Here is a 122,500-nt window from a genome sequence, read left to right as displayed (position 1 = left end):
TCTGCACATGATCAGGGGAGCAATGTTATCCAGTGTGCTGGTGGTATCTCCACAGAGCCGGCAGAGGAGAGGAGAGGAGAGGAGGAGAGGAGATGTTGCCAGCTGTGGTTGTGCTGGAGCTCTGCTTGCTGGGTGTGATGAACAGCCTTTTATAAGGCCGTCTCCTCCGTGACATCACGCATCTCGGCCAATGGGGCGAGGGAATGCGTTAGGATAAGAACACTGAGAGCTCTTTAACCCTAGGCTGCCTCCTTTGGATGTAGCGTGTGTGTGTGTGTGTGTGAGACACCGAGTGAATGTGTTCAACAAGGTGTTCTTCTGTGCGTGGGAATATATAATATGAATAGTTATAAATCGAGATATAGTTGAATATTATTTGCATCAAATTTTGTGTGTGTATGTATGTGAGTGTGGTCGTTTGTGTGTGTGATATTGTATGTAAGCCTGTATGTGTGTGTGTTTGTGTTTTTTTGCTTGCGCAATATGGGTTTGTCGGTAATTGGGTATATGTGTTTGTGTGTGTGGGAGTGAGTGAGTGTGTGTGTATTTAAGGTTTTGTGTGAGTGTGTGCGTGTTTCACTGTCATATTATTAAATGTTATGGTTGCATTAAACCCCTAAGTCGCCCAGACAATCAGTCACACTTCCAGTAAGCAGTCGCCAACCAATAAGCTGATGGTGTGTTTGTGCGCTGGCGTGTGCGTATGTGTGTCTCTGTGCGTGTGCGTACAGTGCGTGCATGAGCCTGAGTGTGTGTGCATGTGTGGGTGTGGGTGTGTGTGGGTGTGGGTGTGTGTGCGCATGCGTGTGTGTCCGCTGTGTGATGTGTGATTTTTCCCGTTAGACAGAGACACTCCTTGGCCCGGGTTACCACACCGCGTGTGTGTGTGTTTGTGTGTGTTCGGGAAGAGGTCCTACTGGGAATGATGGGAGACTGCCGCTTCCAGAGAAAGTCTCGACAATAGTGGGGGGATCAGGGAGGGGCGGTCACTTCCAAGTGAAATAGCAGTTAGAAAGTAGTTCCACTTCCTATTGTCTGTGTTGGTCCCTGAGGGGGCCCAGCGACAGACCCCCGGACAGGGGGGTCGTCAGCGGGACTACGCTTCCCCAGACAGGAAGACCACGTGACTTTCTGTCTGGAGGGTTGGACAATGGGGTTTCCAACTGGTGGGTGTTGGAGAGGTTTCTGAGTGAAACCAGTTGCTTCGTATTGGTGAAGAACAGGCAAGCCTACTTATAAGCCAACAGATATGTTTCGGATCTGTGCTAATTGCCTTTTACTTCTGTGGTAGCATTGCTCTCTATAAACTTCGGACCTTTAACATACACTTGACCTTTTGAAATATCACAATTTCTTTATTTAAATTTGAATATCTATTATTATTTAAAATTAAAACAGAATTATTTCCCTGTTTTATAAGGTAAAGATGTCAAGCAGCCTAACAGCTGGAAGGGTTGTCACCACAATTCATCCAATATTCACGAATCTTTTTAATACCCATCAAGCTTCTGGGTACATTACTATGGATGTATAGATAGTGACTGGGTACATCTACTATCTACTATCTGTTATCTATATTGTTTTTTCGAACCAATGCTAACCGCTTGAGTCTCATTCAAATTAAGTTTACCTCGCCAAATAAACCCTACCATAATCATTACCATAATCATTACCATAATCATTACCATAATCACCGTGGCCTTTGGGTAGCCTCCAGCTTGTTCACATTAATACTGATAAGCTAAGAAGACCAAATTGTTGTCCATGTTACACAACCTTCTCTTTCAAGGTAATGGTCCATATTTAACAGCCTTATCAGCTGAATGGGAACGCATTACCAATTGTGATGTGTGTTGTGTGTTGTACCTGCTAAACATTGCTGTTGTAATCATCATCATTTAGCCATCATGCTTATGGTCTTTACAAAAGGCTTGGGTGTGTGGATGCCAGTTTGCAACATAGGCAAACTAGGTCAGTTATACAAGAAATGGTCATTCAGTGGTCAAATTTAATCAATAGATAGTTATATACCCTTCCTCATTGCTTATAAAACACGCCTGGACACTGATATTTGTCTCTTGTGTAATTTTGGGATGAGATTGAAGCACTGCTTTTTACTCTAAATGACCGCTGTTTGGCATCGGGCCAATGCTAGGTCAATGTAGCACAACTGCTGAATGCTAAGATCCAATAATGTCTTAAGTTCAGTCTAAACCAGGCAGAGCAAAAGTGTTTTCATTGGCTTATCTTAGCTTTTTTGACATTACATATATATATATATATTGTTTAATTATTGTGATTTTAATTTAATATTTATTTATTTGTATTTATTTGATTGTTTATTTATAAATTAGCATAGACAGCATTCTATTCTCTTTCATTTTTTAAAACTCAAATTCAATTCTATTAAATATCGCTGCTAATAATAGAAATCATTCATCTGAACAATGACAGATATTAGCTCAACCAACAGTTACAGAGAAGTCCCTGAGTCCCATGCTCAGCGATGATAAAAAGATGAGGGGCCTCACTTCAGAGCACTTCACTTGCCGGAAAGCCGTCCAGTCTCCTGGGAACAGCAGAGACCTCCGACAGATTCCCAAAGCCCTTGACTCATACATGGCAGGCCTCCAGGAAAGACTTCCTCCCTCTCCCCTCCTATCGCTGCATCCCATCTACCCCTAGCTCCTCGCTTTAAATGGAGTCCCATAATCCCACTGAAAGCATCCAGTCCATCATAGCCATGATCCATGGCTTTTCTGATCACCTTCTGTGCATTGTTAGGACGAGGAACAATAATTCTTCTACAGATAAAGAGGAAACACGAAGAAGAAGATGTCTTTATGAATCCCCATGGAAAACTCCGGTCTGCATTTGACCCTTCCTACACCAGGAGCAGGGGGCGGCCGCACAGTAGGACCGGAAATCCCGCTCCAGATGTCAGCGCCCTAGTGCCCGGCGCTCCCTGAATCCGCCCTTCTTTTGCATGTTCTTTGGGGTTGGAGAGTTTGCAAGTCTAAGAAGACCAGGTACCTGTTGTCCTGCATATTGGACCGGCTATGTACCATTCTGGCAGAGCAAAGGGGGAACGCGCGGTACAAGCTTTAACGACAACGGCCTGCAGACGTCCGTCCCTCCACCAGCGAAACACATGCCTGGTACGCACTCTCAGGTTCCCAGCATGCCCCTGGGAACCATTCACAGCCCCCCAAGGAGCCCTAACGACCCTATCAATGTTAACCACGTCTGGTAAATCCAATCCTGTTTCTGATCCGGGCAGGTGCTCACGGTGATATCCACAAAGTCAGGTGTCAGGAGATAAGATACCTCAAGGGAATGAACCTGAAGCCATCTCATTTCTTCATAATGTTCCGGTGCTCCTACAGATGCATAGGCAGTACAACAGCTGCTGGTTTTTAATGTAGTCAGACCATCTTTAAATTCATGGTTTGTGTTTCAGTGGCCGTAGATTCTCTATATTTTCATATATATACTTTAATCATAATTAAAGTAGAAAAGCAAAAGAAAATGATGACATATTTGATGATTTAATGTATCCATAAACCCATTCACCTCTCGAGTCTGGCCCCTGATGGGAACACAGGAGGCTAATTTACATGGTTGGAGACCCTAGGTGTCTTCCTAGAATAATATTATGCAGTATTAATTAGGGACAGCCAACGAATAACAATTTGAGCTTCTCTTTTTCAGAGAAGACTCAGTGGGAGGGTTAATGAGAATGCCCTCGCTAACATTCCCAACAGATAGTGCTGCGGATGGGCTAGCACTGAGCTGCTGATTGGGTACATTGTCTGTGACCTATCCTGACTAAAGAACATTTAAAGGAATTGATTAGAGAGCCCAGTTGCTGGAGTTGCTGGCGTTGGCGGTGGTGGTGGCGAAAGTATACACATTCTTTACTCAAGTAGAAGTAGAGATACTTATGTAAAAACACTTTATTTAAGTGAAAGTGGAAAGAATAGCAGGCTTTGAAATTAAAAAGTATCCCTCTGACATTTCTACGGGCAGTTTCTGTGGAAAGCTAAATCTAAAAAGACAAACTCTCAGGTCATATTAATATTATAGTCTCCATCTCGGCTCCATCTGATTTGTTGATTTTAGGTCTTTCGTGCCTGATATGCACTGATGCACTCAATAGGGGATTGTCCTTTCTAAATGTGTAACGTGAGCGTTTGGCTGAACCCAAGTGCACAGACTGGCGATGAGCGTGGAACAGTGTCAATCGTTTATTCGGATTCAGGATCGGCAGGCAGAATAGTCAGACAGGCGGGGATCAGGAGCAGGCAGGATAGTCAGACAGGCGGGGATCAGAGAGCAGGCAGGATCGGTGGTAGGTCAGGATTTGAATTGCAGGAAAGCACTGTGAAACACAAGAGACAATCTGGCAGGGAATGTTTGGGAGGAAAGGACTGATATAGGGGAAGCACAGGTGAAGGTGGTTGGGTTAATTGGGAGTGATCAGGGTGGCAGGCAGGTGAATGAGAAATCAGGGGCGGATCATGACAGTACCCCCCCCCGGCAAGGGACGGCTCCAGACGTCCTAAATCAAACAGGGAGGGTGGAGGGGGCCCGGAGGAGGGTTAGAATTCCTCCGAGGCCTCAGAGATTGCGTCCTCCGACGAGGAGGAGGACGCGACATCGGAGTCCCTTCTCCCTGGCAGGTCAGAGGAACCACTCGCCGGTGGAACTGTAGCGGGCGGGCGGGAGGGCGGGGCAGGTTGGTCAGGCCGGGATCGGTGGAAGAGATAAGGCGGGGATCCATGATGAAGCGAGCTGGGATCCAGGAGCGCTCCTCCGGACCGTACCCCTCCCAGTCCACCAGATACTGGACCCCATGTCCACGACGGCGGGAGCAGAGGAGACGCCGGACGGTGAACACCGGACCCCCGTCGACGAGCTGAGGGGGAGGAGGGGGCGGAACGGGGGGAGCCAGAGGGCTCTCCTGGACAGGTTTGACCTTGGAGACATGGAAGGTGGGATGGATCCTCATGGAACGAGGGAGCTGAAGGCGTACCGCCACAGGGTTTATGACGCGGATTATGGGGAATGGTCCAATGAACTTGGGAGCCAGCTTGCGATTCTCCACCTTGAGAGGTAGGTCACGGGTGGAGAGCCAGACCTTCTGGCCAAGTCGGTAGGCAGGAGCCGGCGTGCGGTTCTTGTTGGCAGCAGAAGCGTGGCAATCTGCAGCCTTGGAGAGAGCAGTGCGCGCCCGGGTCCAGGTGCGTCGACAACGACGGATCAGGGCTTGGGCCGAGGGGCAGGAAGACTCCTTCTCCAGGTCGGGGAATAGGGGTGGAAGGTACCCGTAGGCACACTGCAAAGGAGAGAGACCGGTGGATGAACAGGTGAGGGTGTTATGCGCGTATTCTACCCATACCAGTTGGTCAGACCAGGAGGGCGGGTTGCGGTTCACCAGGCATCGAAGGGTGGTCTCCAGATCCTGATTAACCCTCTCGGCCTGTCCATTTGACTGGGGATGGAAGCCAGAAGATAGACTGACGGTAGCCCCGACTAGGCTGCAGAACTCCCTCCAGAAGGCAGAGGTGAACTGGGGCCCCCGGTCAGAGACGACATCGGTGGGTAACCCATGGAGGCGGAGGACGTGGTGGAGGAGCAGGTCCGCAGTCTCTCTGGCAGAGGGGAGTTTAGTAAGGGGGATGAAATGGGCCAGCTTACTAAACCGATCCACAAGGGTGAGGACGACAGTGTGGCCCTTGGACGCGGGAAGACCGGTCACGAAGTCCAGAGAGATGTGCGACCAGGGACGATGGGGAATGGGCAGGAGATGCAGGAAGCCGGCAGGGGGGCGGTGAGAGGTCTTACTCTGGTTACACACGGGGCATGCGTTGATGAAGCCCCGGACATCCTCCTCCAGTGACGACCACCAGAAGCGCCGTCGCAGGAAGTCCTGGGTCCGCTGGATGCCGGGATGGCAAGTGAGTCGGGAAGCGGGACCCCACTGGAGCACGTCGGAGCGGAGGGAGGCTGAAACAAACAGGCGGTCAGGGGGACAGGAACTGGGGGCTGGCAGATTAAGGGAGGCGGCCCTTACCTTCTCCTCAATCTCCCAGGTGACAACAGCGACAAGGCAGGAGGCTGGGACAATGGTGGAGGATTCAGCCGTCTCATCAGGGAACTCGGGGAACTGTCGAGAAAGGGCATCTGGTTTAGTGTTCCGAGAGCCAGGGCGATAGGACAGGGTGAAGTTAAACCGGTCGAAAAACAATGACCAGCGGGCCTGTCTGGAGTTTAGTCTCTTGGCGGTTCGGATATACTCCAGCGGCCGTATTCACAAAGGATCTTAGGGCTAAAAGTAGGTCCTAACTGGCGAATTTAGGAGTAACTCCTAAAAATAATGGGCGGGTCACTCTTAAATTTAGGACTCCTAACTTTTTTCACTAAGAGCAATTCACAAAGTATTTTAGGCCTAAAAGTAGCACCTAAGTCTAGGAGAGCTTAAAAGTCCTCAAGAGGACTCCTAACTCACTAAGACCTATTCACAAAGAATCGTAAAATGGCTGCGAGACGAAATGTTTTGGAGACAATGGAAGACTGTGAGTTAATGAAGAGATATATGCTAAATCGTGAGAGTATTAAACTTGTTGTGGAGTTAGTGCGGGATGCAATAACATCCCCGACTAACAGGAATAATCCGATTAGTTCCGAAATAAAATGTTTGGCAACACTACGTTATTTAGCAACAGGGAAAATGCAACTTTGCAATGCAGACGACTTCGGAATATCGCAACCATCAGTCAGCCGTGCCATAAACCAAACTATCAATGCGCTCTCTAGACCACATATCATCCAACAGTTTATCCGGTTACCTTTGGACAGTCAACAATTACACAGGATCAAAGCCAACTTCATGGCAATTGCAGGTATGCCCGGTGTGGTCGGTGCTATTGACGGGACGCATATAAAAATAATTGCGCCATCAAAAGATGAGGACGTGTTTGTCAATAGGAAGAAAGTGCATTCCATCAACACACAGGTTGTTTTTGATGCAAATTTTAACATACTGGATGTTGTTGCAAAGTGGCCTGGAGTTACCCATGATTCGCGCATTTTAATGGAGAGCGGTCTGAGGCAGCTTTTTGAGAGGCACCATGTACCAGTTGGGTGTCACTTGCTGGGTGACAGTGGCTATCCCTGCAAGACGTGGCTCTTGACACCCTACCTCAATCCACAACTGGGAGCACAGTTAAAGTATAACATGTAAGTGATTACGCAGATTACGCTTAGTCCTATGTGTAAAACACATCGTATTGGCTCTTTGACGCCTTTTATTTGTTGAATCCATATTTATTATTGTTAACTGTTTTCCTCCATGTATGTTAGAGCACACAAACATACACGAAATGTTGTGGAGAGAGGAATTGGGCCGATGAAACGTCGGTTTCATGTCCTCCACGGCGAAATACGCCTCACCCCAGAGAGGGCAAGCACATTCATCACTGTATGTGCCATTCTACACAACCTCTGCAAGCGGAGGAACATTCCACAGCCAGATGATGATGATGATGACGATGAAGAGGACGATGACCACGATGATGATGATGATGGCGATCAACATGACAATGAATTTGGCCGTGTGGAACTGAGTGGACTGGCATTTAGGGATCACTTTGTGAATACACATTTTAGGTAAACACCTTGGCACAAATCAGTCAACACACATTTGTGTAGTTCATAACATTTATTTTCTTTCAATTTTTCTATCTTAAGACTGTAATATTCTGTCTTCATTTTTATTAGCCACTCTTTCGCTTTGAGGACCTTTCTTTGCCTTTTAAAACCCTCATTTCCATCCCCAATTTCTTCTCCAAAAGTGAACTGGCACCAGCAGCAGGAGGGAGAGGAGAGGCAGTGGGTGCACCAAGAGGGAGAGTTGGAAGAGGAAGAGCAGGGAGAGGAAGAGCTGTGAGAGGAGGTGCAGCTGGAAGAGGAAGAGCTGGCAGAGGAGGTGCAGCTGGAAGAGGAAGAGCTGTGTGATGTGATGCTGCAGCTGCAGCTGGACTTTGATCTTCATTTCTCCTGTGGGGAATATATATATATATATAATTTGTAACACAATTTTGGGAAGTGGGTTGACCAGTTGCACATTGTAATTCTTCTGTAAATATTAAACAGAAAGGTTTTTCATGTAGCCTATTGCAATCATTGCATGCATACCCCTCAATCTCCTTTAGCAACTCGACTGCAGGATCAGCTGCACCCTCAAGGCCAGTTATGCTTGTGTCCGAGCCTAGGACGCCGTACACCACCGATGCGGCCGGGGACAACGGCTTTGGTGCAGATCCTCCTCCAACAAATTAAATTTCAGTTTCATTCATGTTTCATATCACTGTAGCCTTTGTTAATTGTAAATTTAAGACATGCAAATGCATTTCCCAAATGAATGCAAGCAATGTTAATAATGGACTTACCTGTAGCTGCGACAGCTCTTTTATAGTCGGCAATCTCCAACCTACACTGTGACTGCAGGGCATACCAACGTTTTTCGCAATCGTCGGTAGAGCGACACACAGCAGGGAAGGAAGCATTTAGGTTCACGCATATTTCTAAGTAGTAACAATTGGTCCTGGGACCAATTGGCCTTTCGCTTGCGTTTCACGTTTTCATCATCCATCATGATAAGGGGACTTGAACAGCGGTATGGGCTGTTATCTAAAGTGTTTAAGTGCTGAAATATGCTCATTGGATAATAGTTTGCAGGGTGTTTTTTTTTTTTTATTGCCTCCTTGATTTAATGCAATTTACGTATTTTTATTGTTTGCTCTCTCTCTCTCTCGAACGTGCAGGCTACAACGTCATTATCGTGGTCTGCACAAACTTGTCAACATGCGTGTATTCTGCTAACTGCACTGTCCATAACTACTTAATAGGAATTCATTTCTAGCCTAGGCTATTTCCTTGTTTTTCGGTGATTTAGTGGGCTCGTCTGAACAACCAATCACCGCACTGACCCCTTCTAAACTCGTGCACGAGAATCGACGTAATCCATAGCAACGGCGCGTCACTCTTAGTTCCCTCTTAGTGTATCATCCTTAGTAAGAGTAGGTCTCAGCGGCTTTGTGAATAACTTTTAAGAAAAAACTCCTGCGTAAAATATTTTAGCGCGAGTTAGGAGCACTCCTAGCGGCAAGATAAAATGCTTTGTGAATACGGCCCCAGGTTTCGGTGATCAGTCCAAACCAGGAACGGAACCCTGGTTCCCTCTAGCCAGTGCCGCCACTCCTCCAGGGCCCGCTTCACCGCCAGAAGCTCCCTGTTTCCAATATCATAATTTCTCTCCGGGGGGGTTAGGCGACGACAGAAAAAAGCACACGGGTGGACCTTCTGGTCGGAGGATGAACGCTGGGAGAGGATCCCCCCTACTCCCACACCAGATGCGTCCACCTCCACAATGAACTGGCGTTCGGGTTCGGGGATCTGGAGGATGGCGGAGGTGGTGAAGCGGGTCTTGAGGGCTTCGAAGGACTCTTGAGCAGCGTCAAACCAACGGAAAGGAACCTTGGGTGAGGTGAGGGCCGAGAGGGGGGAGGCGATGGAGCTGAACCCTCGGATGAAACGCCGATAAAAGTTGGCGAACCCCAGGAAACGCTTCAGCTGCTTGCGTGTCTCCGGGGTAGCCCAGGATGTCACAGCAGAGACCTTGGCTGGATCCATCTGAAGGCTGTCCTTAGCAATAATATATCCTAGGAAGGTGACAGAGGGAGCATGGAACTCGCACTTCTCCGCTTTGACGAACAAGGAGTTGTCCAGGAGGCGACGGAGAACTGAGCGGACTTGGGTGACGTGTTCCACGAGATTGCGGGAGAAAATCAGGATATCATCCAGATAAACAAAGACAAACTTGTCAATCATGTCCCGCAGCAGGTCGTTGACTAGCGCTTGAAAGACTGCTGGGGCATTGGTCAAGCCGAAGGGCATGACGAGGTACTCGTAATGCTCCGTTGGGGTGTTGAAGGCCGTCTTCCACTCGTCTCCCTCTGATACGGACCAGGTGGTAGGCGTTCCTCAGGTCGAGTTTGGTGAAGACCGTTGCCCCCTGGAGCAGCTCGAAGGCGGAGGAGAGTAGTGGAAGGGGGTAGCGGTTCTTCACTGTGATGTTGTTCAGACCTCGATAATCGATACAGGGTCTCAGGGACTTGTCCTTCTTGCCCACGAAGAAGAACCCGGCCCCAAAGTGACGAGGAGGGTAGGATGATCCAAGCGGCTAGGGAACTCTGGATATAGTCCACCATGGCCCCCCGCTCAGGGATAGAGAGGGAGTACAAGCGTCCCTTGGGGGGTGAAGTGCCCGGAAGTAGGTCGATGGCACAGTCATAGGGACGGTGAGGGGCAAGGAGTTTGCCCTGGCCTTATTGAAGACCTCTCTGAGGTCATGGTGAATGGCAGGGACCCCGGAGACGTCCGAGGCTGGAGCACGAGCGAGAGCAACAGGGTACGGTGAAGAGATCCTGAGACAGGATTGCTGACAGGTGACTCCCCATTCTCGGATGGAGCAGGTGGACCAGTCGATGTTGGGGTTGTGTGAGTGACCCAAGATGACCGGCTGGTTGGGTGTGGGCAGGAGCATGAACTGAATGGTCTCCCTGTGGCCTCCAGGCAGGAGCATGTACACAGGCTTTGTCCGGGAAGTTACCCTCCCCAGCACGTGTCCATCCAGGGCTCTGGCGGAGATCGGCACTGGCAGTCTCTCTGGATGGAGTCCCAGCCGAAGAGCGAGGGACTGATCCATGATGCTCTCGTCTGGCCCTGAGTCGACAAGTGCGGTTATGGGGTGGGAACCGGAGGGCAACAGGAGCTCACTGGAGAGAGTGGGTCTTGTGGAAGAGGCAGAGTCTGAGATGGAGCTCACCAGTATCCCTCTGGTTACTGGTGAGCTCTGGCTTTTACCGGGCAATGATCGGCGATGTGTCCAGGCTGACCACAGTACAGGCAGCGGTTCAGCCTCCGTCTTCTCTCTTTCTCCTCCGGGGAAAGATGGGTGCGACCCAGCTGCATTGGCTCCGGATTCCCCATTCTCAGGGAAGCGGTTGGGGTCTGCGGCAGGAAGGCGGGGGTTGCCGGGAACCATGGACAAACAGGGCTGCGTGGCGGAACCTCAGAACACCTCTCCCTCCTGCGAGCCTGGATTCGGAGGTCGAGGCGGGTAGCAAGCTCGATCAGAGCTTCCAGTGATGATGGCGGGTCGTAGGCAACCAGCTCATCCTTGATGTACCCAGCCAGCCCTTGTAGGAAGACATCGCGGAGAGTGACCGGGTTCCAATCACACCTGGGGGCCCTGGTGCGGAAGTCGATGGCGTAGTCCAAAACTGAACGACGTCCCTGGGACAGGGCTAACAACTCCCGCCCGGCTTCGGCTCCCAGAGAACCGGTTCCGAAGACTCTCCTGAGCTCTTCGGCAAAGGAGTGGAAGGAGCGGCAGGCGGAGGTGCCTCTCTGCCATTCAGCGGTGCCCCAAAGACGCGCCCGTCCGGAGAGATGATTTACGGCGTAAGCCACCCGGGCTTCTTCGGAGGCGAAAGTGAGTGGCTGAAGAGAGAAGAGAATTGTGCAATTGCACAGGAAGGCGTTGCAGGTGGTAGGATCACCATCGTAGCATTCGGGAACTCCTACACTAGGCTCACGGAGTAGAGGAGCCGGAGTCTCGGTCGCAACTGGAGCAGGAGGTGAAGCTGTGGCGCCGGTCTGGACGTTCGCCAATTCCTGGCGGATTCGCATCAGGTCTTGCTGTCCCTGAGTCGTGACGTCCATCGCCTGCTGTAGCGCGCTCTCCATCCGGGAGATGCGGTCGTCCATCTGGACTGGGTCCATTGTTGGCCAGATTGTTCTGTAACGTGAGCGTTTGGCTGAACCCAAGTGCACAGACTGGCGATGAGCGTGGAACAGTGTCAATCGTTTATTCGGATTCAGGATCGGCAGGAAGAATAGTCAGACAGGCGGGGATCAGGAGCAGGCAGGATAGTCAGACAGGCGGGGATCAGGAACCGGCAGAAGAGTCAGACAGGCAGGGCTCAGAGAGCAGGCAGGATAGTCAAACAGGCGAGGATCAGGAACCGGCAGAAGAGTCAGGCAGGCAGGGATCAGAGAGCAGGCAGGATCGGTGGTAGGTCAGGATTTGAATCGCGGGAAAGCACTGTGAAACACAAGAGACAATCTGGCAGAGAATGTTTGGGAGGAAAGGACTGATATAGGGGAAGCACAGGTGAAGGTGGTTGGATTAATTGGGAGTGATCAGGGTGGCAGGCAGGTGAATGAGAAAACCAGGGGCGGATCATGACAAAATGTTATTGACCTAATCAGTTAGGTTGAAATTGGTCTTGATGTTGGGAAAGCGCGTAATGATAATTCCCCTCAAAGGCATTTGCCTGTACTTTTGTTTCCATGTAGAAAGTATTTGTACTTCATTACTTCCCACCCCTACTGCTAATATATCGGCTGATATTCGGTCACGTGGTCACCTAGGAAAAAGACTCACAGGGCGAGCAGGAACAAAGACTTAGTTTCGGTAAACGAGTCCAGAGTGATTAATAAGGAAGGTAAAGGTGATTTGTAGCTGGATTGATGTCACTACCAGTATGATATTGATGATCAGCAGAAATACATACATAACATACATAACAGTGCTTTGCTTGTAATAATAACGTGAAACCTGTCTTATAAAGTAAGGGGTAAGGGAAGCATAGTTGCAAGGGTGTTGTACTCCAACCAAAATTGTTGCTGCGTTTGATTCCCATGTCCATGGCCTAGCTGTGAACATCATTGACCCAAATGCCCCTCTCCTCAATAACCTACATTAATTTGTATACGTTTTAGCAAAGTATATATTTTTTTATAAAAGGTCTCAGAGACATCCTGTATCTAAAAACTGACAACTGACTGCCTAAACGAGCGAATCACAATTATTGAGTCGTGGAGTAATTGGATTAAGTTCATCGGTACATTGATATTACCGGCAGATAATGATTGGGTAAAAACAATCTATGTGGAAACGGATGCAGAAATGTCAAAGTTGTGGTCGTAAACATATTCAGAGCTAGAAATGGGGTCAGGGGCCAAATCTGGTTGGGAACCAATGCATTACAATAATAATATTATTACGGCTGTGTGAACCACAGGGAAAATAGGACTCAATAGCACAACTCAGAGGCAAATGTCTCGATAGCAAGAATAGTCTTTGCTAGAAGATATAAGGCTAAGTACACGGTTCACATTTAAAAAACAAAATTTCCCATTTAAAATAAAATACAAGACACAAAACACGTGGAAGGTGGGATGAGCCCTCGTGGAACTGGGGGGCCTGAGATGCACAGCGGCTGGACCGAGGACCTTAGAGATAAGGAAGGGCCCAACACACCGGGGAGCCGGCCTGCTGCACCCCCCTGGGGGGGTCCCAGGGGGGGGCAGCCCCTCTGGGGGGGGCTGGGGGGTCCCAGTGGACCCCAGACCCTCTGGGGGGGGGCCGGTTGGGGGGTCCCAGTGGACCCCAGACCCTCTGGGGGGGGCTGGTTGGGGGGTCCCAGTGGACCCCAGACCCTCTGGGGGGGGGCTGGGGGGTCCCAGTGGACCCCAGACCCTCTGGGGGGGGGGCTGGGGGGTCCCAGTGGACCCCAGACCCTCTGGGGGGGGGCTGGTTGGGGGGTCCCAGTGGACCCCAGACCCTGCAGCGGGGCCGCTAGTTGGGAGCTGTGGTTCGCTGGCGGTCAGCGATCTTGTTTTTTCCGGACCGAGCTCCAGGTGCGGCAACAACGACGAATGAATGCCTGGGCAGAGGGGACGCTGACCTCCAGATCAGCCAATAGCAGGGGCTGGTAACGGTCAACACACTGAAAGGGGGAGGGACCAGAAGCAGAGCAAGGCGAGGGGTACGTATTTTTCGTATTCTACCCAAATGAGCTGTTTGCTCCAGGTGGCCGGGTTCTGGGATCAAGACAGCGCAGACCGGTCTCCAGCTTCTGGTTAGGCCGCTCTGACCGGCCGTTGAACTGGGGGTGATGCCAGAGGAGAGACTGGCCGTTGGACTGTGAATGATGCCAGAGGAGAGACTGGCCGTTGAACTGGGGGTGATGCCAGAGGAGAGACTGGCCGTTGAACTGGGGGTGATGCCAGAGGAGAGACTGGCAGTTGGACTGGGGGTGATGCCAGAGGAGAGACTGGCAGTTGGACTGGGGGTGATGCCAGAGGAGAGACTGGCCGTTGAACTGGGGGTGATGCCAGAGGAGAGACTGGCAGTTGGACTGGGGGTGATGCCAGAGGAGAGACTGGCCGTTGAAGTGGAGGTGATGCCAGAGGAGAGACTGGCCGTTGAAGTGGAGGTGATGCCAGAGGAGAGATTGGCCGTTGAAGTGGAGGTGATGCCAGAGGAGAGACTGGCAGTTGGACTGGGGGTGATGCCAGAGGAGAGACTGGCCGTTGAACTGGGGGTGATGCCAGAGGAGAGACTGGCAGTTGGACTGGGGGTGATGCCAGAGGAGAGACTGGCCGTTGAAGTGGAGGTGATGCCAGAGGAGAGACTGGCCGTTGGACTGGGGGTGATGCCAGAGGAGAGACCGGCCATGGCGCAGAGAAGCAAACGAAAGCCCCAATGGATAACCTGTGCAGATGAGAAGCAGGAACCAACAACCGGTTTGGGGCAAAGCCCTCCGGTACTAAAACATTAACAGCTGCCTGTCCGACCCCTTCCTCAATGCCCTAAGGGACAGCCCCCACCATGCAGGAAGGGGCCTGGATGTTGTTGTGAGGCCTTGGAGCTTGGTTCAAAACTCTCTGAGTATGTCATTCCCCGGACCCTGAAACATAGCTGGAGAATGGGAGTGAGGTCGGGGTGATTGGATGGAACCCCGGAGAGGACCAGGAGAGGGTTAGGGTTAGGGTTAGAACCAGCAGAGCACCAGGAAAGGGGTTAGGGTTAGGGTTAGAACCAGCAGAGCACCAGGAGAGGGTTAGGGTTAGTACCAGCAGAAGAACAGGAGAGAGTTAGGGTTAGGGTTAGTACCAACAGAAGACCAGGAGAGGGTTAGGGTTAGGGTTAGGGTTAGTACCAGCAGAAGACCAGGAGAGGGTTAGGGTTGGGTTAGGGTTAGAACCAGCAGAGGACCAGGAGAGGGTTAGGGTTAGGGTTAGGACCAGCAGAGGACCAGGAGAGGGTTAGGGTTAGGACCAGCAGAGGACCAGGAGAGGGTAAGGGTTAGGGTTAGAACCAGCACAGGACCAGGAGAGGGTTAGGGTTGGGGTTAAGGTTAGAACCAGCAGAGGAGCAGGAGAGGGCGAGATGGGAAGAGGGCAAGGTGTGACCATTATGGGGTGGTTATTGGGGACAGCCAGGGAGTAGCAATATGAGCTTCTTCTTTTCAAAGAACACATTGGGGGGGTTAAGGAGAATGCCCTCGCTGGCCTCTCCACAAATATGGCTGCGGCATGGCTGGCAACGTAGCCGCACGGCGCTGCTAATTGGGAACATTGTCAGAAACCTATCCGTAGACGCTGACTAAAGGGTTTAAAGGAATTGATTATAAATTATAAATTAGTTGCTGCTAATATATCGGCTGATATTCTGTCATGTGGGGATAATCCCCAAGGTGAGCAGAAAGAAGACTAAGCAAAGTGTTGGTTTACGGCATCCATGGATTTTACTGGAGGAGTCCAGAGTGATTTATTAGGAACGCAAACTGTAACTGCTGCTGAAGAGATGTCCCTACCAGTGTCATATCGATGAAAAAGCTCCAGGCTTGACACACATCAACTGAAATACATACATAACATTGCTTGTAATAATAACGTTCAGCTTGTACTTTATTACGTAAGGGATAGGTATAGAGGCACGGGCGTCGTACCCCCACACTAATGAGCAAAATGCAGCCATCTACGCTCTTCGTAATGAGCTGTAATTTAACTCACTGGAGGTCCCTGTGGATAAAAGTGATATGAGCAAGACACTTAACCCTAACTGCTCCTGACGAGCTGGCTGTCGCCTTGCATGGTCAACTCTGCCGTCGGTGTGTCAATGTGTTTATTAACCCATGGATAAAAGCATCTGCTAAATGCCCTAATTGTAATTGTAATAATAAATAAATAATAAGACAGATGATTGAATTAAAATGACCAAACTATACAAAATATACACAACTATTTAATCAATTATAACACATAATATTATAACGAATCACAACTACATCCTCGAAGGCCTCATAGCGGGAAAAAACACATACATAGTCAGAAGGCAATGCCAACAGATCACAACCAGCTGGATCCGATATAAAGACATGTCAGAAGAATACTTTGGTAAAAGAGTGAGCATACAGATATTTGGTGGTTTTATGCAAAACTTCTTAAAGTCTTACATTCTTGCTCGTAGCAGCAGAGCCAGAGAGGAACGCCTGCGGAAAACATCAATCCAGCTTGAGCAACATATACAGGCATTGTTGAACCGTCATTTAAACATTTGTTCTGGACCACAAAAAAAGATCCCCCTCGCCAGCCCTGGAATTACTCAGAGGCAGGTTGTGAGGTTCTGAATCAAAACTGCTCAGATGTGTTCGTCATTGGTTGGGAAACACCTTCCACGGGGAGCATAGGCGGCCATGCCGAACAGAAAGGGAGAAACTCTCTCTCGCTGCAAACCATGGATGTATAGCAGGTAGGGCTGGCCATGGGAGTGACTAACCGCCACAGGTTCATCTCTGTACGCTGGGTGTTTTTCTGGCCACGTAACCATGGCACCGTGAAACGTCCGTCAAACGAAATGATGGTAAACCACGACTCTCAGTTTCATTCAAGTCTGAATGCTTTTCATTTTGAACCGTGTCCTCATGTTGCTGAACAGGTGCTCACGTGTTAAGTCGGCTCAGGTCCATTCGGTTTGTCTCACCCTGAATCACAGTTAAAGTCTCAAATGGCTTCACAGGTCTACATTACATGTTAACCACCTAACTCTAAGCCCTCTAAAGGGCCCTACCCTACCCTACATCCAAGGGAGGAATCATGATAACATATACAATAGAGGGATCCTCCCTCTTTTCAGTGCAGTAGGTGTTGAATGAAGTGGTATGGGTTACATCAATCAGAGCAGAAACGAAGGTCATAGGCCCAAAGGTTAGAATATCATTACCATCACTGTACGATAAAGTGTAGCAGAATCATCCTCTCAATCGGGTTTGAAGCACACTTGTGTTGACAGCCTTAAATCTGGCGTGCAAACACACACACATACACACACGCGCGCACAAACATATCGGACTCGCACACGAGTGCACACACACACCACTGCAGACGTGCGCGCAGACACATATCCACTTGCCTGCCAGGAAGGGCAGCTGGTCGTATTCTACTTTACAGTAAACGATGAGTCTTTGTCATCTTTCTGACACCCGTTATGTTTAAAAAATGTATAAATCTTTCCACTGTACATCGATAAAGACTTTTTGAAAAAGACTTTGGTTGGAAACCCCCGCCCTCTCCCTCCCACTACCCACTACCCCCCAGGGACTGGAACCACAAGCCACAGCGATGTCCGGGAATGTGCTGTCGTCCTCCCGCTGGAATTTAAAGACCAGTACTTTGGAACCGATATCCTTTACTATATGATGTGATGCATACATGATACCGGCCAGTTGGAAGATAGGGGTTAGAATACATCCGGTTGGCAACAAAATATCAACGATGGATATTGGTGATCTGGAGCTTCTAGAGCTTCATTCATTGTGAAAAGGCCCAGACAGCATCAGTAGTCCCTTGATATAGTATTTCTATGGTTGAACAATCTAATTGATGAATCAGTTCCTTCTGGCTTGGTGAATACGTGCTGAGGAGAACACAGGGATTCTAACACTAAGAAGAAGAAGACATACTAAGACAGAAGCCTCGCCCCCTCTTCTTTTCCTCTCTCTTTCTCTTCCTCTCTTCCACTTGTCTCTCTCCCTCTCCTCAGAAGCTCTGCTTGTCTCTTCCACTGTGTGTGTCTCAATTCCTTGCTCCCGAGTTTTCTCTCCACATTCACCCTCCCTCTCTTTCTCTCTCCCCACTCTGATTAACCCTGTCTCTCTCTCTGTCTAGATCGATAGATATAAAAAATGTAATTGCCGGTGCTGGAGGGAAGCCCAGGGGCGTAGCCACATGAGGTCCAGGGGGTGCCACAACCCCCCCTGGTCAGAGGTTGGCCCCCCCGCTGGCCCCCCGAGTATGAAAAAAATATATATATCCTGAACGGAAACGGTCTAAAATGAAATATATGGACTATTAGTTTGATCTAACTTTGACCTATTGTTCTTATTAAAAGTGTCATATTTTGACGTTATGAATAAATATTGCACTTAAAATACCCCCCGTCGACAATCAAGCGCACCCCAAATATAAGACTGGCCCGAGCTGTCCTCCACAGTAATATATCCTGGCTACGACCCATTATGTGGTAAAACTGATCATCGAATCGATACAGCGGTGTGATGGGTTCATAATCTTGTGACGTCAGCGCCATAATGAAAATACTCTGTACACACTATTCAGTGGTCTGCCATTCTAAAGGACAATGAACAGCATACGTTAAGGCTGCGGAGAGGAAGCTGTGCGTGGGCCGGAACAGACTCGCGCACATGCCAATCAGTGCTTCAAGGTCCATAGGGTGCAGAAGCTGCACGGTAAAGCCGACCGGAACCTGCACAAAGGTTCCTGCCGCTCAGATTTTTGTCCTCATTTGGTCTATTTTTGACGTTTCCGCTTGTGTTGAAATGTATCGAAATAAAGCAACACAGAAAGGAAAATATCGCTGATATAATAATAAAGAAACATTTAAATAAATCAACTGAGAGATTTTTTTCGTCGTTTAAAAAAATCACTCATAGAGTGGGAGTTACATATCGTATTAAAAACGTCACATTAGTAAAAACATACACGCATGTGTTTATTTTATCATGTAAATCCAAACGGTTCCACTCTCTGCCAGCAGATGGCAGTAATGCAACACTGTCGTTGTTGTTCGACGCTTCAAAGCAAGCAAGAAGAACATTTTCGCCAGCAGTTACCAGTGCACATTTGACCATTTAAATCTGCATCCAGTTCTTCCCAGTGAAAGGTAATAAACAAATCACGTGTATGAACAATATCTCACCTTGAGCCAGATTCGTCTATATTTCTATACTTTTAAAATGAAAAAGATGTTGTGTTTTCGTCCCGCAGCATCTTGTGTCTAATTTTAACCCGTCACCGAACTGGTGGTTCTAAATAACCAGTGCATTTAGTAAAACCACCATAAGTACTGACAGATTTGGACCTTTTGTTTACAATGCGGGATGTGTGACAATGTTTACGAAGCTACTAAAACCATGACACGGAGACTAGGTCATCTACCGCCAGGGTTTATTTCATGGCCTAGCACTTTGAAGCCGCAGTTTGTTTTTAACAAGTGCGCAGCCAACCTTTTGTGTAGCTTATTTGAAATATTGAGATGAATCATTGGGTTCATTATATTTTCACCTTGTTATAACTAGGATGGAACTCTGTTTAATTGTGTATGTGTCTTATGTCATTCGTCTTATTGTTATCCTGTTATGTGACTTGGTTACAATGGTATTTTTTCAGATATAATCCAAGGACTGCCCCATGGATTCTCCCCTCCAATCCAAGAGGGTTGACCGGCGACGCAAGCCCTCGAAGCGCAGCCCTAATCAGTCGAGCACCCCCCCTCAGAAAGACGCCTACGCGCGCCTCCTGGGTCAACACCAGAGCAGCAAGTTCAGGACCTATCTGGAGCAGTACGTTCAGGAGTCCCCCACGCAGGCGGACGACAACGGCCCCGCCCCGCCCTTCACGCAGACCCACAGCGAGCGCGTGGACATTCCACACGCACCCAAAGGCCGCACCCAGGCCGCCGCCGTCGACTTCTCGGACTCCAGCGACTTCTCCCCCTGCTCCGCTAAGGGCAGGTGTGAGGACAGCGCGCTGTCTCTGTACATGGAGAAGCTGAACGGGCGAGGCGTTGGCGGCGGGGCACTGCCGCCGCAGGACGTGGACAGGAAGCAGGGGGTGGGCGAGCGGCGCGGGCGGCGGCGGGACACGGCCACCAGCCACGACGGGGACGTGGACTCAGCTGAGGAGTCCTCCCACAAACCCTCGGACGCCAAGCCGCAGCAGCAGCAGAGGCAGCCAAAGAGAAACAAAGGCCCCCACAGAGACTCTCCCCACCAGCTGGACGCCCACTCCCCCCTCCTCCAGCCCAACGCGGTCGCTCAGGATCAGGAGAAGAGGAAGAGGCAGCAGCAGAAGAATTTGGTGGAGGACAACCGGGGCGCTGCGGTCTCGAGCCCCAAGACCCCTCTGGGTAAAGCCAAACACGTGCAGAAACCTCAAGGTAAACTCAAGGCTAGATATCCACCTGATTCTGGATCCAGTCAGCCCATAAACACAACTCATCATGCGTTTAGGGTTACATTTGAGTTGTTTTATCGAAGGCGACGCACAGTGAGATGTTTTTTTATTAGGGGTTACATGAATGATGCTGGCAGGTTCACAGCAGAAATGGCGAATACAACCCAGTATTTATTAATTAAATTATTTAGGATGGTAATTAAATCCCCTTAGCCGCTAGACTAACCTGAATTATGTCTTGTTTGTCTTCTGTCTGGACAGCAATGGTAGTTTTTGTTTTACTCTTCCTCCACTCCAGGGAACTCCCCCAGCGATAAGAACATGAAGAACCGAGGAGGCAGGGGCTTCAAGAAGCAGGTGTTTGAGGCCTACATGAGCCACGAGGTCGTCTCCCAAGGGCTGAAGAGAGGAGAGCTGCTCCAGGTAAGGTTGGAAGAACACCGTCCTGGCTGTGGCTTTGTTGGAAAACCAGCATCCGTCCAGCATGGGTTGAGTAAACTAAACGTGTGTGGTAGGTTTTGCTGTAATCTGTACATTCCAGTTAAACTTTGAGACTACACAGCTGTTGCATGGGTTTGTCATGTATTGGTCTAAAAAGATGTACTAAGTGTACAAAGGTAATATTTTATATTCTTTGCCCCCCAGGGCCCACTGAGAATCAACCCGAAGAATTACAATGATGCCTTCATCCCCTCTCCCGTGAGTTCCTGCCTTCTAATTACCTTCTCATTTACTAATGAGTAAATTACTATTAGATTGTTCATTTCTTACACCTAGAGATATTGATAACTATTATAAATGTCTCACATTACACAACAAAACGTTTTGTTTCATGTCAAAAACGACCTAAGCTGAAAATAATAACTTGCGTTCTACAGGACGGATTGAGAGACATATTCCTGGACGGCATCGTGTCCCGGAACCGGGCCCTGAACGGAGACGTGGTGGTGGTGCAGCTCCTCCCCCGAGAGCAGTGGAAGGTACGGCCCTGGGGGCCCCAGCAGAGAACAGGCCCTGGGGGGCCACAAAGTACAGGCCCTGGGGGGCCACAGAATACAGACCCTGGGGGGCCACAGAATACAGACCCTGGGGGCCCCAGCAGAGAACAGGGCCTGGGGGGCCACAGAGAACAGGCCCTGGGGCCCCAGCAGAGAACAGGCCCTGGGGGGCCCCAGCTGTGGGGTTACGGGGTCCCAGCAGACATGTTTATGGTATAGTTACGTATAGTAGGTATTAATCTGTCGTTGAAGCGTCAGTTCATGGCATGACTTGGTTTCATATGCTTTGGATGTGGTGTTAATTGCAACACATTTTTTTAATAGTTCATAGTTTTGTACCTTGAGCAGAAGTGAAGTAATCTCAAACGTTGATGTGATTTCCGTGCTGCGCTACAAAGAGGGACGGGGAACAATGTTGAGCAGATTCTGTGAACTCAGACACACATCCTTCAGCAGCGGGGGGGGGGGGGGGGGGATCTCGTAGGTAGACTGTGGACATTGGGCATCAAACCCCGACCCTTTTGGGCTGGAACACCCTAACTCCTACACTACCCCCCTCACCCCACGCCCCGTTCCGGTCCGCCTGCAGGTGGTGAAGTCGGACACGGACTGTGAGGTGAGCAGTGAGTCAGAGCCCCAGGCGGGAAAGGCCCTGCAGCGCAGGAAGTCACCACAGCAGAAGAGGGTCGCTCCCCCCCCCGGGTCCGACGTGGTCGTGGAGGACCAGTACAGCGACGGGGACGACCTGCCCGCCAGGGTGGAGGCGCTCGGCCTCGGGGCCACAGGTACAGGCGGGGGGGCAGCTTCAGGTACCGGTTGAATCCTCCGCCATTTTGGATCTATGACACAAAAGGAGGCAGCCCATTGGTAAATGTATTGGTTGTTGTTGTTCAGTATGGGGTCAGAACAGTCTCATTAATAATGAATGCACAGAAGGATTCACAAATGCATTTTGTGATTTATATATAAATGACTCTTCTCACAAATACATTTCAATGCACACACAAATGGATATTGGTATGTATAAATGTAAAATAAACCCATAATCAAAAATAAGTTTCACAAACACATTTCTGATCCACACACAAATGTGTCTTATTTTAAATAAATGTAATATTAATCCATAAATATATTAATTACATTTTTTTTTTTGCAATTTTCATAAAAAATGTATTTTGATGTTACATTTATATACAAACTGTTAAACTTGAATTAACAAGACGCTTTTCAATTGTAAACTTGTTTGCATTTGTGTGTGAACTGGTCTGTATTTATATGTGGATTTTTGAGACTCTCCTGACGTGGCTGGATTCACAAATGCATTTTTTCAACAAGGAACTCTCTGTAGCCAATCAGATGCCTCCCTTGTTTTCAGCCAATCACATGACTGCAGTCCCGACCTCTGAAGAATAAGTCCAGCCTCCGAGCCTCCCGGTTCCCTCGGTCAAATGTCTATGGGAAATAACGAGGCTTTTGAATGATCGTACATAATAATCTCTATGTGGCGAAGAAGTCAAAGCTGCGTCACGTTTTGAACTTCACACTTTTTCCATCTAGTTCCGACTGGGTTTGGGATTGTCGGTGCCGTTAAAGTAGTAAACGGCACCGACAATCTAAAGACCCAGTCACTGTAGTCATGTGATTGGCTACAGAGAGTTCCTTGTTGAAAAAAATGCATTTGTGAATCCAGCCACGTCAGGAGAGTCTCAAAAATCCACATATAAATACAGATCAGTTCACACACAAATGCAAACAAGTTTACAAATGAAAAGCGTCTTGTTAATTCAAGTTTAACAGTTTGTATATAAATGTAACAACATCCAAACACATTTTGAGAAAATTGCAAATATCTTTTAAATTAATATATTTATGGATTTATATTACATTTATTTAAAACAAGACACATTTGTGTGTGGATCAGAAATGTGTTTGTGAAACTTATTTTTGTTTATGGATTTATTTTACATTTATACATACCGATATCCATTTGTGTGCGCATTGAAATGTATTTGTGAGAAGAGTCATTTATATATAAATCACAAAATGCACTTGTGAATCCTTCTCTGTGCAATCATTATTAATGAGACTGTTCTGACCACATATTCAGTGCCCACTCAGTCTGGGTTGCAATTGGCTGACATTGTTCTTTCTTTTTGTCCGCTTTTCTGTTCTTTGGTTCCCGTTCGCTATCGATGGGTTCCCGTTCCCTATCGTGTTATTTAGTTTGATCCCCTCGTTCTGGTTTGTGTTCTTCTTCTCCTCCCAGAGAATGGCAAGCGGGCCAGAGCACTGGAGGACCTGAGCTCTGACGGGGAAGTCCTCCAACGGACGGCCAAAGTAGGCATAACTATAGATGGATCTTTCTGTTGGTAATTCCCATGATGCATTGGGAGCCATAAAGTTGTTATGTTCTAGATCCAGGATGGTCAAGCGCGGCTATATAGTAACATAGGTTCCAGGTTGGAGATGTTATTGGGTTTGAAATAGTTGACGTTGAGGCAAAGTGTTTGAAGTTTAGGGAATCATAGGGATCTTTAAAAAACAATTGGTGGAACCGCCACCACCAGATCCCTCTTGCTGTATGCACTTTCCTTCGCCTTCGGTTGGCTTTCCTCTCCATCCAAATAGACAACCCCATTAGTGTTCATTAGCCTAACTAATACCCTAATTACTAACCCTAACCCTAACCCCATTACTGTTGATTAGCCTAACTAAAACCCTAATTACCTAACCCTAACCCCATTAGTGTTCATTAGCCTAACTAATGCCCTAATTACCTAACCCTAACCCCATTAGTGTTCATTAGCCTAACTAATGCCCTAATTACCTAACCCTAACCCCATTAGTGTTCATTAGTCTAACTAATACCCTAATTACCTAACCCTAACCCCATTAGTGTTCATTAGCCTAACTAATACCCTAACCCTAACCCCATTAGTGTTCATTAGCCTAACTAATACCCTAACCCTAACCCCATTAGTGTTCATTAGCCTAACTAATACCCTAACCCTAACCCCATTAGTGTTCATTAGCCTAACTAATACCCTAACCCTAACTGTGCGTTCTCACCAAAAGCGAATTGAGCTGCCAAATCACCGGAAGTCATTCACTTTCTATGTGCAAGAGCAACCAAAGTAACACAAGCGTCTAACGCTACCAGCGGCAAAGGGTGAGCGAGCGAAAAAAGTTGAAGACGGCTGAACTTTATGCAAATTACTATGACGCGTTTCAGCGGCAAAACACTGACAGCCAATCGGGATGTAGACGCTCTTTGCTTGCGTGGATCCCAGGGAACACCGAACACCGGCACTTTGGTTCCTAACTACTTTTTTGGTTCCTACTGACTGTACAAAATGCCGACTGAACAAAATTATCGCGGCTGTAACTGGGCAGCCGGTGTTGTGCGATCCGAGCCTTTTTCATTTCAGAGATCGCAACAAAAAGGCTCTGGCCTGGGCGGAGGTGTCGCGTGGTTGGTTGGTTGGTCTGGTGTGTGAGTTAATGAAACGTTTGAGATTATTGTAAAATATGCGCGATTTACCGAGATCCTAGCATACTAATCTTCCTTGCTCTGAATGGGACGATATCGTTTTCAAATATCGAAAATACATACGTTGTGCAAAGGAATAATAGGATAGAGAGAGGATAGACAGCTGACAAATGACCATTTAGCAGACGCTTTTATCCAAAGCGACTTACAATAAGTACATTTGTCATAAGAAGTGAAACACTATATCAGTGACAGCTGTGTTTTCTGTTTTGTGTTCAATAGTTAATGAGTGCAACATCCATAGTGATTTTGATACAAAGTGATGATAAGCGGGAGTATTTATAGAAAATAATTGCGATCTAGAACGTTCGTATTTAAGCGGGAATCATTTTCATTTGCTCTCCATACCACCAATCTAACCAACCAATCGCGTGTAGTCATGCTTTAAACAAAACACGTTTTCGAAATCGTCACATACACAAACTAATCGACAAGACGAGGGATGAGTGACAAGGGATATATCTCTTGTCTTTTATCCCTCTATTCCCGCTATACCCCACTATTCACGGAGCCTGAGGTGAATCATTTTTAATTAAATAGTCTAGATAGATAGATAGCCTAGTCAAGTCTTTATTAATACCAAACAACACAAATCGTCAGTAATTCATTTAGGTGATTCGGCTCACACTGGACAGTAGCCTACAAGACCACACAGAACAAGGGAGACAGGTCTGACTGGACATACACAAAATACATCACATTAAAACTAGACACGTATTGATAGATAGATAGATAGATAGATAGATAGATAGATAGATAGATAGATAGATAGATATGTTCCATTATTTGCCTTGCGGAGCCAGCCAGTCCTGTGCACGTATGCAAATTAGCCTTGTGCGCCAATGTCAATTTGTTTGACGAATGAGTGCAGATCATGATTTGCACATGCAGATCAGTGAAACATTTTAACTAGCCTACTACAGCACGCAATGTTTTTTTGTTCTCGGTTGTAATTACATTTTAGGAGTTTTTTTATATATATATATATATATATATTGGAGGGGAATCACTGTCCTTTAACTAATACCCTAACCCTAACCCCATTAGTGTTCATTAGCCTAGCTAATACCCTAACCCTAACCCCATTAGTGTTCATTAGCCTAACTAATACCCTAACCCCATTAGTGTTTATTAGCCTAACTAATACCCTAACCATAACCCCATTAGTGTTCATTAGCCTAGCTAATACCCTAACCCTAACCCCATTAGTGTTCATTAGCCTAACTAATGCCCTAACCCCATTAGTGTTTATTAGCCTAACTAATACCCTAACCCCATTAGTGTTCATTAGCCTAACTAATTCCCTAACCCTAACCCCATTAGTGTTCATTAGCCTAACTAATGCCCTAACCCCATTAGTGTTTATTAGCCTAACTAATACCCTAACCCCATTAGTGTTCATTAGCCTAACTAATTCCCTAACCCTAATCCCATTAGTGTTCATTAGCCTAACTAATACCCTAACCCTAACCCCATTAGTGTTCATTAGCCTAACTAATACCCTAACCCCATTAGTGTTTATTAGCCTAACTAATACCCTAACCCTAACCCCATTAGTGTTTAATAGCCTAACTAATACCCTAACCCTAACCTTATTAGTGTTCGTTAGCCTAACTAATACCCTAACCCCATTAGTGTTTATTAGCCTAACTAATACCCTAACCATAACCCCATTAGTGTTCATTAGCCTAGCTAATACCCTAACCCTAACCCCATTAGTGTTCATTAGCCTAACTAATGCCCTAACCCCATTAGTGTTTATTAGCCTAACTAATACCCTAACCCCATTAGTGTTCATTAGCCTAACTAATTCCCTAACCCTAATCCCATTAGTGTTCATTAGCCTAACTAATACCCTAACCCTAACCCCATTAGTGTTCATTAGCCTAACTAATACCCTAACCCCATTAGTGTTTATTAGCCTAACTAATACCCTAACCCTAACCCCATTAGTGTTTAATAGCCTAACTAATACCCTAACCCTAACCTTATTAGTGTTCGTTAGCCTAACTAATACCCTAACCCCATTAGTGTTCATTAGCCTAACTAATACCCTAACCCTAACCCCATTAGTGTTCGTTAGCCTAACTTATACCCTAACCCTAACCCCATTAGTGTTCGTTAGCCTAACTAATACCCTAACCCTAACCCCATTAGTGTTCGTTAGCCTAACTAATACCCTAACCCTAACCCCATTAGTGTTCGTTAGCCTAACTAATACCCTAACCCTAACCCCATTAGTGTTCGTTAGCCTAACTAATACCCTAACCCTAACCCCATTAGTGTTTAATAGCCTAACTAATACCCTAACCCTAACCTTATTAGTGTTCGTTAGCCTAACTAATACCCTAACCCCATTAGTGTTCATTAGCCTAACTAATACCCTAACCCTAACCCCATTAGTGTTCGTTAGCCTAACTAATACCCTAACCCTAACCCCATTAGTGTTCGTTAGCCTAACTAATACCCTAACCCTAACCCCATTAGTGTTCGTTAGCCTAACTAATACCCTAACCCTAACCCCATTAGTGTTCGTTAGCCTAACTAATACCCTAACCCCATTAGTGTTCATTCCAATACACTGGGCCTTGTTCCCTTAGCGGCCAAGATGGAACCCCGATGGCCGCCCTGTGCTGGCCCAGAGGAGGTCCGCCCTCAGGGCGGTGCTCTGACCTCTGACCTCTGTCCTCCCGCGGCGGCAGGTGGTGTACATCGTGGAGCGGAAGCACTCCCGGGCCGTCACCGGGTTCCTCAAGTTCCTGCCAGACCTGCCCTTCGCCAAGTTCTCCCCGGTGGACCACCGCGTGCCGCGCATCAACGTCCCGCTGGCCGACTGCCCCCCTGACTTCAGCTCGCGGCCCGCTGACTACGACAACATCCTGTTCATCTGCCGCATCACCAGCTGGGCCGAGGACAGCAGCTTCGCCGAAGGGTGGGTGGAGGAGGGGGGAGGGTGGAGGAGGAGGGGGGGAGGGTGGAGGAGGAGGGGAGGGGGGGTGGAGGAGGAGAGGGTGGAGGAGGAGGAGAGGAGGGTGGAGAGGGGAGGAGGAGGAGAGGAGGGTGGAGAGGGGGGGGGGGGAGGGTGGAGGAGGAGAGGGTGGAGAGGGGGGGGGGGGAGGGTGGAGGAGGAGGAGGAGGAGGAGGGGAGGGGGGGTGGAGGAGGAGGGGAGGAGGAGAGGGTGGAGGAGGAGAGGGTGGAGGAGGGGGGGAGGGTGGAGGAGGAGGGGAGGAGGAGAGGGAGGAGGAGGAGAGGGTGGAGGAGGAAGAGGGGGTGGAGGAGGAGAGGAGGGGAGGGTGGAGAGGGGGGTGGAGGAGGAGGGGAGGAGGAGGGGAGGGGGGAGAGGGGGGTGGAGGAGGAGAGGGTGGAGGAGGAGGAGGGGGTGGAGGAGGAGAGGAGGGTGGAGAGGGGGGTGGAGGAGGGGAGGGGGGGAGGGTGGAGGAGGGGAGGAGGAGAGGGGTGGAGGAGGAGGAGGGGGTGGAGAGGGGGGTGGAGGAGGAGAGGGGGGTGGAGGAGGAGAGGGTGGAGAGGGGGGGTGGAGGAGGGGGGGAGGGGGGGGTGGAGGAGGAGGGGAGGGTGGAGGAGGAGGAGGGGGTGGAGGAGGAGAGGGTGGAGGGGAGGGTGGAGGAGGGGGGGAGGGTGGAGGAGGAGGGGAGGAGGAGAGGGTGGAGGAGGAGGAGGGGGTGGAGGAGGAGAGGAGGGTGGAGAGGAGGAGGAGGGGGTGGAGGAGGGAGGGGAGAGGGTGGAGAGGGGTGGAGGAGGAGAGGAGGGTGGAGAGGGGGGTGGAGGAGGAGGAGGGGGTGGAGGAGGAGGGGAGGGTGGAGAGGGGGGTGGAGGAGGAGGGGAGGAGGAGGGGAGGGGGGAGAGGGGGGTGGAGGAGGAGAGGGTGGAGAGGGGGTGGAGGAGGAGGGGAGGAGGGAGAGGGGGGTGGAGGAGGAGAGGGTGGAGGAGGAGGGGAGGAGGAGAGGGGGTGGAGGAGGAGAGGGTGGAGGGAGGAGGGGGGTGGTGGAGGAGGAGGAGAGGAGGAGAGGGGGGTGGAGGAGGAGAGGAGGGTGGAGAGGGGGGTGGAGGAGGAGAGGTGGAGGAGGGAGGGTGGAGAGGGGGGGAGGGTGGAGGGGGTGGAGGAGGGGGGAGGGTGGAGGGGAGGGAGGGAGAGGGTGGAGGAGGAGAGGGTGGAGGGGAGGGTGGAGGGGAGGGGAGGGGGGTGGAGGAGGGGGGAGGAGGATGGGGTGGAGGAGGAGGAGGGGAGGAGAGGGGTGGAGGAGGAGGAGGAGAGGGGAGTGAGGAGGAGGAGGGGAGGGAGGGTGGAGGAGGAGGGGAGGTGGAGGAGGGTGGAAGGGTGGAGGGGTGGAGGGTGGAGGGAGAGGTGGAGGGGGGGTGGAGGAGGAGAGGGTGGAGGAGGAGGGTTAACCCAACCCTGACCTTGACCCTGACCTTGACCCTGACCCTGACCTGACCCTAACCCTGACCCTGACCTTGACCCTAACCCTGACCTGACCCTTTCTGTTAAGGGGTTGGTTTTGTTACCTTAGTTATTGTTTTATTTAGCATGGCTGTGTTTGAATGTGTTTGTGGGTTTGTGGCTTAGAGACCAAAAATAAACCCATTGCCATTGAGATGAAAGAGTTGGGTGCCAAGGCAATTTTCAACTGATGAATTTGGTAGATAACTAATTGATAATAATATAAATAAGTCTGGATATCAGCACCAAAACATACCAGGATCACATTTAGGCCTGGGTATCGTGGCCAATTTCCTAAATCGATTCGATTTCGGAAGGTTCTGAATCGATTAATCACGATTTGATTCAATATGCTCTTAAGGTTTTCTCAGGTTTTAAGTGCAAACTTGTTAATTGGACAGTTTAAAGTTGAGCTGTAAAAAAAAAAAAAACTGTCTCAAGTCTCAAAAGTTCAATTTTGAAATTAGAAAGGAATTACAAGTGAAACTGTACTTGAACTACAACTTTCCGTCACTGCAATTTGCATTAAGGCATTGTTTATTAAAGTGCAATAATAATAATAATGGTAACAAAACAAAAAAAAATAAAAAATCTATCTCATGCCCTATGAATCGATATTGCACAATTTAATGAAATTGATCCAAAATCGAGTAAATTGATTTTTTTACCCAGCCCTAATCAAATTGCATTTGGCAAGACAGGAAGAACCTTCTGCTTAATTTAGATCATCCAACAAGCTAGTGAAGGCTCTCTGTCTGTCTCTCTGTGTGTCTCTCTCTCCTTATCTGTCTCTCTCCCTCCCAGCTGTCTGGCTAAGAGCCTGGGCCAGGCCGGAGAGATCGAGCCCGAGACGGAGGGCATCCTGATAGAGTACGACGTGGACTTCTCCGAGTTCCCCGACGTGGTCCTGGACTGCCTGCCAAAGGCCCTGCCCTGGAGCATCCCCCCCGAGGAGCTGAGCCGGAGGAAGGACCTGCGGTGAGACCCCTCTGGAGGTCCACACTCCACGCTTCACTCAACCCGTCTATTAGCATGGACCCATACCAGGCCTCCCAGTAAAGGTCCCCTCTGGGTTCACTCTGTTGATGGTCTGTAGGGAGGAGTGCATCTTCACCATCGACCCCGCCACCGCCAGAGACCTGGACGACGCCCTGTCCTGCAAACAGCTGCCGGACGGTGAGCCGTTGGGCCGCTCGCCTGCTTCGGTTGGACGCTACTTTGCGTTCCCGCCATGGAACTTGGATGTTATTTGGCTGATCATGGATGGGGTTACTTGGATGTCACTTAGATGTTTTTTGGATGCTACTTGGGTGTTTCATGGATATGACCTGGCTCTGACTTTGCTGTGCCTTGGATGTTACCTGGCCATTATTTCCCGGTTAACTGACTGTTGCTATTATTTGGGCTTTTCTTTTATCTCAGTATCTGTGTTTTCTGCGTGAGTATTTTTGTTAAATGGTTAACTGTGCGACCGCAGGTAACTTCGAGGTGGGCGTGCACATCGCAGACGTCAGCTACTTCGTGGAGGAGGGGAACGCGCTGGACGCCGTCGCCAGCCAGAGAGCCACCAGCGTGTACATGGTCCAGAAGGTGAGTCTCCCTGTACCAGCGTGTGCATGGTCCAGAAGGTGAGTCTCCCTGTACCAGCGTGTACATGGTCCAGAAGGTGAGTCTCCTGTACCAGCGTGCACATGGTCCAGAAGGTTAGTCTCCTGTACCAGCGTGTGCATGGTCCAGAAGGTGAGTCTCCTGTACCAGCGTGCACATGGTCCAGAAGGTTAGTCTCCTGTACCAGCGTGTGCATGGTCCAGAAGGTGAGTCTCCTGTACCAGCGTGTGCATGGTCCAGAAGGTTAGTCTCCTGTACCAGCGTGTACATGGTCCAGAAGGTTCCTTTCGGTACAGGTTCGCCCCTGTACCGTCCCAATGAAACTTCACCGGTCATACCACCTGTACCTTAATAACCGGGGGGGTGAAACCATTAGGAGCCCGAGAGGCTCCAGGGAAGTGGTGCCTTGAGGCCTGCCTCAAGGCACCACTGCCCCCCCAGGGAGGAGTGGTTCACTGAGGGGGGGTGCTGTGTGCTCCAGGTGATCCCCATGCTGCCCCGGCTGCTGTGTGAGGAGCTGTGCAGTTTGAACCCGCTCACCGACCGCCTCACCTTCTCTGTGGTCTGGACCCTCAGCCCCCAGGGCAAGGTGAGAACCCCCTCACACCGCCATCCCATAATAAGCATTTATGTTCATGTTCTCGGTCTCTTGCTTCTATATTATAGTACAAAGAAGCAGTTGCTTTGCTTATGAAATGTCTGTGCTCTAAGGATTCTCACACCTGTTAGGGTTGTCTCCTCCCGGTCGGATGCACATTGACTCGTGAGTCACTGTAGAGGCTGGTCATGTGACGCCTTATCGTGAGTCACTGTAGAGGCTGGTCATGTGACGCCTTATCGTGAGTCACTGTAGAGGCTGGTCATGTGACGCCTTATCGTGAGTCACTGTAGAGGCTGGTCATGTGACGCCTTATCGTGAGTCACTGTAGAGGCTGGTCATGTGACGCCTTATCGTGAGTCACTGTAGAGGCTGGTCATGTGACGCCTTATCGTGAGTCACTGTAGAGGCTGGTCATGTGACGCCTTATCGTGAGTCACTGTAGAGGCTGGTCATGTGACGCCTTATCGTGAGTCACTGTAGAGGCTGGTCATGTGACGCCTTATCGTGAGTCACTGTAGAGGCTGGTCATGTGACGCCTTATCGTGAGTCACTGTAAAGCCTGGTCATGTGACGCCTTATCGTGAGTCACTGTAGAGGCTGGTCATGTGACGCCTTATCGTGAGTCACTGTAGAGGCTGGTCATGTGACGCCTTATCGTGAGTCACTGTAGAGGCTGGTCATGTGACGCCTTATCGTGAGTCACTGTAAAGCCTGGTCATGTGACGCCTTATCGTGAGTCACTGTAGAGGCTGGTCATGTGACGCCTTATCGTGAGTCACTGTAGAGGCTGGTCATGTGACGCCTTATCGTGAGTCACTGTAGAGGCTGCTCATGTGGCGTCCTCCCCAGATCCTCAGCGAATGGTTCGGCCGCTCGGTGATCCGCTCCTGCGTGAAGCTGAGCTACGACCACGCCCAGAGCATGATCGACGCCCCCGACAGGCTGTTCTCCCCCGGGGAGCTGCCCCCCACGGACCCCCACCACCCCCTGGACGAGGTCCACCAGGCCGTGCTGCGCCTGCACGCCCTCGCCCAGCAGCTCCGCCAGCAGCGCTTCGACGGCGGCGCCCTGCGGCTGGACCAGGTGGGCGGGGCTGGAGGGGAGGGGCTGGAGGGGAGGGGAGGGGCTGGAGGGGAGGGGAGGGGCTGGAGGGGAGGGGCTGGAGGGGAGGGGCTGGAGGGGAGGGGAGGGGCTGGAGGGGAGGGGCTGGAGGGGAGGGGAGGGGCTGGAGGGGAGGGGCTGGAGGGGAGGGGCTGGAGGGGCGGGGCTGGAGGGGAGGGGAGGGGCTGGAGGGGAGGGGCTGGAGGGGAGGGGCTGGAGGGGCGGGGCTGGAGGGGAGGGGAGGGGCTGGAGGGGAGGGGCGGGGCTGGAGGGGAGGGGAGGGGCTGGAGGGGAGGGGCTGGAGGGGAGGGGAGGGGCTGGAGGGGAGGGGAGGGGCGGGGCTGGAGGGGAGGGGCTGGAGGGGAGGGGAGGGGCTGGAGGGGAGGGGCTGGAGGGGCTGGAGGGGAGGGGCTGGAGGGGAGGGGCTGGAGGGGAGGGGCTGGAGGGGCGGGGCTGGAGGGGCGGGGCCTCATAACGTCAGCTGCGGCTGAGTGGGTATTAGTTAGTTAGTTAATAAGCTAACATTACGTAAGGTAACATTGCTTGCGGCGTTTTTGTAAGAATGAAATCACGTAACGTGACTAAACGTCACGAGTAAAACTTTTATTCATTACTTTGTGAAGTGACCTGAACTGAGTCAGATAGTTTTAGATAGTTTTACCAGCCATGGTGGTGAAGACGACTAACTCACAATGTCCCCAAACTACTCTTTTGTTCTCATTTTGATTGAGAGACCCTAGCGGTGGATATTACACATTCAACCTTTTTAAATCCTTTTTGGTGCAGAGAAGTTATTTCAGCATGCAGTATGAATAGTCTCTGCCTCTGGTGAGTAATGCTCTGTTCCCAACCCCAGCTGAAGCTGTCCTTCACCCTGGACAAGGAGAGCATGATGCCCCAGGGCTGCTACGTCTACCAGTACCGAGACAGCAACAAGTGAGTCAGCATCTCCCCAGGCTCGTCCAATCACGTCTCTGGATTTAAAAAAACAAACAGATTTGATCTTTTCCTCAAAACAGGAACCACCGCTTTATCACGACCATGAGAGACCCTGCTGTGATAGACTAAAGGGTTAGGGTTAGGGTAAACCCTAACCCTAACCTAGTTAGGGTAAACCCTAACCCTAACCCTTTATCACGACCATGAGAGACCCTGCTGTGATCTGCTCCTCCTCCTGCTCCTCCTCCTCCTCCTCCTCCTCCTCCTCCTCCTCCTCCCTGCGCTACAGTACAGGCTCTGACCTCCTTCCTCTTCCTGCTCCTCCTCCTCCTCCTCCTCCTCCTCCCTGCGCTACAGTACAGGCTCTGTTCTCCTCCTCCTCCTCCTCCTCCTCCTCCTCCTCCTCCTCCTCCACAGTACAGGCTCTGACCTCCTCCCTCCTCCCGTCTCCAGGCTGGTGGAGGAGTTCATGCTGCTGGCCAACATGGCGGTGGCCCACCAGGTGTACCGCTCCTTCCCCCAGGAGGCCCTGCTGCGCCGCCACCCCCCCCCCCAAACCAAGATGGTGGACGAGCTGCAGGAGTTCTGTGACCAGATGGGTGTGGCCGTGGACCTGTCCTCCGCCGGGGCACTGCACGTCAGTACTGAGCTTTATAGCGTAGCATCACAGGGTTAGCCCTACGCTAACTCTTATTACTGCACGTCAGTGCTGAGCTTTATAGGGTTAGGGTTAGGGTTAGCCCTACGCTAACTCTTATTACTGCACGTCAGTGCTGAGCTTTATAGCGTAGCATCACAGGGTTAGCCCTACGCTAACTCTCATTACTGCACGTCAGTACTGAGCTTTATAGCGTAGCATCACAGGGTTAGCCCTACGCTAACTCTTATTACTGCACGTCAGTGCTGAGCTTTATAGGGTTAGGGTTAGGGTTAGCCCTACGCTAACTCTTATTACTGCACGTCAGTGCTGAGCTTTATAGGGTTAGGGTTAGGGTTAGCCCTACGCTAACTCTTATTACTGCACGTCAGTGCTGAGCTTTATAGCGTAGCATCACAGGGTTAGCCCTATGCTAACTCTTATTACTGCACGTCAGTGCTGAGCTTTATAGCGTAGCATCACAGGGTTAGCCCTACGCTAACTCTCATTACTGCACGTCAGTGCTGAGCTTTATGGCGTAGCATCACAGGGTTAGCCCTACGCTAACTCTCATTACTGCACGTCAGTGCTGAGCTTTATGGCGTAGCATCACAGGGTTAGCCCTACGCTAACTCGTATTACTGCACGTCAGTGCCGAGCTTTATAGCGTAGCATCACAGGGTTAGCCCTACGCTAACTCTTATTACTGCACGTCAGTGCTGAGCTTTATAGCGTAGCATCACAGGGTTAGCCCTACGCTAACTCTTATTACTGCACGTCAGTGCTGAGCTTTATAGCGTAGCATCACAGGGTTAGCCCTACGCTAACTCTTATTACTGCACGTCAGTACTGAGCTTTATAGCGTAGCATCACAGGGTTAGACCTACGCTAACTCTTATTACTGCACGTCAGTACTGAGCTTTATAGCGTAGCATCACAGGGTTAGCCCTACGCTAACTCTTATTACTGCATTAACTGATGCAAAGTAATGGTTACTAGACAGTAGTTGACTGTTAATTAACCATAGGTTCGTTGGAGTTAGAATTTTTTTTAATACTGCATTAAGTAATGTGTTAATCATGATTTTAATGTCCTGATGTCTTTGATCATAAGAGGATGTGCATCTGTGTAATCTTTTAAGATAAAGGTTTTTGGTTTCAATGAAAATCAGTTTTTATTACGGCAATTCCAAAGTAGAAGATGAATTATTCCCGAAACCCGCAATCAAAAGTTTGTCTTGGCCCAGAATGTTGAGGGACAATGATCCACGGTGTGCTTATGTTATTGTCTTAACTACCCCCCCACAGACCAGTCTGCAGAGCACCCTGGGGGACGATGAGTACGCAGGCGCCAGGAAGGAGGTGCTCACCAAGATGTGCTCCAAACCCATGCAGGTCAGAGGTCGACCACACCCACCCCCAGTCTACCCCCCAGTCTACCCCCCAGTCTAACCCCCAGTCTAACCCCAGTCTAACCCCCAGTCTACCCCCCAGTCTACCCCCCAGTCTAACCCCCAGTCTAACCCCCAGTCTAACCCCCAGTCTAACCCCCCAGTCTAACCCCCAGTCTAACCCCCAGTCTAACCCCCAGTCTAACCCCCCAGTCTAACCCCCAGTCTACCCCCCAGTCTACCCCCCAGTCTACCCCCCAGTCTAACCCCCAGTCTAACCCCCAGTCTAACCCCCAGTCTAACCCCCCAGTCTAACCCCCCAGTCTAACCCCCAGTCTAACCCCCAGTCTAACCCCAGTCTAACCCCCAGTCTAACCCCCAGTCTAACCCCCCAGTCTAACCCCCCAGTCTAACCCCCAGTCTAACCCCCCAGTCTAACCCCCAGTCTAACCCCCAGTCTAACCCCCCAGTCTAACCCCCAGTCTACCCCCAGTCTAACCCCCAGTCTAACCCCCAGTCTACCCCCCAGTCTAACCCCCAGTCTAACCCCCAGTCTAACCCCCAGTCTAACCCCAGTCTAACCCCCAGTCTAACCCCAGTCTAACCCCCAGTCTAACCCCCAGTCTAACCCCAGTCTACCCCCAGTCTACCCCCAGTCTAACCCCAGTAGCCTCTCCTTGGAACTGTGACGTCTGTTTGTTATTTGAGCTGAGTGTCCCGGTGCCCCCCCCACCAGATGGCGCTGTACTTCTGCACGGGGGCCCTGAAGGACGAGGTTCTGTTCCAGCACTACGCCCTCAACGTGCCGCTCTACACGCACTTCACCTCCCCCATCCGCCGCTACCCCGACCTGGTGGTGCACCGGCTGCTGGCCGCCTCTCTAGGTACCCCCCACTGTGGTGTGTGTGTGTGTGTGCTGGTACTCAGTGTGTGTGTAGTGTGTGTGTGTGTGTGCTGGTACTCAGTGTGTGTGTAGTGTGTGTGTGTGTGTGTGCTGGTACTCAGTGTGTGTGTAGTGTGTGTGTGCTGGTACTCAGTGTGTGTGTAGTGTGTGTGTGTGTGTTTGCTGGTACTCTGTGCGTGTGTAGTGTGTGTGTGTGTGTGTGTGTGTGTGCTGGTACTCAGTGTGTGTGTAGTGTGTGTGTGTGCTGGTACTCAGTGTGTGTGTCCAGGCTGTGGCCCTGCCCTCACCCTGGGCGGGGAGGCGGTCCAGAAGCAGGCCTCTCACTGCAACGACAGGAAGACGGCCTCCAAGAGAGTCCAGGAGCTCAGCAGCGAGCTCTTCTTCGGGGTGTTCGTCAGGGTGAGGGAAACGTTGCCATGGTTATCACATGTGTCGTCATGGGGATTATAGCACTTTATTATATTCACTGAAGTTGGGATTAGGATAACAGTATTAGGGTTGTTGGGATCAGGATAATGGTGGCAGTTCTATGGAGGTCTCTTACTGAAGTTGTTCTCAATGAGCTGAATCGTGTGTGTGTGTGTGTGTGTGTGTGTGTGTGTGTGTGTGTGTTCTAGGAGTGTGGGCCCCTGGACTCGGAGGCCATGGTGTCGGGGGTTCTGGACGAGTCCTTTGACGTGCTGGTCCTCCGCTACGGCGTGCAGAAACGTATCTACTGCAAGGTGAGCTCCTGGTGACACCTCCTGGTGACACCTCCTGGTAACACCTCCTGGTCCCCCTAGTGACACCTCCTGGTGACACCTCCTGGTCCCCCTGGTGACACCTCCTGGTGACACCTCCTGGTGACACCTCCTGGTCCCCCTGGTGACACCTCCTGGTCCCCCTGGTGACACCTCCTGGTGACACCTCCTGGTCCCCCTGGTGACACCTCCTGGTCCCCCTGGTGACACCTCCTGGTGACACCTCCTGGTGACACCTCCTGGTGACACCTCCTGCTCCTCCTAGTAACACCTCCTGCTCCCCCTAATTGCTCCTCCTGGTAACACCTCCTGCGCCCCCTGGTAACACCTCCTAACCCTAACCCTAACCCTCCTCCTGGTCCCCCAGCTGCGCCCCCTGGTGGTAACATGGGGCAGTGTGTTCATCATTTCATGCCAGGCAGGAAGCTGTATTGTTGGTTCAAACCGTAATGTCGGCCCTCTCCCCATAGGCAAAGAACATTGGACAGAGTTCACTACTCGTGTCCCATTGGCTAGAATCATCTCCTCAATAATGTATATCAATTCATCTATCGGTCTGTCTGTCCCTGTGTCTATGTCTGTCCCTGTGTCTCTGTCGGTCTTTCCCTGTGTCTCTGTGTGTCCCTGTGTCTCTGTCTGTCCCTGTGTCTCTGTCGGTCTGTCCCTGTGTCTCTGTCTGTCCCTGTGTCTCTGTCGGTCTGTCCCTGTCGGTCTGTCACTGTGTCTCTGTCGGTCTGTCATTGTGTCTCGATCTGTCTGTCTCTGTCGGTCTGCCCCTGTGTCTCTGTCGGTCTGTCCCTGTGTCTCTGTCTGTCCCTGTGTCTCTGTCGGTCTGTCCCTGTGTCTCTGTCGGTCTGTCCCTGTGTCTCTGTCGGTCTGTCCCTGTGTCTCTGTCGGTCTGTCCCTGTGTCTCTGTCTGTCTGTCCCTGTGTCTCTGTCGGTCTGTCCCTGTGTCTCTGTCGGTCTGTCCCTGTGTCTCTGTCGGTCTGTCCTTGTGTCCCTGTGAGGTAATGCTATGTATGTGATGTTGGAGGTTTGGCTGTGCTCATTCTAGCGGTTGTGTGTCTGTCTGTGTTCCAGTCCACGGTGGGGCTGGAGTCCTTCCAGCACCACAGGGTGGGGAAGAGGGGAGAGATCACCCTGGTCTGGGCCTCGGAGGGCCCGGGACAACCTGCCGTACGACAGGTGAGGGGGACGCCTGGAGGGATGGGGGGTCCTTTCATACATGCAGTGTTTACCTGCACTGGACTGTCCCTCGGCCATCTACGGCAGCATTGCTCTGCCAAGTGTGAAAGGGTGGCAGACGGATATCTTGCGAAACGTGTCTGCATGTGTGAAAAGTGAAAATCACTAGCGGTGCCTGAAAGGTTATCCCAGTAAAATACGGGGATCTATGCCGGAAAGGCGCTCTAGAGGGCGTTAGAGAGTCTAATACAGAGAGGATGGATGGAGAGAGAGCTCTAGAGACGTTAGAGAGTCTTATACAGAGGATGGATGGAGAGAGAGCTCTAGAGACGTTAGAGAGTCTAATACAGAGGATGGATGGAGAGAGAGCTCTAGAGACGTTAGTCTAGTACAGAGGATGGATGGAGAGAGAGCTCTAGAGACGTTAGAGAGTCTAATACAGAGGATGGATGGAGAGAGAGCTCTAGAGCAGTGTTTCTCTAACTTTTTCAGACCAAGGACCACTCAACCCATAAAAAAACACTCAAGGACCACCTAACTCAAAATAGCCCCAAAACAATATGCCAACTTCAGTTCACAAATTACAACATAAAATGACAGTTTTACCAAAGATACAGGTACTTTATTTTTGTCACACAGCTTGTACAGTGACATTCTTTGTATTTAACCCATCCCTCAAGGAAGCAATATCTTACTTAATGAGAAGAATGGTGCTGCTTTTTTTTCTGGGCCATGAGTGAAGCAATGTCTTGCTCCAAACTGGACAGTTTAAGTCTCATATCATAGTCCACATTAATCCGGTTGCGCTGCTTTGTTTTCAGACCAACAAGGGATGAAAATCCAACTTCAGTTATAGGTGGTTGGAAATGGCATCAACAATTTCAGAGCGGAGTCAGCCAGCTCGGTCAATCCACACACACACACACCAAAAGTGGGTCAATCGTTTCTCCCTGAAAGTTCTTCTCAGTGTCCCATCTGATGCAATGTCCACAAGGCTGTCAACCTCTTTTGGTGAAGGTTTGTAACTGACTTGCTCAATGTGCGTTTTGTCCCCAAATGGATTTCTGATCCATTCAAAGCTTGTGTCTAATTCTGGGAAATATATTCCCAGCTGCGAGCGGAGGTCTTGCAGATGTTGCTTGAAGGTTGCAACTGTGCTCCTATCCATGTCCTCTTCAGCAGTGAGGAGAAAATCAGCAAGTGTGGGAAAACTGTTGAATTCTCCGCGATCGAGACGGCCACGCCATAATTCCATTTTGCATAGGTGTGGCTTTAATTTTGTCTTGGACATTGAAGATGGTGACGGTCTTCCCTTGCAGCGCCACATTCAAAGTATTGAGAGCGCTGGAAACATCAGGCAAGTATGCCAACTTTGCGAGCCACTGCAAATCATGCATGCAAATCATGCATTCTGTCATGCAGTTCATCGCTGCTTTCCTGTCATTGCAGTTGCACCGTCGGTGCAAATGCCGACACATCTTGACCAGTCCAGATTATTCGTCATAATGAAATCATTGAGTGAGTGAAAAACTGCTTCACCTGTGGTGTGGGTCGACAGGGAACGGCAGAAAAGAAAGTCATCATGCACTTCACCGGCATAAATGTATCTCACAAAACACAGCAGATTTGCCTCGTTCCCAATGTCGGTGGATTCATCCAGCTCTAGTGAGAAGAACTGGCTTTGGCGCCAACGTGTCACCAGCTGATCTTCCACGCTTTCAGCCATAGATTTGATGCGCCGCTGGACGGTGTCATTGGAAAGAGGAATCCTGTTAATTTCGTCGCTGGCTTTTCCCCCAAACAATATGTTTGGTCATCACCTTTGCAGCTGGTTTAACTAAATGTTCACCTATTGAATGAGGTTTTCCAGCTTTAGCGATCAAGAGGGATACCTTGTATGAAGCCTCAGTAGCCTTAGCACCTTAGCGGTGGATTTTTCACTTTCATGAAGATCTGCTTGGCGACGTCGCGGGCGTTGGACCAACATCCTGGGACTCAACAACTTTTCCTGTCCAGTCAGAATTTTTATCTGCTTTTCTTTTGCATGACCCGGTCCTAATCCACTGATCCATTTGTAACTTGTTTGCACCATACATCCAGGCTTGACACCGCTTTGCACAGTCACATTCCCACAGTTACGGCAGCACGGTCACACTTCATTTGACGTAAACCGGTTGGGGTGTCGCAAACTGGTCCACTGCACGACTCAAGTCAGACAATGCCACAAAAAATTACATAAATGTCACAGACAGTTTGAGAAACACTGAAATGAAAACACTGAAATTGTACATTTTAAAATTTATTATTTTTTCTTTTAATTTAATTAATTTTTTTTTTTTTTAATTTTTCACCTGTCACCTCGCGGACCACTAGGGGTCGCTCACGGACCACCAGTGGTCCGGGGGCCACACTTTGAGAAAGTTTGCTCTAGAGGGCGTTAGAGAGTCTAATACAGAGGATGGATGGAGAGAGAGCTCTAGAGACGTTAGAGAGTCTAATACAGAGGATGGATGGAGAGAGAGCTCTAGAGACGTTAGAGAGTCTAATACAGAGGATGGATGGAGAAAGAGAGCGCTTCCTGCTGGTTCTGCCTTCAGAATACTGTTGGTATTTCGGGGTGCTTCTGTCGACCAGTAACATCTCCTATCCAACCAATCTTCCCTGGTCCTCTTTGCAGGTGATCTCTGTGTTCTCCTTGGTGGAGGTGCAGCTCCGAGCGGACGAGGCTGCCCTTAAGTACAGTGCCTTGCTCAAGAGGCCCCTGGACAAGGAAGCCTAAAGAACAAACGACCAAGTAACCTCATCACTGACATCCCATGGACACATCTAGTGCAGCATACAAAGAAAATAATAGGAGTGCTTTTACCTTGCTCCGTTGAATTGCACATGTTTTTATGTTGTGATTTAGATGTTAGCAACAGTAGGATAGGAGGGATGAAAATGTGATGGTTTGATAAGGGAGATGTTTAGTTGCAGTTAAAGGTAAAGTAAACTACTGTTTAACTTGCTGGCAGTTAAATCAACCTATCTGCCTTCTTTCCAAATGGGCCTTAGTATCATTAATGTCTGATAAATGTTTTGCATGCAAGCTTCTATACACCGTATAAAGGCAACTCAAACATTTATTCAAACAAACCAGAAAAAGCGTTAATTAACACATTATCTTGGCCTGTTTTAACCAAAGTGACTTTTTTTGGTCATAATCCTTTTTAAAATCCTTGTTGGGTTTTTATGTGATCTGGTCTTATGTTTGAAGACCCTAACATTTGGGGATTTGGACTTGATTTTGATTAATGTTTAGACATTTAAATTTTAAACAGAAAACACAGCTGTCAGAGAAAGTTTGCATTTTGAGAATCATATTTGAAATCCCAGCTTTTTGGATATTTGTCCGTGCCAATTTAAAGTCTGTGTAATCGGGAAACCAAAAATCCTTTTAATTTGAAAGTTGATGTTTTGGATTTATTTGCTTGTCAAAGTTCAGATTTCTTTCTTGTACATTGAGGTCCAGGCTGTTCTCAATAAGCTTCTTATGTTTCTAAAAGGACTCGTACTCAACATGTTCAAGTTACCCCGCCACCTAATGTAAAAATGATTTCTTTAAATAATGAATGTATTGACTTTTTTTCACTCTACCTTATTTTTCGTGTGTCAAATGTAGTTCATCTGTTGGATCCTGCTGGGAGTCTGACGACGGCTAGAGAGACTTGCACGAGTATAAAGACATTTCTTTTAATTCTTTAAAAGTTAAGTGTCTATTGTGGAGGAAATGCCTTGGACAAATGTTAACTGTCATTTTAAGTTGTAAAGAGGCCTTGAGATTCATGGTATTTAATGTGTACCGGAGTTCCTTGTACTGCCTTTTTTCTAATTTATTTTGGGGAGGAGGGGGTTGCTCTTAGCTCAGTGTGTGGTAGCGCTACAGCTTAATATAATTAGCTGTTAATGTTCTCTGTCTGTGATGACGTATTCATCTACGCAACACGCTAAACTTAACCATCAGTTACGATTTAGGCTTTGTCTGATGCGCTTGAACGTAAAGTCAGGCCGTTCCAACCGCACAATATACTTCTACTGGTTCCGTTTTTTTGTTGTTCATCTCCTTAAATACGTTCGCCGTCAAAGATGAATGGCATTTTAACCGCTTTTTTTTATCTTTGTTTTTAAATTTGAACAAGGTTTGGGTTGATTCCCTTTCACATTTGTAGTATTGTTATGTTCATTGACTGTGGTAAAGACTGGATATTTTATATATTACAAACATAGTTACAGTTCATAGCACCTTTTTCCGTTATTTTAAAGTACAGTATTTTAAAATATTTTTTTAAGGCTAAAGAGAAATGTTTATGTGTATTGATAGATCTTCAAAGCTTCAAATATATTTTCATCTGTTTCATTTACATTTTTAGGTTTCCTTGGTTTTCAAATGTGTGAAATTGTTTCTCTTGAGTTATGCAAAAACAAACTGATTATTTACCCATCAGAATCATTTCACGCAGCGCCAGTCTTCATTAATTGTTCAATAAATCCATGGACACTAGCTGTCCTTTGCGGACAAGAACTCTGTCTCTTCACTTATGTATTATCTTATTTATGTATTTTATTTATTCATTGTTAAGACTGAAGCAATCCTTTTTTTTTCGACTGGCAATGTTAACTTAATTGATTCGTAATCCTGTGACGTACATGTTGACATCACAGTTTTAAAATTATTAATTGCTTCCTCTGCGTCTTCGGGAGGGTATATTTAAGATAATGGGCAAATGACGAATCTCATGTGTTCTTGATTATCATCCGGGTGTGTCTGTTTATGAAATGAAACCCTGATCCCCATGGCACCCGGTGTCTGTTTGTAGGTGCGTCTACTTCCTGGGATTTAATATTAAAGTCAACATTGACCCCGGTCCACCTTTTGGTATTTAAATTGGAAACTCCTTTACTTTTATTAATGCTGGTAGTACTCTTAATTATAAATCTTAATTATAACATTATCGGCATCAACCGTTTAGGTAAATGCATTATTTTAAGATCTTAATTTGTTGGTTGACTCATTTTTGACTAACGTTGGAGGTATCACTTGAATTTACCAGCGAGCATTCCTACATTAAGTAGAATTGTAGAATTTTAAGTTAAATAATAAAAGATCACCATAAATAAACAACGTATTGTGAATTGCACAGCAATCTCTTCAGGAACTCCCCCAGACTGCTGTAGGCTGCATCGCTCTTCAAGGAGTCCTGCCATCTCGAGCGACCCTGACGTCTTCCGCTGATCGATGGATATCCGCAGGTCAGGCTTCTGTGTAAACTAAACTCTGCTTCCACGTCCGCACAGGAGGGCGTCCACCCTCCAAATGAGGCGAACAATACCGTGGCTGGGCCCGGGTTTACCGCGGCCATAAATACATGCTGAATGATAATAAAAATAAATGCAGCAACCAGTTAATTTAGTTCATCTATATTATATATAGAATGACCAGATGAACTGGTTGCTGTATGTTTTACAGGCCTACCTGGTGAAAAGTCTGTCCTGGCATTATCGATGCACACGTGTATGTTTGAGTACACAACACCAGATAATACAAAGATGATAGGAAATAGTTTGATCACACTAATTGTTCACTCTGACCTACAGGTTTGCCCGTGCTCTGACTTGAGGCTCCAGTAGCAAAGCTTATTTAAGTTATGTTTTTCTTTCGCCTTAGGTTTCTAGTACCTTCCCCGCCCTAGACTCACCCTTATCCATCAGCATACCGCATAACACGCTTTGGAGTTTGTCCCAGAGAAGCCGGGAAGACTCACCCCTCAATTACTGGATCTTCATTTATAGACGCCTTTATGGTTTTATTACGGAGCCAGGCGTCGGTGTCACCAGGGTCACAGCCAAGGTCCAACAGCGCTCTCTTGCTTTCTACCTTATTATGTTTATACGGTTTGTGTACAGTACATGGTTCTCATATTTGTAAGAATATTTTGTATTTCAAGGATAAAATATGTCCAACGTTCATTGTTTGTAAGTGTTCTGTAGCAGTGATATATATACTGTGTATGTATATATATATATATATATATATATATATATATATATATAGTGATTTTCACATTTCTATATGTTTATATGTGAATTCCTTTCTCAGGTGTTTTAAGTTGGAATCCAAGGCCTGCCCCTAAGCCAGCCCTTAACTCTAGTCTACCTGTAGTGGACCCAGAGGAAAAGGACCCCAACCAGGGGGTCCCCACTGGGCCAGGGGGTCCCCAATGGGCCAGGGGCTCGCCACCCCACCCCATGACCCGCTGGTTTACTGTAGAGTCAGAGGGTTCTTCTCTTTTCCAACTCCTGCCTCCCTCTTCATGCAGCTTGAGAAAGTTCAAAGTCAAAGAGCCATAAATGATCAGAATCTGTGGGTGCTATCAGCTGTGCTGTGCCTTTGCCCTCTCACTCTCCTGCCAGACGGGAAGCAGACCACAGCTCGGCTCCTGGAGGTACCATCTGAGATTCATTTAAATTCAAAGGATTGTCAGGTAAAACCGTCTTCTATCATGGCGTGGTGATTATGTGCCAATAATCATTCTTGCATCGTTTCCCGACCATCGATTAATGGAAACTTGGGAAGTTAAACTTGATTATTTGAACATTAATTTTAGAGTCGACATTGGCAGGAGAAGCGTTTTATCTTCCTGGGTTCTTTTCATCGGTCTACATGTTTACATTCACTGCCAGGAGTGTATATTGTATATGTATATCGATGTGTTTCTGGAACGATGTCATTCACTCCCTGCACATCTCTGACAGATCGACTATGCCACCGAGCCAACCTCTGCTTTGTATGAAATAAGAAAAGCTGGGCGATGCTGAGAAAGGTAAGTCCTGACAACGTATGAGTGAATTGAACCGTTAAACACGACTACTGGGTGCTCTGTGATCAGTATTGGTGATCACAGATCAGGAAGCAGCATCGGTGTTGCTCAATATTTTCTCCTGCAGCGGTGTCCTTTAAAAAGTCAGTTATTCAGTTATGGAATAACCATAAGCCGCCAGGAAGGAAATTGTTGATCAGTGGTTTATCTTGAAGGCTTCATGACGCCAACAGGTTGACGTCATATTTATATTATATGTGATATTCAACATAATGTAACTGATGTTCATGCTTTGTGTGTCTTTCTGAAGGGGGAGTGGGTGTGGGTGGACTCCAAAATAGGGGTACCCATTGGGGCCAGGGTGAAGAAGGCAGACTCTAATCAATGTCTGTTGGTGGACGATGAGGGGAAGGTAACTACACACACCATCTTAGTGTGTGTGTGTGTGTGTGTGTGTGTGTGTGTGTGTGTGTGTGTGTGTGTGTGTGTCAGAGATTGTGTGTGCCAGTGTGTCTATATGTGTGTGCCAGTTTGAGTGTCTCTATGTGTGGTGGTTTGAGATACCAAAACAGCAAAATAACTCCTTGTAAATACAGTGTCTCTCTTGAATACTGCTTTGACCCAGTTCTCTGTGAAGAAGTAAATATACATGTATATATTTCCATTACATACTGCGTTACCTGCAGGTTGGTGGAAGCTTGGTCATACGGTTGAACAGTTTTCAGCTTGTTGGTTATTTGGTTAGCTTCTTGGTTATTTGGTTAGCTTGTTGGTTGGTTATTTGGTTAACTTGTTGGTTATTTGGTTAGCTTGTTGTTTATTTGGTTAGCTTGTTGGTTGTTTGGTTAGCTTGTTGGTTGGTTATTTGGTTAGCTTGTTGGTTATTTGGTTAGCTTGTTGGTTGGTTATTTGGTTAGCTTGTTGGTTATTTGGTTAGCTTGTTGGTTGGTTATTTGGTTAGCTTGTTGGTTATTTGGTTAGCTTGTTGGTTGGTTATTTGGTTAGCTTGTTGGTTATTTGGTTAGCTTGTTGGTTTGTTATTTGGTTCGCTTGTTGGTTATTTGGTTAGCTTGTTGGTTATTTGGTTAGTTTGTTGGTTATTTGGTTAGCTTGTTGGTTGGTTGGTTGGTTGGTTAGTTTGTTGGTTCGTTATTTGGTTAGCTTGTTGGTTGCTTATCTTTATGGGGTCAGCCCTATGTTCACACATTTCTAAATCTTTTCTTATTTCTAAGATTATTCACAAAATGAAACCCTATGGTCCAACATTTCGAGGACATTTTCAAAATTAGCACTTGTGTTCCTTATATTTCCCTTCAATTTATACCCTATCCCACAATCATTTTTGGAAGCACTTTATAGTAAATTAATGAGTAATCTTTTTCCACAATATTTGATGAAAAGCATAGCAGACAGCATTAGGGTTGGGGCTAACCCTAGCTCAATTCCGACAAGATGTTCGGGCCCAAGTGAGGCAGGATCCGACGGTGCCAGTGAAATGTGGGAACATAGGGCTGGGTTAGGGTTAGGGTTAGGGTTATTTCCCAGTGAAATGTGGGAGCATAGGGCTGGGTTAGGGTTAGGGTTAGGGGTTAGTGGTTAAGGCTAAGGGTTAGGGTTAGGGTTATTTCCCAGTGAAATGTGGGAGCATAGGGCTGGGTTAGGGTTGGGGTTAGTGGTTAAGGCTAAGGGTTAGGGTTAGGGTTGGGGTTAGGGGTTAGTGGTTAAGGCTAAGGGTTAGGGTTAGGGTTATTTCCCAGTGAAATGTGGGAGCATAGGGCTGGGTTAGGGTTGGGGTTAGGGGTTAGTGGTTAAGGCTAAGGGTTAGGGTTAGGGTTGGGGTTAGGGGTTAGTGGTTAAGGCTAAGCGCGTGTGTCTGGTCGCCCAGGAGCGCGTGCTGAAAGCCGATCAGCAGGCCTCCTCCGCCCGGCCAATGCACGACACTTCGGTGGAGGGCGTGGACGACATGATCCAGCTGGGAGACCTGTCGGAGGCCGGCCTGCTCAGGAACCTGCTGGTCCGACACAGGAAGGGCCTCATCTACGTAGGTCCACACACACACACAGAGGGTGGTGGAGAAACCCACCATCCCTCGTTGGCCATGGTTCTTCTTATTCTGTTCGGTTTGAGTTTGTGTTTGAAATCATGAAATCGTCTTTAACTGTTCGAGCTATGAATATATCAAGCTATATATATATACAAATAAGCCATGTTGGATAATAACATCTGCTCTAAAGTCAATCTATGGCAAAAGAATGATAAAGTGACATAATGGATTCATAGGGAAGAGATGAGAAGGGGAACCACATGTTATTGTCTTGCCAAAGCTGGGCGAATGCCACCTTTGTGTTTCTATGTGGGCTGATCGTCACGGTGACATGTACATCTGCTCTGCACCACCACAGACGTACACAGGATCTGTTCTGGTGGCGGTGAACCCGTACAAAGACCTGCCCCTCTACACCGAAGAACAGGTGAGGCTTTAGGGACTAGAATATGAATATGGATCATCTTTATTTATACAGCGCCTTTCAAAACAAAGTGGGCGTTAAAAGCTGATTCACAATGAAATGTTTTTTGTCTATGTTTTCATGCTGAACCTAAAGTAACTAAGGATAAATAGCTTCCTTGTAGACCTTGTTTGTGAATGCCCATTCAGTTCCCATTCCCTTCTAACCAACCCTGGTGAAATGGGATCCTTTATCCCCTCTTCTTATGCTTCCTTCTGAAGGTTTCCTTTCTCCGGTTGAGGGTTTTCCATTCCTTACTCAATAGGATTCAGGGTGGCCTCAGACAGCCCTCTGAGACTGGGGGTGAGAGCCATCCCAGTGGGATAGCGTGGCCTGACACAGTGTGCGTGTGTTGTTGTCCCACCCCCAGGTGAAGCTGTACCACGGACAGAAGCTGGGCAAGCTTCCCCCTCACGTGTTCGCCATCGCCGACACCTGCTACTACAACCTGAAGCGCTACGACACCGACCAGTGCTGCATCATCAGGTCACACACACACACACACACACACACACACACACACACACACACACACACACACACAAATAACCAACGTTATGGCAGGGCTCATACACACACACACACCTTTAACCCCAGTATAAGGGAAGGGTTTACGTACACACACCTACCCACGTACACACACTTAATGAGGGTGTCAGGGGATACACTTTATTACGGTTTTAATGGTTTTTCTTCTGGTTTCCTTGAAAGAACAACCAGAGTTACTTATTCACTGATAACTCACTTTCTTGTCTATATCTATTTCTCCAATCCTGTTTCTCTGTCTCTCTCTCTCTCTCACTCACTCACTCACTCACTCACTCACTCACTCACTCACTCACTCACTCACTCACTCTGTCTGTGTCTGTCTGTGTCTCTCTGTCTGTCTGTCTGTCTGTTTGTGTCTCTCTCTCTCTCTGTCTCTCTCTCAGTGGTGAGTCTGGAGCGGGGAAGACAGAGAGCTCCAAACTGATCCTCCAGTACCTCGCCGCCATCAGCGGCCGGCGGTCCAACCTGGAGCAGCAGATCCTGGAGTCCAACCCCATCCTAGAGGGTATTAACACAGCAGAACCACCGCAGTACTGACAGACACACTGAACCCCATCCTAGAGGGTATTAACACAGCAGAACCACCGCAGTACTGACAGACACACTGAACCCCATCCTAGAGGGTATTAACACAGCAGAACCACCGCAGTACTGACAGACACACTGAACCCCATCCTAGAGGGTTTTAACACAGAGGCACCACCGCAGTACTGACAGACACACTGAACCCCATCCTAGAGGGTATTAACACAGCAGAACCACCGCAGTACTGACAGACACACTGAACCCCATCCTAGAGGGTATTAACACAGCAGAACCACCGCAGTACTGACAGACACACTGAACCCCATCCTAGAGGGTATTAACACAGCAGAACCACCGCAGTACTGACAGACACACTGAACCCCATCCTAGAGGGTTTTAACACAGAGGCACCACCGCAGTACTGACAGACACACTGAACCCCATCCTAGAGGGTATTAACACAGCAGAACCACCGCAGTACTGACAGACACACTGAACCCCATCCTAGAGGGTATTAACACAGCAGAACCACCACAGTACTGACAGACACACTGAACCCCATCCTAGAGGGTATTAACACAGCAGAACCACCACAGTACTGACAGACACACTGAACCCCATCCTAGAGGGTATTAACACAGCAGAACCACCGCAGTACTGACAGACACACTGAACCCCATCCTAGAGGGTATTAACACAGCAGAACCACCGCAGTACTGTCAGCAACACGCTGCAGTACTGTCAGTACTGTCAGCAACACGCTGCAGTACTGTCAGTACTGTCAGTACTGTCAGTACTGTCAGTACTGTCAGCAACACGCTGCAGTACTGTCAGTACTGTCAGCAACACGCTGCAGTACTGTCAGTACTGTCAGTACTGTCAGCAACACGCTGCAGTACTGTCAGTACTGTCAGTACTGTCAGCAACACGCTGCAGTACTGACAGCACCGTCAGACACACTCAGTACATCACAGAGAGGCAGGAGGAGTGCATGCAAGGGGAGGGGTGATGCATGGAGTTTTAGGATAGAGTGAGTGAATCGTTTGGGAGTGAGTGAGTGAAGGAGGGAGGGATGAGTTTGAGTATGAGTGGGTGATTGAGTATGGGTGTGTTTTGTTAGTTAGGGAGTGAGTTAGCGTGTGAGTGAGTGAGGGCGGGATGGAGTGAATAAGTGAATTTGTGCGTTAATGAGTAAGTAAGTATATTAAAGACTAAACGGGGCGTTACGTCATAGAGCTAGTGAGTTGGGATCCATGACGCCTCCCTCCCCCCCAGCCTTTGGGAACGCTAAAACCATCCGCAATGACAACTCCAGCCGCTTCGGGAAGTACCTGGAGATCTCCTTTAACCAGGACGGGGCCATCGAGGGGGCACGGGTGGAGCAGTACCTTCTGGAGAAGTGCCGTGTCTGTCACCAGGTGGGACCCCCCCCCCCCTCAATACGCCAGCAAGATGGAGGATCCATAACACATACCATACCTTTACCAGTCACATCCGTTACATGTATTTAAACTCAAGACCTCCGGGTTAAACCCCCCATCAGAGCAAAACTAAACTCTAATATTTGGTTGATATTTACTTTTATTTTATTTTACTCTGCTTTTCAAAACCTTGTCTATTAAAAACACATTTTTCTTTGGTGCCGTCAAAGAAACGTCATAATGAGTGAAATTAAACATTCTTCCTGTTATTTAACTATATTGTTTTGGTAAACATGTGGGCTGAATGCTAATGACCCCTCCAGGCTGAGGCAGAGAGGAACTTCCACATCTTCTACTGTATGCTGGCCGGGCTGACGGCCGAGCAGAGGGAGAAGCTGGGTCTGAAAGATGCCAAAGAGTACAATTTCCTCACTCGGGTATGGAACTCTCCTTTGGATGTTTGATTGCTTGTGTCCTGTCAGGTGTTATTGTGTATTGAGATTTTGTGAATTATAACCGAATCTCATACATACTGAAAATACTTCCCTATAAATACTTAAACTGTAGCTCTTACTCATAGTCACAGGGCAAACAGTTGGTAAATGTACATTTGTTAGTGTACATCTTCGATGGTTAACCCTCTGACCTATGAACCGTCTCCCCGGTCCGCCAGGGTTAGGGTTAGCTAACCCTAACCCTAACCCTATGAACCGTCTCCCCGGTCCACCAGGGGGGCAGCATCGTGTGCGACGGTCGGGACGACGCCAAAGACTTCGGCCGCATCGGCGGCGCCCTGAAGGTCCTGACCTTCAGGGAGAGCCAGAGCTGGGAGATCTACAAGCTGCTGGCGGCCATCTTGCATCTGGGAAACATCAGCTTTGAAGGCAAGGCCTTCCTGATGGAGGTTCAGTTAGAGTTAGGGATGGGTTAGCTAACCCTAACACTAACCCTAAAACAGTATTAGGGTTGTTGGGTTAGGGTTAGGGTTAGGGTTAGCTAACCCTAACCCTAACCCATAACATCAGCTTTGAAGGCGAGGCTTTCCTGCTGGAGGTTCAGTTAGGGTTAGGGTTAGCTAACCCTAACCCTAACCCTTAACATCAGCTTTGAAGGCAAGGCCTTCCTTCTGGAGGTGCTTCTGGAACGGTTCAGCTCTGGAAGCGAAAGCAGGCCATTGCTGTTTTAAAGTATCTCTGAAGAAACAAGAATCCTTTTTTTAACTATTTAGACTGAAATAGAGTATCACAAATTCAGTCCAGATAATTAATATGGACCTACCCAAGTTTATAAAATGTATATTTTAAACTACGTTTATTACATAAAAATGGTCTAGAAAATGTGATTTGATGTATCTGCCCCTACAGAAACGTCCCAGAACAACATGGACAGCAGTAATGTCTGCAGCTCAGAACACTTCTCCCTGGCCTCCAGCATGCTGGATGTAAGCTGTTATTACCCCTGCTCACCCTCGCTCCTTCACAGGCAGGAAGCACAGGGACGCACTAACGACAACTAAACTCTCTACATGGGAATAACTCAAATTTGAAAAGAATGACTATAAATAAAAACCTAGAAAATACAGTGTAAAGCACACTACAGAGGGAGGGTTACAGAAGGATCACAGCAATCGCTGATGGCTGCCCTTAAGAAAAATACAGTAAGTGGTCCTTGATAATTGTCCAATCACAATTTCTGAATTGGCCTGCATCATGCACAATTTCATTTGTTGGCTTATTTAAGTGATTGTGTTTCTTTCAGTATCGTCTATTGTGGCCCATCTTATATAGAGGTTTATTTTAGGTTCATGTTATGCCCAATGTTTGACCTAGTCCCATCTGGGAGGAAGAGATGCATACACACAAAGCTCTGCCATCCGCCTCTGCATGCATCTATCCATGGTACTAATGGAGGACATAACATGGAGATGAGGAGCAATGTGGGGGTGTTAGGTGATGTTACACCGCCTACTCTCCACCTGAATACAGGTGTGCTGAACGTGGGTGCGTTTGTTTTACCCTCCAGGTGCCAGGGGACACGCTGGAGAAGAGCATGACCCAGCGCTCCTTCCTGACCAACAGAGAGACCGTGACCAAGCCCCTCAACAAAGAGCAGGCTGCAGACTGCAGGGACGCCCTGGTCAAGGTATCAAATGCACCCCTCAATCTCCGTCAATGGACAGTGATGGTGAAAACAGGTGGTGAGGTCCTGTGTGCACCTGACAGTGGGAACGTTGTGTGTGTGTGGAACGTTCCAGGCCGTCTACAACAAGATGTTCCTGTGGATCGTGGGGAAGATCAATGGCATTATCGGAAAGGTGGTGAGAGAGGACTCTGGCTCCTGCCATCGTTCCATTGGCCTGCTGGACATATTCGGCTTTGAGAACTTCGTAATCAACAGGTAAAGACAGTTTCTGACCGCAGCCCGCGGGCATCTATTTGACGATCTCATCAAAACTGTTGGTTTATGAGAGGGTGAGTTAATCCCCTGTTCTACCAGGAGCACCGCCGCATTAAAGTGTTGGTTTATGAGAGGGTGAGTTAACCCCCCGTTCTACCAGAACCTCTGCATTAGGCTACATGAGAGCGAGTGAGAGGGGCGTGGTCAAACGTTGTCAAACCCCACGTCCCTCTAGCACGAGCTAGGGGGAAAACCGCCTCTCTGGAAAAAAGCGATCTCGCCGAAAAGTAGAAGACTTTTTGTGTTTACAGAGAATTTCCACCAACATTAATTACCACTATTTATGAGCAACAGTAATAGATGTGAGTATGCCTACCCTTTAACGTCAGCTGATGCTTTATTGCGGAGGGACAGTAATAGATATGAGTGTGCCTACCCTTTAACGTCAGCTGATGCTTTATTGCGGGGGATAGTTTCGAGCAGCTGTGCATCAACCTGGCCAATGAGAAGCTCCAGCAGTTCTTCGTGGTGAACATCTTCGAGCTGGAGCAGCAGGAGTACCTCCGGCAGGGCGTGGTGTGGGACAACATCAAGTTCAGCGACAACAAGGCCACCCTGGACCTCCTGGTGTCGAAGCCCTGCAACCTGCTGGCCATGATCGACGAGGAGAGCCAGTTCCCCAAGGTAGGGCCTGGGAACCTCGGAGACGGAGCGCTGGATACCGCACCTGGACCACTGTTTGGAGATGGTGGGACGGACTAGTGGAAGGATGGATGGTGGATGAATGAATGATTGGGTATATGGACGGATGAATTGGAAGTTTGATCTATGTATTGTTGGGAGGGTGGAGGATGGAGGGATGAATGGATGAATGGACAGATGGTAGGACAGATGATTGATGGGTGGATGAATGGATGGATTGATTGTTTTGTCTGAATTAACCAGCATGGATTGATCTCGTCGTGTTTCTCGTCGTGTTTCAGGGCACAGATAGCACTATGCTGTACAAGATGAACAAACAGCACAAGGAGAACAAAGGCTATGTCTCATCAAAGAATGAACACGACAGCAAATTTGGCATCCAACACTTTGCCGGAAAAGTTTTCTATGACTCTAATGGTATCCAACACATTACCAGTCTAAACGGATCGTTCAAAACATTGTTCAACATGATTGGTGTAGTTAAGGAGCTTTATTCTCTTTTCAGGATTCTTGGAGAAAAACCGAGATGCCATCAGCTCCAACATCATCATGATGATCAGCATATCCAAGAATAAGTTGCTTCATGACATATTTAAAAGTGAACTTCAAAACAAGGCCGTGAAGAAGTCTGCGAACAACAAGGTCACCATAATAACTCCCTCGCATTCCCTACGGGTATGTAAATTGTGTGGAAAACTTTGGGGATTTGATCAAAGGCAGTTAAGAGTGAACACAGATAGTGGTCTATGAGTAGCAGGTCAGAGTCAGGCATCTTAACTTGGACGTTGATTGAAGGGGATTGAACCCAGGACCTTCTGGCTCAAGTTAAGTTAAGTTTAAACTCTTTTGGTCACATGCATGAGAAAACCAGTACATTAACAAGCCTTTCATAAACATGAAATGTTCAAAGTCCAGACATCCTAAACCGTGCCCACAAGTAAAGAAATGAAGTATTTAAGATCAAAATAAAAGTAAAAATAATAAAAACGAGAGAGAGAGAGTGATAAAACAAGAAAAATGGATTTCCCCCCCACTCCGCCCTACAGGCCATGGGGGACAAGAAGCAGATGCCCACGCTGAGCGGTCAGTTCCGCAGGTCACTGGAGTCCCTGATGAAGGCCCTGGACGCCTGCCAGCCGTTCTTCATCCGCTGCTTCAAGCCCAACAGGGACAAGAACTCTGAGGTGAGGGCAGCACACACTGGGGGTTAGGGTTATCATGCATGTACGGTGTCCGCAACGTCTGAGGATTGAAGTTTCCTGAAATAGGAAATAAATAATAATACTTGCTCAAGATTTTTTCAAAAGTACCTAAGTGTTTTTACAAAAAAGTTACACATTTACACAAGTTCAGTCAGTTCATCAAAAAAATTATAGTTGGAGTTATTTAACATCTCAACAACATTTTCTCTTGAACAACTGCACTTGAACGCAACTCCATGAGTCTCTAAATCTAAAACTAAAATGTACAGTGCAGACCAAACTCTGTTTGGGCTCCCACCACCGCTGAGTTGACCGGTGACTCCCTGACTCCCCACCGGTGACTCCCTGACTCCCCACCAGTGACTCCCTGACTCCCCACCGGTGACTCCCTGACTCCCCTTCACCGCTGACTTGACCGGTGCCCCCCCATCACGTTGAGTTGACCGGTGCCTCTCTCCTCCAGGGCTTCGACAGAGAGCTGTGCATGGTGCAGCTGCGCTACTCTGGTATGATGGACACCGTGCGCATCAGGAAGTTGGGGTTCCCTATCCGCCACACCTTCAAAGACTTCATGTTCCGCTACAGAGTGCTGCTGAACACCGCTCTGTGTGACCCCAAAACGGTGAGTCAGGGCGCGCTGGTTAGTCAGGGCGCTGGTTAGTCAGGGCGCTGGTTAGTCAGGGCGCTGGTTAGTCAGGGCGCTCTGGTTAGTCAGGGCGCTGGTTAGTCAGGGCGCTGGTTAGTCAGGGCGCTCTGGTTAGTCAGGGCGCTGGTTAGTCAGGGCACTGGTTAGTCAGGGTTAGGGTTAGTCAGGGCGCTGGTTAGTCAGGGTGCTCTGGTTAGTCAGGGCACTGGTTAGTCAGGGCACTGGTTAGTCAGGGCGCTCTGGTTAGTCAGGGTTAGGGTTAGTCAGGGCGCTGGTTAGTCAGGGCGCTCTGGTTAGTCAGGGTTAGGGTTAGTCAGGGCGCTCTGGTTAGTCAGGGTTAGGGTTAGTCAGGGCGCTGGTTAGTCAGGGCGCTCTGGTTAGTCAGGGTTAGGGTTAGTCAGGGCGCTGGTTAGTCAGGGCGTGCTGGTTAGTCAGGGCGCTCTGGTTAGTCAGGGCGCGCTGGTTAGTCAGGGCGCTCTGGTTAGTCAGGGCGCTCTGGTTAGTCAGGGCGCTGGTTAGTCAGGGCGCTGGTTAGTCAGGGCGTGCTGGTTAGTCAGGGCGCTGGTTAGTCAGGGCGCTCTGGTTAGTCAGGGCGCTGGTTAGTCAGGGCGCTGGTTAGTCAGGGCGCACTGGTTAGTCAGTGTTAGGGTTAGTCAGGGCGCTCTGGTTAGTCAGGGTTAGGGTTAGTCAGGGCGCTCTGGTTAGTCAGGGTTAGGGTTAGTCAGGGCACTGGTTAGTCAGGGCGCTCTGGTTAGTCAGGGCACTGGTTAGTCAGGGCGCACTGGTTAGTCAGGGCACTGGTTAGTCAGGGCGCTCTGGTTAGTCAGGGTTAGGGTTAGTCAGGGTTAGGGTTAGTCAGGGCGCTCTGGTTAGTCAGGGGGTTAGTCAGGGCGTTCTGGTTAGTCAGGGTTAGGGTTAGTCAGGGCACTGGTTAGTCAGGGCGCTCTGGTTAGTCAGGGCGCTCTGGTTAGTCAGGGCGCTCTGGTTAGTCAGGGCGCTCGGGTTAGTCAGGGCGCTCTGGTTAGTCAGGGCGCTCTGGTTAGTGAGGGCGCTCGGGTTAGTCAGGGCACTGGTGCAGAGAGGAATAGATTGTGTTGTTCAGGGGTTAGTATGTCATTGGATATAACGGTATCATCAGTGTTAAAATATGGTATTATTGACAGAGCTAGAGGCAGACAGACTCAAATACAAAGGGATGGACAGACAGTCAGTGTGGTCAGATAAACGTGGATTACATTCGTGTTCTGTCCCAGCAGGAATCAGACGGGGCCTGTTGCCAAGCCATCTGCACAGCTGTGATCCGTGGGAAGGATCAGTGGAAAGTGGGCAAGAGCAAGATCTTCCTGAAGGTACGGCAACCACACACAGCTCCTCCATCATAACGGCCTCTGGTCTCCTCAGATCATTGGTCTGATCTAAACACACAACCAAGGAACTGATGTTTATATTGTGTGCTACTATTGAGCTACTTATCAGAGGCTTCATCCAAAGCCACTTGCCTTCAAGTCAGATAGAAGTCTTTAGGGAGAGAAGGTGCTGAAGGATGCCTATAGGTTAAGCTGGGGACATTGGGAAACCCAGAACCTTTAAAAAAATAATAATTAATGGGTGTCACAATAACATCTCAACATTCATCTTTCAATACACAACCTAATCTCTACTCATTCTAAAACTGTCGTTGTTTGACCTTCAAACCCATGTCCTCACATGTGTTGTTTCAGGACGCACATGACTCCATCCTGGAGCAAGCCCGGGAACTGGCCCTGGCCAAGGTGGTACTGATCATCCAGAGAGTCATGTTTGGATTGCACGACAGGTACTGTATACTGGAACACACACACACAGCGAGAGAGAGCGAACGATCATCATATAGATGGCAAATAACGATGGGGGATTTAGTCTGTGAGGGAGCCAGGGATCGAGTTAGTGGCTGAATGTTTGTGAGAGTTGGTGCGTGTGTCAGTTGGGGACATTGGAGCTCAAGTGCCAGTGAGTGAGTGAGGCAGTGATATAATGAGTCTGTCAGCTGGTGTGTGTATCGACTCAGACACACTGAACGCCGCTCATCAGGCCTACTATCATGTAGTCCAGGTCACGTCTGCCGCAGACGCCAGGATGGCGGCGTGGTCACGGCCATTACTCACAGTCTTGTTATTAATCACAAGGGTTGTCTCTCCTCGTCTCGTAGGAGGAGCTACCTGAAGAAGAAGGCGGCGGTGAGGGTCCTTCAGACCAACTGGAGGGCCTACAAGAAGCGTGAGCGAGGCCGAAAGGTAGGCCTCCATCCCCGTCCAGTAACGGCCCCATCACAGCTATGTCACAACACCAGCCCACTGCCGTTATGCTACGAGCACAGAACCATGTCGGACACACGCATGGCGTTATCACAGTGTGGCATCAGTCCCAATGCCGTTTATCATAGCAGTATCAAAGTTCAGAGGAGGTTTCCTTTCCAGCACTCCTTAGTATCGTTAAGATAAACGTCAGCATAGTTTAGCAGAGCCCCACACCCGCTCACTTAGCTGGGATTAGCTTCTGTGGCGAACTGATTTCCTGTGTTCCGGTTCAGCTCCGTCTCGGCTACGCGCGTCTCTCAGCTCGGGTACGCGGCCGCCGACTCCAGCTGCTCTACGAGAAGCAACGCAGCGCTGCCGTTGTCCTGCAGACACAGGTACTTTGATTATACTAAGAATGTACTGCGATTATACTGACATTATAGCAGAGTTATCCTAGTGCTATAGCTGTCTGTCTGTATTCAGGAGCCTTGTGTTGGGCTGTGTTTTATTACATCTTGTGTACTGGGTCTATGAACTGTGTTTAACTCTGAGCCCCATTTTCTGTGTCAATTAGTATCCTCTCTAAGGACAATAAAGGACTATCTATATCGCTATGTAAACAGTGGATTAAAAACAAGTAGATATGGTGTGAGAAACGTTTCCCTGTGTGGCCTACCTGTTAGATGAGGGGGTGATAACACCTGTCTACCTTTCCATCCCAAGGTTCGGGGCTACTTGGCCAGGAAGAGCTGGAAACAGCAGAAGGAAGACGCCTGCAATGCGGTAAGACGGCCCTCGTCTTCCTCACAGCTCACCAGGCTCAGAGGAAAGAGAATAATCCCTGTCATTAATAGTAGTATTGATGTTCAATGTTTTGAATTGCAGTGGGCATAATTGACATCTTAACCCACTATTTTGCATGCTCATTCTCTCTCTCTCTCTGACTCTCTCTCTCTCCCACCCTCCCTCCCCCTCCCTCTCTCCCTCCCTCCCTCCCCCTCCCTCTCTCCCTCCCTCCCTCCCCCTCCCTCTCTCCCACCCTCCCTCCCCCTCCCTTTCTCCCTCCCTCCCCCCCCCTCTCTCCCTCCCTCCTCTCCCTCCCTCCCCCTCCCTCTCTCCCACCCTCCCTCCACCTCCTCCCTCCCTCTCTCCCTCCCTCTCCCTCCCTCTCTCCCTCCCTCCCTCCACCTCCTCCCTCCCTCTCCCCCTCCTTCCCTCCCTCCCCCTCCCTCCCCCTCTGTCTCCCTCTCTAGGCCCGGGAGCAGGAGCTTCTGGCCCGGGCACTTGAGGAGCAGACTCTGGCGCTGGCAGCCATTGAGCTCCAGAAACTGGCTGATGCCGCTGCCGAATCACAGCGTGCCTCCCAGGAGCCTGAGCCAATCAGTGATGACGAGGACAGTGATGTGGGAGGCGACAACAAACCGGCTCCCCAGCTTGTGTCTGTTGCAGAGAGGGCGGCACCGAAGAACGTCAACAACAACCCGGTAACGAACGTCAACAACTACCCGGTAACGAAGTTAGAAAACATACGTTGGTTATTCACCTCTTTCACAGTAATGGGTTTAACATGTGGAAGAAGGTGACATCATGGGAAGAGAGTGAGGGATGGGGGAGATACGCGCTCATTAGGAAAATAAACTTTAAATTAAAAGTTCAGAAAGTAAAACCTCCTTTTGCCCCATCCTGCTTGCGGAGTTGTGCCTCAGATGCTTATTAGCCAATAAAAACGCTCCCCTCACACGTTTAAATCCTCTTCCTCTTGTTAACCCCTCCTTTAACCCGCCCATACATGGAGTTCCTGACCAACAGGCCGGTTCTGTCCGTGTGTTTGGTTTCTGAAGGTGGTGGAGATCGGTTACAAACCGTTAACTTACATCATAGAGGAGAGCTCCTCCTCCTCAGACACGGAGGAAGACCTCCCAAAGACCGCCAAGACCCCGCCCTCTGCCGGCCCCGCCCCCCCGTCCCTCGAGAAGAAGAAGAAGAAGGAGGAGGAAGAGGAGGAGGAGGAACCCTTTAAGGAGGACAAGGAGCTCTCCTTCCAGAAGTTCTGCTCGCTGCACTTCCAGGGCGACGCGTCGCACACACACATCTCCCAGAGGCTGCGGCAGCCACTGCTGGCCCACCAGGACGAGAGGGACAGCCTGGTGAGCTTCAGAAGACTGTCCTTCCTTCTCTACCCTTTGTTGAGAGGGATTCCCTTAGCTCTGCCCTTTGTTTTAAGTTTGCAATGGCCCTTCATCTCAATGCTTTTAATTTGAAAAGACGACCTAACTTTCTAAATACAATAATAACATATTTTACAATACAGTCACTTTCTCAAAAGCAATCCACTGTGAGTGCAGAAACTCATCGGTTGTCTGAGGACGACATTGGGGATCGAACCCGGAACCCAGGGCCCCTCCAGCCTTCCATCCATGCCTCTCTGTGATGTGTGCGTCCTCACCGGCCCCCTGCTCTCTGTGTCCAGGCCTGTCTGACCGTGTGGTGGATCATCCTGCGCTTCATGGGAGACATCGCGGAGCCGCGCGCCCCGGACCCGTCCAACCCCCAGCCCCGCCGCACCTCCTCGGCCTACCACCCCTCCATGGTGCAGCGGCAAGGCCGCCGGCTCAGCAGCATGGTGGGACTAGACCAGGTACCGTGGAGAACATCCCCCTCTTCCTCCTCATCTTGAGGAGGGCCAAGCACATCCATTTAGTGCACGTTTGAGGCGTGTACTTTAACGTGTGCCTGTGGATCACTAGAAAATCCTGAGGAAGAACAAGAAGAAGTACGGAGGAGGAAACAGAAGGGCGTCCACCATTCCAGAGGAGGTAGAGATAGACCACGCTTCCTCTTGGTTTCACAATTAGAGTTCCTGCCAACCCTTATTGTGAGGGAGTTACTGGGTGAACTTGACACAATGAGAGATTTTAAATGGATATTTCAGCCAGAGGACGACAGAAACGAGGACGTCCTCATTGGGGAGGGGCCCACTCTGGACCGACCACTTACCCCCCTCGAGAAGCTGCACATCATCGTGGGCTACGGTCTGTCCCGACCAGGCATAAGGTAAACCACCACAGTCTTCATCAGTCTCCCACCCAGAGATCTGACACCAGGAAGAGGTTGCTCTGTATTTGACTGAAATATGAAATATGAATTCATAACCCTAACCCTTACATTCATCTTGAGCCGTTAGTCACTCATAAAGCAACGCAACAAATAAAATAGAGAACTGACATTCTTTAAGTGATCTTTCTTTTTCAGAGTTCATTTTCACAGCTTTATCTCGTTATTATGAAGACGATGAAGTAGCAACCCCATTGAGTGTTCAGGATGCTTTGTTCTCACTGTGTGTGTGTGCGTGTGCGTTTGTGTGTGTGTGTGTGTGTGTGTGTGTGTGTGTGTGTGTGTGTGTGGGTGTGGGAGGGGTTTCGTTGGCTCAATCTAGCATTGAGAGAAAAGGTACCTAATCATTCACATCACATGGGTCAGTGTGATTGATGTGTGTGTGTGTGTGTGTGTGTGTGTGTGTGCGTTTGTGCATGCGCTTGTCCGTGTTCCCAGGGATGAGATCTTCTGCCAGATCCTGAAGCAGCTGATGGGTAACGGGGACAAGGAGGTGTGTCTGCGAGGATGGATTCTGCTCTCCATGTGTCTCAGCAGCTTCCCGCCATCACAGATGCTCACCAAGGTCCGATAACCGTAGTCTGACCTACTTTCTCCCTGCTTGTGTTTCAATGCGTTCCTGTCCCAATACCTCAACCCTCTTGGACAGGAACGATAACTAGCTTTTTAAAGCAGTGAAATCTGTGTGTGTGTGTAGTGGATTATATAGCCTCGAGGTTCTGCTAATGCCACCAACACTGACACGCATTCTATTGTATCATTTATCTTCGGCCCTGTTCTATTCTATTCTATTCTGCTGCGTTCAATTATAATCTGTTCTATTCTATATTGTATGATATTCTATATTATTTTCTGCATGCTATTGCATGCTGTTCTATTCTATAATCCCCGTTCTATGTTCTACACTCGATGACCTGTATGCTTGTTCTACGTTGTGCCCCCCAGTATTTGGAGAACTTCCTGCGTCGAGGCCCTAAAGGTTACGGGGCGTACTGTGCTGAGCGCCTCCGACGCACCGTAGCCAATGGGGAGCGAGAAGAGGTCCCCTGTGAGATGGAACTGCAGGTACGCTGTGGCATGATGGGAAATCTGGAGGTTTCAAAGTGAAATCGAACAACACAGATCTGGATGAAATGTAATTTGTTAGTTATGATGCATAGCCTTTAGGTTTGTACTTGATAAATATATGATGTTAGATAGATCTTATCCACTATGGAGACAACTGAAGGGTATAATAACCAAGGTTTTTGTAAAAGAGTATTCATCAAGTGAGCACTATGCCTGCAGTGATCTGATCTGTGATCATAAAATCGATGTAATCTGTAGTAATCCCTGTAATCCCTGTGGTCTGTAATCCACGGCCAGGCCACCGAGTCCAAGAAGCCCATGGACGTGACGGTGTCTCTGTTGGACCGCCGCGAGTTCACCCTGCAGGTGGACTCGGCCTGCACCTCCGGGGAGGTTCTCCGGGAGGTCGCCCAGAAGATCAACCTCACAGACACCTACGGCTTCTCCCTGTACATCAGCATCATGGAGAAGGTGATCCTAGGGACCTCTCTGGGTCCTAGGGTTAGGGTTAGGACCAGAAGGTGGTCCTAGGGACCTCTCTGGGTCCTAGTTGGTCTTAAGGACCAGAAGGTGGTCCTAGGGACCTCTCTGGGTCCTAGGGACCTCTCTGGGTCCTAGTTGGTCTTAAGGACCAGAAGGTGGTCCTAGGGACCTCTCTGGGTCCTAGGGTTAGTGTTAGGACCAGAAGGTGGTCCTAGGGACCTCTCTGGGTCCTAGTTGGTCTTAAGGACCAGAAGGTGGTCCTAGGGACCCCTCTGGGTCCTAGTTGGTCTTAAGGACCAGAAGGTGGTCCTAGGGACCTCTCTGGGTCCTAGGGACCTCTCTGGGTCCAAGTTGGTCCTAAGGACCAGAAGGTGGAAACATTGAGTTATGTGAGGGCTTCCTTTGGAACTGTCTGAGTCCTCATAAATCATAACTGACCAAAAGGTTTGAACATTGAGTTGTTAAGGGAGGGGTTCTCAACCTACAGGCCAAAGAGATTTAGAAATACCTAACCCTACAAATAATTATTTTCTTACTTATTTACCTAACCCTAGAATTCAAATGAGGTCCGTCCCAACAATCCCAACCCCAATTCTCTAGCATGCTTGATTCTTCATGCCACTATTGCCACTATTCCTAATAACGGTCCCACAGTATCTGTGTTCATTAGTTTAGATGAGGCAGTAATACAGCAGACCATGAGGAGTCTGTTAAACCCCATTCATTCCCACGCCTCTGTTCTATAATCCTCTGTTCTACGCGTCGTTCCTGTGTGTAGATGTGTGTCTTCACACTCAGGGTTAGTGTTAGGGTCAGTTAACCCTAACCCTGTGTCTCCCCCAGCGGTGGTCCCTGGGCAGCAGTGGGAAGCACGTGATGGACTCGGTGTCCCAGTGCGAGCACGCCGCGCGCCAGCAGGGCTCTGAGGAGAGCCGCGCCCCGTGGCAGCTCTTGGTCCGCAAGGAGATGTTCACCCCGTGGCACGACTGTGCCGACGACCCGGTGAGCACGGATCTCATCTACCGCCAGGTCCTGCTGGGCCTGAAGGCGGAGGAGTACGTCTGCGACAAGGTAAAGAAATGAGTTGGCTAATGAATCGCCATGCGCTACCTCACCTTGTTGTGTCTAAACTTGTCTTAACATACCCTACCTATGATTTCTTAAAGATTTATTTTTGCATTTTCATGCTTTATTATAGAGTGAGTTAGTTAGGGAGGTATGGGAGATAGAGGGGAGGTTAGGGCCACGGGGGGCAGGAATCGACCCGGTCGCTGGGTCAGGACCCTTAATGGTACGCTCTACATGGTGGACCCCCGGATCCTAAGATAAGATACGGTTATAAAAATAGTTCATTCATCATTCAGAGGAAATGAAGCGTGTTCAGTGTTCAGTGTTCAGTGTTCAGTGTTCAGTGTTCAGTGTTTAGTGTTCAGTGTTCAGTGTTCAGTGTTTAGTGTTTAGTGTTCAGTGTTCAGTGTTCAGTGTTCAGTGTTCAGTGTTCAGTGTTTAGTGTTTAGTGTTTAGTGTTTAGTGTTTAGTGTTCAGTGTTCAGTGTTCAGTGTTTAGTTTTCAGTGTTCAGTGTTTAGTGTTTAGTGTTCAGTGTTTAGTGTTCAGTGTTCAGTGTTCAGTGTTCAGTGTTCAGTGTTCAGTGTTCAGTGTTTAGTGTTCAGTGTTCAGTGTTCAGTGTTCAGTGTTTAGTGTTTAGTGTTTAGTGTTTAGTGTTCAGTGTTCAGTGTTCAGTGTTCAGTGTTTAGTGTTTAGTGTTCAGTGTTGAGCCTGGGACCCCTAAGACCCTCAGCAAACACAGAGAGCCCTCACTGGTGGGGTACTGGTGGGGTACTGATGGGGTCCTGATGGGGTCCTGATGGGGTCCTGGTGGGGTACTGATGGGGTCCTGATGGGGTACTGATGGGGTCCTGGTGGGGTCCTGGTGGGGTCCTGGGGGGTACTGATGGGGTCCTGGTGGGGTCCTGGTGGGGTCCTGGTGGGGTCCTGGTGGGGTACTGATGGGGTACTGATGGGGTACTGATGGGGTACTGACGGGGTCCTGATGGGGTACTGATGGGGTACTGATGGGGTACTGACGGGGTCCTGATGGGGTACTGATGGGGTACTGACGGGGTCCTGATGGGGTACTGATGGGGTACTGACGGGGTCCTGATGGGGTACTGATGGGGTACTGACGGGGTCCTGATGGGGTCCTGATGGGGTACTGACGGGGTCCTGATGGGGTCCTGACGGGGTACTGACGGGGTCCTGATGGGGTCCTGATGGGGTACTGATGGGGTACTGATGGGGTACTGACGGGGTCCTGATGGGGTACTGATGGGGTACTGACGGGGTCCTGATGGGGTACTGATGGGGTCCTGGTGGGTCTGCAGGAGGATGAGTATGCCCAGCTGGCTGCCAAGCACTACTTCGTCCAGTTCGGCGAGGAGAGCACCCCTCAGAACACCCGCAGGGTGGTGGAGGACATCATCACCAGCTCTCTCATAGACGCCAAGTCCCGGGCCAAGTGGAACCAGCTGGTCGGCTCCATACACGCCCAGGTAAACTCTCCCCGTCGCCATGACGACCCCCAACGCTCCGACCACGCGTCTCCTCTTGAAAGAACGGTTAAGGTCTTTGCAAACCAAGTCCGTGATTGACAGGTGTCAATCAACTATTTGATTGGACTGCAACGGGTGGTCATTGAGTTGAGTTGAAGTCTGGTCAGATCTACGTTTGGAGGATCTGTTGACGTTCTGTAGGCTCTGGATCTGTTATACGTTCTGTAGGCTCTGGATCTGTTAGACGTTCTGTAGGCTCTGGATCTGTTAGACGTTCTGTAGGCTCTGGATCTGTTATACGTTCTGTAGGCTCTGGATCTGTTAGACGTTCTGTAGGCTTTGGATCTGTTAGACGTTCTGTAGGCTCTGGATCTGTTAGATGTTCTGTAGGCTCTGGATCTGGTAGACGTTCTGTAGGCTCTGGATCTGTTATACGTTCTGTAGGCTGTGGATCTGTTAGACGTTCCGTAGGCTCTGGATCTGTTAGACGTTCTGTAGGCTCTGGATCTGGTAGACGTTCTGTAGGCTCTGGATCTGTTAGACGTTCTGTAGGCTCTGGATCTGGTAGACGTTCTGTAGGCTCTGGATCTGTTAGACGTTCTGTAGGCTCTGGATCTGTTAGACGTTCTGTAGGTTCTGGATCTGTTAGACGTTCTGTAGGCTGTGGATCTATTAGAAGTTCTGTAGGCTCTGGATCTGTTAGACGTTCTGTAGGCTCTGGATCTGGTAGACGTTCTGTAGGCTCTGGATCTGTTAGACGTTCTGTAGGCTCTGGATCTGTTAGACGTTCTGTAGGCTCTGGATCTGTTAGACGTTCTGTAGGCTCTGGATCTGGTAGACGTTCTGTAGGCTCTGGATCTGGTAGACGTTCTGTAGGCTCTGGATCTGGTAGAAGTTCTGTAGGCTCTAGATCTATTAGACGTTCTGTAGGCTCTGGATCTGTTAGACGTTCTGTAGGCTCTGGATCTGGTAGACGTTCTGTAGGCTCTGGATCTGTTAGACGTTCTGTAGGCTATGGACGGCCGCTGGTAGACGTTCTGTAGGCTCTGGATCTGGTAGACGTTCTGTAGGCTGTGGACGGCCGCTGGTAGACGTTCTGTAGGCTGTGGACGGCCGCTGGTAGACGTTCTGTAGGCTCTGGACGGCCGCTGGTAGACGTTCTGTAGGTTCTGGATCTGGTAGACGTTCTGTTGGCTCTGGATCTGTTGACGTTCTGTAGGCTCTGGATCTGGTAGACGTTCTGTAGGCTGTGGACGGCCGCTGGTAGATGCTCTGTAGGCTCTGGACGGCCGCTGGTAGATGCTCTGTAGGCTATGGACGGCCACGTGCCGCTGTTTATGTGACGTAAACATGTGGCAGCCCGCCCTACTGGTCCTGTGCTCATTTGAACAGGACTTGATCTGGAATTGGCCTCAGGTTGGATAACCTCTGCCCTCGGTTCTACAGGGGCAATATCGCAGCAGGGACGTCGCAAAAGCCGACCTCGTCAACTACGCCCGCCAAAAGTGGTCGCTGTTCTTCTCCAAGTTTTACGCTGTAACAATGCAGTCAGGTGAGCTTTTAAGCAAAGTCCTTTTTCTATTCAAATCATGTGTCAGCCGTTTTATTAAATTTTTATTGAAAAAAAAACCAATGGAGCAAAACGTAATCTCCATCATAGCGCCACAGTAAAATTAACTTAAATCCTGTAGCTTAAAGTGAAGCCTCCTTGTCCCCAGGAGCCCCGCTGCCTCTAAGCAGGTTTGCTTTGGCCATCAACTCCACTGGAGTGTCCTTCATGGACGGCAAAGACACAAAGCTGCTGGAGATCCCCAACGTGGAGCTGACCGGAGCTACTGTGACCAGGTGAGGAGGCACCGAACCCCCATCTCATTGAGAAGGGCCGGCCCGCATTACACAGGCCTGCCTCATAATGGTGGTTATCAACAATTGTGATATATTTCCACCGTAGCGAATGTATAAATACTCCCTTTTATATAATTTAGTAAAATGGTAACAACCTCAGTTCATCTTTCCAATAAGAGCCCATCACTTTGACTTCAAAGGAGTGCTTGGCTGAAATATGATATATTTTACATATCTTTGTTCATCCAAGCACCCCTTTAGAGTTAAGGTGAAGCTCCTATTGGACGGTTTACCGACTCTTTGACGTGAAGTAAAGAATCCTCTGAGCTAGCTGACCAGTAACCAGTGGATCAGTGGTACCGTGCCATGGCAGTAACCTTAGGGTGCCCCCCCCCAGTGACTCCCGGCCCGTGGGGGGGTGCCTGAGGCTCTCCACCTTCCAGGACGAGTTTGTGCTGCGCTGCGCGGAGGCGGTGGAGGCAGCCAAGATGATCCAGACCAACCTGGAAGGGCTCCGGCAGCGCTCCCCGTACGCCGTGGCCATGCAGGAACTGGGGAGGCCAGGTGGGGAGCGCACACACTCCACACGCACACACTCCACACGCACACACTCACGACACACACACACTCCACACGCACACACTCACGACGCACACACACTCCACACGCACACACTCCACACGCACACACACACTCCACACGCACACACTCACGCACGCACACACGCAGCCACAAAGACACACACGCACGCACGCACGCAGCCACAAAGACACACACGCACGCACGCACGCACGCACACACGCACGCAGGCACAAAGACACACACGCACACACGCACGCACGCATACACGCACGCACGCACGCACACACGCACGCACGCAGCCACAAAGACACACACGCACGCACGCACACACGCACGCACGCAGCCACAAAGACACACACGCACGCACGCACGCACGCAGGCACACACGCACGCACGCACACACGCATGCAGCCACAAAGACACACACGCACGCACACACGCACGCAGGCACACACGCACGCACGCACACACGCACGCAGCCACAAAGACACACACGCACGCACGCACGCACACACGCACGCAGGCACACACGCACGCACGCACGCACACACGCACGCAGCCACAAAGACACACACGCACGCACACACGCACGCAGGCACACACGCACGCACGCACGCACACACGCACGCAGCCACAAAGACACACACGCACGCACGCACGCACGCACACACGCACGCAGGCACACACGCACGCACGCACGCACACACGCACACAGCCACAAAGACACACGCACGCACGCACACACACACACTCACACACAGCCACAAAGACATACACACACACAGACAGCCACACACAAACACAGCCACAAAGACTCACACACACAGCCACAAAGACACACACACACACACACACACATACACACACAGCCACAAAGACATACACACACACATTCTTTAGTGTGTGTTATGTGTGTTATGGTCTTATTTTTAAGATTGTTATATTGTGAATCACTTTGTGACCTTACCCTGTGAAAGCTGCTATGCTGAATATACTTTACTTACTTATTAACTCACTGACACTCAAGGAAACACACACACACACACACACACACACACACTATACACTTACCATTCAGTCTTTACTGTGTTATGGTCTAAGCTTTAACAATGTTATTTTTGTGAAGCACTATGGGACCTTGCTCTGTGAAAGGTACTTTACTTGCTGACTTATTTACAGTTATAAGAACACACACACACATTTTATAATTGTAGTGTGTGTTTTCTGTGACACGCATGTTAACTAAGCAGTTTAGCACATTACCTCTCTGTAATCGGGTCAGATTAGATAACGTATCAGCCACCCTGCTCTGTGAATGATTGTGTGTGTCTCCGTGGACGTCCCCTGTCCAACCCCCATAAACGGCAGGTTAGGGCCCGGATCCAAGCACCGCGTTGGGCTTGGACCACCGCGGTGTGGCCGGGGTATCACTATGCTAGGGTTATGACAGCACTATGTTATTATATAGGGTTAGGGTTAGGGTTAGGGTTAACCCTAACCCTAACCCTAGCAGCACTATGTTATTATATAGGGTTAGGGTTAGGGTTAACCCTAACCCTAACCCTAGCAGCACTATGTTATTATATAGGGTTAGGGTTAGGGTTAACCCTAACCCTAACCCTAGCAGCACTATGTTATTATATAGGGTTAGGGTTAGGGTTAGGGTTAACCCTAACCCTAACCCTAGCAGCACTATGTTATTATATAGGGTTAGGGTTAGGGTTAGGGTTAACCCTAACCCTAACCATAGCAGCACTATGTTATTATATAGGGTTAGGGTTAGGGTTAGGGTTAACCCTAACCCTAACCCTAGCAGCACTATGTTATTATATAGGGTTAGGGTTAACCCTAACCCTAACCCTAACACTAACCCTAGCAGCTCTGTGTTATTATATAGGGTTAGGGTTAGGGTTATGTGTTATTATATAGTGTACTTGTTGTTGTGAGTGTACCGGGGTGGATGACCTCTAACCCGCCCTGGCAGACGACCCCAGCGTCCTGGTGTGCAAGCGGGGTGAACTGTTGGTGGTGGCGAGGGACAGGGACTTCTCCGCCACACGCCGATGGAACACGGCCACCAACAACAACAGCGGCCTCAGTGGCACCGTCCAGATGAACACCATCCAGTTCCTGTCCACCCTGGACATGCCCAGCGAGGCCACCCTGGTACCTCCCACCGCTTATCTCCTCCTTAAATACTTGTTGTTTTATTTGATTTATCCTAGTTCTGTTCATTTAAAAAAAAAATGGGAGATATGGGGTTTAATTGTTATGTATTGTCCCGCTATGTATGGATGTTTTAATATTATTATTATTATTTTAAATTTTAGAAGTTTACTTTATTATATACATATCTATACATATTATATATATATATCATATGTTTTGTTTTTCTTATCGAATGGATGCAACGTTGAATCGATGTACCGGATACAATACACGCCCCCGTGTGGTCATACTGATGAATTGCACGTTGTCATTGAAGAATCTGCTGAATCCTGGTTACAACCAGCCGAGGGCGTTCGCTGGCCAGGGCCCCACACAGAGAGAGGAGGCCGTAGCCCCCGTCTCCATCAAAGAGTTTGCACTGGAGAACTTTGGGTAATCAAACAACCAAGAATCGGTGTTGTAATATAAATTGTTTACGGTGCTGTAATCCAACAACAACAACCACGTCAGTTGGAAGTTTGTGGACCGTTTAATATTATTTATCAATATAAATATCATAATTGATTACTATCATGAATGATCACAAGTGCGTATCGCTGTGTGACCAAATAATAAATAAAAAATTCGAAAAAATGTTTTGTTAAAAAATCACCATCATTGATCTAAGACCGTTTTGTAATATATTTTCTGATTGGCTCAAAGTCGTGGCTGGTGACATCACTGATACTAATATGAGCGCTAATATTATCAACCTGGCCCACTCTCTCTTCCTCACAGTACCAGAATGGCAGGTAAGGACTTGAATCGGGTAGGAGCAACCCAACTGGCGTTCAGAGAGAGGCTGTGGGTCAGCTCCAAGGAACCCCTCAAACAACCGCTGCTCAGAACTCTGACAAACAACTCGGAACTCAGCACGATGGCCTGCAACGCCTTCGTGGATATCCTTTCAATCACTTCAGTCGACTGCAGCGACAGCAACCCCTGTTGGTAGTCATTGGGTTCTATATAGCAATGTGTTTGGGCTCATCCTTTGTGGGTTCACAGTTTAGTGCTCTTAGCTAATGGAAGCCAACAGAGAGGGGAGGTATGAATTTGTCAAACCTGCATTTCATTGAAAAGATGAATTTAGACCTTTTTTTTTAACTGTTGACATATGGTACCTTCTTCACCTAGTTCAAAGCAACTAGTATGTGCTTGCTAGTAGATATTTGTATGATAGATGTACATATAGAGAATAAGTGAGGGTGCTTTATTCTTGAATGGGCAGTAAAGGAGTGATTATACGACGGTCCTTGACCTTTGCCCCTGGCCCTCACCCATCCTGAAGTACAGGGCTAGGGTTAGGGTTAGCCTAACCCTAACCCTAGACCCAACGGCCCTTGACCTTTGGCCCTCACCCATCCTGAAGTACAGGGTTAGGGTTAGGGTTAGCCTAACTCTAGCCTAACCCTAGACCCAACGGTCCTTGAACTTTGGCCCTCACCCATCCTGAAGTACAGGGTTAGGGTTAGCCTAACCCTAACCCTAGACCCAACGGTCCTTGACCTTTGGCCCTCACCCATCCTGAAGTACAGGGTTAGGGTAAGGGTTAGCCTAACCCTAGCCTAACCCTACCCTAACCCTAGACCCAACGCTCCTTGACCTTTGACCCTCACACATCCTGAAGTACAGGGTTAGGGTTAGCCTAACCCTAGCCTAACCCTAACCCTAACCCTAGACCCAACGGTCCTTGACCTTTGGCCCTCACCCATCCTGAAGTACAGGGTTAGGGTTAGCCTAAACCTAACCCTAACCCTATACCCAACGCTCCTTGACCTTTGGCCCTCACCCATCCTGAAGTACAGGGTTAGGGTTAGCCTAACCCTAACCCTAACCCTAGACCCAATGCTCCTTGACCTTTGGCCCTCACCCATCCTGAAGTACATGGGCGACTACCCCATCAAGCACGCCAGGAGCCCTATGGAGCTGACGGACCAGATCTTCGGGCCGGCCACGCAACATCCCGCCCTGCAGGACGAGATCTACTGCCAGATCATGAAGCAGATGACCAACAACCGCAACAGGTGTGTGTTTGTGTGGGTAGGCTGGTGTTTGAATTGTGTGTGTGTAAAGTGTGTGTGTTTGTAGGGTTTCTGTTTGCTCGTGTTTGGATCAGTATGAGCGTGTGGTGGTGTATGTGTGGGAATGCGTGTAGGGCTTTAAGTGTGCTTGTGTTTGGATCACTGTGAGTGTGTTTGTGCAGGTGTGTGTTTGTGTCTGTCTGTGCAAGTGTGTGTTTGTGTCTCCATGGTTTATGTACGGATTCAAGTGTGCCAGCGTTTGGATGGGAACCGGTGTGTGCGCGTGTGTGTGCGGGTATGTTAATGTGTTCTAGTGTTCTGATTGGTGTGAGTGTGTGTATCTTTGTGCACATGCCCGGTTTCTCCCACACACGGCCAGCGTCTCCAGTAGACTACTGTTGGATTCTTCCATTGTGTTGTATTTAGGGACTGCAGTCGTCTCTAGATGTTTACCACCCGCTATACCAGAGCATTGACACTGACGACAGCACCAGGTCTGATCAATCCCAACATGATCAGGAACATGCCCTGTCCACTCATCCCTCGCTCTATTATCTCTCGCTCAATGCAAATCTCATTCGCTCTGTTTCTCTCTCTTCCCACCACTCTCTTTCCTTCTCCCCCTCCCCTCATCTCTCCACTTCTTCACTTCTCTCCTCTCTTTCTCTGTTCGCCTCCCCTCTCTCTAAAATTCTCTCTCTCCATCCACCCCATCTCTCTCTCTCTCTCTCTCTCTCTCCCTCTTTCCTTCCCCCTCACTCTCCCTCCCCTCTCTCTCCCTCTCTCTCTCTCTCTCTCTCTCTCTCTCTCTCTCTCTCTCTCTCTCTCTCTCTCTCTCTCTCTCTCTCTCTCTCCCTCTCTCTCTCGCCCTCTCCCTCCCCCTCCCTCCCTCCCCTCCCTCCCTCCCTCTCCTCACTCTCTCTCCCTCTCCCTCCCAGGGTGAGCATGGAGTTGGGCTGGCAGCTGATGTGGCTGTGTACCGGTCTGTTCCCACCCAGCAATAGTTTGGCCAAACACGCCCACCGCTTCCTGAAGTCTCGGCCCCGGGACCCGCTGGCCCCTGACTGCCTGAAGAGGCTCCAGAACATTCTGAGGTCAGTCATCAGATTACTCCTGGATTACATGTTATCAGATTACTACTGGATTACATGTTATCAGATTACTACTGGATTACATGTTATCAGATTACTACTGGATTACATGTTATCAGATTACTACTGGATTACATTTAGCCCGATTACTCTTGGATTACATGTTATCAGATTACTCCCAGATTACATGTTATCAAATTACTACTGGATAACATGTCAGGGTTACTAAGGGTTACAATAAATCAGGTTTCTAATGGAATCAGATACTAATGGAAACATGGAATCAGATTACTCATGGAATCAGATGACATTATTCAAGGCATCCTGAAGCATCTGCCTTGGTCCACCAGTATTGTTAGATGCCAATACTGGTGGATCTAAAGGTTCTCTGAAGGTTCTCTGTATAAAGGTGTTAAACAGTATGAAGCTATTCCTACGGTTCTTGTTTTGGTGGATCTAAAGGTTCCCTGAAGGTTCTCTGAAGGTTCTCTCTGTATAAAGGTGTTAATCAGTCTGAAGCTATTCCTACGGTTCTTGTTTTGGTGGACCTGAAGGTCCTCTGAAGGTTCTCTGAAGGTTCTCTCTGTTTAAAGGTGTTAAACAGTATGAAGCTATTCCTACGGTTCTTGTTTTGGTGGACCTGAAGGTCCTCTGAAGGTTCTCTGAAGGTTCTCTCTGTATAAAGGTGTTAAACAGTATGAAGCTATTCCTTCGGTTCTTGTTTTGGTGGACCTGAAGGTCCTCTGAAGGTTCTCTGAAGGTTCTCTCTGTTTAAAGGTGTTAAACAGTATGAAGCTATTCCTACGGTTCTTGTTTTGGTGGACCTGAAGGTTCTCTGAAGGTTCTCTGAAGAAGCTATTCCTACGGTCCTTGTCTTGTCACTAGCTTGGAGCCCAGGGTCAGGGTTAGGGTAACCCTAACCCTGACCCTAACCCTGACCCTAACCCTGACCCTAACCCTGACCCTAACCCTGACCCTAGCTTGGAGCCGAGGCAGCACCCACCACACTACGCAGAGGTGGACGCCATCCACAGGAACAGCACCCAGATCTACCACAAGGTCATCTTCCCAAACGAGGAAGATGAAGTGAGACCCGACAATGCCACATCTTCTTCTTCTTCGTCTTCTTCTTTGTCTTCGTCGTCTTCTTCTTCATCTTCATCTTCTTTCTCGTCTTCTTCTGTTGTATGACTGGAGCCCTACTTTGATCACCTTCAATGTGGGGGAGCGCTGTGTTATATAGAACATAATAAACATGATACTGCTTCCTTCCTGATCTCCTCAGCTGTTCGAGGTCACGTCCACGACCATGATCAGAGACCTCTGCTCCACCATCGCCACTCAGCTCAACCTCAGCTCCCCAGACGGCTACGGCCTCTTCATGAAGACAGCCGTCAAGGTGAGGCCCGCCAAAGGTTGCACCCCGATGTTGGCGGTCCTAACTGTGGGTGTCCCGACCTGCTACCTAATGAAATGTATCCGAACAAGTATCCATGTTCTGGGGACCTAACTGCTTTCCAATTGCGACTTGGGACAGGAAATCAATTCTCCTCGCTGGTTCAGATTCAGTTCAAATAGTGTGAGTTAGTTAGGGTTAGTTAGTTAGGTTACCCTAACCCTGTGTTTTGTTCTTCTGTGTTCAGGTCTCTAATCTGGACGATGAGATGTATTTCTTTGACAGCCTACGACAGAATGCGGAACCCCCGAAGAAAATAAAGAAAGCCAAAGAGGGTAATGCCCTCCTCTTTGATTCACATGCTAGGGAGTTATGTTGGCTAATCGGTTAGCTCTGGCGCTGAATAGCAACACAGTTAGCAGGGGATTCATACCCGATTGTGGTCCTAGTATGTTTTTTCCACATTCCTGTCCACCGGGTTTCTCCTCATTGTGCCAACAGAGGTTTGGATGATTGAGCATGTTATGGTACTAAGCATTCACTTAGCATGTAAGTGCACTCAGGGTTATGGCGTATTAGCATGTTGAGGTACTAAGCATGTACGTTTACTCAGAGTTGTAGCATATTAGCATTTGGGGGTAGGCCTGCTTAGCATGCTAGGGTCCCTCACATGTCTGTTAGCTTAGCGTTGTAGAGTATTACCATGTAAGGCTACTTAAAGTGTCAGGGCACTGAGCATGGTACTTGGCTACATCCTTTAACACGTTGATTTCCCAGCAACACCTTCTGCATTCCTGGTGTTCTTCATGAGGAAGCTTTGGTTCAACGTCATCCCTGGTAGAGATCTTATAGCTGACCTCATCTTCCATTACCCACAGGTATGGAGGTCTCACATTCAACACTGATGTTTTTGAATTTCACTTTTGTATAGAAGTCTCACAATTAACTGATATGCTTTTTACCTTTACTTTCACTATTGTTCAGGTCTTACAATTAACATTTTTCGACATATACATTTCAAACCGCAGATGGAGGGAAATTTCTGCTCAGACGTTAAGACTGATTATTTAACTTAGAAGTAGTTCTGGTTTCAAGTTTGATTGCATTATGTCAAAGTATACTAATAAAATTATAAGTTAAAATGAACTTTATTAATCACAGATGGGACATAGGAGGAAACAGATTATGTCATTGGCTTAGGAAAGCTTACTACATTTTCTTGAACATCAAATAAATGGTACAACAAAAGGGACGCTGAAGGGAAGGGGGAGAAGCTGGGCCACGAGGTTCAGAGTGTGTGAGCCGGACCTGACCGAGGTTCTCTGACGTCCCCAGGAGATGCCCCGGTATCTGAGAGGCTACCACAACTGCTCAAGGGAGGACATGATCGATCTGGCCGCGCTGCTCTTCAGGATCCAGACGGACTCGGACCGCTCCCAGTTCGTCATGATCCCCAGGATTTTGAAGGAGCTTGTCCCAGAGGACCAGATAGACCTCATGACCAGCGAGGAGTGGAAGAAGGTAAGGTCAGAGGAGAGTGGACCAGAGGAGTTGGAAAGAGTTCAAAAGGCTTTCCCCCAAACTGCCAGTGTAGAATAACATGAATTCAGATATTCTGCCTATTTATTTCATCCTGAAGGAAGTACTTCTCACAATCGCTCTGCTCAAGATAGAAAAATAATAATAAAAATTGAGACCATAAGTAAAACAATTTATAAGTCATCCCAGGTGGGAAACAGCTGAAGTGCACAACAGCAATAACGACGACCCATTTTTACCAAGTAGCTGGTAGTGTGTATATATATATATATATATATATATATATATATATATATATATATATATATATATATATATATAGTATATACAGTAGCATATCCATCCCCCCCAGAAATGGATCTATACTCAAGTGAAGTAAACATATATTCAAAGGTGTGCGCTGTGTCTTCCTCCTCCGTAGAACATCATCTCATCCTACAACAAGCAGATGGGCATCACGGCCGACGAGGCGCGAATCAAGTTCCTGAAGACCATCTCCGCCTGGCCCACGTTCGGCTGCACCTTCTTCGAAGTGAAGGTGAGCCATCGGTGTGCATTGTCCAGAATGGCGAAGAATAACCCTAGGGTGAACCTGGAGGGCCATGCAGACGCTGAAGCACCATGGTGAACTGTGATTTACTCCGCAGCAAACGTGTGAGCCCAGCTACCCGACCAACATGAGGATTGCCATCAGCAAAGTGGGCGTCAGCTTCATAGACCCAAAGACTAAGGTACCGTGTCGGGTGTGGACAGCGTTTACGTTTAGTCCGTCAGCGCACGCTTTCATCCAAAGCACATTACAAGAGAGGCTGAGGATAATGCAATTGCATGCACTAAATGTCAAAGTAACTACAAAAAGCTCTGCATGAGCAAGTTTTAGAAAACGACTGGACAGAGTGCAGAGAAACTCTAGCAGTCAGATGCTCTGTATTCAATATGACCGGGGTGTGTGAATGCCCCTCCTAATTTGTTAAGCGAACAGACAATGTATTCAGATTGTATACGTATTTGTCACACTTTGCTTGTTTTGTTTTTTCGATCCTGTTTTTAGTTTTTTTAATAACGTATCAAGTAATGTTGGGCAGGATAATGAATTGGCTTTGACTCCCAGCCAAACGTTACCAGGTTCAATCCCCAACATCCATATCCTGCCAGCAGACATCCTTGAGCAAGCCTTACACCTTACCTGCTCCTTAATGACATGTATCTGAAATAAGTGAAGGAGGTTTCTAACCGCCTGCCCGCTAGTTGCCTTAACAGTAAATAGCAGTAGTAATGTGTTTTCTATAATGTCCACCTTTCAGGAGCTACTGGTCATGCACCCCTTTGGCAAAATCACTGACTGGCAGACCGGCAACAACCACTTCCACATGACCATTGGGGGCTTGGTCAAAGGAACGTTCTCCTGTGAAACCCCTCTGGTAAATACTGGTGCTGATCTTTTTCCAAAGAATTGCAGCTAGCAAAAGTATTGGAGGCTAAATCATGTTTTGATAAAATCCAAATGCTGACGTCAATGATATTGTACATTTAACCTGGTTTCTCTCTTTCTGTGCCCCCAGGGTTATAAAATGGAGGACCTTCTAATGTCCTACATCAGCATGTATGAGAAGGAACGGCTGTCTGTCTTACCAAGGAACCAGATGTTCTCCTGAGGAGAGCACAAAGACATGCTTAGGATTTTTTTTTTTGGGGGATTTTATTTGGATCCCCATTAGCTGATGCAGAAGACATCAACTACTCTTCCTAGGGTCCACACATAACATATAACAAGACAAGAATTCAACATACAAGACAAAAGATTAAAAAAAAACAGGAAAAGAATGGATAACTAAACCATCAGCACGCAAAACAAACAACAAAAAAATGACTTACTATTAACAATAATAACATAGCATGTAGCTTAACATACCATGGAACAATACTTTTCACACCACTGATAGATGTTTGAAGGTTCAACTGGATAAAATTGATTTTTTTTGTTTTTAGTGAACAATCTCTTTTTTAAATTTCTACAATTCCAATTCAATATATGTAATTTTCATGTAATCGTGCAACAATGTAAAAGGGATTTTTTGTTTAGTGTTTTATCTTAAATCTGCCATGCATTTATTTATATACCAGTAATTTGTAATTTGTCATTTAATTAATTCCTGTGTTATTTTCATTATATTTCAATATCTGTAACAAGTAGTAGCTATGTACATATAAATACAATACCATAAAATATAACCTAAATGGTCCCTAAATGTTATATAATAGTAAACAATAGTAGTTATTTGGTTCATTTTTACTGATGTGTTTAAAACTATCTAACAAACAAATAAGCAATGAGTATGAAAAAAATAAAAATGCACATTTAAATTGCCAACACTACCTCTCTATGCTTGGTTTTATTGAAGAAACCGGATAAATCAGAATATTATAATTCAAGGTGTATTTATATACATGGATTGATCATATTTAACCAAATGTATTTGGGTTTCAAGAAGAAATAAACTATACTATTTTCAATGTACGATTCTTGGAGAGCTTCAGGTTGGTGTGTTTCCATACAAGCACGTCTTTTTATAAAGGGCAGCCAACTCTTGCTTTCCACTGGACATCTTCAGCTCTGCAGGAACACACGGGTACCTACACAGCCACACACACATGCACACTCTAGCCTGCATTGCATGCTGATAATGGAATTCCAATTTCAATCCTGAAGTGGCATGATAAACGTGTGTGTGTGTGTGTACAGTCGACCACACTCCGTGGGGCATGGCCTGCTTATACACTCCCTCATTGCCTGTCAAGACGATTGCTCTGTTACTATGGAAACCGAGCACCCCCGCCCCCCCAAAAAAACCATCCAGGTTACTATGGGCAGGTGCACATGGGGTGCAGCCTGATTGCACCTCAATCTGCACCCTGATGCAACACGGCTGCAAGTGGAATAACGGGCTGATCAAACCCTCCCATGCATTTGACGCCCATTGTTCAAACGCACCGCTAGGCACTGTTCACAGACGCCGAAATGTAGTTTTACGCGTGAAATAGCTTCATGAAAAAATGAATTAAGCTTGACACAATCCAGCTGGGCCCAGTATACTACTAGCCTATATAATGCTACTGTTTATTGCTTTAGATGAGTAGGTTTATTTCTACTCCTTAGATAGCAGTATCTATTATTACGGTTAGTATTAACTTATTAGTATATTCTTCTTTGGCCGTTTTGGATGAAAACATTTTAATCTGCGAGCAACTAGTTTGTTAAAACGTGAGTGAATCTGCAAAACGTCGAAGTCCAAACACGCATATCCATACTAGTTTGTTTGAATGCATGTGAAACGAGAGTAGGTGAATATGTAGCAGTAGGCTCGACACCAAGTGAAAATTGTGGTCACCTTTCCCCAGATGAATGTAAAAGGCTGCACTGCACCAAATTTGGAACAAAAGACCTTCCATCGCCAGGCACACCACTGTCCCACCTGCGCCGTGCACTTTTTCAACAACTTGCCTCCCAGCCCGCGACAATAGCATACCTACCAAGGCAAGACCATAGCCCCACCTCAAGAAAATGGCACTCGTGCGCATGTACGCGGCCGCGCAGGCGCACACACACAAACACACACACACACACACACACACACACACACACACTTACAAATATATAAATTCGTTGAATGTAGGACCTGCCACTATGTTATATAACTATTTTTTATATTGGTTCATCAATCATCTATATGCGAACTTTCATGAAATTCGTTTGCTATAAAAAGAAAATAACTATCCGACTATAGTGCAAAAAACATGTTCTACTTTATATTTACTCATAGGCTTGAAAGCCTTCAAACTGTATAAACCAATACATGTCTGATATAAACATTAACTTCCGGCCATTTTCTGAGCCGTTTGTTGTTTTCCGCTGAGGAGAAGCTGTTCTCGGGTCAACGTTGAGTTTGGTCTGCCAATAAACATAATCCGAATTTCGGAAGTGAGCAAAATGATCCTGGATCAGCGTGTGTGTGTGTCTGTGCGTTTGTGTGTCGGTGTCATGCCATCCCCCTCGCGCCTGCTAGGTGCGCCCCAGCCTCGCGATAGCCTCTTCCAGAATCAAAGCTCCCCTCGCGAACTGGATGCTGACAGACGCGCGGTCATCATGCAAAGGTTACATTGTATCCATTTCAGCGAATCTTACGTACGCGAAGAAGGCACTCTGCAGGACCGACACGTTATCAAAACGCGAGGCGGATAAACAAACATGCACTGAACACATTGGCCGCGGTTTTTTACTACACGAAGTGTTGAACGATGCACGCAAGTTTGGGATTTTGGATTTGATCGGATGGCGTTGTGTGTGCTGGCTCCGCTCGGCAGCAAAGTGGCTTCATGAGTGTCCAAAGTAACAGTGGAAGTGGTGGAAGTTTGGAGGCGACGCCATCTTGGTCACAGCTCTCCTCGTCCCCAACGATTACTCAACAACATATAACGGCGACCGCCAAGACCAAGGAAGGTATATCGCGTACAAATGCACGGATAACATCAATCCCTTGACGTCGCCTCTTTCGCGATCATTTTTTTCGTTGTAGTTTTTGTGGGTGGCCATGATGACATGTCGACCAGCTGTTGGTGGAAGTAAAAATGGATGTCAAGTTCACTGATGCCGTGAATCGGAACCCAAACGTCAGCTGTCAGTTGGGTGGATGGCCGGCGTAGGAGCAGCAGCGAACTACCGTGTTCCCTCACAAAGACACGGCTAGCCTCGCTGTGGTTCGGGTGGTTGTTTTGGATTTCGCCGTTTCCTCGTACTTATGATCGAAATCGATCTATATTGCGCAGCACTTTTTGCTCCATTGTGTGTCTCCCTACACAAACACCCGAGTGGAGATAGAGACACCGTGTGTATGAATGTAACGCAAAGCACTCCCCCGGTGCTCTCAACTTAACACAAGGCCTTGGCTTTTACTTGTAGACATTGTAGACATGGTGTGGTAGCCTACGTTTTGGTGTACTTTGCATATCGCCGACTGCAAAACTTTTAATCAAAACGAGCTACAAACTATGACCTCACCGGTGTACTAGAACTGTAATGTTAAAGGGATCCAGCTTTGGACTATTTTCTCTTCGCTTTATTCCTCCACGGACGATCAATCGGACAAAGTTTAGGTAGTAAGCTGGCCTCATTCGGGGTGTTGTTTGACTAGGTAAAAAATTGAAGCTATTTCCCACAATTAGGGTTCCCTAAGACAACCTTATTGTATACAGTGACCATTACTGTTTAACAGTGTAAGGCTGTTGTGTTATAAGAGCCATTCTTCCGTATAGAGCTGGGTAAAATATGATCGAAAATGGCTATATATCTAACCAAGAAAACACCCACCCTCGTTTCAACGTTGGTTATGAGCAGCGATTCATCGTCAGCCGAAAACACAACTACATATGTGTCATAGTTTCTGCATTCTGATTCTGCTTCACCCCCCATACGTGTTCAGGAGAAGGCAGATTTTCTTATCATTAAGTACATTGACGTACATGTGTAGCCCAATGCCCTTTACTACAGAGCCCTAATCTATTTGTATTGATACTAAGTGACCTGTTCAGAACCTGATCAAACATCTTTAGACATGTCTCGCTCAATGTGCTTATTATCCTCCATCCTGTTGCTTTCCACCCAGACCCTTGGGAGGGGAAGAAGTGTTCGCTTGCTGCCAGGCAAACAATTCATGGTTGTTGTTATTCTAAAATGGTAGGTAGGTGAAAGCCTGCTCAGTGTTGGAAGGAGCTTCTGTGTAGAGACTGATTTATTGATGCCCTCTGTCCGACACATCGTGCTAGTCTTGGGCCCTCAGTAGGACTGTTTTCCCTGATGTATGCCTGCTATTGAGGCCAGCAATACCAAACCTGAGTCTCTCTTGTTGTCGGGTAGCCAGGTCAAAGACCCCCAGCGTTGCCCTTTTAGCGTCTCTTCTTAAGCATCACTGCCTGAGCCGTGTCCGCCTTACCAGGAATCCTGATCAAGCTAGTATGGAATGCAGAACAATCCTGGTCCAGGATTGTTCTGCATTCCATACTAGCTTGATTATAATACTGACTTGCCCACTACACCTGTAAGCTGTTCTGGTTAGGTGAAGGGGTAGACCCCAGGCACTAGCTAACCTGTTATCCACTGTTATTGTTTAAACCTAACCTGGTTATGATACACACTATGGAGACCAACCTATTTGATGTCCACTCTGTATTGGAGAGGATTTGTTATAGGGGTACCTGTCTTTATACTTTAGCCTATGGCATATTCAGTGTCCTCAACCAGTAGTGGTTTGGGGGTACACCAGGAATGGACTATCCTATTGGATGTCCCCTCTGTCTCTAAGTTATACTAGTTAAGGGTACCGTAGCTCGCTGCATAGGATATCCGCTGATTTAAAGCAGTCCTGGTTAAGGTGTACACCTTCCTGGTTTAGGGGTACACTGTCCTGGTTTAGGGGTACACCGTCCTGGTTTAGGGGTACATGTCCTAGTTTAGGGGTACACTGTCCTGGTTTAGGGGTACACGTCCTAGTTTAGGGGTACACTGTACTGGTGTAGGGGTACACGTCCTGGTTTAGGGGTACACCGTCCTGGTTTAGGGGTACCCTTCCTAGTTTAGGGGTACACTGTACTGGTTTAGGGGTACACCGTCCTGGTTTAGGGGTACACGTCCTAGTTTAGGGGTACACTGTACTGGTTTAGGGGTACACCAGCTAACCTGTCAACCGTCCCAACGTCAGGGCCCATGGAGGAGCTGCACAGCCTGGACCCCCGTAGGCAGGAGCTGCTGGAGGCCAGGTTCATGGGAGCGGTCAGCGGGAACACGGGCGGAAGCACCGGGAGCACCAGCGGGGGGGCCAAGGTAATGTGGGGTTACCGTGCGGTCGCCCACAGGCGGTGTGTTGAGCAGGGTGTAGGAGGACGGGGATACTGTAGCCCATGTAAGGACTTGATTGTTCCGTTATCACTTATTTTGAGCTAAAAGGTGGCATTCTGTTAGCATTTGATGTTGTATTAGCGCTTGAGGAATTGAGATGGATGAAGAGCATTTAAAATGAACATCAGCCCATTTGTTGTCTGACAACAAACAAGGCTCTTTGTTGTGGAGACATCCTGCTGCCCCTTTGTATGATGGAGGCATATATAAGGTTTACCCCCTGATGGAGAGGACACAACTCAAAGATAGAGCAACACAAAGGTCTGCCTGCTACCTCCGTCTGTCGGCCTGTAGCATCATCAACCCAGTCAGGGAGCTGGCCCCAAGCTAAGAGATGAATGTGACCTGGCATAAACAAGGGACAGAGAACCTTTCAAAGTGGCCGTCTTGTTTTTCTTAGCTTGGCTGTTTACAGTCCTTGAGTGATGCCAGACAAGTCTTTCAAGAAAAGGGTATTTGTAGTTTTTGCTACGGCTGCCGGAAGGTACTTTAGTGTCGGATGCCATTTCCTGATTAATTTCTATTTACTTTAGTTGTCAGGATATTGTTGTGACCACAGTTACATTTCGTCTGTTTGCTATGAACCTACAGGTACGTACGCTAGAGAATAGATAGATTAAACAAATACATGTGTGATTGAATAGCTGTGGCTTCATCCTTCAGGGGGACTTTTATGCATATTGAGTTGGGCTTAGTTGATTAAATGGAGCAGAGAATCATTCATTGATACAAGTTGATACATGGTTTGAGAAGGGACATCTGAGCAATCTTTTTCCCCAGGTAGTTGTCTTGTTTAACATTGTCTATCGGCTATCTTCTTTTCACCCAACCGTTGAGCAATATTAGCCCTACTCAAATCGGTACATCTTTGTTATTACATCAGCAAGCTAATCAACATAACTGACCCAGTCTTCATCTGTATTGATGGTGCTTGGTTTATCACTTATCTGTTGTTGAATATATATTCAAAGGAAAATTGTTCTAGTCAGGAGTACCTGTAAAATATCTGTAATATATGTAAAATAAAGTATGTTTACCTTAACAATACTCAGATGGGTTGCTCATTCCAGCATTGAAGAAGAAGCCTGAGTAGCTTAACGTTAACAGGGCCCTGCTGGCTGTTCTCAGGGTCTGGCCAACGAGTGCTCCAACCACAGTTATGGCAGCCTGGGCTCCTCCAGTGACAAAGAGTCGGAGGTAAGTGGAAAACACTCCCATTCACATAGCTGCACACACACTCTCTACTACCACCCTCCCGCCTAATGCACACCACTCCAACACACAGAGTCCACATCAAGAGATAGTGTTTGACACTCACACGAGCACGAGCAGACAGCCCTTAGTAGGGTTAGAAGAGGCCTGCTGCCCCAGCCACAATGACACGGACATTAATGCTTCCAATGCATGGACAAGTTATGAGTTATCCTGTTATCCGTTCACAGTATCCTGAAGGGATGATCGTGATGAGTGAATGTTTTATTGGCCTTCGACAGCAGGAGGGAGGAAAGGGTGGGGGGGCGGCGTCTCTCTCTCTCATTTCTAAATGACTGAGTATTAAATGGCTCCGTCCTGCTGTGTGTCTGTCCTTCCCACTGTCTCCCCTCTCTCCAGAACTCTGATATGAAGAGGGGCAGCTCCCCTGCCTACTCGGTACGTACGCTGCCCCCCCCAGGATGTCCTTTACCTGCCTGTTCACACTGTTAGCGTAGCTCTTATCCCCCGTGTTGTCTTAACCTCCCGGTTCTTTTGTTGTTGTTTTCCTCGCCGTCCAGACCCCGGAGAAGAAGCACTCAGAGTCTTCCCGGGGGAGGAAGAGGAAAGCCGACACCCATTCAGACAGCAGCCAGGGTATGAAGGACACTCCTCGTAGCCAATCGCAGCACTCCGCCTGCGTTAGTCGTGGCAGTGCGCGGCTCTTTTTTTCTTCCATAATCATGTTAAAGTTGTTTATTTATTTCTCTACTGCAGGGAAGACCTCTACGCGCGGGCCCAAAATCAGTGACTACTTTGACGTGAGTGTCTTTTCAAAAACAACAACAAACGCAGCTCTTCTTGGCATTAGGGTTAGGGTTTAGGGTTAGGGTTAGCCCTAACCGTGACCCTAACCCTAACCCAACTAAGGCAGCTCTTCTTGGCGTTAGGGTTAGCGTTCACCCTGGGGTGGTGCACCCTCCCCATGTCCATCTGTTTCTCCCCCCCTCCTTTAGTTCCAGGGGGGGAATGGTTCCAGTCCTGGCAGGGGTGTCCCACCAGCCCTCCGCTCCCCACAGAACTCCCACTCAGCTCCAGGCTCCATCGTAAGAACCCAGACATGGAAACGAGCCGTATCGTTAAAACGGCGGCGTCGTTGTTGTGTTTTGTTTGTTGTGGTTCTCTCCGTCTGGGGATCAGAGGATGGGTCGTCAAGGGGGGTTGGGGGGTGGGCGGGGTAGGTGTCTTGAACTATCTTGACATTTAAAGTCGTAAAGGGACGTTAATTGTATTATTTTTCCTTCAGGTGCGACAGAACAGCTCCTCTCCTACCAGCCTGTGTTTCGGAGAACAGCTGATGAATCCTAAGGCTTTGTCCAGCAAGTGTGTCCAGGTGAGAAAGTCTGTCCCTCTGACCCTGTCCCTCTGTCCAGGTGAGACACGCGGAATAAAGAGGGGAAGAGTCATGTGACCTCTCAGGAGGCAGTTGGACAGCGAGCCCAGCTAACCATTAGAGGATTCCCATGCACTCATAAACATGGCGGATGGAGGGGATTCATTATATCCATAGTATTATAGTTGGTCTGAACTATAGTTTCACTGGTTTTAGAAGTTTAATCTTATCAGGCTGTTTCCCTTGTGTCCAGTCCTGCCTCTGAAGTCCAATCCCACTCTGCTCTCCGTCCTCTCCTCTCAGACGGAGCTGACGGGCCTTAAACTGGCCGCACTGGAGAGCAACAAGAGTCTGGACCTGGAGAAGAAGGAGGGCCGCATCGACGACCTGCTCAGGGTACTTTCTTTACTTCCTTTGTGGTCACTGAGGCGACTGTGAAGGTACGTGATTCCAGCGATTGTGCTGTTTAAAACGAACCATAGCACTGTGTCAAAGACCAACTGCCTCTGATTGGTTCCACATTAGAGCCCGGTGATTTGTTCTTCAGGTCAGTCCCTGTTTGTAGGGCAAGTGACGTCACCTGACACCAATTTGAGCCAATCACCAACTGCGTTTGAAACAACCTGTGTGTATTACCAAATCATGCGCTTTTCAGTGGGGTCTGACTTCTGAAGTGCAGACCTTGTTTTTAAAGAGTTGTGTTCCTGTTTCTCTCGACAGGCCAACTGTGACCTACGGCGTCAGATAGACGAGCAACAGAAGCTTCTGGAGAAGTACAAGGAGAGGCTGAACAAGTGTATTACCATGAGCAAGAAGCTGCTCATAGAGAAGGTAACCTGTGCGTGTGTGTGCGTGTGTGTGTGTGTGCGTGTGCGCGTGTGTGAGGGTTCTGTTTGCTTTACCCGTGTTTTGCGATGTTGATTTCAAATGAAAACACGGAACGTGTAACAAGATATTTTTCTAAAACAAAACGATAGTCGAGTGTTTGTAGTTTGTTGCTGTGGTAGAAAATGATACAAACCATGACGTGTGTCAAGGGCCTGGCTGTAGGGGTTAGGGTTAGCCTTAGTTACCCTAACCCTAACCCTGGCTGTAGGGGTTAGGGTTAGCCTTAGTTACCCTAACCCTAACCCTGGCTGTAGGGGTTAGGGTTAGCCTTAGTTACCCTAACCCTAACCCTGGCTGTAGGGGTTAGGGTTAGCCTTAGTTACCCTAACCCTAACCCTGGCTGTAGGGGCCTGGCTGTAGGGGCCTGGCTGTAGGGGCCTGGCTGTAGAGGTTAGGGTTAGCCTTAGTTACCCTAACCCTAACCCTGGCTGTAGGGGCCTGGCTGTAGGGGTTAGGGTTAGCCTTAGTTACCCTAACCCTGGCTGTAGGGGCCTGGCTGTCGGGGTTAGGGTTAGGGTTAGCCTTAGTTACCCTAACCCTAACCCTAACCCTGACTGTAGGGGCCTGGCTGTAGGGGTTAGGGTTAGGGTTAGCCTTAGTTACCCTAACCCTGACTGTAGGGGCCTGGCTGTAGGGGCCTGGCTGTAGGGGTTAGGGTTAGGGTTAGCCTTAGTTACCCTAACCCTGACTGTAGGGGCCTGGCTGTAGGGGCCTGTGATCCACGTCTTGTATTGGGATCACAGTCTGGGTGTGCTGTGTTGTCTGTGTGCAGAGCACCCAGGAGAAGCAGTCGTGCCGGGAGAAGAGCATGCAGGACCGCCTGCGCCTTGGCCACTTCACTACGGTGAGGCATGGAGCCTCCTACACGGAGCAGTGGACGGACGGATACGCATTCCAGAACCTGGTCAAGTACGGACACACACACACACACACACACACATACACACACACACACACACACACACACACACACACACACACACACACACACACACACACACACACACACACACACACACACACACACACACACACACACACTGTGTGTGTTGAGTACGGACGGACACACACTGTGTGTGTGTGTTGAGTACGGACGGACACACACAGTACAGAACCTAGTCGAGTAGGGACGGACGGACGGACGGACACACAGTTCAGAATTGAGTAAAGTACGGACACACAAGCATGCCTTAACACAGTCCCGTAGGCCTTTACTATTTGATGGAATATTTGATATAAGTTAATGTGGACTGTGAGGGTTGACCGCAGTGGGACGTGACTGGGCAGGTTTCAGGCTTCTTCTGAGTCATGTGGATGACTGACGTCAGCCTACTCAGGAACTGGAGGCAGCGTCTGATAATGGAGAAGCCATCTCAGCCCAAGGAGTTATTATCGGCTAATAAAGAATCCTCATTTTTCAATAAATGGCATCGCTTTAAGTCACTAATGGGAGTAGAAGGCAAATCCGAAAGTAAATTTTTTTTTTACCTTCTGTTTAGTTTGGACTAATAAAGCCACACCCCTTGCAATGCCAAAGCCAGCTACACAGGGCTTCAGGTATCTGATCTGTGAGAACCCCAGGGCCCTGACCTCCGTCTGATCACTACTATTGGAAAGTAAAGAAACATGGAAATGATACCCAACGTTTATTGATGATAACCCAATGAGGACAGACTTTGCACGTTTACTTTATAACCTCTGTTCCCGCAAAGCCCTAAAATGGCTGCCCACCGACGCACTGAGCCCAACCTCACCGCTAGGCACCAGCTCTTAAAAGGCCACATTGTGTGTGTGTGTGTGTAGGCAGCAGGAGGCCATCAACCAGCAGCGGGAGGACATTGAGCGCCAGAGGAAGCTGCTGGCCAAGCGCAAGCCGCCCAACCCGGCCTCGCCCTCGCTGGCCGTCGCCGCCACCTCTGAGCTCAAGCAGCGCAAGACCAAGGTCGTCAACGGCAACGACCCCGACCCCTTCCTCAAGCCCTCTCTGCCCCAGCTGTGAGTTCAAACCTCCATTCTGATCACAGCGGACAGGGATCCACCCGGTGCCAATCACTGCCCTTGATATCCTGCTAATGAGCCAATCACTGCCCTTGATATCCTGCTAATGAGCCAATCACTGCCTTAGTCTTTGAAGCAGACGCTTGTATCCAAGGTGAAAGGGAACTGGACCAATGAGCAGCTGGGGGCGGTGTTAGAGCGTCCTGCCCTCTGGGGGCGGGGTCAGGGCCTCCACAGTCCGACATTATTTCCAGGTTCTACAAAGTGTTCCCAAACACATTTTGTTCATGACTGGTTTGGTGTCAAATCAAATGGAGCTGTAAGCATGCTAATCCACCACAAGCCCACTGTACGAAAAGGTTCTTTGTACTTCCACATATTCAGTCCATGTATTTCCGTAGCTATTGGATACTTTAGATCTATTTTGACTTGACACTGGGAAACAAATTGCAGTGGTATGCATGACTGATGCATGAGCTGTCCCAGATAGATGACTGATACTAGAGCAACCTCCCAGTTGGTACAGTCCACTGGGTAGGCTGATCCATCCATAAATCAGAGTGGACCCTTCCATCTTTGATGTCGCTAAAGGGTCGATGTTGAAGGGGCTTGCGATGATGATTCAAACTCTGACCTGGTGTTAGATGGAGGCCCTTTCAGACCAGGCCTGTCCTGCCATGGCTGCTTTCAATGTGCTGCTGTTGTGGTCGACGTTGAAGAGCTAACGCTGTTGTGTTAACAGGCTGACCCTGGCCGAGTACCACGAACAGGAGGAGATCTTCAAGCTTCGCCTCGGCCATCTCAAGAAGGTAGGTCACGTCGTGAAAGACAAGCAGAGGAATTGCGGTGATGCAAAGATAGAATGGTGTACTATAATATACGTCACACTCAATTAGGCCTAATCAGATGCATGCCGGAGTCCCAAGTTCTGGTTCAATCCAGCCTACCTTGAGGTGGCTAGGAGGAGGAGGAACGGACTGACTGTTTAGGAGGAGGAACGGACGGACTGTTTAGGAGGAGGAGGAATGGACTGACTGTTTAGGAGGAGGAACGGATGGACTGACTGTTTAGGAGGAGGAATGGACTGACTGTTTAAGAGGAGGAACGGACTGACTGTTTAGGAGGAGGAACGGATGGACTGACTGTTTAGGAGGAGGAACGGACTGACTGACTGTTTAGGAGGAGGAGGAGGAATGGACTGACTGTTCAGGAGGAGGAACGGACGGACTGACTGTTTAGGAGGAGGAGGAGGAACGGACTGACTGTTTAGGAGGAGGAGGAGGAACGGACTGACTGTTTAGGAGGAGGAGGAGGAACGGACTGACTGTTCAGGAGGAGGAGGAGGAACGGACTGACTGTTCAGGAGGAGGAGCAGGAACGGACTGATTGTTCAGGAGGAGGAGGAGGAACGGACTGACTGTTCAGGAGGAGGAGGAGGAACGGACTGACTGTTCAGGAGGAGGAGGAACGGACTGACTGTTCAGGAGGAGGAACGGACTGACTGACTGTGTTCAGGAGGAGGAACGGACTGACTGACTGTGTTCAGGAGGAGGGACGGACTCACTGACTGTGTGTGTTCAGGAGGAGGAACGGACGGACTGACTGTGTGTTCAGGAGGAGGAACGGACGGACTGACTGTGTGTGTTCAGGAGGAGGAACGGACGGACTGACTGACTGTGTGTGTTCAGGAGGAGGAACGGACGGACTGACTGACTGTGTGTGTTCAGGAGGAGGAACGGACGGACTGTGTGTTCAGGAGGAGGAATGGACGGACTGACTGACTGTGTGTGTTCAGGAGGAGGCAGAGATCCAGGCGGAGCTGGAGAGGTTAGAGCGGGTGAGGAACCTCCACATCAGAGAGCTGAAGAGGATCAACAACGAGGACAGCTCCTCGTGAGTCCCGCCCCCAACACACCACACGCACACACACCTCTGGACGGTGTCTACTGGCTTTGGAGCCAGACGAATGGAACAGACTGTTCATTGGACAAAGTTATTATTGGAGCAAATGTCCATGAACATTTTCGACAACTTAAGTTTTATTTAATTAGCCTTGAGCAAAAAAATGTTTGAATTCTAAAGCAAAATTAAAAGGTCTTCTTCAGCAAAATGAAAACAACTTCTTAAGCAACATTTCAACAACTTTAAGGACGGGACGCAACCCAATATGTGTATATGTGAGGCCATTAATGGCACTTAATGTTTATACGAGGAAAAAGAAATATGTGGGTACGAATGTTTACTCAACGTTTTTACTATTTTTTACTATATCCAGCAATTTAATTGAATCATTGCGATGAAGTTGTTTAAAAATGTAATCCATGGATGTGCTGACTCTGCTTATCTTTTTTATTGTATAGATCTTTAACCATCAGTGTTCCTTGTGGTCTTTCTCCCAGGTTTAAAGACCACCCTACTCTGAATGAGAGGTACCTGCTGTTACACCTCCTTGGGAGGGGCGGCTTCAGTGAAGTCTACAAGGTACATGGCCGCGCGCTTTGGGCCTGCGTTCATCTAGCGGCCATCTCGGTTCCATCTTGGTTCTAAAAGCTAGCAGGAGTTCAGGACCAAGATGGACACCAGCTAAATGGGGCCCAGTTTCTCATCTTTTCTGTGTTTATACAGTTGCTCTCTTTCATGGTTTTTAAAAAGTGTTTTTTCCTGGGGCGACTTGTAGGCTTTTGACCTGTTTGAGCAGCGCTACGCTGCGGTCAAAATCCACCAGCTCAACAAGAACTGGAGAGAGGAGAAGAAGGAGAACTACCACAAGTAGGGACTGCCCTTATTTCACTCTGTTGTCCGATTCCATTGCTTCTGTCCACTTTGGGTTTTGAGATTCATTAGGTATTACTTTAATTGACTTTGCTGTTGTGTTTAAGTCTAAATGCTCTCCAACACGTTTCCTGTTGAATCACCACGGTAACGGCTGTTCTCCTCTGCAGACATGCATGCCGAGAGTACCGGATACACAAGCAGCTGGACCATCCCAGAATAGTCAAACTCTACGACTATTTCTCCCTGGATACCGACACGTGAGTTCCTATGTGAACACTTATGGGTTTGCCTCAGTCGGTAGGGTGCATTCCAAAATGTTTGCCTACATCCTCTTGCCTATTCACTATGCCGTAGCAGAAACAAGCAGTAGCAATCAGTGATCCTTAGACATTCGACTAGTCTAATGACGCAGTCTAAGGGTGTATTCACACAAGGAAAGTCCGTTTGTTAGCTCTCTTTGGTCCAGACCAAAATACAATGTTTATTTTTTGGTTTGGTTCGGTTCCTTTTCACATTTAAATTTTCGCAACAGTCCCAGAGTTTGACAACAAACCCACATGTGTGCAATGATCGTTCAATCATTGGACAAAAAGGTCTGGGCCGGGGTCACGCGTTAAATAAAAAAGGGGGGGGAAAGTGCCGGTGAAGTAAACAGTCATGGATATCCAGCTATATGTATGATATACATTGAGCTGCGGACCGGTCCATCTCCTTCTCCCTCATCCTGGTGCTGAATGTGTTAAATGCATCGGCGTTTTCATGTGTGTTTTCCAGCATACGTTTTACGTGCTTCGTCAGACCGTCTGAGAAAATGAGTCTTGGCTCAACATGGAGCAAAGAGGAGATGTAACGTCCATTGGATATCAGACCCAAATACCCAATAGACGTTCCGTCTCCTCTTTGCTCCATGTTGAGCCAAGACTCATTTTCACCCGACGGTCCGACAACGTGCTGCTAGTCTCGGAGTTACCGCTTATCAAACAATAATTCCCATAATGCACACGGGTGTCTGTTACGTCCAAAGCGTCGCATGATTTTGAGAACTGGATCGGACCGAGCGCGGTCGCTTTCACATCTCAAGCGAACCGCTCCAGTGTTCGTTTGGAAGCGAACAGAGACCACCTCTCAGGCTGGGTCATGGACCGGCTGTTTGGTCCGCCCCAGAGTTCGATGGTTTGTATTCACACCAGCCCAAAAGGTCCGCACCAGCGATTTTTGTTTTGTTTTGGTTCGAACCAAACAAGGCAGGTGTGAAAGCTCCCTAAGAATCCACATTCTGCACATTATACATGTGGTCCCTCGGCCAAAAGCTGGTTCGGAGGCCGCGTTAGTATGCTTCTGTAGCTCTCCTTATTCTGGGTAGACCTCGATTCTGTCGATCGAGGAGAACAACTGAAGGTTTAGGACGCCAGGGCGTGCAGAGAGCTCATTGGAATGCAGCCCTAGTGATGTCTTTATCTAGGTCACCGCTGCCCTAGCCGTGGTGCCCAGTAGTACTGGGCTAGGGTTGCACTGGTATTATCTCTCTGATGGTGGCCAGGTTCTGCACGGTGCTGGAGTTCTGCGAGGGCAACGACCTGGACTTCTACCTGAAGCAGAACAAGCTGATGTCGGAGAAGGAGGCTCGCTCCATCGTCATGCAGATCGTCAACGCCCTACGCTACCTCAACGAGATCAAACCCCCCATCATCCACTACGACCTCAAACCTGGTGGGTCTCAACCCCACCCGCCTGACGGCATACAAATCACCCCCACCCACCGCACCATACACCTTCACTCACTACACCCTCATGACCTTCAACCCACAAACCTTTACACCAATCGCCTTCACCTAACTATACACAAATCCTCTCAATCTGCCTACTTAAACACCCGTCACCTCCACCCGTCTAGCTGCCCCCCCCTCCAGCCACAGACCTTAATGCACCAATCATTCTGGATCATCTGCTTCTAGCGAGTAGAAAGGAGTTGCACTACTTGGTCTTTGAGGAGAGGCTGTTATTCCAGGTGTATCAGAGTGCATTTGGATACAGGGTTAGGGTTAGGGTTAGGGATGCATTTGGATACAGGGCGTTGAGGAGCTGCTAGGCTGTCCCAACACCATAACCGGGTAGGGTTAGGGTTAGGGTCACCTGTAGTGGCTGAGGAAATAATCAGACTGTGACATGTAATGTGTCTGATTCACATCCACCAAAAACCATCAGGACACACGCGTCTCCCAGTAGGGACAGAGACACATTGGGAACTGACACAGGACTGTAATGGGATGGAATCTTCTGCTGGGTCTAATGGGAACGTGACTATATACTAAAGTGTGTGTGTGTGTGTGTCTAGGTAACATCCTACTGGTAGACGGCACGGCCTGCGGCGAGATCAAGATCACTGACTTCGGCCTCTCCAAGATCATGGACGACGACAACTACGGCGCGGACGGCATGGACCTCACCTCTCAGGGGGCCGGCACCTACTGGTGAGATGGGGCGCTGACTGTGTTCAGTGCACGCACGCCGGGTTCCCCTGGTAACCGGGTTGCCATGGCGACCTGTTGGAGATTTTTTTTACTAACACTACGCCATCTTCTGACTTTGGGTCGGAGGGCGACCCGGGTCGGAGGGCGACCCGATAAGTAACTAAAGGATGAACACTAAACGCGTCGTGGTTCACTCTGAGTGCCATGCTTCTGTCAATAGCTACTTGTGAATAATTCAGACACAGTCCGTTCAGCAGCAGGCTGAGCCCTAACCCTACTGCGTTGGGGTTCAAACCCGGCGCCATTCAGCCGGAAGTCAAGCCCCTTAGCGCTGCACTATTCTGCCTCTGTGGCTGACTGGTCCTGAGGCATTGACACGGTGTGTGTGTGTGTGTGTGTGTGTGTGTGTGTGTGTTAGGTACCTGCCCCCAGAGTGCTTCGTGGTGGGGAAGGAGCCTCCTAAGATCTCCAACAAGGTGGACGTCTGGTCTGTAGGAGTCATCTTCTTCCAGTGCCTCTACGGACGCAAGGTACGGACCGGGGGCTGTCAGCCACCCTAACCCTAACCCTGTATGTCCCGTCTTGCTTTCCACACGTTATTCACATCATGGCTCCAGATAGACATGCAGTCCTTATGCATGGATCCTGGAGAGGATCCATGCATAAGGACGTTAAGAAGGGGAGGAGAGCAGATCATCAGTTATTATTGTCGGACGATCGACGAATCGATGGCATTTAACCGGAACACTTCTCACAACACACATATTCTGTAGATGCATAGAAACCTTTTTTGGAGAAATTAAATCATTTAAGAAATGGTACCGGGCAAAAGGTCAACAAATGACCACCCGCCCAGACAACCATAAGTTTTAGTTTCTATCTCCCTGGTGATTCAACCTTCAGGTCACGGTACTAACCCTAACCCTAACCCACCGCTAATGACAGAGTGGGATTGGTCTGTGACATGTCATTAAGACATGAGCAGATCCTCCACTAGGCCTATGGGAGTGTGGTCCTGAGAGGTGGTGTCTGTCTCTCTGTCCCTGTCTCTCTGACCCTGTCCCTCTGACCCTGTCCCTCTGACCCTGTCTCTCTGACCCTGTCCCTGTCCCTCTGACCCTGTCCCTCTGACCCTGTCTCTCTGACCCTGTCCCTCTGACCCTGTCCCTCTGACCCTGTCTCTCTGACCCTGTCTCTCTGACCCTGTCCCTCTGACCCTGTCCCTCTGACCCTGTCTCTCTGACCCTGTCCCTGTCCCTCTGACCCTGTCCCTCTGACCCTGTCCCTCTGACCCTGTCCCTCTGTCTCTGTCCCTCTGTCTCTGTCCCTCTGTCTCTGTCCCTCTGACCCTGTCCCTCTGTCCCTGTCTCTGTCCCTCTGACCCTGTCCCTCTGTCCCTGTCTCTGTCTCTCTGTCCCTCTGACCCTGTCCCTCTGTCCCTGTCCCTCTGTCCCCAGCCCTTTGGACACAACCAGTCCCAGCAGGACATTCTCCAGGAGAACACCATCCTGAAGGCCACAGAGGTCCAGTTCCCCGCTAAACCGCAGGCCAGTACGGAGGCTAAGGTACTGACTCTCTCTCTCTCACTCACTCACTCACTCACTCACTCACTCACTCACTCACTCACTCACTCACTCACTCGTCATATATAAACCACAAGTGAGATTTCCTCTTCCTAAAACTGTATAATTTAGTGGCATCTAGTGGAACGGACTTGGCAGTAGAATATAATGTTCATAGATGTTTTTAATTACTTTATAAACCCATGAATGGTTGGTTGTTTTCTTGACCTTCCAATGACCTCTTCCAGTGAGCCCACTGTGGGCTTTGACCAGTAGCCCAGGCGGATAACCAACAATGGAGACATGTTTTCAATTAATAATTTAAATTGCTTTGCACCTTGTAAGCTACGACACATAGTTGTACAGACTGAACAACTACACACAAGGTTAGGGTTAGGGCTAACCCTGTGTGTAGTTGTTAGGGTTAGGGCTAACCCTAACAACTACACATTTCCAGTGGTTGCAATCTGCAACCTCACCGCTAAAGGCCACTGAATCCCACACACTGCACCTCTAAAACTATTGGTCAAAAAACAAGTTTTATCAAGCACGATTTCTTTTGAATTATTTTCTAAATCCTTTGAACCCAGCAGTGGGGAATGCCCGGCCACGCCCTTATTGTCACCTGTTTGTGGCCTGTTTGTCGTCCGGTCACATTGCTCCAGCGATGGGACTGGACGCGTGTTCTGGAACAGGAACACTGTAGTCCACAGTCTGAACCTGCTAGTCCACAGTCTGAACCTGCTAGTCCACAGTCTGAACCTGCTAGTCCACAGTCTGAACCTGCTAGTCCACAGTCTGAACCTGCTAGTCCACAGTCTGAACCTGCTAGTCCACAGTCTGAACCTGCTAGTCCACAGTCTGAACCTGCTAGTCCACAGTCTGAACCTGCTAGTCCACAGTCTGAACCTGCTAGTCCAGTATATCAACATGCCTCCCCCCCTCCAGGCGTTCATCCGACGCTGTCTGGCGTACCGCAAGGAGGACCGCTTCGACGTCCACCAGCTGGGGGCGGACCCCTACCTGCTGCCCCACATGAGACGCTCCAACTCCTCCGGCTCCCTCCAGCCCCCCTCTTCCTCCTCCTCGCTCTCCACATACTGATTGGCTCCCCCTGGTCATGACTGACAACGCGCTCCGGCCAATCCGGCTATGCCTGTGACGGGTTGGTGGATGAAACGGGTGGGGCTAGAGAGAGGGGGCGTTGGGGGGTGGAGGGTAGTGCAGGGGGAAGGGGGAGTGCCCCCCCCCCCTCAGAGAGTAGATAGACTGGAGCAGAGTAGGGATGGACAGGGTGAGGTGGTCCTAGGGCCCGGCCAACTGGGTGAGGGGGGCAGGGGGCAGGGGGCAGGGGGCAGAGGGCAGAGGGCAGGGGGCAGGGGGCAGGGGGCAGGGGGCAGAGGGCAGAGGGCAGAGGGCAGAGGGCAGAGGGCAGGGGGCAGGGGGCAGGGGGCAGGGGGCAGGGGGCAGGGGGCAGGGGGCAGGGGGCGCTGGAGAAGGGACTGGGTTTGCTGCCGAATGGGCCATGGGGTGCGAGGTCACTCTGGCCTTGAACCTCGCCGCCGATGTTTTTTCAAACTTCTATCCTCCCCACCACCACCAGCCCCACCCTTTTCTCCTCGTTAAACCCCAGCAGAAACACATGTAACGCAGCCGTGGCAGCGACCTGATAACCTTTAGCCCCGCCCCCTCCTCTTTGAAACTCCAGCCAATGGCGGTCTTTCTTCCTGTGTGGATGGAAGAGAAGAGGAAGCAAGACTGCTTCAGGCAGTTGACCCCCCCACCCCTTCCCCCCCACACATGAAATGTTTCCATAGAAACTCACTGTTGAAGGAACAGGCCAAAAGTCCCACGGGACAAGCAACATGGCCGGGTCTACGGAAGACGAAGGAGTGGTTTCATCTCAGACTTGACCTTCTTCACGGAATGCATGTGGCTTGGCTTGGGGGGGGGGGAGGAGGATTCTAGTTCATTTTGGTGGGAATGTGGTGTAAGTCTTCCCCCCCCCCCCCCCTCCCCTCCACACTTGGCGAATTGAGATCCATGGCTGTTAGGGTTAGGGTTAGGGTTAGTTCCATGGCTGTTTCTAGGGCTCTCTGTGGCGGCAGTGGAGACTCTGACACAAACCAGTGGCCCCCACAAAACCAACCCCCCCCACCCGTTTTGTTTTAGTTTTTCCTTCTGTTCACCTGTTGTGGAGCGCGGGGCGGAGTCTCAGCAGGGAGTCTGTGCGTTTGTCTTAAAACGTCCCGCTGGTACAGATAGAGGTACTCGAGGCGTTGGCCCAGGCTGTAAACAAGCTACCGCGTTGCCGTCACAGTAAAAGAAAATGTAAACGAGAAAAAAAGCCCGCTCTCCGATTACCGTCATCGATGACGCCATCCCCAGATGGACTTCCACCGAAGGATTGGATCAAGTGTTACTGATTTTTACACATTTTTCTTTTGCATCACAGGATTATTTCAAGGACAGGAGTGGGGCCAGGGGGGGGGGGGGCGCGTGGATGTACATTTCATGAGTAGGAGCCGAGCGGTTGCAGAACCCGATGAGTCCCACTCTAACCGTGTGTTCCTCCGGCTCTGGGGGGCGCTTGTCATTTTTGCTGCTACAAAATGTTTGCTTTTAGTTGTGTGACGTGTGGACGCCTTCCGCCTAGAAACATACATACTTGAAATGCGTTAAGAGAGAACTTTTATTTGGCTCTTTTTTTTATTTCCACACAAATATAGACTTTCACTGGCAGTCCCAGAAAGCATTTGTCATTGGTGTCAATTGTTCGGGCTTCGTGTAGAAGTTTCAACGATCATTGTTAGGTAGCAAGCCCCCCCCCCCCCCCACCTGGTGTGTTGTGCGCTGATGCTAAAAGGGGATGATGATATGTTTCAGTTTAAGAAACCAAATGAAGAGACAACAGGATAAGGGTTGTGCTTTTAAGATGCTAGTCTCGATGCCAACATATGCTAACCTTCCCTAAAAAATAAAACAGAAGAAAAGCATTATGTGGGAGTGCGGGTGGACGTGCATGTGTTGTGTGGTGCCCCTTGGAGCTTGAGACCCCCTGGATCATGACCTGAATGAGGGTTATACCGTGGTGGAAGTTAAGATCCTACAGATAAAATGGTGCACTTTGCTGACCGATGCTACATTGAAGTCTTAATTGCTGTTTAGTGCTGAAGCCCGTGCAGACGTCAAAAGAAAAGGATTTACAACGCGTTGACTGCAGTCTACAGCCCTGCATCAGGATAACGTTGTTGGATCTCTTCAGGTTATGTAGAAGGGATTCCGCTTGCTGCCGCTCAGTAATGGGACATGGCGACACGCAACGGGTCAAATGAATCAATCTACTTTGTACTCACTATGGATTCCAATTTAATTTACCTCTGCTTACCGTGAGTTCAGGCTCTCTGTCTCCTTTGCTGTCAAACACACCCTTCCCCTCTGATTCTGTTTTACCCCTTCCTCCTTACTTTGAGGACACCTGTATGAAGTGTGTGTTGGCATCGGGCACATCCCTGACTGTTGGTGACATCACAAGGCAGGAAGTACTGCATAAAGGCAAAGGCAAGTCATGTCATTCATATGCAATAAAGATTGCCTTACAAGTCCTACAACATGTGTTTTGTGTGTGGATAGCATGTTATTGTTTATAGTGTAATGTGTCAACTATACAGGAGACCTTCCGTCATTGGTTTGCATTCGATCGCTCACCCACAGGTTAAATGCATGCAAACCCATATCTGGCTTTTAAAGGCAGGTTTGGGTTCTCCTTTTATCATGGATCTTCTGTTTGGAAGATTAAGAAATACCTTGCAGAGTACCCAGATGCAGGACATAGAAAAAGTTTGTTTTATTTGTACAAACAGTGCTACCATTTTCAAATATGGCCTGTCAAAGTGGTGAGTAAAAAAAACAAAAAGGGGAAAAACACAAAATTAAATTGTTTATTTCTCACGCTGTACAATATTTTCAGAAAGTTGTGCCACACTGACAAAATGGCTCGTGAGATTTAATTGCAACTCTGGTATTCTATAGATTTTTGGCCCTGGCCAGGAATAGTGACGTTTTGAACCCAAACAAACATTTTTGTAACCACACACCCATGTTCTGCTTCATCTTTAATCTATGACCACGCACGCCAGCATATACAGTAGAATATGGAGGCACTAGTGTAACCTGCCTCCGCTCCTTCGTTCTAACTGCTGCTTTTTTTTTGGCAGTTACTCTCAGGCTTCAGAAGGCTACGATAGCCTTCTCAAAGTTTACAAAGACATCAACAAAAATAAGAATGGACAGACGTTCGATGTCTTAACAATTTCATACATATGCGGTGCAAAATAATGCAGAATCATTCATGGTGTGGAAAGATCACACAAAAAAAAATCGAAGAAAAATAGGTTAATAAATGCCAGAATCTAATGGTCAACGGTCTACCCACTAGTGGTGAATCTAAACATTTGTCAAAATAAAAAAAAGCCCAGATGAAACCAAAGGATTGCCATACGAGAAAATGGGATTCCTCGCTACCTTGGAGAAGCCATGTCCTTTACTCCTTGCATTAGCGCTAGCTAAAGTTAGCTCCAGGGGGAAGGGAGGCCCCGGATGGAACCAGGCGTCCGCCTGCCTGCTCCCCCCACACGCCCTGCCACCTTGGAGGGGGGGGCTCTGTGGCTACGTTAGCCGTTAGCACATGTGACACCGAGCTGCACTCAGTCACCCCCTTAACCAAATAAATAGAGAGAGATTAGGTTAAAGAAAGAGAGGTCCACTGAAGACAGAAACTGGGGTGTGTTTTGGTTCCAAGTTGAGCACTATTTCCTTCTCCTTCACCGTTACGACGATGGCGTTCCGGCGTGCTCCGGCGTTTCCCTGCTGTCTGTCGGTAGCGTTTCCCTGGCGACCGCCGAGCAATTCTCGGAAGGCGAAGAGACGGCGGTGGGGGGCGTGGGGGTGAACATGGGGGGTCCGGTGACCCCCTGGGGCAGGAGCGGGCCGAGCTGGGACGGAAGCATCGGGAGGGGGGGCAGCGGGGGCAGGCCCGGGAAGCTCAGGGGAGGGAACGCTGGGATTGGACGAGATAACAGAGACAAAACCTTATTTATAAACCGACCAATAGGATAATGAACCCATAAACTATGAAAAAGATATGCACGTTGTTTTACAGAGGAGCCTCAAGTGAGGGCGATATATCCAAATGTTCCTTTAACTTTACGACCCTTTGTGTTCTTCTGCATATTTCATATATACACCTTTAAGCTTCTTACGTTATTTCATACCTCGTCAAAGGACTCTCCCCCTGAACAGAATGACCGTGAGACCCCTGACGGACCCTAACCCTAACCCTAATGACCGTGAGACCCCTGACGGACCCTAACCCTAATGACCGTGAGACCCCTGACGGACCCTAACCCTAACCCTAATGACCGTGAGACCCCTGACGGACCCTAACCCTAACCCTAATGACCGTGAGACCCGGGACTGACCTAGCGCTCCAGACGGGGGCGGGAGGGCTCCCAGCCCGGCCAGGGACATGGTGCTGAGGTCCGGGAACGCCAGGTTGAGGTTGGCCAGGTTAGCCGGCAGCGGCATCAAACCTGCGACACAAAACCACCATGAGAAACCCTGGCTGGTGTGAGATGGAGTAGCCTGTGGCGTGTGTGCGTGCGTGCTACCTGGCAGCGTGGTGGCGGGGGGGTTAAACGCCGGCAGGGGGGCGAGGGCAGGGCCAGCCGAGGAGCTGGGGTTAGGGTTAGGAGGATACGAGGAGCTGGGGAGGAGGGGGGCAGTGGGGGGCCCTGCCAGAGGAAACACACGTTAGTATTATGAATAACAGGGAAACCCTGGAGTCTAGGGTTAGGGTTAACTCTAACCAGGGTTAGGGTTAACCCTAACTCTGGTTAGAGGAAACACACGTTAGTATTATGAATAACAGGGAAACCCTGGAGTCTAGGGTTAGGGTTAACTCTAACCAGGGTTAGGGTTAACCCTAACCCTGGTTAGAGGAAACACACGTTAGTATTATGAATAACAGGGAAACCCTGGAGTCTAGGGTTAGGGTTAACTCTAACCAGGGTTAGGGTTAACCCTAACCCTGCCAGAGGAAACACACGTTAGTATTATGAATAACAGGGAAACCCTGGAGTCTAGGGTTAGGGTTAACTCTAACCAGGGTTAGGGTTAACCCTAACCCTGGTTAGAGGAAACACACGTTAGTATTATGAATAACAGGGAAACCCTGGAGTCTAGGGTTAGGGTTAACTCTAACCAGGGTTAGGGTTAACCCTAACCCTGCCAGAGGAAACACACGTTAGTATTATGAATAACAGGGAAACCCTGGAGTCTAGGGTTAGGGTTAACTCTAACCAGGGTTAGGGTTAACCCTAACCCTGCCAGAGGAAACACACGTTAGTATTATGAATAACAGGGAAACCCTGGAGTCTAGGGTTAGGGTTAACCCTAACCCTGCCAGAGGAAACACACGTTAGTATTATGAATAACAGGGAAACCCTGGAGTCTAGGGTTAGAGGAAACACACGTTAGTATTATGAATAACAGGGAAACCCTGGAGTCTAGGGTTAGGGTTAACTCTAACCCTGCCAGAGGAAACACACGTTAGTATTATGAATAACAGGGAAACCCTGGAGTCTAGGGTTAGGGTTAACTCTAACCAGGGTTAGGGTTAACCCTAACCCTGCCAGAGGAAACACACGTTAGTATTATGAATAACAGGGAAACCCTGGAGTCTAGGGTTAGGGTTAACTCTAACCAGGGTTAGGGTTAACTCTAACCAGGGTTAGGGTTAACTCTAACCCTGCCAGAGGGAACACACATCAGTATTATGAATAACAGGGAAACACTGGAGTCTAGGAGAGAGAACGAGGAGACATGATACCGGTCTGGAGCTCTGAGGGGAGGGTGGGCGGGGCCGAGCTGATGGACAGGCCTGCCAGCGAATCCTGTAGCCCGGCAGGGAGGGCTGCTGAGACGGGCGGGGGCGAGACCGCAGAGAGCTGCACCTGGAGCAGAGGGGAGGTAATGAGGTCATAAGAGGAGAGGGGAGGTAATGAGGTCATAAGAGGAGAGGGGAGGTAATGAGGTCATAAGAGGAGAGGGGAGGTAATGAGGTCATAAGAGGAGAGGGGAGGTAATGAGGTCATAAGAGGAGAGGGGAGGTAATGAGGTCATAAGAGGAGAGGGGAGGTAATGAGGTCATTAAAGGAGAGGGGAGGTAATGAGGTCATAAGAGGAGAGGGGAGGTAATGAGGTCATAAGAGGAGAGGGGAGGTAATGAGGTCATTAAAGGAGAGGGGAGGTAATGAGGTCATAAGAGCAGAGGGGAGGTAATGAGGTCATAAGAGGAGAGGGGAGGTAATGAGGTCATAAGAGGAGAGGGGAGGTAATGAGGTCATAAGAGGAGAGGGGAGGTAATGAGGTCATAAGAGGAGAGGGGACGTAATGAGGTCATAAGAGGAGAGGGGAGGTAATGAGGTCATAAGAGGAGAGGGGAGGTAATGAGGTCATAAGAGGAGAGGGGAGGTAATGAGGTCATAAGAGGAGAGGGGAGGTAATGAGGTCATAAGAGGAGAGGGGAGGTAATGAGGTCATAAGGGGAGAGGGGAGGTAATGAGGTCATAAGGGGAGAGGGGAGGTAATGAGGTCATAAGGGGAGAGGGGAGGTAATGAGGTCATAAGAGGAGAGGGGAGGTAATGAGGTCATAAGAGGAGAGGGGAGGTAATGAGGTCATAAGAGGAGAGGGGAGGTAATGAGGTCATAAGAGGAGAGGGGAGGTAATGAGGTCATAAGAGGAGAGGGGAGGTAATGAGGTCATAAGAGGAGAGGGGAGGTAATGAGGTCATAAGAGGAGAGGGGAGGTAATGAGGTCATAAGAGGAGAGGGGAGGTAATGAGGTCATAAGAGGAGAGGGGAGGTAATGAGGTCATTAAAGGAGAGGGGAGGTAATGAGATCTTTAAAGGAGAGGGGAGGTAATGAGATCTTTAAAGGAGAGGGGAGGTAATGAGATCTTTAAAGGAGAGGGGAGGTAATGAGGTCATTAAAGTGATGATGCTGAGCAGGTAGGCTCAACTACGGTCAAACAGTTAAACACATCCACTGTGTGTGTGTGTGTGTGTGTGTGTGTGCGTGCGTGCGTGCGTGCGTGCGTGCGTGCGTGCGTGCGTGTGTTGCGAGTACCTCCGTGAACCCATCCTTCAGCGGACTGGAGGGCTCGCTGGGAGTGTTGCCGTGGAAACTGATCTTCTTGCCCTCCTCGAAGGGCCGGGTTGGGATCCTGTGGAGATATCCGTAGCCAATCCCACAGCCAAGGCTGGAAGCAAACAAGACAGGAATGTCGGCGTTCCGAGTGGAAATCAAGCCAAAACTGAGCTCTACTACATCAAAGCTAGAATGTTCTGTTCCCTCTCCGGTCTACAAAAATTGTGTTGACAAATAAAGAATGCTGTGTGCAGCCAGGCACATTAACAGATCACTAGCTAGTGAGGAATTCCAATTAAACAATTTTACTTGCAATTTGACATGCAATCAAGACACATAAGGGCTCAGTCCTTGATGTAGGCTGTCATGGTCCCGTGTGTCAGACATGCGTTACCTGCCCTCTCCTCCCCAGGCACCGTTGGGAGTGATGACCACCTCCCTGCAGTTGTCCGTGTCGGTGTTGTAAACATACAGCTTCAGGCCCTTCCCCTCGTGGGTTTCGATCAGAGAGAACAGGTCCTCTGACTGACATGGGGCAAGAGGATACCGAGAGAATCGACAGAGTTCCAATAGAGAGCTAATGGAGTTCTAATGGAGTTTCACTACATTTCTAATGGACATGTACATTAGCTGGCTAAAGCTGCCCAACTGGGCTCATTCAATCTGGCCCCCTAATCATCCTCCTGTATAATTGGCTGACTCATTAATTCCCTCACTCTCCACCTCAAGCTGGTCTGTGGTGAGCGTTCTGGCGCCGATTGGCTGGCGTGCATCACCCCAGTGGGGGCATCACCCCAGTGGGGGCATCACCCCAGTGGGGGCATCACCCCAGTGGGTGCATCACCCCAGTGGGGGCATCACCCCAGTGGGTGCATCACCCCAGTGAGGGCATCACCCCAGTGGGGGCATCACCCCAGTGGGGGCATCACCCCAGTTGGGGCATCACCCCAGTGGGGGCTACCCACTGGTGGTGGTTAGTGAGGTCCCCCCTTCAATGTAAAGCGTCTTTGAGTGTCTAGAAAAGTGCTATATAAATTCAATCCATTATTATTATTATCATTAGGCCTCATTAGCTCACCTCCACTTTCATTGGTTCTTCGTCCACCTGTTTTTGGTGATGTCACTGATTCTGTGTGAATCTTGTGCAAAACATTCCAACTGTTGTATCTATATTGATCCATACGGCTGTTCACTGGCACTCTGACCGTCATACATCAGTATCCCGAAGGACCAATCCCTCCCAAATCCCTTTAACGTTTAGTCAAGCGCTGGTTTCCTGTTTTACTAAGAAAGCCGTTGAGGCCGTCACACCCATTTCTCCCATCGTCTTTTAATACAGAATCATAACAGCAAACTGTATGACTAATGGATGGCACCACTTTAGAATGGACGCGTGAGTCAGTAAGAGAGTCAGTCAGTGAGATGAGGCTGAGAGATAGCGAAAAGTCATCAATATTGCTGACCTCTGACCCCATCACCTACCTCATTCATGACCGTGTCGGCCCCGATGATGTAGTCTGTGTGCGGCCGCAGGCCGGCCAGCGCCGCCGGAGAGTTTGGCTCAACATCCTGTGGACCAAAAAGTCAAAAGGTTCAGCCAATGCAAATTCCTAATAATTCAAAAAGGATAATTAATTTATTATACATTTCAGTTGTATATCAGTTACTCACCAGCACGTGCCAGACATTTTCATTGGCTCCCTCGAAGCTGCAGAATCTAATCGAGACCCCCAGCAAGCCCTGGCCCCCCCACATGTTGCTAGGGGTGACGGTGGCTTCCCTCAGCTCCAGTGTCTTGGAGGAGTAGACCAGCATTCGCACAGGCTTCTCCACGCTGGCCTTCAACAGGTCCTTCAGCGTGTCGTTGTCCTTATTCTGATGTGGCGGCCAAGGTACATGTAGATCTTTAGGATATTATTATTTTTAGTTTTGTGTCTACTCCCTCCACGGCCAGCAACTTACCAGTCTTGTGGTGTTTATTGACACGATGAAGTCGAAGAACGGCTCCAGCCCCGCCCGGTGCCCCGGCGAGTTCTCCTGAACCTGCAGGAGGGAAGACGGACTTTTAGCTTCAGCTGACCGAGTTGTTACATCGCTGTGATTTCATTTCTAACAATGATCATTATCCTCAATAGGGTTAGGGTAACGTTAAATGTCATCCAACGGGATATGTCTCGTTTCAATACTGTTATAGCCCTCATACAATCATGTTTTCAAATTTCTAAGCTTGGGAAGAATTGACCAGACAGCTGTCTAAAAGGAACCCGATGGCAGACAGGTTGTTCCAATGGACTTCCAGCCGAGCGGACCTAACCTCTTCGCTCACCTGAACTGTCATTCAAGTTAGCCGACTAGCATAGTGAAGGAGTCTGGTACTCATTGACAACATTTTCTGCTACGGGTTTCAAGAGTAACAATGTCATTAGTGGGAGCAAAATGAACATGCATAACTCGAAAATAATCAACAAGGCGAGAATTAAATCCCAAGAATGAATGCACAATTCTATGCATCCTCATTGAGGCCACAGATGACATCTCGGGCCTCAAATCCACATCCGTAGCGTCGAATGCTCCACCGATGCTAAGCTAGAGGCTAACTTCAGGGGTAAATAGATCCAGAAACTCACTCGAAGAACATGGTAGCCCTCAGAACCACCACCCGGTATCTCCACGCTCTGCGATCCTCCCATGCTTCTGTGGTGAAAGGTTTGATTAGGGTTCAATGTGTTTATTTTTCTCCAGGAAAGGTGAGATGGTTTGCACAGACAAACCGGTACACGTCGCCAAGTAACTAGCCGGCGATGCGCATGCGCCATTACGTGGCAGGAAATATGTTTTTTTCATTTTTTCCAATTATCATACATTCCTGGAATGATGATTATGAAGTAATAACTATTCCTTGTAGTGCATTTACCCTTCTTTTGTTTTTGTTGTACATACTTGCACTGTTCATTCAATTGGTTAGTTATTGTTTTAAAGAAGGCTATGCTTCTTTACACGGGGAATGGGTTTGCCTAGCGATTGTAATACTTGCACTTGGTTCTATGAACATCTTTACTGTACCGACAGCGATATATTGTTTCACTTCTTATGACAAATGTACTTATTGTAACAAATGCACTTATTGTATGTCGCTTTGGATAAAAGCGTAAGCCCTAAATGTTTACTGACCTAAACTTATAAATAAATAAGACGTGTGCCCGTATACACACACACACGCACACGCACACACACACACACACACACACACACACACACACACACACACACACACACACACACACACACACACACAATGCTGTGGAGACCTATCCCATTTGACAAGAGGGTACACTGAGGCTGATTGATTTTGGACAGCTTCTATGTTGTGCTTTTTGTTGTTTTTATGATCTTAATGTTTGTGGTACTTTAGGCGTAGTTTTCATATTTATTTCAAATAATATACCGTGATTAACTGTAGCTATATATATATATATATATATATATATATATATATATATATATATATATATATATATGTTACTATCAATCTACTCTGCTATGGGTGCCTGAACATAGTGATGGCAGTCCGACACTGATCAACAGTATCCAGCTGCAGCCCCGGAGAACAACACCCTGGCGTGATAACAACAACCCTGGCGCGACGGAAGTACTCTGGTGTGACGGAATTGATTAATTTGTCAGACTGCCAATATGCTTAATATATTGAGTAATATTCATGTTAACTGTCAATTACTTCCATGAACGAAGTGCAGCACATTTTTCAATATGGGCACAGTATTATTATATTCGAATTTGGCGAAAAGTAAATAAACCACGGCACGGCTTTAACATGAATATTACTCAATAGTTTAAGCATATTGAGTCTCACTTCCATGGTTGATCTTGGTTTCTGATAGCGGTGTGTAAAAAAGGTTTAAAAAATAAATCACTTTCGTCACACCAGAGTACTTCCGTCGCGCCTGGGTTGATGTCACGCCAGGGTGTTGTTCTCCGGGGCTGCAGCTGGACCCTACTCACACTGATGCCGCCTTCAAAACAGCTCGGAGGTTCGGAAGCTCTTGCGGCGTCTTTAAGTAAACCTTCCCTTCTTCCGAAATAGTGGCGAAATCACGCCTCTTCCGGTAGAGCCCACAGGACCTATGAGATCAAAAATTTGAATGGGTTTCAATGGAGAGAAAGTAATTATTTTCTGGTCCCAGTCTTTATATGCCCTGGATAACACATGTTGTTTGTGGATTTAAATGATAATTTTTCATATCAAGAGTTTGGCCGTTTATTGTGCAATTGTTCAGCTATAGGCTGTAAAGAAAACACAATGAGAAAGACTACATGTCTCGTATGTGACGTCACGCTCCCTGCGACTGGCGTGGACAAGACCGACAATCTCCCCATCGGCATAACTGAAACTCTCCACATGGCCCGACTTATAATGGTTTTCACCTCTTTCGATGCTTTTATTCTCCCCTTGGAAAAAAGCGGTGAAGTGGAGCAGAGAGATCGCCATGTCTGTACCAGAGTGGTGGTGACGTATATCATTCGCGTCGAGAGCAGCAAGGGGCTGTAGTTCACAAAGTGGCCTGACACAAACCTATTATCAAACTTCTTCGCGAAATTTGTTAGTTTTCTTTGCATGAAAAATGATCATTTAAATCCAAAAACAACATATGTGTAATCCAGGGCATATAAAGACTGAGACCAGAAAATAATTACTTTCTCTCCATTGAAACCCATTCATATTTTTCGATCTCATAGGTCCCATGGGCTCTACCGGAAGGGGTGTGACTTTGCCACTCTATAAGAGCGTTCAGGTAACGCCCCTGGGAAGTTCGTAGGCAATGACATAAACCGGAAAACAGATCGTTCTGGAGAATAATATGTCCTGGACTGGACTTCACAACGCCGTGTTCATTTGGAAAAAGTTTGCCAAGTCAAGATTGCTTATAACTCACTTTATTTGGTAAAGGTTCGCTATGATATCTATGAAGCAAAAGGAGTATTTTGCACGCGTGGAGATACGCTTAGTATGGCATCTGATGGATGCGGAGCGTTCTGGCCCTGCCCTGGGCTATGTGTTGTGACTTTAATACTGGGCAGGCGGGGACTCAATTATGTGCTCTGATTGGCTAAGCATGGTGCTGAACTGCCACCTCCTGGATGCCCGTATGTGTACTCTGTGCTGATGCCTTGCGACTATGTGTTGGCATTGCAACTTGGTTTGGTGCTGACCTCTTGTGGCTATGTGCTGGAATTACACTTGTTTTTGTGCCTTGAGCGTCTGGGTTTCTCGTACACATGGGCCGCTCGTATCTCTGGAATTGGTACATCAATGAATGGCTTCCTGTATGAGCCGGACGCCTCCCTAGGATGAGGCAGAAGCCTCTCTAGTCGCCAAGGACATATGTGGCCTGTTGGTATGAATGTGTGAATTATGTCACAACTACAAGTATGGATGCCCGCAGGGACCTCTTTGCGCTTCTTTGCTTAATCAGATGAATCAATTATTAGAACTGCTTGCGATGGTTGAACATTTTATATGAGATTTAATCAGGTGTTTATAATTGTATTGTGGCGAGCAGCACGGGAAGGACGAGACGGGAGCCCAGGTTCAGTAGTCATACAACTCTCGCGCCCCTTACGCCTCTTGCCCACTGCATCCGTCCGTTGACTGATCCCCATTGACTTTGAATGGGGACGGACGCGCAATGCATTGTGGATCCGTGCGCTCCGTTGGAGGCTTCGGCGCGTGGGCATGAGGCGTAACACCGTACGATTACGAGAGTTGCCTTTATTTGGCTCACACACGACACACTAAAACACACTCGACATAACCAACCAACATAAACGTCGGTGACGGTGTCGGGAACAACAACTAAATAACAGCAACGCTAACCCACCCATAGCGATAAACAAACCCCACACAATGTCTCCGCGGAATAGGACCTAGGAGGGCGCCAGAGGTCCAACTCGCGATGGTCCGAACAACCCCCCCAGGATCCCTTGTGGTACCCTGAACACCACGGTCGCCCCAGTATGCTATGATGTATCGTAATGCAAATGTTAGAATGGGTGTTAAGTTCACCTCTTAGTGCTTGCTGCAAGTTAACTTTTGTCAATCAATGAACTGGGCAGCTATTGTTGTGACATGATCTCGGGGGAATCGACCACATTTTGGGAGAGGTGGAGGAGCGAGTATTTCCCTACACTCCAGAGTCGTACCAAGACCTACTCCTCCCATTACTGAGGTGGTGGTCCTCAGATCCCATTAGCATTACATGGACTCATAATCAACCCCCATGGCGTTAGTCCTTAGTGGTATCGTGTTCAATGCCAGGCGGGTAGTGTAATGTTACATGCGTTCTGTTTAAGGGTCCTAGAGCCTCCTGTAGGCCACTGAGTAGAATGCAGCTTTTTCGTGTGGTTTTAGAGGTTTGCATTCTCATTGGTTGTTCAAGTCAAATGTTAATTACTCTCTTCATTGGTTAAGATGTTGCCAGCCTTTTACTTGTCAAGCCAGCCATGTTCAGGATCTATGTTAATTTGGCTCTATCTGTCCACATAAGCTTTGGATAAGCTTTGTTTGTAAGTACATAAGTTCATCAACTGTTTCTGCTTATATTTCATCATCATCTATTTGTATTATTTCATAGTATTTTTTTCATTTTTTCATTATTTACAGTTTCACACTATCAAACAACCTGGACACAAGGAAATGCTACAACCTCAATAAATGGACATGCAAATGCACGTTCACAACATACATTGTGCTGCCCCATCATTGAAGCTTCCTAGCTGTACTTCATTCAAGTTAAGAGTGTTTAGGTATCTGATGATGGGCGCCTCCCTACGCGCTCAGGTGCCGGAATAGTCGTCGTCCATTAACACGTAAGGGGTAACAGTGTCGTTTTCATCGGTCGTCGTCCATTAACACGTAAGGGGTAACAGTGTCGTTTTCATCGGTCGTCGTCCATTAAAACGTAAGGGGTAACAGTGTCGTTTTCATCGGTCGTCGTCCATTAACACGTAAGGGGTAACAGTGTCGTTTTTATCGGTCGTCGTCCATTAACACGTAAGGGGTAACAGTGTCGTTTTCATCGGTCGTCGTCCATTAACACGTGTCACTTCTCCCGGTGGTTGTGGCCCCGGGCCCCGGTCTGCCCCAGTACGTGGACCTGAAGTCCAGGACCTTAGACTTCATGGAGCGGGTCCAGGAAGACCAGCCGGAGCAGGACCGAGACGAGCTGTTCAGGAGGTTGGGGTCTGCCTGTCTGTCTCTGTGTCTGCCTGTCTACTTGTCTGTCTCTGTATCTGTCTGTCTGCCGTTCTGTCTGTCTGCCTGACACTCTTTTGAAAACAAAATGTCGTCGTCGTCCTCCTCCTCCTCCCCAGGCAGCGGAGGAGTCACCTCCAGGAGCTGTCCCGGGCGTTCCTGATCCCGTGTGAGTGGGAGCACCGGGCGGTCCTGGAGCTGCTGGGTCTGGAGGCCTTCTGCCAGGACCCGGACCTCTGCACCCTGAGGAGCCTCCGTCAGCGCAGGGCTGCCCCTGCGCTGACGGAGGCTCCTCAGGGTGCAGAGGTCCACCACTGCTGCACCGAGACGACTCTACACCCAAGTGAGGTGGCCCTTTACAAAGTGTGCCTGCAGTATCTACCTGAAACCCTGTACTTTACAAAGTGTACCTGCAGTATCTTTCTGAAACCCTGTACTTTACAAACTGTATGAACAGTATCTATCTGAGACCCTGTACTTTACAAACTGTACTTACAGTATCAGAAGAGATAAATAGATAGATAGATAGATAGATCTATATATGACCAGGGTTCTGCCCCCCCCCCGCCTGTCTCCCAGGCTGTGGCCCCCAGGGGTCCACCCCCCCGCCTGTCTCCCAGGCTGTGGCTCGCCAATGCATCATCCAGGCCATGCTGCCGGCCTTCACGACCGTTGAGGCTTCTGACTACACAGGTCAAAGGTCATGGTGCTGAACCCTTCTCACTGGTAGGAAGTCAGAGGTCATGGCTTCACTAAAACAAAATCAAGCTGTCATCTGCATCCGCTTTCTAATGAGTCTGTGGTCGGATAGAAGTAGTTTGAACCACGAGACTCATCTATTTCTAACTAGGAGGTGTGACCCCTCGCTGGCTCCTAACAGAGGCTCTGTTTCTGTTTCAGAGGACCCCAAGGTGGGCGTCGGAGCCGTGATCTGGGCCCAGGCGGAGTCGGTGATTAAAGACTCACCAAGTTATTAAAACCTCACCATGTATGAGATCCAGATGGTCAATTCTGATGTCAGATGGACATAGGGGGTTCTGGAGGTGATCATCCATCGGGGCACTTAAGTCCTGATGAGTCATTCTAAAGATGTCTTGGTTTAAGTCCTGGTGACTGAAGTCTGTCTAAAGATATCTTGGTTTAAGTCCTGATGAGTCATTCTAAAGATGTCTTGGTTTAAATCCTGATGAGTCCTTTTAAAGATGTCTTTGTTTAAGTCCTGGTGACTTAGGTCCTTTGAAAGATGTCTTGCTTTAAGTCCTAATGAATGAAGTCCTTTGAAAGATGTCTTGGGTTAAGTCCTGATGACTTAAGTCCTTTTGAAGATGTCTTGGTTCTAAACGTCCTGCTCCCCCCCAGGACGTTGGGGACGGGACTGGCCGACTCTATCTGGTGGGCGGTGGCTACAACGCCTACCCAGTGGGGTCCCAGTACGCCCAGTACTGGGACACCAAACATCAGAAACACACACCAAACATCCTGGACACCAAACAATCCGAACCGTGGGAGGACCAAGCACCGATACATCATCCACTGAGCAGAACGCCCTAACCTTCAGGTCAGAACAACGCTTAGACCTCACCCACTGAGCAGAACGCCCTAACCTTCAGGTCAGAACAACGTTTAGACGTCATCCACTGAGCAGAACGCCCTAACCTTCAGGTCAGAACAACGTTTAGACCTCATCTACTGACCAGAACGCCCTAACCTTCAGGTCAGAACAACGTTTAGACGTCATCCACTGAGCAGAACGCCTCTCCCTCAGAAGATCCCTCAAAATGCACAATTCATTTATTCCACTATAAAAAAAAATTAAGACAGGCAGCAGGCTCTTAGCTATGAACCCCAGCATGGCTTAACTTTCTTACATTTACATTTACATTTAGGGCATTTAGCAGACGCTTTTATCCAAAGCGACTTACAATAAGTGCATTTGTTACAATAAGTACATTTGTCATAAGTAGTGAAACAATATATCGCTGTCCGTACAGTAAAGATGTTCATAGAACCAAGTGCAAGTATTACAATCGCTAGGCTAACCCATACCCCGTGTAAAGCAATGATAGCAGCTACTGTAGATGCTACACAATTAAGTACCTTGAATAAGTGCAATGTACAAGTGCCAGGACGTACAACATTCAATGGTGGCTGTGCATTGGTTTCTATGCAGAGTCGAGGTGAACTCTGAACAGGTGAGTTTTGAGTCTTTTGCGGAAGCTGGTGAGCGACTCTGCGATCCTGACATCGGTAGGGAGCTCGTTCCACCACTGAGGTCCCAAAACAGAGAAAAGTTGTGACTTCGCCGATCGACCTTTGCTTGCTCTTAGCGATGGCGGTACCAGACGTCCAGCTGAGGTGGTTGAGCGGAGGTATCGAGCTGGGGTGTGTGGCTTTACTAATGCTTGGAGGTAGGCAGGGGCAGTTCCATCGACTGCCTTGTATGCTAGTACCATCATCTTGAATCTGATGCGAGCTATTACAGGGAGCCAGTGGAGGTCTCGGAAGAGGGGGGTTACATGTGAGAACTTTGGTAGGTTGAACACGAGGCGCGCTGCCGCATTCTGGATGCGCTGCAAGGGTTTAATCGCAGAGGCAGGGAGTCCAGCCAGGAGCGAGTTGCAGTAGTCGAGGCGGGAGATGACCAGTGATTGGACTAGAAGCTGAGCTGCTTCCCTTGTGAGGAAGGGCCGGATCCTGCGGATGTTGTAAAGTGCAAATCTGAAGGATCGGGCCACCACAGTGATGTTTGCGGTGCAGCATAACTGATTGTCCAACACTACACCAAGGTTGCTACACCACTTTCTCTATGTGTCAGGAGTCCAGGATGAGCCACATGGGGACAAATGAATGCAGGAAGCTGTGGCTAATACCACACACACACACACACACACACACACACACACACACACACACACACACACACACACACACACACACACACACACACACACACACACACACACACACACACACACACCCCTCAAACCCCCCCACTCACAAAGGCCCCGTCCTCATGGTTCTAGACCGGAAACGGTAGTCCTCTGAAATGGGCCATGTGGGGTGTCCTTATCTACTACTCCTGTGTGGGCTATCACACAGGAGGTCTCTCTTCTCCAAGGGATGCTAGGAGGCCAGGAGGTGCAGGTGGAGCACACATGAGTAATAACACATCGACAAGGAGGCTAACACAGTCCCACATGAGGACTCATGTCCCGATCAATAATAAACAGTAAAAATTGTCATTGGATTCATCAGAACCGAAAGCAATAAGAAATAATAAAACATTCTGCACAAAATACGACAAAGCAGTAAAAGCCAATCTCTTTGTAGTATTTTAAACCCCATTGCATGAATTGTTAATGCTCATACAAATTAAAAACAGTGTTTTTGTGTGTGTGTGTGTGTGTGTGTGTGTGTGTGTGTGTGTGTGTGTGTGTGTGTGTGTGTGTGTGTGTGTGTGTGTGTGTGTGTGTGTGTGTGTGTGTGTGTGTGTGCGTGTGTGTGTGTGTGTGTGTGGTGCCTTTCGGAATGCCTGTCTAAAGGCTGCATCAAGATGAGGAAGTAAAAAACACTGCTGGTGTTTATAACCTTTAATGCTATCAAACCATCAACAGCTGCAGTCATGTAGAACATTTTCCATTGACATCAGATTCATCAGAATGTGGTGACCCACAACAACATAATAAAGACATTCACCAAGGGACTGTTCCTTTAAGGAAAAGGCTTTTGGGATAACAGTTCGGGTTTACGACAGTTCGGGTAAAAGGGTGTTCTGGTTTACGGCTGTTACGTTTTGAACTCATGCTGGAGTAACTTGTTTAGTTTTAAGTGGAGAGTAAAGCTGACTCGACCCATCTCCGTCTCTTGTCTCGTCATTTACCGCACTCCACAAGAACATATTAAAGCACGCTGGGAAACAGCCAACAATACAGAAAACAATAGTAAAAATAAGAGTATAAAACAAAACACTGATGTAGGCCTCCGTGCGTAGTACTCTCAAACCTAATGTCAGTAGTCCTGTTTACTACGACTACTTGTTCATTTTTTTTTCTGCACAAAATACACCAAAGAGGTAAAAAGAAAACGATTATTTTTAAACCCCATTACATGAGTCGTTGTACATTTGCAGGCTTTAAAATTCAGAACTGTCTCTGACATTGCCTATATAGTGTGTGTGTGTGTGTGTGTGTGTGTGCCACCTTGCCGTGGCTCCTTTCTGAATAGCTGCCTGTAAAGGGTGTAGCAGGATCAGGAAGGAAGAAACACGAGAAAAATCCAAGCCAACAAGATGATTGATAGGGTAAACATGCTGTTGTGTATCAAAGTCAATTCCAAGAAGTAAGAATTCAGTTGACGTAGTTCATTATTTGAATGATGACATTTTTACTGTAACGTATCATGGACAGTCTTTATATTTACTGTTTAATTGCAGGCTTTTGTGGGACTACTGTGTGTTTCTAAAAAACGCCTCTTATATCGCTTTAATTGTGCTGTGTGTGTGCGTGGGACACCTTGTGTTGGCAGCTTTCTTAATACCTGCATGTAAAGGGTGTAACAAGATAAGAAGGAAGAATCCAACCTTATGTAACCCAGGTAGTAAATCTTCCAGGCTATTACCTCCATTATTTTGGAAAATTAAGCTCCATTCCATGTGATTTGTTGTTAAATTTTGTTTTTTTAAAGAAATAACCTATTCCCAATTTGGTCACAAGGTGGCAGCAGAGGCGCAGTCAATACACTCTTTTAGTTGCGAAGAAAAAACGCTACGAGTCATCATCTTACTCGCACATGAGTTTTTTGTTCTTCCTATTGGCTGCTACGCAGTTCGTGTGGATGTTGGAGAAACAACATAGCTGTATCTTGATAAAACTGAGTCAGAAAGTTGTTAACTGAAATAGAAAGTAAATATTGATAAACATTGAGACGAATGAGAAGCTGTGGACATCGTGTAGAACTCTGTTGAACTATTGATTGATATTCCGGCTGTTTTTTTTTTGTGGAGCCCTTCAGAGGACCGTCATCTGTCCATATCTCCATCCTGGTTGCTTTCCATCTTCTGCCAGGGGATCATCATTCACATTGCCATTCCATCCTGCAATACTCTTCCTGGATTGCCTCCTCTGACATCCATTGGGGTGGTAGGACTCCCGGGGTGGACTCAAATTTTTATTTTTTTAAATAATTTTTTATTATTTCTTTTTCCTGAGATCTCAGAGGTTTTTTGGTACAATTTCATTTAAGAAAAACACTTGTGGCTCACCAGAACTCAATGAAAAAAAGAAATTGAAGGTTTAAGGTTCTTTGTGAATTTAACTATATTACTGTGTTATCATACTAAATTGTTTATTACTATTACTAGAAGTGTGGTACTTTCTTGCATTAGCAGTATTTTGTTCTTCATTCCATCATATTTCTAGTGATATCTGCATTGTGGAATACTGACTCCATAAGTTTGGTTTCAATATATATATTTTCTTCAAACTAAATCGCCAGTCGGTTGTCGTGTGAGTTATTTGGGGTGGATATTACAGGTATATCCTTACAGTATACCAGGAAAGATAACAACCAATCTCCTCATCGAATCTAAAATAGATAATGACCCCTGCCTCTTGGTTTTATAAACACACTAGCTTAAAGATGTAGGTGCAAGAGGGGTTACACTTACAAGATGACTTATTGACGAGAAATGAATGAAGAAAATAACTGTTGTAGTGGACATTATGGAAACAATTCCCCATACTGTGTGTTACATTTATTTCCCTTGATATATATTCCCTTATTATCCTTGTTATGCTTATCATCAGTCGTGCGTTCTGCACGACATGTTATTGTGTTCCAATATAAGGGACGCTGTCTCTTTAAGGAAGCGGACCTGTTTTGGTTGTGATGACAACGGCGCGGTTTGTTTATTCCGGTTTGGTGAGCAACAATAAATGACACGCCGTTGCGTTGTCAACGTGAGAAATCGCTTCTTTCATCAAATCACGATTTCCACACTGGTGACCCCGACGTTTGTCTGCTGGACGCATTCCAGTGACACCCCGAACAACTATGTCGACGAATGCTGTTTCATTGAAACTCCCGGAGTTCTGGGAGTCGTCGGCTTCTGCTTGGTTCGCGCAGACTGAGGCACAGTTCGCGTTGCGTGAAATTACCGCGGACACCACCAAATACTACTATGTAGTGTCGGCCCTCGGCAGTTCAACAGCAACAAGAGTGGTTAGTCTCCTGAAACATCCCCCTGCAGAGAATAAGTATACAGCACTCAAGGCTCACCTGCTGAAGACTTTTGAACTTTCTGATGCTGAGAGGGCTAGCCGGCTATTTTCTCTGCAAGGCTTGGGCGACAGCAAACCGTCTGAACTTATGGACAGGATGTTGGATCTGCTTGGAGAGCACAGGCCTGATTTCCTCTTCGTCCAGCTCTTCCTGCGTCAACTCCCGTCTCAGGTACGGGCTGCTTTGGCCAACACTGCCATCACTGATTGCCGCGCGCTGGCAGAGGAGGCTGACAGGTTTTTTCTGGCTGTTCAACACCCTGGCATGACTGCTGCTGCGCTCCATCCTGCGTACGCCATTGCAACCAACTCGGCCCAAGTCCATCACACCGCCGCCCCGCTCCCTGGTGACTCAGCGCTCACTGCAGTGGCTACAGTTTCGCACCGGCAACGTTCTGACACAAGCCTGTGTTTTTACCACGCTAAATTCGGCTCCAGGGCCAAGAAATGCCTACCACCTTGCAGCTTCAGGGGGACGGGAAACGCCAGGGCCGGCGCTCAGTAGTGGCTTTGAGTGTCGGCCGCACTGGCAGGCTGCTGTTCATCCAGGACACCATCTCCGGGCGCCGTTTCCTGTGTGACACCGGCGCACAGAGGAGCATTCTGCCTGCATTACCACTGGACATCCTAGCGGATGGATTTGGCCCCCCCCTGGAGGCTGCTAATGGTAGCCCCATACGCACTTATGGCACTCGACACGTTGCACTATGTTTTGGCGGTCAGCGGTTTAGCTGGGACTTTATCACAGCCAAAGTGGCTGTCCCCCTCCTGGGTGCGGACTTTCTATGTGCTTATGGGCTGCTGGTGGATGTCAAAAACCGTCGTTTGATTGACGCCACCACGTTTTCTTCATACACCTGCGCTCTCAGTGGTTTGGACTCCATCAGACTGTCTAGCGTGCTCTCGCAGGCCGACGAGTTTCATCGCCTGCTCGCAGAGTTTCCAGTGCTCACACAGCCCACCTTTTCTTCATCTACGGCCAAGCATGGAGTGGAGCACCACATCGCCACCAATGGCCCGCCTGTCTACGCCCGGGCACGACGACTAGACCCAGCCAAGCTGGCCATTGCCAGGGCTGAGTTTGACAGCATGGAACGCCTTGGCATCATCCGCCGCTCCAGCAGCCCGTGGGCTTCGCCTCTCCACATGGTTCCAAAGCCCGCCGGCGGGTGGCGCCCCTGCGGCGATTACCGCAGGCTTAACGACGCTACAACGCCAGATCGCTATCCAGTGCCTCATATCCAGGATTTTTCAGCACACCTGGCTGGCAAAGTTTTTTTTTCGAAGGTGGACCTCGTCCGTGGATACCACCAGGTTCCTGTCCAACAGCTCGATGTGCCCAAAACAGCAGTGATCACCCCTTTTGGACTGTTTGAGTTCTTGAGGATGCCTTTCGGCCTGAAAAACGCCGCCCAGTCATTCCAGCGCCTCATGGACTCTGTACTACGTGATCTGCCTTTCCTGTTTGTGTACCTGGACGACATCCTCGTGGCCAGTACCTCCAAAACCGAACACCTGGCCCACCTGCGGATCCTCTTCGAGCGTCTCAGCCAGCACGGACTTATCATCAACCCAGCTAAGTGCCAGTTTGGGTTGACCACCATCGACTTCCTGGGACATCGAGTCACCAAGGGCGGGGCCGTGCCACTCCCATCTAAGGTTGACGCGATCTCGAACTTCCCACGGCCCGTCACAGTGAGGTCCCTGCAGGAGTTCCTGGGAATGGTGAACTTTTACCACCGCTTCATTCCCAGAGCTGCTGCAATCATGTGCCCCCTGCATGAGGCCTTGAGGGGGAAAATACCAAAACATCTGGTGGATTGGTCCTCGGAGAGAGACAAAGCGTTCATGGATGCAAAGGCCGCGTTGGCCAAAGCGACGATGCTGGCACACCCATCACCTGATGCGCCCATTGCCATCACAACAGACGCTTCGGACTATGCAGTGGGCGGTGTGCACGAGCAGTGGGTGGATGGTGCCTGGCAACCGCTTGCTTTCTTTAGCCGCCAGCTACGCCCGCCTGAACGCAAGTACAGCACGTTTGACCGGGAGCTGCTTGCACTTCACCTTGCCATCCGACATTTCCGTTCACTGCTAGAGGGTCGACAGTTTACAGCTTTTGTCGACCACAAACCCCTAACGTTCGCCATGGCTAAGGTGTCTGAGCCGTGGTCTGCCCGCCAACAGCGACAACTCTCTTACATCTCAGAGTTCACCACAGACGTTCAACACGTTGCAGGCAAAGCCAACCTTGTCGCAGACTGCCTCTCTCGCACCGTTGTGGGGGCCGTCCACCTGGGGCTTGACTACGCCCACATGGCAGCCGATCAGGCCACGGACCTGGATGTACAGGCACTCAAGACTGCTGCCACTGGACTGCAGTTGTCGGAGATCGCTTTTGGCAATGGCGGCACCATGCTGCTTTGTGACGTCTCCACTGGACAGCCACGGCCCGTCGTTCCCTCGGCATGGAGACGACGTGTTTTTGACGCTGTGCACAGCCTTTCCCACCCGGGTAGGAAACCATCTCAGAGGTTGGTGGCGGCCAAGTTTGTCTGGCATGGCCTCAAGAAGGATGTGCGTGACTGGGCAGACTCTTGTGTGGAGTGTCAGCGATCAAAAATTCACCGCCACACCAAGGCTCCGCTGGCGCATTTCCCAGTGCCGGAGCGAAGATTCGACCACGTCAACGTGGATCTCGTGGGTCCTCTTCCTTCCTCCCTGGGTTTCACTTACCTCCTCACCATGGTGGATAGGACCACTCGATGGCCGGAGGCTGTCCCATTGACATCAGGGACGACTGCTGAGATGGCGCGGGCGTTCATCGGTACCTGGGTTGCCCGGTTTGGCACCCCATCTGACTTGTCTTCGGACCGGGGCTCACAGTTTACCTCTGAGCTCTGGAACGCCATTGCGGACAGCCTGGGTGTGAAACTTCACCGCACCACTGCATATCACCCCAAGGCTAACAGACTTTGCGAGCGTTTTCATCGTGCTATGAAGGCCTCTCTTCGAGCCAGCCTCAAGGACAGTGGCTGGGTTGACAGGCTCCCTTGGGTCATGCTGGGCCTGAGGACTGCCCCTAAGGAGGACCTACAGTCCTCATCAGCGGAGCTGGTGTATGGCCAGCCATTGCGGGTTCCAGGGGATTTCGTTCCTGACTCTACAATTCCCTGGTCCTCAGCCCATCAGCGGACAGTGCTTCAGGATAGGGCTAGGCTTTTCGCGCCTGTGCCTACTTCACGCCACAGCCTCCAACAATCCTACACGCCCCCACGTCTTTCGTCAGCGGAGTACGTCTTCATCCGTCATGACGCACACCGGGGGCCGCTGCAGCCTCCTTACGACGGCCCGTTCCGTGTTTTGGAGACGGGGGTAAAGCACTTTGTGGTGGACATTGGCGGTAGGGCAGAGCGCATTTCTGTGGACCGCCTTAAGCCAGCTCATCTGGATGTTGACAAGCCTGTTGGGCTTGCCCAGCCTCCAAAGCGTGGGCGCCCTCCGGGGCGGCCCAAGTCCCTGAGGGTGGAGCCTAGGTTTTCCTCACACCGCCATTCTCCCTCCCGCCCCAATGCCTCAGAGGCGCCGCCGCCGTGCGCAGGGGCCTCGACCCACGCCCAAGTGCAGAGGAGTCGTTGTGGCCGAATTGTTCGCCCTCCTCCTCGCTGACTTTGGATTGTTTTTGTTATGGTGAATTCTTGGGGGACGTATGTAGTGGACATTATGGAAACAATTCCCCATACTGTGTGTTACATTTATTTCCCTTGATATATATTCCCTTATTATCCTTGTTATGCTTATCATCAGTCGTGCGTTCTGCACGACATGTTATTGTGTTCCAATATAAGGGACGCTGTCTCTTTAAGGAAGCGGACCTGTTTTGGTTGTGATGACAACGGCGCGGTTTGTTTATTCCGGTTTGGTGAGCAACAATAAATGACACGCCGTTGCGTTGTCAACGTGAGAAATCGCTTCTTTCATCAAATCACGATTTCCACACTGTATTATATAATCACACACCAGTACAAACACGCTTAACCTTAGTCTGAGTATTGTGAGGACACTGTACTCAGTCTCCCCTGGCGAGACAGGGGAGAAGGCGTGAAGAAGGACGACGCTCCGTGCTTAGCGGGGGGCTGATTGGAACGCGGAGGCGGAAGCAGAAGAAGGCACCAGACTTTGTGAATGAACACTGACCGGTCGCGGTGTGAGTGGACGTGTCGGGTGTCCGGACCGGCGCAAATCACGACTCCTCCTTTCGTAATGGTGAAGTGGTCTTCTGCCTTAACAAAGTGTTGTCAGCTCAGTGGAAGAGTTTGTTAACGCTGTCCAATTCGGTACAGGACAAGCACTGGCACGGGAATAATAAGATAATAATAACTGAGTGGGATTTTTCCATATTTTGTTAGTTTTGACGTTAGAACACGATGATGAATATACTAATTTTTTTTGGGGCGGCCATTAGCTCAGGTGGTAGCGTGGACGACTGGAAATCGTAAGGTGACCAGTTCGATCCCCGCTCAGAACCTAGCTGATCGTCGAGTGTCCCTGATTTTTGTAATAATGTAAGGTTTATTGGAATGTTGAAGAAAGGAAAATGCAAAAAAATGCCAAACGACAATATCAAATGTGTTATACAATAATGCTATAATCAATATTCTGTTTGTATAAATGTGTAATTCTTAATTGTTTTATATTAATTGGAGAAGTAAAGCAAGAAATGCAGCCGTTATCCATTTATCCACTTGTGAATTGTACTGCTCAGTTATTAGCAGATATATTATTATGCAGAGCGGAGGAGCAACTAAGAAGAATAATGAAAGATGTTGTAAAGATGACAACGGAGGGAGGCAGATTTCCGTCTTGTGGTTTACTGAGAAGCACCCGAATAAGTATCCCATGTGCTGTGCGCTTTATCATACACACAACAGGCATATTGTGTGTATATGACAGGTGTGATTGTAGATGTTGATAAAGACGGAGGATTGAAGAAAAGAGCAAAACAGCAGATCCTCTAGCAGCCCGTAGGTCGCATAGAAAGAATAATAATGAAAAAAAAGTCTTTACTTTTTGCAGTTTTTTTTGTATTTCATTGTATGCGGCATTGATAACTAGCCTAAGTGATAAAGTGAGGTTGTTGAGAAAACGGGCATTGTTTTAATAAATTGTAAATAGAACGGGCATTGCCATTGGCTCCTGGTGACCAATCGGATGTAACAACACGTGTGCAAGCTGTGTTGCAATGATTTGTGACTTTGAAGTGAAAAGGCTATACTTGGAGCAAAAAGTATACTCTGTGGCTCGTATGACACAGAAAGTGTAAACAGGTAACTGTCTCGGTCCCGAAGAGGATTATTTTTGTCTGTCATTTGGACTCGGTGTCGACCAGCCCTCGTCTTGGATTCGACAAACGTGGTGTTGACTGCAGCTGTGCAAGAAGGTAAGAGCCATGCTGCCTCCCAGAGGCTAATTTAGCGCTTTGCATGAACCAATGGGCTATCGCCCGGTGTAACCAAAGCATGTAAGCATCCCGACTGAGCGATGGCGATACAACGTTAATTGGTAGTGAACGCAGTGTACGTGCATGTCTGTGCACGTGAAGTACTTAACGGACGTGTAGACTTTACGCTCGTGCATGTTACAGTGCCCGGTGTCCCACTTTATGATGGGTAGCAGAATACGTTTAAAGGAAGTTATTTGGTGTGATCAGTAAGGGGGCCTCACATCAATGGTAGCTTAAGGGCCAATGAGCCTAACCCTCGGGGTCATTGACCGCCTTAATCCGTAGGCTACTACTACTGCTACTACAATACAGTCAGTAGGCCTAATACATTAGTACTACATCAGTATTAATAATACATATTTTTGACATCGCAAGCTTATCATTATTTAGGCCACTGTGGGCCAGACTTGGGAATATGTTACCATGTTGGACACATGCTTGATTTGTTGTAACATGTAACATGGTAACATGTTACTTGGAACAGGGTAAGGATGTCACTTAGATGGACTGAACGGACTACAAGTTT

At 48.7% G+C, this 122,500-nt stretch overlaps 5 protein-coding genes across 8 annotated transcripts in view; 3 read left to right on the top strand and 2 right to left on the bottom strand.

Moving 5' to 3' along the window:
• The window catches only part of LOC307091742 (regulator of G-protein signaling 16-like), a gene marked incomplete at its 3' end in the record, with an annotated part of 1,515 nt that extends 1,416 nt beyond the window's left edge, over positions 1–99 (bottom strand). The window contains exon 1 of the mRNA XM_079759393.1: positions 1–99. This exon is cut by the window's left edge and continues 35 nt beyond it. Within this exon, the coding sequence (XP_079615519.1) occupies positions 1–9 (9 nt within the window). The 5' untranslated portion in view covers positions 10–99.
• Positions 100–19,036: 18,937 nt separating this feature from the next.
• Positions 19,037–43,096, top strand: LOC307091736 (DIS3-like exonuclease 2). 2 transcript variants are annotated; one of them, XM_079759386.1, is made up of 22 exons: positions 19,037–19,102; positions 19,609–20,377; positions 20,693–20,817; positions 21,040–21,093; positions 21,273–21,374; positions 21,982–22,177; positions 23,659–23,729; positions 27,645–27,874; positions 30,207–30,380; positions 30,499–30,578; positions 30,880–30,992; positions 31,492–31,599; positions 32,461–32,694; positions 33,569–33,648; positions 34,105–34,288; positions 35,596–35,682; positions 36,415–36,562; positions 36,851–36,981; positions 37,200–37,304; positions 38,403–38,507; positions 41,185–41,301; positions 42,169–43,096. In XM_079759386.1, exons 2-21 carry the CDS (start codon positions 19,630–19,632, stop codon positions 41,284–41,286), a joined length of 3,177 nt encoding a protein of 1,058 aa, XP_079615512.1. In that variant the 5' UTR covers positions 19,037–19,102; positions 19,609–19,629; the 3' UTR covers positions 41,287–41,301; positions 42,169–43,096. The 2 variants fall into 2 exon arrangements, with proteins under 2 accessions (XP_079615512.1, XP_079615511.1); XM_079759385.1 differs by having other exon boundaries at positions 41,185–43,095.
• Positions 43,097–45,355: 2,259 nt separating this feature from the next.
• LOC307091737 (unconventional myosin-VIIb-like) lies at positions 45,356–77,141 on the top strand (the record flags this gene model as incomplete). Its single annotated transcript, XM_079759387.1, has 49 exons — positions 45,356–45,367; positions 45,675–45,776; positions 47,250–47,405; positions 47,767–47,835; positions 48,242–48,357; positions 48,804–48,925; positions 50,221–50,363; positions 50,690–50,803; positions 51,097–51,250; positions 51,731–51,807; positions 52,389–52,508; positions 52,621–52,763; positions 53,237–53,447; positions 53,747–53,882; positions 53,971–54,140; positions 54,512–54,649; positions 55,131–55,289; positions 56,570–56,662; positions 57,035–57,129; positions 57,502–57,586; positions 57,883–57,984; positions 58,313–58,372; positions 58,843–59,073; positions 59,431–59,736; positions 60,060–60,227; positions 60,337–60,405; positions 60,522–60,643; positions 61,142–61,268; positions 61,649–61,768; positions 62,069–62,242; positions 63,098–63,325; positions 64,637–64,804; positions 66,251–66,356; positions 66,523–66,649; positions 67,047–67,213; positions 69,216–69,397; positions 69,717–69,832; positions 70,178–70,349; positions 71,321–71,463; positions 72,399–72,554; positions 73,532–73,637; positions 73,837–73,950; positions 74,195–74,282; positions 74,725–74,825; positions 75,283–75,468; positions 75,908–76,024; positions 76,134–76,217; positions 76,791–76,907; positions 77,049–77,141. 49 exons carry the CDS (start codon positions 45,356–45,358, stop codon positions 77,139–77,141), a joined length of 6,465 nt encoding a protein of 2,154 aa, XP_079615513.1.
• A 2,415-nt stretch (positions 77,142–79,556) lies between these two features.
• LOC307091740 (serine/threonine-protein kinase tousled-like 1-B) lies at positions 79,557–95,917 on the top strand. Of its 2 annotated transcripts, XM_079759389.1 has the most exons (22): positions 79,557–79,984; positions 82,239–82,360; positions 83,564–83,632; positions 84,047–84,085; positions 84,208–84,283; positions 84,404–84,447; positions 84,643–84,732; positions 84,933–85,019; positions 85,323–85,415; positions 85,740–85,850; positions 86,680–86,816; positions 87,711–87,902; positions 88,648–88,714; positions 89,701–89,798; positions 90,305–90,386; positions 90,583–90,674; positions 90,848–90,937; positions 92,221–92,390; positions 93,016–93,151; positions 93,570–93,681; positions 94,609–94,716; positions 95,662–95,917. In XM_079759389.1, the coding sequence occupies exons 1-22, from the start codon at positions 79,861–79,863 to the stop codon at positions 95,815–95,817; spliced, it is 2,295 nt and encodes a 764-aa protein (XP_079615515.1). In that variant the 5' UTR covers positions 79,557–79,860; the 3' UTR covers positions 95,818–95,917. The 2 variants fall into 2 exon arrangements, with proteins under 2 accessions (XP_079615515.1, XP_079615516.1); XM_079759390.1 differs by lacking the exon at positions 84,047–84,085.
• A 2,619-nt stretch (positions 95,918–98,536) lies between these two features.
• Positions 98,537–105,704, bottom strand: LOC307091741 (Golgi reassembly-stacking protein 2-like). 2 transcript variants are annotated; one of them, XM_079759391.1, is made up of 10 exons: positions 105,551–105,704; positions 104,886–104,966; positions 104,595–104,798; positions 104,406–104,492; positions 103,318–103,448; positions 102,903–103,035; positions 101,603–101,726; positions 100,383–100,505; positions 100,194–100,304; positions 98,537–99,772 (listed from the first exon to the last, which is right to left on the bottom strand). In XM_079759391.1, exons 1-10 carry the CDS (start codon positions 105,611–105,613, stop codon positions 99,543–99,545), a joined length of 1,287 nt encoding a protein of 428 aa, XP_079615517.1. In that variant the 5' UTR covers positions 105,614–105,704; the 3' UTR covers positions 98,537–99,542. The 2 variants fall into 2 exon arrangements, with proteins under 2 accessions (XP_079615517.1, XP_079615518.1); XM_079759392.1 differs by lacking the exon at positions 100,383–100,505.
• Between the last annotated feature and the right edge of the window lie 16,796 nt (positions 105,705–122,500).

The sequence above is a fragment of the Pollachius pollachius genome, assembly GCF_949987615.1.
Source record: "Pollachius pollachius genome assembly, contig: scaffold_67, whole genome shotgun sequence".
Lineage (NCBI taxonomy): Eukaryota > Metazoa > Chordata > Actinopteri > Gadiformes > Gadidae > Pollachius > Pollachius pollachius.
This window is presented reverse-complemented; position numbering and strand designations above follow the sequence as displayed.

Excerpts from the sequence above, each read along its gene's own strand:
- LOC307091741 (XM_079759391.1), bottom strand. The coding sequence starts at position 105,613 with ATGGGAGGATCGCAGAGCGTGGAGATACCGGGTGGTGGTTCTGAGGGC. Across the intron at positions 100,305-100,382 it reads CCCCGCCACCACGCTGCCAG|GTTTGATGCCGCTGCCGGCT; the intron begins GTAGCACGCACG and ends TTTGTGTCGCAG. Across the intron at positions 99,773-100,193 it reads GCCCCCGTCTGGAGCGCTAG|CGTTCCCTCCCCTGAGCTTC; the intron begins GTCAGTCCCGGG and ends GTCCAATCCCAG.
- LOC307091740 (XM_079759389.1), top strand. The coding sequence starts at position 79,861 with ATGAGTGTCCAAAGTAACAGTGGAAGTGGTGGAAGTTTGGAGGCGACG. Across the intron at positions 82,361-83,563 it reads GCACCAGCGGGGGGGCCAAG|GGTCTGGCCAACGAGTGCTC; the intron begins GTAATGTGGGGT and ends GGCTGTTCTCAG. Across the intron at positions 85,416-85,739 it reads GCATCGACGACCTGCTCAGG|GCCAACTGTGACCTACGGCG; the intron begins GTACTTTCTTTA and ends TTCTCTCGACAG.
- LOC307091736 (XM_079759386.1), top strand. The coding sequence starts at position 19,630 with ATGGATTCTCCCCTCCAATCCAAGAGGGTTGACCGGCGACGCAAGCCC. Across the intron at positions 31,600-32,460 it reads CCCTCAGCCCCCAGGGCAAG|ATCCTCAGCGAATGGTTCGG; the intron begins GTGAGAACCCCC and ends CGTCCTCCCCAG. Across the intron at positions 37,305-38,402 it reads AGAAACGTATCTACTGCAAG|TCCACGGTGGGGCTGGAGTC; the intron begins GTGAGCTCCTGG and ends TCTGTGTTCCAG.